Source organism: Melospiza melodia, unplaced genomic scaffold (assembly GCF_035770615.1).
Source record: "Melospiza melodia melodia isolate bMelMel2 unplaced genomic scaffold, bMelMel2.pri scaffold_48, whole genome shotgun sequence".
NCBI classification, from domain to species: domain Eukaryota; kingdom Metazoa; phylum Chordata; class Aves; order Passeriformes; family Passerellidae; genus Melospiza; species Melospiza melodia.
Genome location: NW_026948796.1, coordinates 3429975 through 3573452, shown reverse-complemented (window position 1 = coordinate 3573452; position 143478 = coordinate 3429975). Strand labels below are relative to the sequence as shown.

At 50.9% G+C, this 143478-nt stretch overlaps 1 protein-coding gene and 1 pseudogene across 1 annotated transcript; both read left to right on the top strand.

The window, feature by feature from the left end:
* Positions 1 to 57579: 57579 nt before the first annotated feature.
* Positions 57580 to 57760, top strand: LOC134413739 (small nucleolar RNA SNORA74; annotated as a pseudogene).
* Positions 57761 to 63330: 5570 nt separating this feature from the next.
* Positions 63331 to 122645, top strand: LOC134413698 (olfactory receptor 14J1-like; the record flags this gene model as incomplete). Its single annotated transcript, XM_063147741.1, has 2 exons — positions 63331 to 63792; positions 122637 to 122645. Coding segments are annotated over 2 exons (471 nt in total), but the record flags the coding sequence as incomplete, so codon positions are not given.
* Between the last annotated feature and the right edge of the window lie 20833 nt (positions 122646 to 143478).

The window sequence follows — 143478 nt, the reverse complement described above, 5'->3', positions numbered from 1 at the left end:
AGTGAGTTCCAGCGGCAGTGTCAGAGCCTGCCATTGTTATGGGTGCCAGCCCCGTCCCCTCCCAAGCTCTGCCGTGTCCCTGCCAGCGCTGCCACCACCGAGCCCTGCCACCCCAGGGACACAGGACCAGCTCCTGTGCCAGTGCCTGTCCTGGTCCCCAGCACGGACAGACAAACTGCAACAACCAATTCCTCAGAAGCCAGGTGTAACCTCCATGTGTGAAGGTGCAGGAGCCTGTCCAGGATAAGCCTGAGGAGCAAACAGCCCGGTCCAGCCAGCAGAGGTTTGTGCACAGCCAGCCCTCTCCAGAGTGCCTGTTGGCACAGCCACAGCCCCTGGCAGATGTGGAGCCTGTGCCAGGGCATGCAGAGCTGGGAAGGACTGTGCCCACACACAGAGCTCTTCCCCTGTACGCCCACCTGGAGCCATGGACGCATTTTGGAGCACCCGTGCTGGCCACAGTCCTGTCACTCCTCACAGGTTCCTCTGGTGCCAACAAGCTCTCACACAGATTGTGCCATCAGTGCTGATGTGCTCCAAGAGCCTCAGTCTGCAAATCCAGCTTTACAGCAGTTACCAATGCACACTGGGCTTCTGCATTGCTTCATTGAGACTTGAACCTGTACAGGGGTCTGGAGTGCCAGGACACAGGGAATGGCTTCCACTGCCAGAGGGCAGGGATGGATGGGATATTGGGAATCAGGAATTGTTCCCTGGGAGGGTGGGCAGGCCCTGGCACAGGGTGCCCAGAGCAGCTGGGGCTGCCCCTGGATCCCTGGCAGTGCCCATGGCCAGGCTGGACACTGGGGCTGGAGCAGCCTGGGACAGTGGGAGGTGTCCCTGCCATGGCAGGGGATTGGAATTGGATGAGTTCAAGGCTCCTTTCCAACCCAAACCATTCTGGGATCCAATGACTCTGCACCTCTGAAATGCTGAGATCTGCCTCCAGAGCTGCCCCAAGGGCCAAGGTCAGTGCTGGAAGCTAAAGGTGCATTATGACCACCCCACACAAAGCCAGGACAATGACTTGTTTTGCTCCTACAACACACAACACAAAGCTGCCTGAAAAGCCAGGGCAGAAGAACTCTGCAAAGACTACACAAAAGAGGAGACCCCACAAGCCTCATGTGACCCCTGTGTCTGATTGAAAACCAAACTGAATTAAATGAGGGGTCACAAGTTTGGTGTCTCAGGATTGCACTCAGAGCTCTCCTGGTGCCTTCCAAGCTCAGCAGCCGCATCCAGCAAGAGGAACATGCAGAAGGCAACTCAGTGATGATTAGGAAGACACATATAAAGTTATCCATCACAGAGCAACCTGTGTGCACCTACATGTCCTGCAATACAATCAGAAATCAATAGCAAGATGCAGAAATCCTCAACCACTCAGTAAAATATAAAGAACAATTGTAATATTGATTTTAAAAGCACCTCATGGAAGACCATGGAGAACCAGAGATCGTCAAGGAAGACCATGGAGAACCAGAGGACCCCTGGTTCCTGGTGCCAAAAGGACAGGAAACCTCCCCATTCAGCATTCCCACCTCCCCTACCACTGCAGTGTGCACTTCCATGGTTCCATATTTAGCTTTTGGGCCACACATACAGTTTTTCTGGAGCATAATCTCCACTGAGTTTCTTGTTCTCCCTGCTGGTGTAGTGTTCTAAGCCTGCAAGAAAATCACTTTGAGCTTCAGGCAGTGCCTTGGGTGTGGATGGAGACTGGACAAGTATAAAGATGCTGCTGTTCCATCCCTGCCTGCATCGCCTGCACTGCAGAAGGCACAAAAAAAATCATGTGAACCACCTTTAGTTCTCTTTAGAATACAAAAAGGGTGACAAAAACCCCCAAACTCACATATATCAGTTTAACAAGTACAGCAAACAGTGCAAACAGGAGTGCAGGTGTGTTTGGAACTCGCAGCAGACGGAGATGAGTGTGAACATCTCCTCACCCAGTGCCCCCCCTCTGGCCTCCGTGTCCCTCCTCTCTTGCCAGCTGACAGTGACCAGCTCTCCTCAGCAGCCTGGCTCTGCTCCTCCTCCAGGACAAGTCCTTTCCCCTTCAGAAAGCAAACCAAAGGTTTGGAGAGCATCTGAAGAGATCAGTGCGTGGAAGGATGATGAAACAGGAGTCAAGTGAAAGCCCCTTGACTTCTCTTCCAGCAAAGGCTCTGCCCTCATGGACCCCCTTCCCTGCAGCCTGTGGCTCCTGGCTCCAGCCCTCTGGACCCACAGCTCCCCAGCAGCTCAGACATTTCCTGCTGCCTCTTTTCAGAGGAGCCCTTTCTGTGCTTGCCCTGCTCAGACTGCAGCTGATGTTAGTGGGGGAGCAGTCAGCACCACCACCAGGGCTTGCAGCCCTCTGTGAAGCCACTGTGAGATTTTCTGTCTTAAAAACGGCACTGCCAGAGAGTCCCTGATAGCTGAGCCTGGAAACACCTCTGGGATCAACCCCTGCTCCAGCCGTGTCCCCTCCAGCCCTAGGGCAGTGCTCAGGAGGGTCTGGGATGTCCCAGGATCCAACACCTCTCTTGTGGAGATGGCCTGCTCCAGCCACCCTGCAGTTACCATTTTTCTGTGTTTAAGCAGTGTTTTCTGTATGTTTTGCTGCTGGGATGGCAGCACAGCCAGTGGGGCAGCAGCCACTCATCCAGCATTTCCTCAGACAGTCTATAAATACCTGCACTCCACCTGTAAAACCCATCACCATGTGCACCCCCCTTACAGCTCCAGCTAATTCAGATACAGCCAGGGATAACAATTTTTTGGGTATTATCTGGTGAAGAACAGACAGAAAACTGTAATTAGTAGCACCCTGGTTAGGTGAAATGATAGTGTAATTAATGAAGATCAGGTGGCCTTTGTTTCAGATAAGGAAAGCAGCAGATTCTATCAAAATGTAAATGCAGCTCAAAATCCAGCGTCAGTGATCACTTAGAGGTGCTTTTAGAAACACCACCAGCCTGAGATGCAGAGGTTTTGCTTGGGCTGAATGACACATCCTGAAAATAAACCCTGGTCCAGGGCTAACATGTAAATTGTTGATTAGATCTATTTATTCACACCCCACAGTGATGGGGGAGACTTGCAGCTCCCTGCTCCTCCTCTGGCTTTGCAGGATCACAGGCACATTCCTGTTATTGCTGCTTGCAAGGACTCTGCAACCCCGGGAGCTCCCCAGCAGCAGAACAGCAGCAATTCCAAGTGACAGGCTGCATACATTAATTCTGTATTCACATAACATCCCGTTGCAAGTGAATGACCCAAGCAAAACTTCCTGCAGTCTGAAGGATCAGGCAGAAAAATCAGAAGAGAGGAGCCTGAGTCTTTTGAATCAGAAATGCTGTCCCTCATTAGAATTTCCAACACCACCACCCTTACTCCTTCCAAAATGTAAACACATAATAAAAAATTAAACGTTAATATGGCATGGAGGATTATTCTTTCAATAAATGGGAATTAGCTGTACAAAACATCAGGACAGAGCCCAGGAGATTACATTTCCTTCCCCAGCTTTTGCTGGTAAAGCAGGGCTGGAAAAACAGAGCCATATTTATTTTTTAACTGGGAAGCTTCCTCAGGATGCCAAAGGAAGCAGCTTCAGTAAAACAGAGCCATTTGTCTCAGTGTGTGTTCAAGTAAGAACAAATGCAAAACCAGCTTCTAGACCTCAAGGAGCATCAAATAGCTTTTTAATTTATGCCCCAAATTCCCTGCAGATTCTGAAATGAACAGAGGGCAGGGTTCAGAGAAAATGCCTCGCTCAGTCAAGACAGCTGGATGGATATTCTGAGTTTTCCTCAGAGGAGAAGGTGATTTGCACCAGAATGGAGCAGGCACAGCGCGTGGCTCTGGAAGGATCTGTGGAAAAAGCAGACCTGTTGCTTGTGTGACCTATAAATAAATGTATGGAAAACTGAATAACTTAGGAAAGAAAAAGGAGAAAAAAAAAAGAAACTGGAGCCCCATCTGAGCAAGAGGACAATTTGCAGGTAAGAGCTGTGAAGGAGCAAGTGAAATATTCCTCACAGGAGCCATCTGACTGTGCTGACTGCCTGAAAACCCTCTGACCTTGTCCCTGCCCGCCCAGAATCAGTTTTGTGGAAGTTTCAGTAAGTCAGGCCTTAACCCACGGGGGAAACTGCAGGGAGGAAGGGCCTGAGCAAGACCATGGAAAACACTCCCTAATTATGGAAAAAGATAATGCTGCAAAACTGTGGGTAAGGGATGTATATGATGCAGACTGAACAGCAAGGAAAAACCAGGGATTAGCCCCTAGAGCCAAGTTCTTTTGTAACAACTGCCACACATATCCCAGGGCCCAAATCCAGCAGCTCCTGGAGCATATGGCCACATGTATCCTGGGAAAAGGGCTCAGAAATGGTCATCCTGGCCACAGGCTCAGACACCTGTGCTCCAGCAAACCTTCAGTCAGGGCAGGGTCTGGGTACAGAGCCAGCAATGCCAAAGGGACAGATGTGGAAGGAGTTGGAAAGATGGTGCATCCCCTCAGGGCTGGGGCTGCCTCCTTCACCACCAGCAAATGACAGCAAACACAAGAGAGTGGGCTGAACACACAACGTCTGCAAGATATCTATAGGTCAGGGTTTAATTTATGAAATTACAGAATAAAACTGACAAATTTAGGAAAAAAAAATCTCTGCAGGAATGCCTGACCCCAGAGCTGCCAGCCTCTCCCAGAGTGTGTGGTCAGTCACATCCTGCAGCAAACATTGCAGTGCCTGCAGTGCCTGTCCCACACAAGATCACACATTTGAAGCCTGAGGGAGTTGCTGTGATTATGTTTGATCAAACCTTCATAACTGTTTCAGTGACCCTGGGACCCAAGTCCCATGTTTTGAAAGCATATTCCCCCAGGAATTTCCCATTTCCCAAGGAAAAGGTTGGAGCTTTGGGCCTGCTGTGGCTTGCTGGCTTTGGAAAGAGGAGAGACGCTAGCCAAACTGGAAATTCAAGATAACCAAGGCTGGAGGCACTGCCAACACATTTCAGAGGAGGGAAAACATTTTTCTTCCAAAGCACTGTTACAAGCTTAAAATAAATGTGCAGACTGTTAGATAAAGACAGAGATAAAAATAGGCCTGTTATTAAATACCTCTTCTTTATTAATGAGGTTCATCCTTCTAAACAGCCACGTGAAGGTTATTGGAGCTATTGCAGAAAATCCAGCCTACTTGCACATAAAAACCAGAGCAAGATATTCCTCATCACTCAGCACACATTTGAGCACCTCTCAGCAGCTCACAGGCTCACAGCATCCCCAGCTTGGCAGGGAGGAGATAGAAGCAAGGAATGAGAGATGTCTTCCCTGGGAAACAGTCTCTCTTCTTTCAAAGCACTTTTCTCCCACCAAACAATGTACATTAAACCACAGGAATGGTTCCACTGCTGATGTCTGCTGCTATTACACCACCAGCAGCCTGAGCATCATTAAAGTGAAGTTTGAAATTATTCTGAAAGCTGCAGCTTAAACTCCTCCTGTTGCACTAAAACCACTGCTTGACTCTCAGCACCTCATCCCCTGGTTTATGGCCACTCCTGACCACCTGGAATACCCTGCAGGGCTCAGAATTCCACAAACCACTAGCAGGAGTCATGGCTTGGCTCATGACAACACAGCCCTGCACCCTTGTTTTGGCAGTGCCCACAGCCTAGCCCATGGCTCTGTGTTACAGAAGCTCAGATTTTATTCTGGCTGCTCAGAAGCACAGTTAGTTTTTGGCAGAAGGAGCATCCCTGCAAAAGTCTTTTGTAACCAGTTTGAAACCAGAACATCATGGCCAGCAAGGGACAGGACTGACCTGACACACCAAAAACCCACCCCAAGCCCACTCTGCTCCTAAACCTGAACAAGCACTGTAGGGCTCTTTCTCACCACATCAGTGCTGCCAGGACACTGCCACTTCTGCAAATGACAGAAGAGAAGTTTTACCTGCATTTGGGGGGCAAAAGCTGGCTTCCAATTCATGGAATTTGGGGTCCCAATTCTGTACAGAAATGCTGAAACCAAGCTGCAGGGCAGGACATTTGTGCTGTGATTCCCTGCCCAGGGCTGTCATCCTTCAAACACATCCTCCTGCTGGAGCAGGGGGGTGGGAACACCTCTCTGATCACTGTCCCAGCATCTCCTGAGCCCCAGTCCTGTCCTCTCACCAACAGCTGGAGGGAAACACCACTGTCCCTCTTACCCAGACCAGGACCAGGGCATGGAGAGTGTGCTTGGTGAGCCCCATCTGCCTGGCACTGCCCCACACACCAGGCAGGAGCAGCACCTGGAGCTTCAGCCCTGGCACTTCTGCCAAGGACTTGGAATTAGGCACAAGTGTTAGGGACACTGTGCCACCTGTGATGTGAGGATGAGGGGCAAAGGAAAGCTCACAAGGGTAGGAAGCTGAGAGAGGAGCCCACGAAGGCAGCTGGCAATAAAAAGGACAGGCAGGAGATAAATTAAGGAGATGGAAAGCCTCCTATGCTAGAAGTCAGATTGAAAACAAGTAGAGGGAGAACTACCAGGGACTATAACTCAGCTTCCAAGCATTGAACATTTGCTCTCAAGTCAGTCTGGCCTTTCCTACCTGCTGGAATCATCCTCCAGCTCTCCTGTTGCTGGCCAGACAAGATTATAACAACTCCAGAGTCGAGATTCCTCCCATCTGCACATCACTAACAAATCGTTTTATAAAGAAACCTGGAGAAGAAGCATTTCATCTAGTATAGATGAGGTTTTTAAAATTCCATTTACCTTCCCTCTATGCAAAACTGTGCTGATCTGATGAGGCTCCTATTTCCTGGATTAGACATGTCAAACTTTGCAAAAACGAGCATACCCTGGTGGTTTCACTCTGTATTTCACAGCCCTCTCTTGATTGTGCTGCCATAAATATTTCAGAGACCTGCCACCACTGTCTCAGTCAGGTCTGGGTGAGTGAGAAGCCAATGGTTTGGACAGTGATGAATTCAGCAGAGCAATTAGCAAGAGTTGTTGCAGCTCAGGACATCCCAGCGAGCAGCAGGAGCAGACAAGGTGTGAGGGGACCCTCAGCAGCAGCCAGGTCACCCCCACGGGCTGTGGCACAGGCCTGGCACAGATCCTGCTGCCTCCTGCCTCCCCTGCCTCAGGAACCTCCTGTCAGCCAAATCAGTGCTGCCTCATTTGGCCACTGGAATCCCCTGGAGGACAGACTGGCAGTGAAACACCTCCCTGCCGTGGCTGCCTGCAGAACTGGGCTCCCACAGGTGTAAAACCCTGTTTGAGCAGCAAATGAGACGGGAGAAGACATGTGACAAGCAGGAGCAGCAAAGGTAGCCTGAGGATCCTTGGGAGCTGCAGCCATGGATATTTAAATGCCAAGCAATGTATCACTGGCTCCCTGCTGAACATGAGATGGTTTCATCTTTGCAGAAGCAGCACCAACAGCATGCTCACATCAGCTTCACTCTGGCAGCCTGACCAGCAGCAGCAGCTGTGGCTCCTCGGCTTTTAACTGGGAAATCATTGGGCACTGCAGAAAATTACTCTGGGCAGCACAAACAGTGGGGAGTCACTGCAGGTTCAGCTCTGCAAGGCAGAGCTTTAACCACAGCTGAAGGTGCAGGCCAGCTGAGCTCCCTGCTCTGCCCTGAGACATCCATCCAAAGCCCAGACAGATCCACGCTGCACCGTGCCAGTCACAGTGCCAGGCTCTGCTCCATCCCTCCAGTCTGCAGGGAGCTGCTCTGCAGCAAAGGCAGCCTCTGTGCCCCACTGCTGCCTCTCTGCAGAGCAATCTGTAAATATTTTGATATTTGGGCAGTGGAGGTTCTCACTTCTCCATCTGGATTGGAAACTGGGCTCATTAACTCCCAACTGTCAGCTGGAAAAGCTGCCAGAGGGTTTCTGCCACATTAGGGAGCAGCAAAGGACTGCTGCCACGGGGATGGGCAGAGCAGAGCCCTGTGCAGCCCCAGCTCTCCACTCATCACTGCTGGGGGGTGATTAATGCCCTTTTCCTTTCCCAATTAAACCCCTGCCTCTAATATCCTTGCTCTGAATCTTCACAGCAAACTCTTCCCAGAGGAGCCACTGCTGCGTGGAAAATTTCCCACCACTGCTGGGTGGAAAATCTGCTGCTCAGTGATACAACTAGGTGGCCACAGAAATCCAACTTCCAATCATCATCAGAAATGCTGAACAAAATATTGGGAAATTTGGTGCCCAAATAACAAAAGTAAAATATGTTCCAGCTCCCAAGGGTACTGTCACATGGAGAAAGTGTATTCCGAAAGAAAAAAGACTGCAGAGGAAGCACAACTTTAACAAACTCTGTTACCTGACCATGAGGAGTCACAGCAGGAGTGTGAACCTTCATTCAGAGGAAAAAGCAATCCCACTCACTAAACCCCAAAAAACCTCCAGATTCCTGTGGACTCCAACCATGGACAGAAGGAAAAGCCCTGTGGTAATGTGTTGTAATAGCCTGTTTTAAACTTCTGGGTCCCTTCCCCAGGTGTGCCAATACCCCTCCTCCCCTTCCCCCCTCGCCCCCTGCTGGGCTGTCAATCAGGCTGAACATTCCAGCAAGACGTCGTGTGGTTGGTCAAGTTCAAAGGATGCCCCTCAGGCCCAGAGGTCATTGGCCTGTCTAGGTGTCATCCTCCCCTGAGACCCTGCCCCTCTCACCTGGTTGGTGGCTCACTTGTCCCCTCCCCTCCCCCTGCCCCGGGAGCTTAAAAAGGTGATCAAGTCATGCAGTCGGGATTCTGTTAGAGCAGTTGCTCACATTCAGACCTCTGTAACCATGGAATAAACCTCTGGATATAACCCTCCAGCAGAATCCATCTCCTTTTTCTCTTCACCATCGCCTGAAGCCTTTCTCATGAGGTAAACGGAGTTCCTAACAAGCCTGGACTTGTTTAGTGCCCAGCTGCAACCTCCAGCAAGCTAAAGGTGTCTCTGGGGTGATACACCACAGTTGCTGCCTTTGGCCTGGCAGCGAGGGTCAGACTGGCCCAGGCACAATCTAACTGGTAATATTGGGATTCATATTCCAATAAAGCCCCACAGATGATGCCCAAAAGTCTAAGAGCAGAGGTGCTGGAAGCCTCTCTGGGGCACACATCTCCCTTCAGTCTGAGCCTGCACCTGGTGCATTATTTAGTGCCAAGTGAGAAAGAAGCAATGCCTAACCAAGTGTTAAAGGGCTTTGGAAGTTTCACCAACCTTTCCAGAGCTGTCAGCTCTGGCTGCCTGGCAGAAAAGACAACTGATCTTGCTTCCAAATTACAGGCAGCACAGCTCTTAGGGCAACTGTCTCTCTGTGTTTGCATCCAGCTACCTCCAGCAGCTTGAAGTGTGCTCAAAGTGCAAGGAAGCACTTGATCAAAATCCAGCTCACACTGTAGACAGCGAGGAACAAGCGCCCAAAGCATTACAGACACAACAACAATCGAATTTGGGGAGGGATTTGACAGGTTACAGGTTGATGACACTGCTGCAGTCCCGGTGGAAATATGGGTTGATGCAATTAGCAACAGGGAACTGGAAACTCACCAGAGGAAAACTGGGAACACATCTATAAAAGATGAGCTGCTGTGCCATTGTAGAGAAGCACAAAATCCTGCGTAAGCTCAGAACAGGAACAAGTTGAAACAGGAGTGAGATGGGGGAAACGCAGCTCCAAGCTCCCTCCCAGTGCTCAGAACTGTAGATCCAAATTCTAAATTCAAACACTTGAATTTGCTTCCCCCAGAGAGACTGGCTTAGTTTGCCACAGGGATACAACGGGATAGGGAGTGGGGGTGTCCTGGAGACATGGGCAGCAGCAGGCAAACCCTGAGCCCAGCCAGGCTCTGCTCAGCTGTCAGTGAGTGCAGCCACATGGAAAACATGGCAAGATGCAGAACCAGTGGGATGGACACGCTGCCAAGTTGCATGGCTCTGCTGCAGCACCAAAAGGTGAATCCCTGTGCAGCCACAGCAGCAGCTGTGCCAGGTCAGCTCCCTGCCAGCCAGAGCTGAGCTCACACTGGGAAAGTGTGGCCAGAGGCTGCAGGGATGGGCTCATGCTGGCAGCAGGGCCCCAGCCTTGGCTAACACGTGCTGAAGCTGTCAGTGCCAGTCCTCACAGGGATTTCACTGCAGAAGAACCCCAGGAGACAGAAACCCAGGCTGGCAGCAGGAGACCAAGGCCGGCTCCTCTTTGTGCCACGTCCCCAGTGCTGGGGTCTGTAGCAGTCAGAACATGAGGCAGGACACCATTTAAGTCTTTACAAGAGTAACCAAAATTACTCTCCTCTGTGAATACTGACAAGCTCCCCACTTCCATAAGCCCTTCACTGCATGTGCCCAACATGGAATAACTCCAAAAATGAAGCGGAATAAGGCACCCGAGCAGTGGAGAAGGTGCTTGTGAACAAACCCTGCAATGAGGTTTCTAATGATTGCAAGTATGTACATGTTCTGCTCCAGCAAAGCTGGTGGGGATCTGCCAGACTGAATAATGAGCAGGGACACCACACGCCTTCCATACATAATGGTACAGAAATGGAATATAAGTATATACTGCAGCTCTGTGGAACACAGGGGCTTTTGTAGCCATTTATGTTATACAAAGATTTACATTTGGAAAAGTCATTCTGCTATATCTGGCAGAAATTTCAAGACAAATGGAACCCATACTTATTCTTTCAATGATAATACTGAGCACAGGATAAAGCTCTTAAATTCAGAGCACTTTATAAAAAATAATTACTACTTAGTTCACCCTTGTGAGGTGGGAAGGTATTACACCTGCATATACATGAGGACACCAAAGCACAAGTGGATTAAACAGCTCGTTCAGGATCCCAGAGACAGGCTAATTGTTGAGTTATGTATGCACATGTGCATCCGTGTGTGTTTGAATGGGTTTTGCCCCTCCAGAGCCTTCTCAGCACACAGAGGCCAAGCTGCTCTGCTGGGCTCCTGTCACCAGAGTCCCAGGCATGTCTAATGAAAGACATCAACCCAAAGAAAGGGAAGAGATTTTTTGTGATTTGCACAGATGGAAATAAAAGCTAGCTTTCAAACAGGCGAGGAACAGAAAAGCCATTGTTAAAAAGCTGTGCAGTGCTCCAGTGACAGCTCCTAATCAGCTTGCCACTGAGCAGCGCCACACCGGAGCACAGCAGACCTGGGAATCCACGTGCCAACAAAGGTTATAAAACCTGGCCCTTGACAAATGAAGAGAGAAAGGGCTGTGGAGCCAGTGACAGAGACAGCCCCCCACCCACAGGGGGCTGGCAGCCCACTCCTCCTGCTCCAGTGACCTGAAAGCCCTGGAGCAACCTCTCCCCTCCTTGGACGCTTTGCTCACCACCTCCAGTCCCTGCACTGGGTCACGAGTCCTCCTCTCTGTGTGAGCACCAGCAAAAGCACACATTGTCATGGGCACAAACAGCTCTTGGAGCGTCTGCAAGGCTCCTGTCAGTGCTGGCAGGTGGGTTCCAGAGGCATGCTATAATTAGCAGTTACCTGGACACAGGGTTTGCCACTGACCCGTGGGGTAAAACACTTCCAGGTCTTCAGGATCAGCGTCATCCTCTGTCCCCAGCTCCTTCCCACTGTCATCTTTTATGTCGCTCTCTTCTGTTTTTGTAAGGGCAAACTCCTTTTGGAGAGAAGAGATTCAGCTCATTAGCAATTGCATCTGGGTAATTTAGTGCTGGCTGAGAATACAAAATTTTTTCCCTCGCCAGCAGATTTTTTTTTTTTTGACATCTGAGATTCTTTCCACATGGTTAAATTTAGATTTAAAGTATATTAAAGGTTAAACATGCATAACTAGCATGACATTTGTGCTGAACAAAGCAACGCAGCTTATTTCCTATTCCAGAGCAGGTTGCAGGTTTCAAACCAGCTCTCACAGAGCCTTACCTGTATTTCCTCCTGTCAGAGGCAGGAGCCCTGGCTATTATTAGGGTTGTATAACGTTGTAAGACCCCTTTTTCCCTTGCCTAAAAATATGTCAAGCTTTTAACTTTTTCAGCTGAAATTTTCCACACGAGTGGAATGCCTCAAGGCTTGTTGGTTGGTTTGGGGTTTGGTGAGTTATTTGGGTTTTGTTGGATTGTTTTTTTTTTTTTTTCTTTTTCTTAAATGTACTTATTTCAGGCTTGGAGAAGATTTCAGCTAAAATAGTTCAGCTGTTTCCAAAATAGGACACGGGAAAAAACACACCGAGCTGCCCACATGATACAAATGTGAGGATCCTCTTCTCCACCCTCTTCCAGTGTTCTCCAAGGCTTTTAAAACAATGAGGCAGGGATTTAATCACCACCTCCATGGCAAGTGCAGCACGAGGCTGGCAGAGGTGTGGGAGAACAGCCAGCACGAGCGGCTCGATGTTACACCAAGGGAAGAACAGCAGGGAAAAAAATCCTTGCTGTGAGGGAAACCTTGGTGTTCAATGGAAAGCCTCCCTAGGGAGCTGGTGGGAGTCACAAAAAACTCTGGAGAGAGCACAGAAATGACCTGTACTCTCACACCTGGCACTGACTCTGGGTCTGGGCTGTTCTGGTTCCAGCAGGAACAGATGAACTGCTCCAGGCTCATCATCCCCATAGCTCAGTGCCTGCTGAAGGGAATATTTTCAGCTTCTGAGATCACCAATTCAGTCACCACTGAGGAATTTGAGTTAACCACCCTACAGGGAATGATTAGTCCTAATTGCTGGTAATTAAGATGGAGTTACAGCTCACTTCATGAAGTGTTTGGTTCTTAATCCTTAGGATGTTTTCACAGGGAAAAATGTAAGTAAATTCAGAGGTTAACTGGGAAATTCTGGGACACATTCTGCCTTCAGTTCTTCCACTCTGGGAAAAAATGCATGCACATTTTCTGTCTGAATTTGGATGCTCTGCATATAATTATCCGTTTCCAGCCTAGAAGAGTCTTTCTGAGCAACAGAAATGTCAACCTGAGCAAAACATGCAGAGTAGCAACAACAGTGTGGATGTGGCACTTGGGGACGTGGGCTGGTGGTGGCCTTGGCAGCACTGGGTTAAAGGTTGTACTCAATGATCACAAAGGTCTCTCCCAACCTACACAATTGCACAATTCCATGATTGTGGTAACACACAAGGAAGGCTGACAAACCTATAGAATGTTTTTATTTCAGCTGTGGAAAGCGACTGCGATTTCAGAAATGCACGAGGAACCAGATCTTAACTCCTGCTTTTGCTGAGTGCATCAGGGGCTTGGAATTGTTTAAATTATAACAAATGGTTAAAGCTCAGGAACAATCACAGCCATAAAAGCCCAGGTTCTGCAGATGAAAATCAATGTTAACATTTTCTGAGCCAAGACTCAACAGGACTAAAAAAGATTGAGTGGAGCAGTTATCACTTAGCTGATTTCCACAGCTCTGTGATTATCCAAGAGGGAGTTAGTGATACAGGCTATTGTAAATTTACCACCAGGACTCCCAGTGCTGGATCTGTTCAAACACATAATGGAGACAGCTGATGTTTACCAGCTCTGCTCAGGAAAAGTGTGGGGTTTAAACACTCAGTAAGGATAAAAGGATGTGACTTGGTTCATTTAAGTGCTGCTGTCACTGCCTGGCCACAGCTGCTTTGCAATACCCCATTTTCATTAGCATTTCTAGCAAAAATGGGCAGCACCACACAAGCAATTCTTCATTTACACAGAAATCAGCAGAACCCTTTCTGGTTTGTTTTCATAATTCAAGCAGGAGAAAGACATTTCCTAAAGAATAATGGGCATTTCCTTAAAGGCAAAAAACATCTCTGTTTTATCAGTCTGAAGTCAAGTGGAGCAGCCAAAACTTACAGGCACTCTCTGTCCCAGGCTGGAGCAGGAGAGGAGCACAGAGCCCAGCAGCAGCAGCAGGCTGACCCTGGAGGTGCTGGAGAGGAGCCTGGCCCAAGGAGACATTGCCACCAGCCTGAAATGCAAAGCAAAACAAACCCAACAGTATTTTTTTTTTCCTTTTTTTGCAGGTTTCAGGACTCTTTACACAACACTTTGCAACACAGCATGGGATCAGGGGTGTGACATGGCAGGAGGCACAACACCTCGAGGTGTGAGCACAGGGACTCATGGGGCTCACTGCTAATGGGGTTTGTGACAGGAAATGCCAAGAACTCATACTGACCCCACAGGGGATGATATCTCTCCTGGAAAATATGAGGAGACCTGCAAGACTTGTTTAAAATCTCTGTGTCAGTGCCATGGATGACAACTGGAGGGGAAAATAAAAAGCCGTGCAATCCCGTGAAGGCTTTTTATGCCTGTGCCTCATTTTAAGCACTGAAGCAGCTGCGTTAATTCAAATTAAACAAAACGACCAGCTGTCCAAGGAGCAGGGGTTCATCTAATCCATATGTAGGTTTTTCTTGAGGAAAACAACATTTTGCAGAGGTCAGCAAGGTTTACTCAGTGGTTCCTACAGCACAAGGCTTTCCCTGCTGCTCAGAGCAGAGGCTCAGCCCAGCCATGGGGCCAGGAGCTGGCTCTGACCATGCTCAGGTGTTCCAGGGAGCAGAGCCATGGCACAGACCCACTCTGATGGGGCACAGAGCCACCCTGATGGAGCACAGAGCTACCCTGATGGGTACAGAGCCACCCTGATGGGTACAGAGCCACCCTGATGGGTACAGACCCATGGCACAGAGCCACCCTAATGGAGCACAGAGCCACCCTGATGGGTACAGAGCCACCCTGATGGAGCACAGAGCCACCCTGATGGGTACAGAGCCACCCTGATGGGTACAGAGTCACCCTGATGGGTACAGAGCCACCCTGATGGGTACAGAGCCATGGCACAGAGCCACCCTAATGGAGCACAGAGCCACCCTGATGGGGAACAGAGCTACCCTGATGGAGCACAGAGCCACCCTGATGGAGCACAGAGCCACCCTGATGGAGCACAGAGCCATCCTGATGGGGTACAGAGCCGCCCTGATGGGTACAGAGCCACCCTGATGGGTACAGACCCATGGCACAGAGCCACCCTAATGGAGCACAGAGCCACCCTGATGGGTAGAGAGCAACCCTGATGGGGTACAGAGCCACCCTGATGGGTAGAGAGCAACCCTGATGGGTACAGAGCCACCCTAATGGAGCACAGAGCCACCCTGATGGGTACAGAGCCACCCTGATGGGGCACAGAGTCACCCTGATGGGGCACAGAGCCACCCTGATGGGTACAGAGCCACCCTGATGGGTAGAGAGCCACCCTGGTGGGGCACAGAGCCACCCTGATGGGGCACAGAGTCACCCTGATGGGGCACAGAGCCACCCTGGTGGGGCACAGAGCCACCCTGATGGGTACAGAGCCACCCTGATGGGGCACAGAGCCACCCTGATGGGGCACAGAGCCACCCTGGTGGGGCACAGAGCCACCCTAATGGGTAGAGAGCCACCCTGGTGGGGCACAGAGCCACCCTGATGGGGCACAGAGCACATCACGGGGAAATGAAAGCTGCTGCTGCTGCTGCTGTGGGTGCCAGTGCCTGGGCACAGAGCAGTTGTGCCCACCCTGCGTGTGAGCACACACACGTGTGCCCCCAGTGCCTCACACGAGGCTCGGGATCCACCTGCAGCCTTCAGCTCTCTGCTGGGCTAGGGAGTGCAGCAGCCTGCCAGCACACAGGCTGCACAAGTATTTCCTTTGATTGGCTCTAAATTTACACGCTGCTAAATTAAACTAAATGAGGTCTTTTGAAAGAAGATAGGACTGATTAGTTCCGTTCAAACACTCCTTCATTACCCATCCCTCCATCAAGTCTGCTCCTACTCCTATCCAGGTTTTAAAGAAGTTCCTCCCCTACACACAGTCCAAAATATCTTGCTTTGCTGTCCATCAGGGTGGCACATCAGATAGCAGAGCTCTCCCTCACTGAAGCAACCACTTTGTGTCCCACAAAGCAGAAACCTGCTCACAGCAGCACCCAACACCAGCTCCTGGCACCAAAGAGCCTCTGCCCCCAGAAGCCTTCAGGGACGTGGAGGGAAGCCTCCTCTCCTTCCACCCTTTCACTGGTACCTTGTCCCTACACTCCACTTTGTTATTTCTTCCTCTCCCTGCTTGGTTTTTGCCAGAAAAGGAAGAGGAAACCAGGAGAGGGACAGAGCAGAGGTAACAGTGCACCTGATGTGCTTCTGCAGCCTCCAAAAACTCCTGAGCCAGGGTCTTCCTGAGCAGCAGCCTCTTCCTTTGAGCCACCTCGACCACATCAACTGGATTTTTCTCATTAATTGGTTTTGGAAAAGATCTGGATTTCTGACACCCACAGCATGCCTGAGCAATGAGCATCCCCCTGCTTAACTCACACAGTTCAGGAAAGCATCACCTCCCAGTTCCTACTTCAGTGTCTCCTCTTTCCTAAAGGGTCAAAGAACCACCTCAAGGGCCCACAAGCCCTTATTAAACACAGCTGGAGTAAAAGAAAAGCTCCCTGTTTTCATAAGCCAACCTGTGGCCAGAGTCTCCAGCTCTCTCCTGGGACATGGCCAAGCAAATCCAGGCTACAACCAACACCCAGGCTCCTGAGCTGGCACACCCAGAGCACAATGCACAGCCTCAAATTCCCTCTGCTCCCAGATCGTGATCCTTGTGCCCTTCTGGACAGTCACACAGTCCTGACCTCAGTCCAGTGTGACCACAACACACAATTAATTCCCTCTCACCTCAGAACAAACTAAAGCTTTTTACACAGGAACAGGTTTCTTGGTTTGATTGAGGTTTTTTCAATTATAAAACAAGCAGCAAAACTGGAATAATGAAAAATAGATGTATCCCTCAAACTTTATCTGCAAGCCTGGAAATAAAAAGAGAAAAAAAAAAAAAAGAAGAAAGAGAAATTCAACAAAGCAGTGGCTGAAAGCAAACACACACTCCCCATAAGAATAGAGCTCATGTGTACCGAGGAGGCTGCTAGCAAATGACAGCACAGCCTCTTCCAAGCCTCCAGCCTCCTGCCTGCCTGGCAGATGACATCTGCACAACAATTAGCACTTTGCTTCAGTCCCAGGTAGGCAGGAGGAGCCGACATGTGCAACAGGGGCTCTGGAGCTCCTGGAGAGGAGCTTCTGCACAGGCTGACATCTCCTTACAGACAGACACACACAGAGAGCAGGAGAGGATTTCCACACAGAATGTTCTGTGGATACAGTGGATTTCCAGAAACAACTCTCACAGCCTGTGAAGCAGAAAGGGTGGTCGTGGTGACCCCACCTGCACACGGAATGTTTGCTTGGATTTGAGGGCATCTTTGGGGATCCAGCACGTACAGCAGCCAGGCAGCAGCAAAACTGCACTAGGAAGGTCACAAATTCCCCTTGTGCAGAGTGGAGGGGCTGTTTTTTTCTCAATAATCCTTTTTGTCAAACAAAATCAGGCACTATGGAAAGAGCAAAGGGTCAGACTCTGAGAAGTCTCCTCTGCTGGCAGTAACCCTCCTGTCAGAGATGGGGATGTTGCTGGCTGGGAGGTTCTGCTCCACAGCTCCAGAAATCCTGGTCTGCACCAACAGCAGCAGAAACAGCCCAGAGCTGTGCTCCCCCTTAGCAGGGACATTCCAGTGAGGGCAGAGCTGTGCACAGGGGGCTGCACAGCCCCGGGAATGCAGCTCCCACAGCCACAGGTGACAGCCCCAAGGCAGCCAGAGAGAGGAGCACATGTCATTGATGCCTCCTGCTGCTGGCAGCACTGCCCTCACAGCCCAGCACAGAGCCCACACTGCCCGTCCTGTGCCACTCCAACAAATCCTCCAGGAGCCTCATCTGAGCCCTGACCTGCTGCTTCAGGAGAGCACACAGACATCCCAGAGCCCCTCAGCCCCAGCATCAGCCTCTGGCTTTGCAGCCAGCTGGAAGCAGAATTCCAGAATCACTGAGCTTGCAAGAGACTGCCAGGACCATTGAGTCCAAGTTGTGCCTGATCCCCACCTTGTCCCCTGCCCAGAGCACTCAGTGCCACCTCCAGCCCTTCCTGGGCACCTCCAGGAATGGGAACTCCAAACCCCCCTGGGCAGCCCCTCCCAATCCCTGAGCCCCCTTTCCATGGGGAAATTCCTGCTGTGCCCACCCTGAGCCTGTAGGCAATTTCCTCTTGTCTTGTCCCTCATTCCCTGGGAGCAGAGCCTGACTCCAACCTGGCTCCTCCCTCCTGGAGAAGGTTCCCCTGAGCCTCCTTTTCTCCAGGCTGAGCCCCTTTCCCAGCTGCTCATCACAGTTCCATACACTGCTGGGACTCTCCAGCCCCTTCCCAGCTCTGTTCCCTTCCCTGGACATGCTCCAGCCCCTCCATGTTTTTCTTGCCATGAGAGCTCAGAACTGGACACAAGACTGGAGGTCCCTCAGCAGTGCCAGCACAGGGGACAGGCACTGTCCTGCTCCTGCTGCCACCCCAGTGCTGATACAAAAACACCAATTATCTCCAAGAATAAGCAATACCAATAAGCTAATCCCTGTTTTCACCTAGGGATGACCTGAGGGAGCAGGACTGGTATTACAGCCTTACAAACTGTCTGCAGGTTAACTCAGGGCAGGTTCCTGTCCAGCCAGCCTCACTGAGATGGCAAGGGGAGCACCAGCAGCACACTGTGCCATCCAGCACAAAGCACCAACAGAGCTCCCTCAGTGAGAGCAGGGCAGGGATGGGAACCCCCAGGCACCTCCAGCTGAAGCAGGGCACAGAGCCCTGGCGGCACTCACAGCCTCTGAGGCTGAAGGAGAAGCTCCCTGGGCCACAGCAGCTCAGGGAATGAGCTCCAGCCAGCCGTGCACGGGGGCTGTGGGACTGGAGAGGCTCTCAGGACACAGAGTGCACTCACAGCGAGCTGAGATCCCCTTCACACACAATGTCCTTCCAATGGTGGCATCCAGGGCCGAGCCCCTGTGACAGGCTGAGTGATGTGCAGTGCCACAGACAAAGAGAAGGAAATGCAGCTGATCTGACCTGCAATTTCCCTCCTCTGAGCAAGAGGGTCCCCAGGTGTGTGAGGAGCACTCATGTTTGCTGGTGTGCTACAGACACCTCGGGAGCACCCTGTGGCCAGCTGTCCCTCCTGCTTGCCAACCGCACAGCTACACCAGCAGGAGAAAGAGGAGGCTTGGAGCTGAAATTCAGCCTATGCCTAGGACAGGAAATAGCTGGACAGCAAAGAGAGGATTATTGGGAGGCCACAGAGGATTACTGAGAGGCCACACTCTAATGCCCTTCCCCAGTCACTAGCTGGGTGTGCACAACCCTGTGCTTTCACACAGGACAACCTGCACACACCCTCACCCGAGGTCAATGCCCAGGATGATCCCAGCAGCTCTGCTCCTCCAGGCATCCTGTCCTCAGGAAAGCACCCCTGTGCCTCCAGTGGGTGTCCCAGCCCCACTCCAGTGAGAGCCCCCAGCCCTGCCAGAGGGTCCCACCTGGGCACAAAGCCCCAGCCAGGCAGGGCAGCCCAGGGAGCAGCAGTTGTTTGCCAGCCCCCTCACACCTCCAGGATCCCAGTGGAGAGGGTGTAGCTGCCACACAGACCATTCCATTCATGTCGCTTATGAAATGGCTTTAAAAAAATATTTATTCTTCTTGCCTGCTCCTCATCATTTACTCCTACTAGGACTCTGCTCTGGCATGTTAAAAACGCTCCTACACAAAGGGAAAAGTTGTGGGAACACTTTCTTGCTGCCTACAGAGAACCCACACAGCAAGGAAGCCACACTTTGAGGCTGGTAGGAATAAACTGGGCTGGCTGGGCCCAGCCTGAGCAGGGGCAGCAGGTCCTGCTCCAAACTTGAACCAGCCCACAGGAGGGAATTGTAACACGGGCACAGGGTGGCAGGGGCAGGATAACCATGGCACAAACACATGTTTACAGAGCTTGGCATCTACTGAGCACTCATGCAACCTTTGTAACCGCTGCTAACAAATAATAACAATAAATATTAATAACTCTTCCAGGCTACCTGTGCAGCCATCAGCTCTCATCAGCCCCTCAATCAGCAGCTTGGCCATGACACCACCCAACACAGCTCCGACAGCCCTGCCAGGTGCCAGGAGCAGGACAGGGATGTGTCCAGCAGCAGGAGACAGCCCAGCAGTGCCTGGGCACGGTGGGGGCAGCTCCTGGCACCAGCAGCTTCACCAGCACTGCCACAGCTCCCCCAAGAGCAAGGGAGGCGTTGTTGTGTGTTGGATAAAGCCAGAACCGCCCCTTCTACGTGGCCACAGCAACCCTGACCCTGCTGTTTATACAGGTCGCACAGTTTAACACTAAGCATCGTTTAGTCTATCATTTAAATTGACTTCATTCATTCATTCAGCAAGCTGCACTCACACAAAACGCTGCTCTCCAGAGGGCAGGAGCACAGCTTTGAGCGGGGGTGGTGTGAAGGCTGAGCAAGGCTGCCCTCACCCTCGTTAGCAGCCCTGGCACAGGGGCCACGCTCATTAGTGCTGCCCGCAGAAGGGGCCACGCTCCACCGGGGCTCAGCACGACCCCAATTCCTTGAGCTGCCTCCCCCAGACCCTCCACACCAGAGACAGACTGCTGAGTCCAGCATGGGGAATCTTCTCTGCCAGCATGGAGTGTGCAGAAGCAGAGCGTGCCTCGGAGATCAGAGGCTGAATTTATCATTTATTGTTTATAAGCAGCACATCTCTCTGAATTTCTGGCAGCTGCTCTCGCAGGGCTCTGCTCTGCCTGCACACCACATGACACTGACTCCTCAGAGCTCTGGGGTTGGCAGGGACCTCTGGGCCCACACCAGAGCACTGGTGCTGATTTGCTCCAATTTAGGACTTCAGGACTTGCCTGGAGATGAGAGTGCACAGGGACCTTCAGGACAAACATCTTTCTAAAAGCTGTCACACTGCCTGACCTCCACCACATGAAACAGCTTTTCCCTTCCTCTTCACCTCCCCACCCACCCGAATCCCAGCCAAAACACCTCTCATCCTACCCATACCTATTCCCTTCTCCCACTCCTTGCTGCAATTTCCCATGCACAGCACAGACAATAAGTGATGTTTTCTCCCCCCCTCAGATCTATCCTTTCCACCAGTTCCTATTTGCAAGGTGACACGTTGCCTCACACTATCCCAGGAGTCTCCCAGCATTCCGTGTGTTTTTATCCCCTCTGCTTTCCCAAGCTTGGAGAATCTAACAGGAAAGAAAGCACATGCTGCACTAACAAGGTCCCAGAGAATCCTGATGTCCCACTGCAGCTGGGCCCACAAATTGCCAAAGATTTAACTGGCTTGTTCCCAGCCTCTCTGGAAACAGCTTTTTGTATTTTCCAAGTTCCTGCTGTTCACCCATGGTTCTCATAGGGAATAACAACCTCCTTCCCCTGTCAGATGCCAGCTTCCCTATAAAGAAACTCAATTAAGAGGTTAAGAAACTATGAAAAAAAAAATTCCTGCTCAGTGCTACAGAAATTCAGCAGTGATGGATCCAGCACACGACTCCCACAGCAGCAGCCACACCACACTGCCTGCCCAGCACAACCTTCCCTGCCCCTGGCTGAATCTCAGTCAGGAGCCCCAGCTCAGCCTGCAGGTTTCCTTCCCACGGGGATTGCCAAGCCAAGGAACCCCTGCCAGTCCCTGCAGAGCACTGGCACAGAGCAGCCCCAACAGTGGGCACGCAAAGGACTCCTCCAGCTGCCCTATTGATCTGCCAGGAGCCACGAGCTGTGAGCTTCATGAAAAATGCATTTTCTCACCTCTCCACAGAGCGTCAGTCGGTGGTGACAGCTCTGAGTCCCCGTGACAAGCCAGGGGACCGGGAGCAGCAGCGAGCAGGATGGCACACGGGCAGCAAACGTGGGGCTCACCTGCTGCATGCCCTGGGTATGTGCACAGGAATAACATGGCATAGCAGCTTGTGGATTGAGCTCATGGAATGCCTTTGCTCATGGAATGGCTGGATGTCCAGCCCGGGCTTGGCTCCCACATGCTTCCAGTTTTGTGGCAAGCTCCCAGATGAAAAGGCAGAGGCCACTGGGATCCACCTCATGGGTCAAACCCAGTCAGGAGCTGCCAGACTGGCAGCAAAACCTGGGATAAAGCCCTAACAAGCCAATCTCAAACCCACCCCTGAAGGGGAGGAAGGAGCTCTCTGGGGATGAACACAACCTGCTGCCACACAGGCTCCCTCAGGACCAGTCCTGGCTTTGTCCCCAGTCCCTGCATCAATCTGGACACATCAGTGCCCACCTGGGGCTCAGCTGCTCCATTCCAACACTGACACCACAGTTACAAACACTGAGGTCAGCAGCAGTAGCTCCCTGTGCTTGGATCAAAGGCTTGATGCAAGTTTGCTTTTTTTCCGTCCCTGCACTGGTCCTTTCTCAGTGGTTGCAGAGGATGCCTTTGTTCAGCAATTAAATAAGCCCTGGGACAGGAATGAGCATGAAGGGAGAGCTGAGAGATTGCCAGTCCCACCATCCAGAAGTGACTCTTGTGGTCATTGCCGTTCCTCTATCCAGGCATTTCCCACCAAGACTGAAAAGCAACTCTTGCTCCCCAACCATCAAAGCTTCCCCAGGACAAAGCCAAAGCAGAACAGCCAGCCACTGCAGGCAGCATTTCTTCAACAGGGTTTTTCCTAAGGAAATTTAAATTAAAACAAGTCCCAAGGCCTGCAAATGCAGAAGCAAATGCACAGACACAGAAAGCAGAAAGAGAACATAATCCCTTCCCTCTCATGTTGTTCATCTGCCACCCCTGCTTTGGGGAATGGTTTGTTGCCTTTTAGAGCTATTTTAGATGTTACTTGCAGCAATGTGTGGAGAAAACAGTTGAAATGTGATGGTGCAGCATTCTTTTTAATTAAACAATCCCTCAGGCACCACGGAATGGCTCCAGTCAAGCCCAGGACACTGCAGGTCTGCCTCCTCCAGCACAGCAGAAGGTCTCCCAGGCCCCTCTGGAGGTCTGCTATGAGATGGCCCAGATCTTCTGCAGGCTTTGTCCTTCCTGCTGCCATCCTGGCTTTTTGGCCTGTCAGCCTCTGCTAAGCAGAGCTTTGATCCTCCAAGCAACTCCTGGTTCAGGGACCTTCTTTCCTTCTGCTGCCCAAACACGAAGGACATGGAGCTGGAGCTCCCCATCACCTCACCTTCAGATGGGAAGGCTTTGATGTAGTACAGAGTGCTTGGATCTGAGATTCCTCAGGTCTCTTCAAACAGCAGCAGAGCCACAGCTTGTGATCTGTGCAAAAGAGCATTTTCCTGGGGAATGGAAGTCACGCCAGCATTCATCTCCACCTTGTCATGGCAGAACAAGCTGCATCGGTGCTTCAAAGAGCTCCTCAGCCTTAAATCCTTATAAAACGTTGACTAAGTGGAGAACCTGTCTCTGAACATCTCATGAATCCCAGCAGAGGTTATGAAACAGCTTTCCTGTGACTGCCTGCACTGCCATGGGACCCTGCATGTGCCACTGGAACCGCAGCACCATGGGCTCCCCTCACAAGGAACGCTCTGCTGCCCCAGGAGATCTGCATTCACGGGTTGTGGAGAGAGAACTAAAGAGCCAGTAAAGCTTCCAGGTCCCTCCTGGGCTCCATGACCAGGCTCCCTGCTCCTCAGAGCCATGGGGTTCACTAAGCAGAACTTCAGCTCCATCCCCATTGCCCCTCAGCCACAGCACTCCTAAACCTGCTCTGAGGAAGAACAGAGATGTGTTCTGAGTGGGTTTCCTCCACAATTTTCTCTTCTAAGGGACAATTACTCTGTTTGTAACCTCAGTACCTTCCAGTGAAAGCACTGTTTCTCATCTGGAGCTCAGACCAACAGCAGGAGATCCAGACACTCAAAAGGAAAATCCTTTTGGTGAGACACCCTATAAAGAGCCATTTCATGGACCGGCATATCTCAGTATTGAGTAGCACTGCTCCACAGAGGGTTCTTCCTTTGACAGTCCTGGCTGTCACTGTACCTGCTGGCTCTGCAAACACCCAAGCAGCAGCCAAAGGACACAGGGACTTTCACTCCCATGTCTTGGTGTTTGCTGTGAGGTGATTGGCAAAGCCAAGAGCTCGAAATCTGCTGTCAGAGCGAGCAGCAGGCTGTTCCCTCACACACCCTCAGCTCTGATGCAAGAGGCACCTTCCTCTCTGCTGTGAGACACCAGAACATCCTGAGCAGCTGCCTGTGCATCCTGGTGGTGCCATGGCAGGTGGGACATGGCACATCCACCACAGGTTTGCCACACCACGTCTGTACATGTCTGAGCTCCTCCCACGATAACTGCAGCTCTCAGCTGTCCCCTCCTGCACAAAGGTTTTCTACCCAGCCATTCTGCAGAGCTCCTCCATCAGCTGCCATCTAAATGAAGCTGCTCTGTGAATCCAGGCTGTTTCAGTGACAGCCTCCACAGTGACTTCCAGTGACCACACACATCACACATCAAGACAAGTTTTAGCACTGACCCCAATGAGGGAGTGAGAAATCTCCATGCACCCAGAGGCAGGAAGGGGCAGTTCCTCATATGTCAAAGGGAACAGCAATGGGAACAGGCCACATGTTTTCTGAGGCAAGGACCCTGACAAATGGCACATTTATTGTGCTATTCAGGAAGAAACAATAACTACAGTGGCCTCCAGTCTCTAGCTCTTTTAAGTCTGTACTTAAAGAAAGAGCAAAAAAAAGACCAAAGCAAACAAGGCTTCCACAAAACCCTCTGAACAGGCTTTTAGCTGCTGGACAAAAGCGTGGCAGCAGGAACTGCTCTGCATTGTCCCATCTCGTTCCTGTTTCGTAACAGCCCCGGCACTGCAGGCAAAGCACAGCAGCAGCAAAGCCCTGCTTGGGCACTGGAGCTGCCCTGACTCCAGCTCCTGCCTTGCCACTGTGCTCCAGGTGTGCTCCAGGTGTTTCCCAGGTGTGCTCCAGGTGTGCCCCAGGTGTGCCCCAGGTGTGCTCCAGGTGTGCCTGGCTGCCCTGGCACGTGCTGCCTGCTGGGCTTGTTCATCCCAGGGCAAGGAGCAGGGAGCCAGTCCAGGCACCCATGATGCCATGAGGATTTTTTGCCATTCTTTTATGTACCTTTTATGTATTCTCAGTGCCCCTAACATGCACACTTGTAATTCCTTATGTCTGATCACTTACCATAAGCCTGGCATTCTGTTAGGTCAGAAAACCAAATATCCAAAAGGCCTCTCAGCTGGAGGCCAGAAAGCCCTAAGCTATCTTGAGAAACCAAGATCCCCTCTAAAATACATCCTGTAAACTAAAATTAAGCCTATCTAGTGACAAATACTTTGAAATAGGAAGATATCAGGCTATTCCTTCAAGCCTTTCATTGAGGCATCTTTGTTAAATATGCTAATTTGCAAGGTCTATAAATTGTATACCATGTGTGTGCATTTCAGCACATTCCACCTTGGTGAAGTGGTGCACCATAAAGATCTTTATTAAATACCAAGATAAAAACCCTTTATCCCCTAACTGTGTCTGGCTCCTCATTTTAAGACCAAGGAAAAGGCATCACCTGGTGGGTTCTGTGTGCCCAAGGGCATAGAACAGCAGCACCCAGGGCTCCATGCCCAGCTCCAGGATGATCTCCTGGGAACACATTCCCAGCACACATAACTCTCTGTCTAATCAGGCACTCAGCCCTGTTTTGGAGGAGATTTACAGAGAGGTTTTTTTTCTCTTGGAAGCAATAATAGATGGACAGCAGGAAAGGGAAGAAATTAATGAACAAATAATCATTCCCCAGCAACAGAGCCTTGACACTGCCTATCAACAAAACGAAGTGAGCAAATGGGAAATCTGGCAGCCTAAAGCAAGGAACAAGGGAAGAACAAGGATTCAGGCATGGGGCATTCCCCCAGCATTAGCAGGGCCAGTACAAACCTCAGCTGTGAGGGGTTTTTCCAGTTTATTTAAACAGCATCCGGTGCCTGATGACGAGTTCTATTTATACCCCTTCTATCTGTGCCAGGACTCCTCTCCAGCCACAGGGACTGGCAGGAGCACAGGACGCCATCCATTGCTCCAGGAGCCTCTCACCAGCTCAGAACACAACCCTCAGCCGGCCCAGGCACCAGGAGAGCTGCAAAGGACTCACGGTGCTGCTTCCAGCAAGGAGCAAACAACACAGGCTGTGCCTGGAACACGGCAAGCGTTACACTGAGATCCCAGGGAGGAGGAGGAGGTTACAGCCTCCAGTCTGTCATTTCCAGCCATGCTTTTCAGGCAGGTACAGCTGCACAGACATCAGGAGTCAGGTTCCCACAGATTCCCAGCCTTTGCACGCTCCAGTTTCCAGCCAGCAGCTCTCTGGACTGTGACCCAGCCCAGCTCAGCGGTGGAAAGCAGTGCCAGCTCCGGGCACAGCCCTTGCCCCCAGCCTTTGAAGGCAGGTTAAGCAGGCAAAGCCTTAGGCATCAACCCAGGACATGGCTTGAACTCACATCTCTGAATGGAGACTCTGCCTCTGAAAAATTAATGCTTTGTTCAGCTCTCTGCCTTTGAGAGATTTCTGCGAGAATCAAAGGGCTGGAGTGCAGTGGGAGTCACACTCACACCGGGTTCCTCAGCAAACTCTGGTTCTGTTCCTGAACAATGGTAATTTCTCCAGACACCTGGAGAAACCAAATCTGCCTCAGCCAGCCCATCTCACCCTGCTCCTCAAATCTGAACAAAGGAGCCCATTAACAGCACCCGTGACAAATTTCTTTACCCAAGAACACGTGTCCAAGTGCCACGCTGTGAGCACTCAGATGGTTCCCAGAAACCTCCTGCTGATGTGGAACACTCTGCCCGAGCTTCCCCACACACACTCTGTACTTGATTACCCCACGCTTGCTGGGAGAAGAGGAACAAAATGCACTCCAGAGCCACTGACTGATTCCTGATTTGAGTACAACCATGGCAGCAACACCATTTTTCCCTCCCTCTCCAAGGCTGGCACATGCCATGTCCAGTTCCCAGAGACAGGAACCTCACACCCAGCCCTTCTGTTCTGTCACCCGCAGGAGGGCCCATCTGGAGGAGCCATCACACACTAGGTACCAACACAGTATTCAAAACTACATGCAGAACTTGCACTTAGATCACCCACAGCTCCTGCTGGAAATTTTCCACAGTGTAAGAGTTTATTTTGTGGGCAGGAAGAGAGCAAGAAAATTAATTAAGGCAGAGTAAGAAGAAAAAACTCCTCCTGAAGTGAGTTAAATACACTAAAGCAGCAGTTGTGAGCAGGCCAAGTCCATTTTAAGGGCTATACATTTTCACTTCCACAGTCTTGAAAAGGAAAATGAAGAGACTTTGTTCTGTATGCATATTGTCCACCATTTGTTATTGTCTGTCTATTGATGCTCAGTTGAAAAACAAAATTTAATTAAACCCCACAGTACTGCATTGCCTGCCTTTGAAATATGCCTGCATTAGTGGATCATTACAGTAAATGAAATACAGCTTCATATTGGATTTTTCAAATAACGTCCTAAAACTGTTACAAATTAAATAATACTCCTGCAGAGAGAAATTAAGAGACAGTGTTTTTAGCAAGGGCAAAGAGATGTTTACAGATGAAGTCTGGAATAAGACGTGGAGGCAATGAGGCAGAGTTGCCACAGGGCCCTTCCAGACCTTGTTGGGAGGGTTCTGTGTACCAGAAACTAGAAAGGAAAGAGTGTGCCAGGGGCAGGCACACAGAAAGGGCAGTGTCCCCAACCCCACAAGAATGTCTGCATGACCAGAACAGGGTTTTGGGGTGTGCTCAGCCCAGAGAGGTGTTTCTGCATGGGGGAGAACTCACTGCAGCCACACACCCTCCACGTCCTCCCCAAACCCGGCCAAAGCACCAGCAGCCATGGGAGGTGAAGCCTTGTAACCACTCAAAGCATTGAAAGCCTGGACACTCAGTGGGCAAGGAAAGAGATCCAGGAAGGTGCTGTTGTGGCTTGATGACAAATACCTACACAGGGAGGAGAAAAGCAACAGGAGCTTTGTTATCTCGGGGTAAGTAAAAGCACAAGTGGGTCAGTGAGTCAGCATTGGGCACAGCAGCAATGCCTGATGTGGAACACAGCAAAGCAGGTGAATATTGTATGAGCCTCACAGCTCTGGCTTCAAGAGATCTTCTCCTTAATAGCACCTGAGCTGATGCCAAGTGTTCTTTGACGATTTATTTACTCCAAGAAACCATTTTCCCTAAATAAGAGGAGCCCGTTACCGCATCCTTCTTCACGTGAGCCTGGAAAAGGCTGCGCCCTGCAGCTCCTGTGGCCTCATCTCCATGGTGATGCACCAACACACACACACACACTGACTCCAGCAAGAAGGCAAACCTCCCCAAAGGAAAGGCTGAACCTCCCAAAAAGAAAGGCTGAACGTGCCCAAGGGTGAGGCTGAACCTCCCCAAGGGAAAGGCTGAATGTGCCCAAGGGAGAGGCTGAGCCTGCCCAAGGGAGAGGCTGAACCTGCCCAAAGGAAAGGCTGAACATGCCCAAGGGAGAGGCTGAACCTGCCCAAGGGAGAGGCTGAACCTGCCCAAAGGAAAGGCTGAATGTGCCCAAAGGAAAGGCTGAACATGCCCAAGGGAGAGGCTGAACGTGCCCAAGGGAGAGGCTGAACCTGCCCAAAGGAGAGGCTGAACCTGCCCAAAGGAAAGGCTGAATGTGCCCAAAGGAGAGGCTGAACCTGCCCAAAGGAAAGGCTGAACGTGCCCAAGGGAGAGGCTGAACCTGCCCAAAGGAAAGGCTGAACCTGCCCAAGGGAGAGGCTGAACGTGCCCAAGGGAGAGGCTGAACCTGCCCAAAGGAGAGGCTGAACGTGCCCAAGGGAGAGGCTGAACCTGCCCAAAGGAGAGGCTGAACAGCCCCCCGGGAAAGGCTGCAGGTGGCAGAGCTCTCAGCAGCACCAGGCCTGGCACAAGGTGTGCTGCAGGTGTTGGCAGGCAGGGCTTCCCTGAGAAGCAGAGCAGGTCAGCCTATCAACAGGCTGGAAATAAAGGAAACCTAGCAAGGGCACCTCTGGATCCATTTTATAGGAAAACAGCACATTTCCAGCTGCTGTCCATGCCAGGGAGCAGCAACTGAGAGACAAGTTCCTGTAGTTCTCATCAGCCTGTGAATCAATTATTTATAGGAAGAAGGTTCAGCATATAATCATTGAAAGCTGTCAACTTCCAGCCCACACAGAGCTTCCTCTGTGGAAAGGCTGCTGGTCTGTGAGCCAGGGACTCCTCACCCCTTGTGTCACAGGATTAAATGAGCAGCTGTGACACGAGGGGATCCATTACACTACAGCCACAATGAGCACTGGCACCCCAAGGCACTAACAGCACTCAGCAACATCGGGCAAAAACCACAGGAACACAGCAAATGCAGCCCAGCATCCTTCCTAAAGGAAAAATAGTGGTGAAAGGGCATTGGGAGTGATGTAACAGGGCTGGCACATGGAGCAGCTGGGGAAGGAGACTCTGACAAGGCTCTGTGGGGCCAGCCTGTCGAAGGCAAGGCAAGCACAGCACTCAAGCACCAGCCCAGTGCTCTGCTACCCCCACAGCAAAGCCTCTGTAGGGATCAACAACTCTCAGCCACTCACCTGCACACCCCCAATGCTCTCCATCAGGAGACTCTGGCTTTGTGCTTCCCAGGCTGTGGCAAAGCCACCCCTAATGGTTAAGAGCAGCACAAGCAGCTTGCAGAGAGGATGGAGATTGCTGAGGCTCTGCAGCTTCCGAGGGTGGGAGCAATCCTCGAGTGCCACAATCATCAGGCTGTGGGAGCACGCCAGGAGCAGGGCAGACAGAGGCTGAACACGAGCAGGCTTCACACTCCCAGGTACTGCAGGAAACGTGCTCATCCTCAGCTACCAGCACTCTGTGAGCACAGCCAGAATGAGGTCTGAACATTAAAAACACCCCAGAGTGCTGCTCCCAGTCTGCTGGAGGAAATAAAGGGAGGGGGATGTCTGATGGGGAGGAGAGGGCGCAGCACAGGCACCTCTGGAAGAGCCCTGCCTCTGCAGTTCAAGGTTAAACACCCCCTTTGCACTCATCTCTGAATCTGCCTCTCTTTAAAGCTGCACCAGGTAATTAGAATCATTATAACTATTATTAGACCATAATGTTATTATAGCATTTTTGCTACACTTGACATCTGTTGGCTGATAGATTTAACTGGCACATAAGAAATAACTGTGCAGAGATTTCTTGAAAATGAGTGCCAACACAGAAGACATTAAAGCATTCTGCATTCAAAAAGTTAATTTTATGGAAGGACACTTGAAATAAAAATTCTAAAATTAGGTTAAACCTTTAAAACCTGCCATTAAAGGAATTATTTGGGCTTTAAGTAGGCAACCATTTAAAAAATCCTGACTTTTATTTAGATGCTGGAAGACATATATGTGGCTTGGTATCTCCTTCAGATCAACATATGCATCTTTTTCCCATCTACGCCAGAGATTTCTAAATCATCCTTCCATCTTCCTTTCCCTCTCTCTGCAAAAGGCACTTGAATTATTTGGGCAGAGTCTGACTGCACAGGGAACCAGTATAATCAGGGCTCTTACAACCTGCTGTCTGCAAATCCTATAGAATTATCAGCAAACACACATCCAGAATAAAATACAGCTTCCTGTAACCCATGAAGCCCAAAGGGCTTTGCAAACTAGACTGGGGATGCAATTTATCCACCACTGAGATTCAGCTGTAATCCAGAGTGGAACACAACCTTTCCATCCATATTTAACTACAGCAAACAGCCCCCTGGAGAAAAGTGAGGAAGAATCCAACAGGAGCCATAGGAAGGTTTTAGGGAGACTGAATTTTCTGCCCTGGAACTGAAATTAGGTCAGGGCATCCACCAAGTTGGACACAATGATGCTTGTAGGTGCCTTCCAACTCAGAATATTCCATGATTCCATGACTCTACCATCAGCCACAGACCAACAGAAAGAGGGCACAGCATCTCCATCCTGTTGATGGTGTCCCTGAAGCACAGCTGGATTGAACAGCTGGGTACCACAAGTTACCAGCCTGGAGAGGAGGAAGACATGAACACCCTGCATTGTCCCTAAATTCAGTGGGGCCCAAATTTCACCCCACAGTTACACCCATGTGCAAAGAAAGATGGAACAGCACTTCAGAAAAGGACCAATTCTTGAACCTCAGGCAGCTGAGCCCAGCAGCTCAGCACTCACAGAACTCACGGAGGGTAGAGCTAGGCAGAGATGTTTGCTCCAGTGAAATCTATTTTAGCTCTTCCTTAAGCAGTTGGCACTGAGGTGACAGCAGAGGCCTGGTGCAGTGAAGTGTCTTGCAACCACACCCACCATGACACACTATTTAGGAATAAAAATGAACGTCATTAATTTCTCCAGAGCAGGTAGTTTTATCTTTTCCAGAGAAGAGCAACCCCACAACTTGGAATTGCTTGAGGAGAAAAATGCATTTTTGCTACCTTAGCCACATACAGACAAGCCCAACTCTCACTGAGGAGAGACTTATAGAGAGAAAAGGGGAGCAGGAGATGCTGGACACAACTTCCCCCATGCACAGCCCACTGCTGAGGCAGCTCTGAACGGGAAGCAGGGCTGAGGATTGTCCCAGAGCTGTGACAGCCCCAGCAAGCATCAGCAAGAAGCCCCAGGTGAACAAAGTTCATGAAAGCTCTTAAAAATCACCTCAGCCTTCAGAAGGAGAGCACAACACAATCCTCCCCTACAGAGACCTGCCCATCACACCTGTGACCAGCACAAAGCAGGTTTTTCACTCTATCCATCTGATGCTTTCAATAGCCAGAAGAGCTGGGTCTGGGCAAGCTCACCTTCATGAGGCCCAGTGCTCATTAATAAGAAAAAAAAAGACCAACCAAAGCAACTCAACCCCACACACTTGAGGGGTAGCCATCAGCAATTCCCTGTCACCACAAGAGAAATCCTTGTGTATGAGCCCTGGGAGCTCAGCCCAGATCTGCTTCTGTTCAACCTTTCCATTAATAGTTTGAACAAAGAAGAGAAAGCACTTTTATAAAACCTGAAAGGATGCCCAGGAGTTAAGAGCAGGAGGCACTCTGGAGGTCATGATCGGAATTGATAAACTGAAGAAAAGTTCCCAAAACACCAACAAATCAATAGAAAGAAAAGCTAAGAAAACAATGCAAAGAAGTGTACTTGGAAACAGCACAAACAGAGATCAAGCACACAAACAGAGTCCAGGGGAAAGTTCTCCAGACAGAGGGAATCTAGGGAAAACTGGGGACCAGACTAAATGTGCCAGCACTGTGACACCACAGCTCCAAAGAGCTGAACTCCCCTCTGTGATCCAGAAACATAAAATACCCAGTTCTGGGCTCTGTGCTGGTATCAGCTCTGAGGTACACACAAACCAGAGGGTCTGGGCAGCCAGCAGAGCAGTCAGCAGTATAAAACATGCTGCCCTACACCAGCTGTGGAGGGGTTTCTCCATCCCTGCTCCCTCCAGGGCCAGTCCCAGCTCTCAGATTTTAACAGGGTTTACTCACAAGGAAAACCAGCCACAGGACTCCCCACTCTATGAAGGCAAGACACAATCTGGCTGCTCAGTTTGCTGCAAGGACAAGTTAGATGGGCTGTCAGGCTCTGAGAGTGGGATTCCATCAAGGCCCAGAGGGAACTGGGCCCTGTCCAGATCTGCACTACCATCCACCGCTGCCCAGCCTGGAGCCAAGCATCTCTCACCTGGCTCAGGACAGGGGCACGGACAAGGAGGCTGTTCCAGCCCTGTATTTCCTTTTAGCCTCCTCCATCTGGCTACTCCTACAGCAGTGACAAAGCCAAATGAACAGCCTTCTCTTCCCCAAAATACAACAGAGCTCCTCATCCTGCTGAGGGGCACCCACACAACACAGAGCCAGCACTGCTGTGACCGTTTCCATTCACGTCTTCCTTATCCTCATCAAGCTCCATTTGCCACCTGCTGCTGCAGCAGAGAAGCCAGCAGGGAATGGGATGCTGCCCTGGGGGAGGGCATGGTTTCCCAGCTTCCCTCCTCCCCTTCCACCCCACTGACCTCTGCAATGCCTGAAGCCCACAGGGGCCATCACCCAGCCCTGCCCACCCCCGACACCTTAATTTGAGGGGACAGTTGTTAAAAGCCATTGCCACAAGGTGTTACAAAGCAGGTGACACCAGAACACAGCAGCACCAAACCCAACCAGCAGCTTGGGAGAAACCCAGTGAGAGGGCAAAAGCTACAAATCTCATGCAAAAGCAGGGCTTAGCTCTCAGGAACGTTTCACATTTCCCAAAGACTCAGAGGGATTTGGAGTTTTGCTGAGCTGCCTCGTGAACCACAGCCAGAATGGATCTCATGGCAAGCAGGCGCCGTCTCCCTTGGCAGGGCTGCTTCCCGGAGACCCCCAGCCTTGTGTCACTTCCCACTGCAGGTGCTAAGAATATCTGCGTGCTCATAAAAAATAGCAACCAGCTATTGAGAACTTATCAACAAAGTGCTCGACAAATCTTAATTAAAGCTGATTCACCTCCCTCACGAGCCCGAGTGGAGCGTTATTTCTCAGAGGAGAACGCTGGGTGTAAGAGCTGAGGTGGGTTACAAAAGCCACGGAGGGAGTCAGTAGCGCAGAGGATTAGCACATGGAAAGGCTGACTATTATCCCTAAATTTATCCAAATTATCCACTGCCTCACAAATTCTCAAGGTATGGCTGCTGTGCATTCAACCCCATCTGCTCAACCCAAGCAGAAGCAGACACAGGTGTGGGGGTGCTGGAGTTTGCCAGGTGTTTTATTGCTCAGGCTAAAGGAATTCTCCACTGTAAAAATGAAGAAGGTGGTGGCAGTAGCACCAGCCCTGCTCTTGTGCTGCTGCAGGACACAGGGACAACACTGTGGGTTCAAAGGCTGTTCTGACAGTTCACCAGGAATTGTTTCCAGCCGATTTCTTACCAAGAATCATATTTGTATCCTTTCAAATTTAGTAAATACATGGTCACACAGACAGCAGCCTCCAGGAACTCGCAACACTGCTCTCCCACCTCTGGTAGTTGGACTCCTACACTGAAGTTTCTGGGACAGCATTTTGGATACTTCCACCACAGAAATACCCTAGAGGCTGCTGAAAAACTAAGTGGATCAGGCTGGGTCATTTTAAGGCAGGACTGGGGGAAAGAAAAGACAGAAACTTAGAAGTGCATCCCTTAACAGTGCTACTCCCAGAGAACAAATGAATTCAAATGATCACAGGGAGCAGGAGCACTGCGGCAGCACGTTGGGTAAATGACAGGGCATGTCACCATCTTCTAACATCCTCTGGACACTTATCTGCACTTAAAAGGCTCCTGCCAGGCTCTGCACGGACCAGCCTCTTCCACAGACAGCTCCACCACAGAAATGCCTCTGCTGATCACCCCCCTTTGGCAGGCACACTGAGCAGCACCAGGCAGGCAGCTCTGCCTCTGCGCTGCACTCAGACAGGGTTAGTTCTAGCAAAGAAACACTGCAGAATAAATAACTTAAGAAATTGTGTCTATAGAGCTTGGTGTAAACCCAGACCCTCCTGAAGGTGGGCAGCATCAGAGCTCTGTCAAAGCTCACTCCTAATCCAAGTGTTAGTCAACCACTGAACTTAAACATTTTAAGGCAACATTCCAAACAGCGTTTATATACAAAATCCCATTTGCTCAGCGTTCTCCTTCCTGGCCTTGTGGAATGCATCGTTTCACCAGTTCTCCTGCCAGAAAACCATATGCGGGCTTGTACCAAAACAATTAAACCAGTTTTAAAATTCAGACTTTGTGTTAGAGAGCGCACACCCTGAAGAAACATCCATTTTAATATCCCAGAGCTACTTCAATTTTTCCAGCACGTTTTTATTCAACAGCAGCCTGGGCACACAGTAGGCCAGAGGTCACGCAGCCTCGTGCTCCAGGCAGGATCCAAACTGTGCCCGTTGGGGGAAACTCACGCGTAAGATTTTTGTTTAAAAGCCCTGAGTGTAAGGGAGCCCTGCCCTGCTCCGACTGTGTGCCTAAGTGCCCCTCACAGGGCACGCGTTTGCTGCAGCACTCCAGCCGCACAGGCTGCCCGTCCTGCCGGGGCTGCCGAGCCTCCGGGCCGCACACGCAACGTCCCCAACGGCCCGGCCACAGCCAATGAGGGGAACCGGGCCGGCGGGCAGCCTCCACCCGGCAAGGCCTTACCGCCGGGTCCGCTCGTGTGAGGGCAAAGCAGGGAGGCAGCAGTGGGTGCCCCCGGGCCGGGACCAGGGCTCCGTCCCGGATCGCAGATCCCCGACCCGGAGCTGCACCCCGGCCCTCACGGGCCACCAGCACCACCGCCCCCTGCTACCCCCCCACCCCGACTCACCGCTCCGCACTGCGCACGCGCCGCCCGGCCCCAGCCGCCCCGCCCCGGCCCCGCTCTAGCCAATCAGCGCCGTCCTTGCCCGAGCTCCTGCCATTGGCCCCGCCCCTGGCCCCGCCCTACTCACTGAGCACGGCCCCACTCTTGGCCGCACCCCCTGACCCGTGCCTGTCTGTCACCACCGCCCTTGGTCCCGCTCCCTGGCCCTGGCCCCGCCCCCTGATCCTGGCCCCGCCTGGGCCCTGTGAGGCGGCGGTGGCGGCGCTGTCTCGGCCCCGCCGTGTCCCGGACTGGATTCGCCGGCCTGAGCCTGAGCCTGAGCCTGAGCCGTGTCCCAGGCCGATCTGAGCCATGTCCCGGGCTGAGCCTGAGCCTGAGCCGTGTCCCGGGCCGATCTGAGCCATGTCCCGGGCTGAGCCTGAGCCGTGTCTCGGGCTGAGCCTGAGCCGTGTCCCGGGCCGATCTGAGCCATGTCCCGGGCTGAGCCTGAGCCTGAGCCATGTCCCGGGCCGATCTGAGCCGTGTCCCGGGCTGAGCCTGAGGCGTGTCCCGGGCCGATCTGAGCCGTGTCCCGGGCTGGGTTAGCCGGGCTGAGCCGTGTCTGCTGCCCTGGGCTGCGGGAGCCTCCCTGGCTGTGGGAACGGCGTGTCCCGGGCAGCAACCCCATCCTGGAGGATCTGTCCCTCAGGAGTGAATGCCTGCTTTGGCGTGCCTCTGTGCATCGTGTTAGGTTGGAATAATGGAGGAATTTCTCCGTGGAAAAGGTGGTCTGGCCTTGGCAGGGGCTGCCCAGGGAGGTGTTGGATTCTCCTGCCCTGCACATGTCCCAGGAAGGGCTGGAGGTGGCGCCCAGTGCTCTGGACTGGTGACAAGGTGGGAATATCTGGGATGGATGCCTGGGATCAGGAGGGAATATTTGCAATGATCTGGAGATATTGGCTTTACGCATCACATCATCCCTGCTACAGGCTACTTCAGCACCCCCTTTATTTTTCACAAGTTTTGAGGAAAGTAGTGAGGTTTCAGGTAAACACAAGGGTGTAAATTCTCAGTCTTGGCACCCCTGGTTGATGCTGAAATGAGGTGAGAAAGTCAGAGAAGGCACAGGGAGCTCACTGGTCCCCTCACCTCATTCACTCAAAGCACTCTGCTGATTAAAATCATGCCAAACCATTTCCCACCCCTCTCCCAACTGCAACTGGGTGATGGCATTGCAGACATGATGGAAAATCAGCCATGAGCTGTGCATCCCTCCCTGGTGAGGGCTGGGCTGTGGCTGAGGAACAGGCCATGGGATCCACTGCACAGCAGCCAAAACCAACGTGCCAGCCCCAAAATTAAACCTGCAATGCTTAATCATCTAGTGAAAGATGCTCAGTGACATCAGGGGACCTGTCCCTGGGCCACTGTCCCCACAGCTCTGCTCACCCATGCTGTGTTTCACTGCTGGCACCCACAGAGATCCTGGAGGCAGGAGATTGACTGTAAGCAAATCTCAGCTCTCCTTGCCAGTAATTGAATATTTTCAATCTTTCCAGGTTGGTTGTAAACATCTCAAAAACATAATCTGGAATCAAATCCCTCAAAGCCTGTCAGGAGTGCACCAGAGCTTTATAGATGTTTATGATTTTTGTTGAGGTTTATAGTTTCTCAGGCAGCTACGTGATTGCTGCCTGGGTGAACTCCTGGCTTTTGGATGGGGGAAGTACTGCTGTACATCATCCTCTTCCTCCTCCTTTTGGGCTCCACACACCAAGCCAAGGCTGGCAGCCAGGCAGGACTGGTCTCTCTGCTTGCAGCCCAGGAGCCAAATGTCAGCTGGGGCACTGAGAAGGGGATTTTCCCCCTTCTTGTCTCAGGCTGCTGCACACCAGGCACTTTGGGAAGCCTCAATGAGATGCTCAGTCCATCCAGAGAGGAGCACTGCTGCATCCCTGGGCAATCCCAACCAAATCCCACATCTGAAACTGCTCCCACAACTAAGAGATAAGAAAATACACTCTGCATGTATTACCTTCTGCATCTGGAGTTCCTCTCTCTGGTCTGATGGGATGAAGGGCTTTTTCAAAAGGTATTAGAGAAGATGGGTGTGAGAGAGTAATTTGGGACTGGGAGTAATTTTTCATCAGTGTACTTAAAGACAATCACAGCACTAGGAGGGAGGCCTAATTGTGGAGTTGTGTAATTAGTTTTTATGTCACTGCAGTTATTCTGTTGGCTATATATAAAGAACATGGGAAAATGCAGCACTTAATTTTAAATCAAGACTTGATTCTCTTTTAGTAGGTAATTGATGTTGATCACATCACTTAGCAGCAACTATAAAATGTGCTATTTAGATTGTAAAAGGATGGAGAAAAGGACTGAGCAGATAGGTAATTGATGAATCACGGCAGTGTTGGTGGGAGGCAGCAGGAATCCCTCAGCTGCGTCTGCCTGCAGCTGCTCCTGGGCTTCCTTAGTGCCCAGGGCTTTAACAGGCACTGAGCCCCTGTCCCAATACTGTTGGAAAAGAAATGAAATTTAGCAAAATATTTAATTATAGTGAGTTGTGTGTGAACTGGTTTGTTAAAAAGCAGTTTTGTAGCCGTTGAAAAGTGTGTTGAGTTTTGTGTGTAACCTAGCAGGTAGTCTTAGGGATTTAATAAATAATTAAACTAGTGCAAGAAAGTAAGAATGCTAACCTGTCTAGAGGCAGCATACAATGCTCTTAGAATAAGATAAGCAGAGGATTAATGATCTTGTTTGTGAACCAAGGAATGTATCACAAGGGGTCTGTGACCAGGCAAGGGGAACGGGGAACTGTTCCTTGGAGGCTAGGCAAGGGGAATGGGGAAACTGTTCCTTGGAGACTTTGTTGTGAATCGCATGTATAAGAGGGAAGCACCCATACGTGAATTTGGGGGCTCGGACTTTAGGGACGTGAGTCCCCCAGTTCCCCGGGCCCTTAATAAAGCACCCACAAAACTTATCCGAGTTTTGTGTCATTTATCAATCGGGCAACAGTTTTCTGGCGACCGTGGCAGGACTCCGAGGGCTGCTGGGGCAGTTCGCATCCCGATCCACTCCAAGCCGGCACCGAGCACTTCTCGGGGAGTCATCGGTCGTGCCCAACCCCCCGCGCCTGTCGGACAAACTGCATTAAGGTAAGCCCGAAGGTGCTTTATATTGGAAAAAAAGGTGATAATTGGATTTGGATTTGGTGGTTGGTAAAAAAGCCTAGGCTCCGGCCATAAGACGTCTAAGGACGCAGGACCGGAACTCGCCTCCTGTTTGTTTTAGGGAAGGACGGCGAGAAGGTATATTGGTTTAAGGTATATTGGTTTATTGGGATTAATAGTGGAATTAAACGTTGTAATATGATGTCTTTTAAAACTTTTAAAACCTTAATGCAAGCCAATGGTAAAATACCTGGAAATACACCATTAGGTTGTATATTGAAATGGTGGAAAAGTGAGGGGTATTATCAAGAATTGGATAAAAGTAAAATGATAGATTATTGTAATCATTGGTGGCCTGAATATGAGATTGGGGAAGCGGGATGGCCGGTGAATGGTACACTGGAATTGGGGATAATGGAATCTTTGATGCAATTTTTAAGGAGGAATGAGAAATGGGATGAAATACCATATTTGGATTTGTTTTTCGTTTTATATCGGAAAGAGGAATGGCAAAAGGAATGTGGTATTTTGGTTTTAGAAGTGAATGATGAAAGGGAGTGTGTGGGATGTAAAGAAAGAAAGGAGCGTAATTTGTATCCTTCAATCGAGGAAGATTTGTCTTATTGTATAGCACCTCCAAGGGTTCCGGTTGCTCCTAATGTGCCCCCTGCTCCCCCTGCGGATATAGCTATAAAAACGGGATCTAGTGAGAGTGATAGTGATGGTGGTGATGGTGAAAAGAATGAGAGTGTTAAAAGAACTCCGTTAGCAGGGCGGACTCGCAAGGGAAGGAAGGGGCAGAAGGGGCCACATTTAATTGCGCCGTTGAGGGAAGCTGTGGGACCGCAGGGAGAAAGGATACTTATAAAGGTGCCTTTCTCCCCCGGGGATTTAGTAATATGGAAGCAATCAGCGGGGAGTTATCGGGAGGATCCTGAAAGGGTGGCAAGGGTGGTTAAAATGGTAATAAAGACTCAGAATCCGGACTGGAATGATTTACAGGTATTATTAGATACTATAATGGATTCCACGGAAAAGGAAATGGTTATTAGAGCCACTAGAGAAAAGGCTCGTGAGGAAATTCGGTTGAGACAGCTAAATGAGACAGTTGATGAATTGGTACCAAGTGAGGAACCTAAGTGGGACCCAAACTCTACGGGAGGAATAAGGGCTGTAAAACGATATCAGGAATTGTTGGTGGAAGGAATTAGGACAGGAATACCTAAGACTATGAACTGGTCTAAGTTGTATTCGGTCAAGCAGGACAAGAATGAGTCTCCGTCTGCCTTTTTAGAACGATTAAAAGACATGGCTCGGAAGTTTACTAATTTAGATGTAGAAGATCAATCAGGAAAACTTCAATTGGCATTGTTGTTTATGGGGCAATCACAAGAGGATATTAGGAAAAAGTTACAAAAGCTGGAAGGAGAGGATACTAGAAGTTTGGATAAAATGCTGGAGGTAGCGTGGAAGGTATACAACAACAGGGAAAAAGACACTGCAAAAAGACAACAAGCTAGTATTCTGGCTGTAATGCAACAGGCAGGGGCAGGAGGAAGACCCATTAGGGGTCGAGGTCGGGGAGGAGCTAATCACGGACAGAGGGGGGTGCCAAGAGGTCGGGGAGGATTTGGGTTTGCACCTAACATGGGGAGGTTGGATCCAAACCAGTGTGCGTTTTGCCGACAGTTGGGACACTGGAAAAATGAATGCCCAGTTAGAGGAGGTATGGGCATGGGAAACATGGGATTAAGGACAGCCCCAGTGGGAAATGCCCCTGTGGGAGGATTCACGGGAGGACCAGCAGAAGTCGCTCAAGCACTAGTTTTGTTGGGAAACTATCAGAATCAAAGCTGACTAGAAAAGGATTCAAGGGTAGTTTTAGAAATAGATGGAAAGGATCAAGAATTTATGGTAGACACTGGAGCTACTTATTCTGTACTCAATAGACAATTGGGACCTTTGAGTGACACAATGGTATAGGTGGTGGGGGCAACAGGGAAGCTAGAGGAACAACCATTTTTACAACCTTTAAATCTTAGGTTTGGGGGGAAGGAATTAGATCACCAATTTTTGTATATGCCAAACTGCCCCACACCCCTTCTTGGCAGAGATCTGTTGTCCCGACTTAATGTGAAAATAATATTTGAAGGGGGAAGGGTGAAATTGGAAATACCTGAGGAACAAATAGCAGGCATTTTTGTAATCAAGGAAGTGGATGCCTCTCCTATTCCAGAAGAAATTGAGCAGGCTGTAGTACCCTGGGTATGGGAGTCAGGGGTCCCCGGAAAATCTAAAGCTGCGCAGCCAGTAAAGGTGGAACTAAAGGAAGGGGCCCGACCAGTGAGGATAAAGCAATACCCCTTGAAGCTTGAGGCAAGGAGGGGAGTAGCCCCGTTAATTAAACAATTTTTGGCTCAAGGAATATTACAGGAATGTGAATCGGAGTATAATACTCCAATTTTTCCAGTAAAGAAACCTAATGGTAAGTACCGTTTGGTACAGGACTTAATGAAATAGTGAAAGACATACATCCAGTTGTTGCTAATCCTTATACTTTGTTAACATCTGTATCAGAAGAGTTTAAATGGTTCTCAGTGATTGACCTTAAAGATGCCTTCTTCTGCATCCCACTGGCAATAGAGAGTAGGAAATATTTTGCCTTCGAGTGGGAGAGTCCTGATTTTGGGAGAAAGAAGCAGCTTATGTGGACGAGACTCCCACAGGGATTTAAATGCTCCCCTACTATTTTTGGAAACCAACTGGCCAAGGAGCTGGAGGAATGGAAGATAACCCAGGTAACAATATCCCCATCCTTGTATGTAGTCCTGCAGTACGTGGACGACATTTTTCTGGCTACTAAGGAAAGGGAAATGTGCGTGGAATTAACAATTAAATTACTCAACATGCTTGGCCAAGCAGGGTATCGGGTTTCTAAGGAAAAAGCTCAATTGGTCAAAAATAGCGTTATTTACCTCGGTTGTGAGATCACACAAGGGCAGAGACGTTTGGGAGTAAACCAAATAGAGGCAATATGTGCTATTCCTTTGCCTCGTAACCATCAGGAATTGAGATCTTTTCTAGGAATGGTGGGATGGTGTCGACTGTGGATCATGAATTTCGGTCTCCTAGCCAAGCCACTATATGAGGCCTTGAAGCAGCATCGGTTGGAGTGGACGACACAGCAAAAGAAGGCCTTCCAGGAATTGAAGCAGGCACTAAAGGAGGCCCCAGCCCTAGGACTCCCTGACGTGACCAAGGAATTCCAGTTGTACGTGAATGAGAGGCAAAAACTGGCATTGGGGGTCCTCACCCAGAAGGTGGGATCCTGGAAGAGGCCAGTGGGATACTTTTCTAAACAACTGGATTCGGTAAGTTCCGGGTGGCCCTCGTGTTTACGAGCCGTGGCGGCAACAATAATTCTTATTCAAGAGGCCCGGAAATTGACTTTGGGGGCAAAAATGAAAGTGTTTGTTCCCCATATGGTCATGGCCGTTTTGGAGCAAAAGGGGGGTCACTGGCTATCATCCAGTCGATTGTTGCAATACCAGGCCATCCTGAGAGAACAGGATGATATTGAAATAAGGACTACTAATCATGTTAATCCAGCAGAGTTTTTACGCAGTGACCAGGAAGCTGGGGGACTGGTGCATGATTGCATAGAGGTAATTGAACAAGTATATGCCAGCAGACCCGACCTAAAGGATAAACCATTGGAAGAACCTGAATGGGAGCTATACACTGCTGGATCCAGTTTTGTCGAGAATGGGACTCGCTATGCCGGGTATGCAGTGGTAACATTGGATCAGGTAATAGAAGCAAAGGCTTTGTTACCTGGAACTTCGGCCCAGAAGGCAGAGGTGATTGGACTCACCAGAGCCCTGTATTTGAGCAAGGACAAAAGGGTTAATATCTGGACAGATTCTAAATATGCCTTTGGTGTGGTTCATGTACATGGGGCGTTATGGAAGGAAAGAGGGCTTTTGAATTCACAGGGAACCAACATCAAGCACCGGGAAGAAGTGCTACAGCTACTGGATGCGGTACACAGTCCCAAAGCAGTTGCAGTAATACATGTTAGAGGACATCAGACTGCGGAAGGAGACGTTTACAGAGGAAATCGATTTGCTGATGTTACAGCTCGGCAAGTGGCACGGGAAGTATGGATTCAAATGGCATTGGTACCGGTAAGAACAAATCCGGCTACCCCATACCTGAATCAGGAGCCCAAATATTCAATAGAAGATGGAAAACTAATAAACTTGCTAGGGGCACAGAAGAATCAACTTGGGTGGTATGTTACACCAATGGGACAAATAGTGGTACCTACCCGCATAATGAAATTTATTTTGGAATCAGAACATAATAAATGTCATTGGGGGGCAGAAGTATTGGTAAAATTTTTGAAGAATGAGATAATCTCTAATCAGATGTTAACAATGGCAAAAAGAGTTAATGCAATGTGCCCAGTATGTTTGAAAAATAATCCAGTAGTTAGGAGACAAATACAAATGGGAAAGTTGCAAGTCGGGCCACAACCAGGAGATTACTGGCAAGTTGATTTTTCTGAATTGCCTAGGGCACAGGGATACAGATACTTGTTAGTGTACGTATGTACGTTCTCAGGGTGGCCGGAAGCTTTTCCATGTAGAACTAATCAGGCTAAGGAGGTGGTAAAAACCTTGTTAGAAGAAATAATACCAAGATTTGGAGTACCTTTAGGATTGTCATCAGATAGGGGTCCACATTTTATAGCCGGGGTAGTGCAGGAATTAGCACGAATGTTAGATATAACCTGGAATTTGCATACGCCCTGGAGACCTCAGTCTAGTGGGCAGGTGGAAAGGATGAATCAAACCCTGAAAGGACAAATCAAAAAGATTTGCCAGGAAGCTAAACTGCACTGGCCCCAAGCTTTGCCTTTGGCCCTACTCAGGATTCGAATTAAACCAAGGGAAAAGGTAGGCGTAAGTCCATATGAGATATTATATGGCAAACCATATCATGCAACTGTATTAAAAGGGGAGGTACATGTGAGTGGGGACCAGGCGATTGCAGAGTATGTTATGTCACTTAATAAGATCTTGAATTCTTTAAGAAATACGTTACAGTGAAATAGACCGCTCACGCTGGAGAATTCTGTGCACGACATCCAGCCTGGAGACCAGGTGTACGTCAAGAAGTGGATCACGGATCAGCTACGGGAATCATGGAGCGGACCCCACCAGGTGATGATGACGACCTACACGGCGGTGAAGGTCCAGGGGATGGATGCTTGGATCCATTACACCAGGGTAAAGAAGGCACCGTTCCAGTGGGAAACCCAGATAGTGTCTCCAACCCGGATGATCTTCCGTGCAAAGCCGCCTTCTTAATTATATTACTGCTAGTGATCATGAGACTAGTACCCGTTCAAGGGTCTACTCTTGTACAGGTTGAAGAAACAAAGGTTACAGTCATGGAAGGGATGGATGTTCAATTAACTTGTGTTATCTTTGACAGCCAGAAAGTTGAGGCCGGTGAAGTTATTGCAATATGGCAACGGGGGGCTGAAAGAAGCCGAGGCAAGATAGGAGTCGGTTGGGATCAGGATAAACAACAAGGAAACACGGTACTGAATCTTACCAAGGTAACCACAAACGATACGGGAGAATATACATGTTTGGTCAGAATACGGGATAGTTTTGATTACAAAAGAGTGAGTATGAGGGTTTTGCCATGGACAGGGGATCGTGCTGAAAACATAAAGGTTAATCCAGTATCAATGGCAGTGGACATGTGGGATGGGCCACCTCTCAGAATAAATTGTTCCTTCCTAGTAAGATCAAGATATCAAAGGAACCTTTGGGTCAAATGGTGGAAGCAAAATAGGGAACTGATCTGGGACAGAATAGAGGATGGGACCAATTGGTGGGGAAAGGAAGGCAAAGGTTGTGGGTGGTCGAGTGTCACTAATCCTAGAATAGGAAATGCATGGTGGAGGCATGACAGAATGATGTTATCCTTACAGAGACACGGTAGGAGTAGACGGGAGGTTAATGATACAATAGAATGAAATACTGAGCAGGAAAATTTAGTGGTAGGATTAATCAGAGATTTTGGGATCATGCAGAATGTGACTAAAATAACAGCTTGCCTGCCATTACCACAGGCTGCAGGTGAACCAATTCCCTGGGGAATAATACCAGTAACCAAAATGCCTGAAACATTCAAGAATGTTTCATGGTCCTGCCAGTCAGTTCCCAAACCAGTAGATGTATGGAGGGATTTGTGTATGACCACTCGGGCTATGACTAGAGAGGAATGTGAAAAGAAATCCAATCATTATGGTTGGATTCAAAATACCAGGAGGTGTTTAATTGCAACCCCAATAGATGAGCCATGCAATACAGTACGAATAAGAACGAAATCCCAACAAAATGAGATGAGTTGTCAGAATGTCACACAGAATTTTGACACCTGGAATAGTTGGAAGACATTATGGGGACCTAGTGTTTTGGAACACTATAATTACCTTGGGGAAGTACAATGGTGCATCCAATGGTCAGGAGTAAAGAATCAGTCACATTATAGGGCCCTTATCATGTCTACATCTTCCCAAGAGTTCAGACCGCAGAAAGAGGATTGGAATTGTACTGAGGTTTTTACATGTGATACACCGGAAGACCGAATTGGATTGGTACTGGTGAAAATGGCATTAAAGTGGGGATGCGAGTGTAGGGGGTATGATCACACGGTTAGCAGAGAGTCCATGGATGGGCCTATAGATTGCAGATATACTACTGTGCATAGCCCTGGAAATCTAGTCTGGGTGTTGGGACATGGACAGTGGACCACACATTTACCTCTAGATGGATCAGTAACACAAATCACCCTACGGGTTCCCACATTGTGTCCATACTGGAAACAGAATAGATTGATCCAAAGGAAAGGACTCAGAAAGAGGGAAGAATCCCTAGAGGAGCAGTGGCATGAACCTGGCTCAGGAGTGCAATTTGGATGGATATTGGAGTCATTATTCCCTCCGGTAGCGACATATCAAAACAGGGAAATGCTCAACAATTTGTTAGGACAGACAGAAAGGTTGGCAGCAGCTACTAAGAAGGGATTTAAAGATCTAAATTTGAAATTGCAAGCTACATCAAGAATGACCCTACAAAACAGAATGGCATTGGATTTGCTACTGTTAAAGGAACATGGAGTTTGTGGTTACCTGAGTAGGAGAATAGATCATTGCTGTGTACACATTCCAAATGTTACACTTGAAGTTGAGAAAGATATTTCTCAACTGGCAGAAGTGGAAACAAAAACCAAGGAAATTGAAAAGGAAGCACAGCATAATTGGATAGGAGCAGTATTTGATTCTTTGGGGCTTCACCTGTCTGGCTGGATTACGTCTGCTATACAGTATGTACTAATGTTTTTAGTGTTTCTAGTGACTATATGGATTGTATATAGATGCCTCTTAGGTGTGATCGAAAAGGAAAAGAGGCGATCTCTCCGGTTGCTGAAGGCGATGACCCGTGGGCGGCAGAATGAAGAACATTCCCCACCTCGTTATGAAGATGTTACTGTTGATTGAGCATCCTTGCAGCAGGACTGAAGGATGCTCAAAAGGGGGGAAATGTTGGAAAAGAAATGAAATTTAGCAAAATATTTAATTATAGTGAGTTGTGTGTGAACTGGTTTGTTAAAAAGCAGTTTTGTAGCCGTTGAAAAGTGTGTTGAGTTTTGTGTGTAACCTAGCAGGTAGTCTTAGGGATTTAATAAATAATTAAACTAGTGCAAGAAAGTAAGAATGCTAACCTGTCTAGAGGCAGCATACAATGCTCTTAGAATAAGATAAGCAGAGGATTAATGATCTTGTTTGTGAACCAAGGAATGTATCACAAGGGGTCTGTGACCAGGCAAGGGGAACGGGGAACTGTTCCTTGGAGGCTAGGCAAGGGGAATGGGGAAACTGTTCCTTGGAGACTTTGTTCTGAATTGCATGTATAAGAGGGAAGCACCCATACGTGAATTTGGGGGCTCGGACTTTAGGGACGTGAGTCCCCCAGTTCCCCGGGCCCTTAATAAAGCACCCACAAAACTTATCCGAGTTTTGTGTCATTTAGCAATCGGGCAACAATCCCACAGCATTGCTCTGTCCTGGACAGCAGTGGAACAGGGCAGCTGCTTTTCATGGAATTGATCCCTCCTGGGAAAACCCCTTCCTTTAAGGAATTCAGATCTTCTTCCTGGAATTGATCCCTCCTGGTTAAACCTTTTCCTTTAAGCAGTCCAGATTTTCTTTGTGGAATTGATCCCTCCTGGTTAAACCCCTTCCTTTAAGGAATCCAGATGTTCCTCTGGCAAAGGTGTGTGAGTTTGCTCCCAGGACTGCCATATGCTCATCTGGAGCCACCAGGCTCCTCTCCTCTCAAGGCTGTTTGGCTTCTCCAGTGACTCAGTTGTGGCAATGTGTCCCAAATTTGGTCACAACAGCTAAACACTCCCAGATACATAACTGGACATTTAAGTCCACAAGCAAAATTAAGTCCCAAGGTGCCAATGCTGTGAAGCCTCACAGTGCTGCCCTTGACAGGTAACTTAGGTTTTGGTGATGGGTTCATACTAAAAGTACCTGCAAGTAGTTTTGGTTGGGGGAAGACCCAGAGACAAGGCCCACAGCAAGGCACAGACATCCAGAGGGTTCAGTTGCCCTTTTCTCTCTGGAAGGATGCCAGGATGAACATGAGAGGTGTCTCTTCTGGGTACAAAGCAAACTCCACAGGCTACAGGAGACTCTTGAGGTCACATTTCCAGGTGGCAGGTCCAGGCTTTGCACTTGCACCAAAACAGATGGATTTGTGGCCAGACAAGCCACTGCATAGAGTCCTACCAGGATTTTTAAGTGAAACACTTTTCCCCTTCAGCCTTTCCTTCCCCTGAACCTTTTTTGTGTGCTGTAGCAAAATATGAGATGGAATTTGGGCTCCAGTGGGTGTAATTGCTGAACAGCCTGCCCTGGCCAGCCTCACCGCTGCCAGAGCGCTGCCCGCAGTCACTTTCCTGCTGACACAATGAAATGCATTTTTACAGCCCAAGACATGAGTCATGACCCAGCCTGAGTTCAGAGCAGAGCATTTTTTAAGTACTTGTGACTCCAAAGAGGCCGGAGGGGAACCCTGGGCTTGAGATAGGATAGCATCATAACTGCAGAGTTTCCCCAGTCACTTTTAAAAATGCTTTTTCTCACCCATTTTGTGTACTAGGACGTGAAGACTATTGTAGGACCTGTTCTGCCATGTCAGCATCAGCCTCTCTGAATTGCTGTGAGGATCAGATGAGTCCATCTTGCAGTCTCTTATCACCAGCAGCACAAATCCTATTTCATTCACTGCCAAAATAAGAGACTCATCCAAAGGCTTTTGCCATCAGTCCCTCGGGGGCTCTGGAGCCATAAGTGGGATGCAATGAGCCCGGGGCCATCCCTGCTCTAGAAGGGCTCTGCCGGCGGGGATGCAGCTCGGGGTTCGCGGGTGAGCTGCTGCCCATGCAGCCCTGGCACAGCGCGGGGTCAGGCCTGCCGGGTGACAGCCCCCGAGGGTCCCTGTGCCATGTCCCCAGGACAGCTCTGTCCTGCCACTGAGGGCTCAGCACCCGCTGGGTGACAGCCCCCGAGGGTCCCTGTGCCGTGTCCCCAGGAGTGATCTGTCCTGGCACTGAGGGCTCAGCACCTGCTGGGTGACAGCTCCTTACAGTCCCTGTGCCGCATCCGCAGCACAGCTCTGTCCTGGCACAGCTCGGGGTCAGGCCCGCTGGGTGACAGCCCCTGACGGTCCCTGTGCCGCGTCCCCAGGACAGCTCTGTCCTGGCACAGCTCAGGCTCAGCACCCACCGGGTGACAGCCCCTGACAGTGCCTGTGCCGTGTCCCCAGGACAGCTCTGTCCCTGTGGGAGCTGTGCCAGGGTGAGAGGGGCGATGCCGGGGGGCTGCCGCCTTTCACCCCCGTTATTAACAGCGCCGCTCGGCACCGACGGGTTCTTCACAGCATGCTGGACCCCTGGGCTGCCCTCGCTCACTCCCGCCTGGTTAAATTTGGATTAAATCAGCGAAGCCAACACAGTGATCAATTCCCAGTGCTCTCCTCCAGAGCCGGGCACAAATGAGGGGAAAGCAGGGAGGAGAATAAAGCCCAGAGTGAGGGCACAGGGACCTGCAGGTACAGGAGGGATGTGAATGGAAACTCAAGTTTTCAGTGCCACCAGCTCAGCTGTGACTAGGCAGGGACAGCGACCCTAGGGACGCTTTTCTAGAAGCCATCATGCCAGATGATCTGGGCAGGGGCCTTTATGGGTGCTCAAGCCAGGATTTAGGTGAAAAATTGGCCAGCACAGAGGGCCATGCAGGCAGCAAGGGGACCGTTCAATCCCCTGCCTCCTCCCCATGGAACAGAGCCCGGTCACAGACACACAGTCCTGGTTATCCCCCAGCAAAGTCAGACTCCCTTGGCCTGGAGCAGTCACTCCCTCCCAGGGCTGAAGGTTTCAGATCACTGGACAGCTGTGGGCAGCACCATCCCTGCCTCTCTGGCTGCCTCCCCCAGGAGCCACATCCTGGCTGCCACCTCCTTGTCACTGCATTTGAAGCACGTCCACATCACAGCACACATGGGCTCAGGAGCAAGGCCAGGGACAATTAATAAAACACCTCCCCTAAGGTGGAAATGAGACCACCCATCTCAGCAGTGTCACACCACTAAAGGAGAGGGGATGGTTATGAGCCATTATTCCCTGCACAAATGGGCTTTAAATCATCATCCATCACCAGCACCCAGCACTGGATGTTCCAAAGGTGTCCAGCAAAGCCTTTGTGGCTCCTTTCCACCATGGCATGGGTGACCACAGTGCCCATCGCCTGGAGATCCTCACGGAGCCTCCACACCCACACTCTGCTGCTGCTCTGGGAAGAAATCAGCCCTGCCAAACATCAGCAAGACCAAACGTGCTGCTTTGGGGTCTCAGGTCTCTCTCCCTGGGGTGGGATCATAGGAGGGCAGGGTTCCTCAGCTGCCCCACTCCTCCTGGCCTGGCAGGGGAATTGGGTTGTTACGGAGCAGCAGTGCAGGAATTGAAAGCCTTTTTCCTTCTGGAAGCCCTTGAGGCTGCCAGTCTCAGCTGAGCTGCCGCTTGCCAACAGTTTTTCATTTCTTCTCTGTTTCATCTAAACTTTCCATTGGGTTCCTCATCCATCTGAGCTGCAATGATAAATATGGAAATAAAGAGGCATTTACAGCCCCTCTCTTGGGCTGATTCTGTGTATAAACAAGCTGTGCTCACAGCATCCTCCTCTCCACAGTGCTGATTCAGGAGTAGCAGGGTCTGCCCAGGACTCAGTGGGCACAAGGATTTGGGGGAAATCCCTGGGTCACTGTGGGGAGAAAACTGCAGCAAAAGGAATGGGGCAAGCAAGGCCCGCAGGGACTTCTGTAAAGGACTAGAAGGGAAAGAACAACAGCTGAAGGGCTGGATGTGCAAAGTATGAAGAAAGGCTTTAATTTGCACAGAATCTCTTAATCCATTAATCACAGGGACATTTGTGTGTGAAAACCTCCCTCTCGTTTAATACTGTCTCAGGTTTGTCCAAGAAGGTAACTACTGTTTGGCAGGGGAGTGGGAGGGGCGAGGTGGGACAGGCAAAGGCCATGGGCTTGTTTCCAGGGAGAGATCAGCCATTAACAGCGTGGAGCCAGCCCAGGCATGAGCAGGCATGAAAAGCACTGGACATGGCAGTCCAGGAGTCACAGTGGCACTGGGGACACCAGTCCCCTGAAAGAGGATGTCCCAGTGCCTCTTGGCTCTCTGGAGGTTGCCTGCAAAGGCTGGACAAACTTGCCTCGGTGCCTGGAATAGAGGGTTTGGGGGTTTAAGAGCAGACTCTGACATCTTCCCCTCCCCTCCACCACAGTCATTTCCTCTTCATTCACTGCTCCAGTGTTCCTTTCCTCACCCTACAGAGCTGAATTGTGAGGATCATCCTGGAGGCAGGGGGAAGCTCTGGCAGCATAGCATGGACTGATCCATCCCCTGATCTTCACCTGATGCTTCTCTCAGGTTTAACCTGTTCTGCTTTAATCCCACATTCTTTCTCAGCAAATCCAGCCTTGCACCAGACCAGCCAAAGTCTCCTTGTGTCCCATGATGGTCCCACAGACCTCAGAATTCCCTGTCAGCCAGAGGGTAAACATAATATCTACAAACCCAGCTGCCTTCCCGGAGCTGTTACCTGTGTTCCTCAAGGGAGGAAAACAGGAAAAATTAGTATGCGGCTTCTTCCTCGAGAAATCAATGCGATCTCAACTCACTGTGAAGTTCCCTGACTGTTAGAGATGCTGCACTGGTAAAATCTAACCCTCAGAGGAGAAAGGGTGGGAAAAGAAGAAAGAAAAATAAATTCCAGTGACTAGACAAGTCTAAAATGTTGCAGAAGGCTAAACTGCCAGGGCTGGGGCTTGTTTGGAAGTCCCAGAGTGGAGAGGACTGTGCAGTCCAGCTGTTTATCACCCCACCAAGAATCAGCTGTAATTGTTAATTCTAATTAGAACTGTTGGGTAAAAATGTAATCAAGAGTTTCCATTAGGAAAAAAAAAGACATTTCATCTAAATTAAAAATTTTGTTTTTTAAGAAAGGGGGTAAACGTTGAAAATTTTGTAACAACTCATTTCAGCATTTTCAAGATGAAAAGGGATGTATTTTTGCTGTGAAATGCATCATCAATTCAAATTGTTTTATCTTACAGTCTGAAGAGTAAAAAATAGTTTTCAAATCAAAGCAAAAATGGTATTTTTAGGCATTTTCTTTAAAAAAGCCTATCTGGAGGTTTCTGTCCTAATTAAGAATGATTATTGGTTTTCTTTTTTTCTTAATGGAATAAGCTGTTCCTAGTTAGCTCTGCTCTAAAACATTGGGTTGATGTTGACATGCCCACCCATCTGCCCCAGCACCTGACCCCAGGGCTGTGCTCACACCACCCCACTCTGCGTGTCAGCACTGCCTGAAATCCCTGGGATTTGAGTCAGGCTTTATAAAACTCACAGAACTAAAGCAAATTCCTTGCTGCCAGGAGACCTGGTGGGGCACTGGAAGGACACAGGTGTGTTTGGTGGGCCTTGTGCAGGTCTCAATTCCTGAGGCAGGCTGCTTGTGGTGCCCACACTCGGGAAGGCAGCTGCAAATCCCCCTTGTACGTTTGACCCTGTGGCTGATGCCATGGAATTGCCACCGATCCCAGCAGGGGTTTGCATCCTGGGGGATCCTCTCCACAGGATTAGCAGATCACCTTTATCACACTGAGACAGTGGCTTGGGATCTGGTAGATGAATAGCAGAGCTTGTGGTTTGTGATCTGTCCTCTGGCCAAGGAGAAGCTCAGAAGGAGGAGGGGAGGGTGGAAGAGGAAGGGAGCAAAGCTCAAGGCTCTGCCAGAGATGAAATGGAAAAAGGAATTGCTGTGCAGCAGTTTCAGCCCAGAACAGAGGGAACTGCACAGGCTCCTCGAGCTGCCCGAGGGCATTTTGAACAACAAAACCAGCAGGCTCTGACAGGGCCAGGAGACCCAGGCAAGAGTGAATGGACAGAGGGGCTGCAGGGTCCCACAGGCAGGGTCCCACAGGCAGGGCACGCTCCTGCCCAGCCACATCCAGAGTGGCACCGCCCTTGCTGCTGCTGCACCACCCCTCTGGCGGCCTGATCGGGGTTATGTAACCTTTCCTGACTGCTCTTTCCCCCGATCAAGTGAGGTTGCTGCTCCAGCTCCCTGCAAGGAGCAGCCGGAGCAGCCTTTCCTGAGCTGCCCAGAGGGACACAGCCAGCCCCAGCCTCCGAGGCAGCTGAGCAGCAGATCCTGCCCCACTGCCATCCCCGGGGAGCTGTGCTGGCAGAGCTGGCACCCAGGACATGGCACCAAGCCCCGGTGGGAGGCTGCAGGCCCTTGGCCAGGGAAGGAGATGGTTGGATCATGGCTTCTTCCTGCAGGGAGCAACTGGTGGGTGAAGCCTGGAGCACCCACTCACACGTGGGAGCAGACAGAGGGGATAACACACTGCACCAGTGCTTTATGCACCTAACTCAAAATAAGCTTTCTTTTTAAAAAACATATCTAAGAAGAATGATTTTTCTCTCTTTTTTTTGTTATTATTTTGAAGTTATAAATTATTGAAACAAATTATTCTCACTACTCTCCCAAATCATTCTGAGGCAAAGAAAAGGCAGCTCTACCTTCAACACTGCTTTGTAACAAAATGAGTCAGATTCATTTTGCTCATGATTTGCCCTTGGCTCCCTTTGTCCATGTCTTAAACTACATCCTGGCTCAGTCTGATTAGCAGCATGTCCTCGGAGGCAGAGGAGGCCCTGCAAGAGCCCGAGGTATTGCAGGTCAAGATTAAAGTGCTCTGCATGACATTCACCGTCAAAGCTGTAACTGGCTTAACTCAGTGCAATTAGATGGCTCAGGGGTTACACAGTAATGGCAGCAGTGTTTCAGTGCAGCTGATTAAAGCACAGCCCTGGCGTTAAAGGATGTGATTAAAAGGCAGTGTCAGGGCTGAGACCTGGCAGAAGAGCTCAGCAGGCAGGGTTAAATCCACAGCTTCTCCTGGGGTTGGACACCCCAGGGCCTGGAAAAGATCTCCAAGTATCAGCTGAGCCAGCTCAGCTTTTAGGTCTGGAATGCCATCTTGTGATGGCAGTGGGGAAGTGGAAATGGCCCCTCTGTGGAGGCAGAGGAGATGATGGAATTACAGAATGGGTTGGGTCAGAAGAGACCATAAAAATAATTTTATTCCTCCCCCTGCCATGGCAGGGACACCTCCCACTGTCCCAGGCTGCTCCCAGCCCCAATGTCCAGCCTGGCCATGGGCACTGCCAGGGATCCAGGGGCAGCCCCAGCTGCTCTGGGCACCCTGCCAGGGCCTGCCCACCCTCACAGGGAACAATTCCTGATTCCCAATATCCCATCCATCCCTGCCCTCTGGCAGTGGGAGCCATTCCCTGTGTCCTGTCCCTCCATCCCTTGTCCCCAGTCCCTTTCCAGCTCTCCTGGAGCCCCTTTAGGCCCTGGAAGGGGCTCTGAGCTCTCCCTGGAGCCTTCTTTTGTCCAGGTGAGCACCCCCAGCTCTCCCAGCCTGGCTCCATGGCAGAGGGGCTCCAATCCTGGGAGCATCTCCATGGCCTCTCTGGACTTGCTCCAACAGCTCCAGGTCCTTCTGATGCTGGAGCAGCTCTGCAGGGGTATCTCACAAGGGCAGAATAGAGGGGGACCATCCTCCCCTCACCTGCTGCCCACTCCTCTGTGGGTGCAGCCCAGCACAGGGGAGTTTCTGGGCTGCCACTGTTGGCTCATGTCCAGCTTTTCATCCATTATATCCTCCAAGTCCTTCTTTGCTGGTCAATGAGCTCTTCTCCCAGTCTGTGCTCATGTGTGGGGTATCCCTGATCTGGGTGCAGCACCTCAAAGAGGAAAAGGCACCATCGAGGCCATGGCTGCTTCTGCTGTGTGGGAGCCAAGCAAGGCTGGTGTCACTCACAGGGCAGTGCAAGCACCAACACCCATGAGGTGTCATCATCACGGGCCCCAGCCATGACAGACACCAGGGGGGTAAAAGTTCTTCTCACCAAAGCCTGAACGTGCTTGGCTGTGGGGCTGGAGGTGACCACCACGGTAAATGATGATGTACATCCACAGATCTTTTCTTCCATAGGTTTACTGAATTTTCTTCCTCTTCCCACAGTACTACTCTGTCTTCTTCTCCAGTGACTGACAGTGTGGCCAAATGGTGTTGAGCCAAAATCTGATTGGTACAGAAGGATCACAGTACCAGCCCTGCAGTGCCAGAGCTGAGCAGTGACGGGGGGCAGGCAGTGAGCCCTGGACACGGGTGTGTTCAGGGCTGAGGTGACAGTAAAGGATCTCTCTTGCTGCCACAGGAGCTGCAGACATCAGCTACATGGGGGATGTCCCACCCCAGGCTTGGAGCACATGTCTTTTGAAGCACTACAGCTCCATGCCAGTGCAGATCTCTTGAGTGGATGCACTGTGCCAGCAGACAGTGCTCATGTCCTGGTTTAACCCATCCTGCTAATTTATGGGAGCAAAATCACTCAGATGTGATTCCTCCTTTATGCTGCAACTGAACATTCACTCGACAGAGGTTACCCAGGCTTCTGGAGCCAGTTGAGTTGCTTTGAACACAAGCTACAGGGCTGTGCTGGGATGCAGGGAGCTCAGGGGAGGCTGTGTCTAGACTAGAGAAACTCTCCAGGAGGCTTGCTGGGCTTTTGTTTTGTAGTAACTCGTATCTCTAATCTGGCTTGGAACAAAGCTTCTCAGTCCTTTCAGGCCTTGCCACGACACTTGCAGGAGAAAAGGAGGCTCTGTTTAGTGGTCAGCAAGCCAAGATGAACAACAGGGACTGGCTGCAGCTAATGCAGAGAGCTCATTCCTGTGACAGAAAAGGGCTTCACCCCCATGGCAGAGCGGCTCTGCTGTGTTTCATCTGGTTTGATGCTTTTCACCCAAAGTTCACAAATGATGTGCAGGCCTTTGTTTGAGCCCCCCTCCAAGGCCAGCAAGCAGAGACAAAGCTGTGCACACAGAGGGAATCTATACTGGGAAGTGAGAGACTGGTCCTGGCACTGAGAGTTGCTGAGTTCTGGTATTTGGCATTCAGGAAGCTTTTGAAGTATCTCCCCAGTCCTGCTGAAAATGTCTTATTAAAGAGACAAAGCTTATTAATTTGGGCCCCATGCTGGGCTAATGAATTAAACAGTTCTAAACTGAAGCTGTGGCTTAGGGTCTTGGCACAGTCATCATCCATGCTGTGTGGGCACGTGCCCTTGGCCATGGGCAGCGAGACCCCCAGGAACAAGAGCATGAAGTGTTCTGTGTCTGCTCTTACCTGTCTCTCCCCCAGACAGGTTTTGCTGTGCTGCACTGGGCATAGCTGGGAAACCTGTTCCTCACCAGGATTATCAGTGACAGGGGAAGCACCGAGCTCCTTCTGCTCAGCACCAGCCTCTGTCCCTGCACACAGCAGTGTCCTGGGCACAACAAGCTCAGAGCTTCCCAGGACAAGGCAGGATCAGGCTGAGCTGGAGAGGAGCACCCCACATCCAGGAAGAATAGTTACCTGCTTGGGCTGAAAATAGACCATGAAACATTTGAAGAAGACAGAGCTGGAGTGGATGATTGCCTGAGGCAAGGCGCAGCTCCAGCTGAGTTCACTGCTGAGCTCTGAGAGCATAAGCACATGAGGAGCATGGGGGAGGGATGCCAGGCTTTCTGGAAAGGCCTTCAAGTGTCTCAATGGAGCACAAAGCTCAGAGAAAAACTTCCTTTGAATGGATCCCCAGCGAGGGAGTTACAGTTACACTGCTGTGCCCAGACATGGATACACAGAGCACTGGGCTGATGTTACAGCATCCAGTGGAGGTCAGGGAAGATGTGGAATTGTGCTTCTCCCAGCAAGGCACTTGGCAGCACCACAGCTTTTTCTCTGCTTATTTCAGTGCTGGATTTTTTTTGCTGGCAGCTGTCTCTGAGCTGACACTTCTACCTCCTGTGCCCGAAGTGGGACACGTCAGCTCACCAGCCCTCTGCTTCCCATGAGCCGGTGCTTGAGTTCAGTTCTCCCAGCTCCACAGATCATGTTCCTGCTCCGGCTCTGTCAGGGATGCTGGAAGTGTCCAAGGCCAGGTCGGACAGGGACTGGAGCAACCTGGGACAGTGGAAGGTGTACCTGCCCATGGCAGGGAGTGGGACGAGACGATCTTAAAGTCCCTCCCGGTGCCTGATTACCGAGGGTTTTTCCCCGCCCCGGGGGGAGCGGCCGAAGCGAGCGGGGCGGTGTCTGTGGAATCACCTCGGCAGCGTGGAGAGGACTGCGCCTTTTCTGCTCCCGCCGCCGTGTGGAGATGAAGCGATTCTGGGGGGGCTGGGCTTCTTCAGCTCGCCACCATAAGGGCCAGGAGCGGCTCTGGCGGGCCGGGCTCCCTCGCCATGAGGGCAGGGAGTGGCTCTGGCGGGCTGGGCTCGTTCAGCTCGCCGCCATGAGGGCAGGGAGTGGCTCTGGCGGGCTGGGCTCCTTCAGCTCGCCGCCATGAGGGCAGGGAGCGGCTCTGGCGGGCTGGGCTCCTTCAGCTCGCCGCCATGAGGGCAAGGAGCAGCTCTGGCGGGCTGGGCTCCTTCAGCTCGGCGCCATGAGGGCAAGGAACAGCTCTGGCGGGCTGGGCTCGTTCAGCTCGCCGCCGTGAGGGTAAGGAGCGGCTCTAGCGGGCCGAGCTCCCTCGCCATGAGGGGCCACCGCCGCCATGAGGTGGGGGGGGGGGGTTACAGGGACGGGTGGCGGCGGCAGCGGGGCTGGAGACCGGGGCTCCGGGGCAGGAAGGCGCCACCTGAAATACTCACTGTCTCCTATTTATCTGTTCGGCCGGGGGACTGGGGATGTTGCTCGGCTGTGCGGTTCAGCATTAATTCCTCAGCCTTTCGCTCGGTGTGCTGGCTTTTGTCCTCTGCCACAAGCCAGGCCGCTGCTGTTGAGCTTTGTGAATACAGATGGAACTAATGGCTTATTTGTGTTTCTGCTGTCCTCTCTTTAGGCCTTCAGCCGATGACCGATGGTGGTGACCCGCCCGAAGGAGCAGCTCTGAGGTGCCCCGGCCCCATGGCGTGTGGAACCCCGAGCTGAGCTGTGCTGGGACAGCCGGGGAGGCGCTCCGGGAGGGCACTGGAGCCTGCGAGAGCAGATGTGAAGGGATAACCTGCCCGTGGGACACAGCAAGAGCTCTGGAGCCACATGGGTGAGGTGTGACCGTGAGCCAGCCTGGGAAAATGGGCAAAAATATTTTGCTGTCTAAAAGGCCTCTGCTGGCTCCTGTGCTAGCCTCAGGTCCTCAGGGTGGAAATAACGTGGTTTATCCAGAAATAAGTTTAGCTTATCTATTCCTCTTGCTGGATGAAGCCTTGATGAGAGTAGGCATCATCAGAAAAGTGCCTCCACGTTTTTTCTGCACTGTAAACCCTCCAGTTCTGGGGTTTTTGTCTCCCAGCAGCAGTCAGCTGCTCGTGGCTGCTCAGTGCCTGTGGCAGTGTTATGCTGCTGGGAGAGAAGGGTGCTGCTGAGCTTTCCTGGCACCAGCGAGGCTGTCCTGGTGCTCAGTGGTGCCAGGTTTTGGCAGCACTCTGCATGCCTGAGAGTGGAGTAACTTCTGCCCGTGGAGACAGGTGACTAGACTGTACATGTTCATGCAGCAACAGGCAGCTTTATTGAGATCTAACTTCCTTATATAGATAAGAAGGCCCATGAAGGTAATCCTCATTGGCTGAGCCAGTTACTACTCAGCTAACCAGCCAATAGCAGCCTGAGTCTCCAATGGCCTGGGCCTGCTCTTACTGGTCGAATTACATAAGGAAGGTAATTATATAATAAATCACTTATGAAGTTGGAATTATTTTTACTGTGTGGCCTACAGGCCAGATGTAGAGCATCACAGAGGAATAGCTCATAAATATGGAACTTGTGTGTGTCATAAAACCTGTATAGCTCATAAATATGGAACTTGTGTGTGTCATAAAACCTCTGTTCGCATGATGTTTGGGGCACTCGAATGGAGGAAGGATCCTCCACGTGATCAGTGCTGCAATAAAAATGAATGCTTTTTGATACTCAAACTGTGTTAGAAAGTTTCTTTTTGGGTGATTTCAGTGTCAGTTCCACAAGGCCCTGTAGTTTCACAGTGGCCCCCTGGTTCTAAAGTGTCACGATGGCCTCAGTCGCACAAGGCCCCACAATGTCCAAAGAGTCCCCTTAATTCCATGGGGCCCTGAAGTGCTACAATGGCCCCTCGGCTCCATGAGGCCCTGCAGTTCCACCCTGGGGCAGGAGGCCAGGAGGAACTCGTTCCCCACATGCTGCAGCTCCCTGGGCCAGCTGGCACCAACACCTTCTCCCAGGCCTGCACTGCTGGGCACAGCCAAGGCTGAGCCACACTGCAGCTCCCTGGAAACCACAGTGGGGACTGCGAGGCCAAAACCCGAGTCACAGACAGTTTGTCACTCTTCCTGTCTGTATCTGACCAAGAAATGTCCCATTGTGGGGTCCCCTTTCCTGCAGTCACTGCAGCACTGGGACCATCCCTGGAGCTCTGAGCACGAGAAATGGCCAGCGTTGCACCTCTGCACTGACTCGGGGATGGTGGGAAATGCTCTCTGGGGTGGCTGGAACCATGGAAAAAGGACAGTTGGGAGCACAGAGGGAAACCCAGCTGGGCTGCTGGACTGGGGCAAGACATCTCTGTCTGGGGGAGAAGTTGGCTGTGAAACTCCCTCCTGTGGATGCTCACGTGCCCAAGAGTTGGGCACTGAAGAGCATCACAACAACAGACAGGAGGATGGGGCGGCCAGGATTAAAGTGCCTCAGGGGGGTCTGGACTGGCCACACAAGGGTGAACCCTGGACACCATCTCCAGGTTATCCCTGACTGTGAAACATGGGCTGAGATCAATCAGGGCCAGGCCAGGCAAAGCCCCTGTGGTGTGGGGGGGGCAATGGTGGGAATATAAATCTGGGGCGACATGTGGTCTTGGTAGTAGGTGTAGTAAATTGGGAGCACCATTCCTAAACCACAACAGCCCTGTCAGAACCAGTCCCTGCACTGTCCCCACTCTGCTGCCCCACAGCTGCTGGATCAGGAAGGGCAGTGATGCCGAATTTTGCCCCAAAAGGCAAGAATAACTGCTTAAGAGACTCAGTCTAAGTCAGATAAGCAGGAGGTATTTTATTGCGACGCGTCGGAGAAATCACAAAATGGACTTCTAAATTATGTACAGCAAAAGCGGGTTTTTATACAATTTTAAACAAGGATTACATCATTTATTACATGCATATTCATAGGCAGGCGGGGTCTTCCAGGAATTCCTGGTCTTCCTTAGTTAAATTTTAAGCTTTTCCTAATTTGGACTTCTTCCTGTTATCTTTGGCATGTTTTTCCATGGCTTGGCTGAAGTTACTGTTGTACTTGGCTTGATTCTAACGGCTTGGCAGGTCACTTTAACTTATTGACTTGATTCTAACGGTTTGGCAGGTCACTTTAACTTATTGGCTTCCACTTCTGCTTCTTCAAATATTTTAATTCCAAAGTTTCTTCTGTGAGTGTATTTTAGATTATTTATTAACGTATCTAGATATCTGATCAAAGTTCTTCCTAATAGTGTGTTTTAGGTTATTTATTAACTTCTGCGATTGTCTTGATATACTTTTAAGTGTCTTTTAATTCTTTTATTTCTCAAAAACTATTGTTCATTATAATAAATGGCTTCAGCAGAGCCATGGGGGAGGAAAATGCACAGGGACTCCTCCTGGGAGCGACCTTCCATCCTGATACTCAGACCCCAAGGCAGAAACCCCCATCGTCAGCTGGGAGGTCACCGTCAGAGTCTCTGCCAATATCCCACTTGGTGAATCATTCCCACTGAGATTTTGGTCCTTCCTTTCAGTTTCTTTACTTTTGGGGCTTTTAATGATTCCTCCATAAACATGGCAATTCATGTCCCTAATATGGCAATTCTTTCCTTTTTATGAAAGTGTTGGGAATTAGGCCACATTAAAATGCTGGCAGGGTGTGCATAGGTATTTGCAGCCCTGTGGAGAAGCAGTTGGGATATAAGAACCAAAGAAATGTAAAATGGTTTGAGTTAGAAGAGACCGAAAAGAGTCTCTGGTAAAACTCCCATTACCCAGGAACACCTTCACTCATTCAGGTTGTACAAAGCCCCTGACCTTAAACACATCCAGTGATGGGGTTTCAATTCTGAGGGCAGCTTATGCCAGTGTCCTGCCACCATCATCAAAAAATATTTCGTCCTTACAGAAAATCTAAATCTGCCCTCAGTCACTTAAAAGATACAGTGTATTATTCTGTATTATATTCCCCAATACAATCTTGGGCAAAAATGTACTCAGCCATTCCTGGACTTAAGTCACATCTCCAGGGCTGAGCACCTTTGAGAAGGCCCAGAGATCTCCCAGGATGGGATTTGGAGGCCCCAAGAACATGATCAGTGTATGGGAACTGTAAGTCCTGGGTTCGGTGGAGACTGAGGGCAGAACAAGAACAGCCTGTGAGGATGACAAAGGTGGATTCAAATATATTGGACCTCTTCTTCATAGTGGAAATGAATCTGAGATAGAAATAATGTCACCAAGTGCAGCTGTGAAGACCCAGAATGGAAACAAGGAGAGATTAATTTCCCTGCCAGGGCAGGGCTGTGGCACAACACATCTCCCAGAAGGAGTCTGGGTCAGCCCCAGGCTCTGTGTGGGCAGGCAGGGGCAGGCAGGAGGCAGAGCTGTCAGCAAAGGAAGGGCCCAGCCAGGTGGGGCAGCCGGGGGATGCCGACAGCCTGCAGGGAGAGAGGCGCAGGGCAGGGACACCGTGGGACAGCCTGGGCTGCACAGGGCACAGGGAGGGGCAGCAGCTGCAAGACAGCCCTGCCAGAGCCAACTTGGGCAGCACTTTGGCCATGGCTGCTGGGCCTGGGCCTGAGGCAGGAGCAGGAGACAAGTGACCCTTGCAGGCCTGGGGCCTCATTGCGTCCTTGTCCCTGCTCAGCAGCCTGGCAGGGGCCGCCCCATGCTCCTGCCCTGGGCATTGCACATCCCCACATGCCAGTGCCCATCCCGGGAAGAGCCCTGAGCAAGGAGGGAGGGACAGGATCTGCCTGGCCAGGGGCTGGGGCTCAGGCCTTGGCCCTTTGCATTCCTCAAACACATCCAGGTTTGCTCAGCACCAGAGACACCTTTGCCTTGTTGGTCCCCAGCTGTCATCACTGCCTCCAGTGTTCTGCTGTCCCTGGAACCAGGGGAAAATTTCTCATTTGTGTCTCTCAGTGGTACCCATTAAAACTTGGAAAACTTTGGAGTTTCAATTTAATTTTGAGTTGTTGAGAAGTTTTTTGAAGACACTCTCTCAGGGACTCAGTTTGATGTAAATAACACCAAATCCCCGAGTCTCATTTAAGTCCTTGTGCTGTGTCTATGCTGCTGAGCTTTAAAGGAACAGCTCTTCCCAGGACCAGCTCCTCTCCCAGCCCAGCAGGGCTGAGGGCTCTGCCTGCAGCCACTGAGGGGACAGGAGCCAGGCAGAGACAGGCTGAAGGCAATCAGGATGGGGAAGACATTGAGCTGAGACTTCACTTGGGGAAACATCTTCACAGCCCTGTGCATGGTGAGTGTGTGGGTGCAGGGCAATGTCCCCTGTGCTCCTGGAGGGATCTCCTGAAGCCAGAACACCCCACAGCCTGGGGGATGTGTCAGGAGGACTCTCCCCGTTTCTCTGTGGCACAGGAGGAGGAAGAGGTGGAGGAGGAGGATGTGCTGCAGAGCGGGGCTGCCCTGGGCACCATCAGAGGGACAGGGCAGGATGGCTCCTGCTGCCAGGGACGGCTGCACGGGGTGAAGCTGGGGCTGCAGCCGGGGCTGCTCAGGGCTGTCCTGCAGAGCAGCTCCTGCAGCCCTCAGGGCTCTTGGCCAGCCCAGGGCATGTGCCACCTGCCAGGGGCAGCTCTCAGCCTGCCTGGCAGCTCCCCATGGACGCTGCAGGGGAGAAGTCAGAGGTGGAAGGAGCCACCCCTATCAGGGCAGATTCCTCCTGCTGTGGAGATGGTGCTGCATGGCCAGGGCTGCTCTCAGCTTTCTCCTCAAGGGAAGGGAAAGGGGCTGTCAGCTTTGCCTGTGTCACTGAGACTCCTGCACTGTCAGCCTGGGCATCAGCAGATGTGCCTCAGATCTCCCTCAGACAGTGCCTCCTCAGCCTCCTCTCCCTACAGACAGCAGCAGCAGCACCTTGGCTTGCAGCATCTCTGTTTGTCTGGCCTGCCCTTAAGGCCCTGCTGCCAGGGAGATGCCCCTGGGCAGTGCCCTGTGCTGGGAGGGGTCTGCAGGACAGAGCTGAGACCCCAGGGCTGGGCTGGGCCCTGGCAGCACAGGCAGGGACAAGGCTTGGATAGAGAGAAACAGCTCCCAGTAGGCACAACTCCAGGCAGCAGAGAGCCAGACTAGCCCTTGGTATCCTTTCCTGTTCATGTGCATAGGGAAAGAGAGAAGGGTTTGGAAAAAAAAAATTCAGCTGGAGAATTCAAAAAGTCTACTTCATTTTTCAAAAAATATTAAAGTGTGATCACGGTGAAATAGAGAGAGGTTAAATGAACAAAGGGCACCTGTGTGGTTCCAGTAGGTCTGACTGCCCTGCGGCACAGGGAGCCCTGTTTTCCCTCAGGTCTCCCCAGTATTCAGGCTGAGTGCAATGCTGAAAGTAAAGCAGTAACTCAGAAGGAGCACAAGCCTGAAATCAAAAAGGAAATCTGTCCAAGCTTGTCAATGTCTTTTTCAACAGCGCACCATGCCCAGAGTGAAGGAATGTCCAACAGCAGCTCCATCAGGCACTTCCTCCTCCTGGCATTGGCAGACATGGGGCAGCTGCAACTCCTGCACTTCTGCCTCTTGCTGGGCATCTCCCTGGCTGCCCTCCTGGGCAATGGCCTCATCATCAGCGCCATAGCCTGCAGCCACCACCTGCACAAGCCCATGTTCTTCTTCCTGCTCAACCTGGCCCTCAGCGACCTGGGCTCCATCTGCACCACTGTCCCCAAAGCCATGCACAATTCCCTCTGGGACACCAGGGACATCTCCTACAAAGGATGTGCTGCACAGCTCTTTTTCTTTTTGTTTTTCCTCTCAGCAGAGTATTTCCTCCTGACCATCATGTGCTACGACCGCTACGTGTCCATCTGCAAACCCCTGCACTACGGGACCCTCCTGGGCAGCAGAGCTTGTGCCCACATGGCAGCAGCTGCCTGGGCCAGTGCCTTTCTCACTGCTCTTCTGCACACAGCCAATACATTTTCATTGCCCCTGTGCCATGGCAATGCCCTGGGCCAGTTCTTCTGTGAAGTTCCCCAGATCCTCAAACTCTCCTGCTCCAAATCCTACCTCAGGGAACTTGGGCTTCTTGCTGTCAGTGTCTGTTTAGCATTTGGCTGCTTTGTGTTCATTGTTTTCTCCTATGTGCAGATCTTCAGGGCCGTGCTGAGGATCCCCTCTGAGCAGGGACGGCACAAAGCCTTTTCCACCTGCCTCCCTCACCTGGTTGTGGTCTCCCTGTTTCTCAGCACTGCAGCATTTGCCCACCTGAAGCCCCCCTCCATCTCTTCCCCATCCCTGGATCTGGCTGTGTCAGTTCTGTACTCGGTGGTGTCTCCAGCCCTTAGTCCCATCATCTACAGCCTGAGGAACCAGGAGCTCAAGGCTGCAGTGTGGAGACTGATGACTGGATGCTTTTCAGAAACATTAAACTGCTGGCCAATTTCCAATTTCTTAAATAAAAAGACTTATAATAAAAATAATCTTTGATACTTGTTGTTGGTTTGGTTGTGGGTGTTTTTCCTTTGTTTTTTTTTGGTTTTTTTTTTTTCTATTGTCCACAAAGGACTGTCATTCCTTGTGCCATTTCTCCTTTTGTTTCCCTCCACTTTAACTCCAGACTGCGTCAATGAGGAGCTGGTCTCTTGGTGGCTTTGAAGGAACTAAACGATCTCCCAGCATTGTTTTCACCAGAGATGCCCCTTGGGTTCTCTTCTCTGGAGCTGCAGCAGCAATGTCTGTGTGCAGAGCTGGGGCAGATCAGTGCTGGCCCAGCAGCTGTGCCCAGCAGCAGCAGCACTCAGTGTTGCCAGTGCTGCTGCCGTGGCCCTGCCCCGCTGCCCTGGTGGCCCTGGTGTTGCTGTAGGGCCTGAGTGCTCTCGGGGCCGGGCACAGTCCTGGGGGTGGCAGTGCCAGGGCTGCAGCAGGGACAGGCCATGGGCACTGCTGGGGCAGCGCTGATGCCTGAAGCCAAGCCCTGGGGGCTCCAGGCTCCTTGCCCAGGCTCTCTCAAGAACACGCCCAGGCCAATGCTCAGCACAGAAAAGCCCTGTGAGCAGCCCCAGGCTGGCCGTGGGCAGGCTGGGAGCAAACAGCATGGCTGGGGCTCTGCAAGGGCCCTGGGGCAGACGGGAAGGAGCAGCAGAGCAGGGGCTGATCCATCCCCAGTGCTCTGCACAGCCCAGGGCAGCGTCCCAGAGTGTCCTAATGGAGCTGCCAACAACATCCCCCCTCTGCAGCCCTGGCCTCTCCCCCAGCTCTCAAAGGTGCCCCATCCTTGCAGGCACAGACACGGCAGCCCTGGCTCAGCAGCCCCTGTTTGCATTGCACACAGCAGGCGGGAGCACCCCATGCTGTTGGTGTGGGGACATGAACCTGAGGGAGCACAAATGCCATCAGCCCCTGGGGCCAACATGGGCTGGGGAACACCAGGGAAACCACTTAATTTTGTCCTGGACTCTGCAGTCAGCCAGAAAGTTTGTTCCCATCAGCTGGGAGTTTCCTGTCCCGCTGCAGACGCTGTTGCTCAGAGCCGGGGCTGCCTGGCTGCCACCTGAAAATAGCCCTAAGCATTTCCTTTCCTTTACCTTTGCTTTCTTTAGCCTGCCCTGATACAAATTTCTTCCTCTTGCCCACTCCCGGAGGCCCAGAACTGGACACAGCCCTTGAGGTGCTGCCAAACCAGTGCTGAGCATAGAGGAAGAATCACTGCCTTACTCCTGCTGGCTACCCCATTCCTGATCCACAGGATTTCCAGGGGTTGGGTGAGGCAAATAGTGGGGTAGGGGTGAGGACAAAGTGTTATTGATTTTCAGCCATGAATGTTCTTGATCTTCATATCTATTCAAACTGCATTAGAGGTAGCTGAGTGTCAATATAAATTAGACATTTGTGATACCAATCTATAAACAGAAAAAGAATACTGGACAAAATAGTTCTCTCTTTTTTTTTTTTTTCAATATAGCAGATTCACTTTGAAGACACTTCTGAAATCTGTCCAAACAAATCACATAAGAACTGAAAACTTAAATTATTCCCATGGACTTTTCTTGTTCCGAACAAAGTGTTTTGAACAAAAAGTTTATGAGTGTTTGTCACGGAATTCCTGAACTGATGAGCTCAAGAAAGGAAAGGCCTCTGGAGTAAAAAAATTCATCAGCAACCTCCAAGTGGCGGAGGATCCATCCCCATCAGAGCAGCAATGAACAGAAATGGGCACAGCTTTGTGCCTGCCCCAGCTCTGAGATTGGCCCTGGGCCTGGAGCAGGAGCAGCTCTTGATGGCCCCAAGGCCAGGGCTCTTGTGCTGTCCTGGGCAGATGGGATGGCAGCAGGGGCTGCAGAGCTCTCAGCACCTCAGCCCGAGGGCAGCAGGGCAGCCAGGGAGCCTCCTTTGGCCTTGGCCAGGCACCTTCCCCCATGGTGGGGCTGAGTCCTGTGGCAGCTGCAGCTGCTGCTGTGCCCTTGCCAGGGGCTGAGGACGTGGGGCCAGTGCCCAGAGCAGCCTGGCCTGAGCAGAGCTGTGGGGCCAGAGCCGGCTGGGCTGGGCTGGGCTGGGGAGAGGCCCTTGGTGCTGCCCAGAGCTCAGGGCAGCTGGCAGAGCTTGCAGGGAGCTGGGCTGGGCTCAGAGAGCCTGGCCCAGAAACCATCAGTGTCCATCTCAGCCTGGCTGAGAGTGCAGGGGCAGGACTCAGGCCAGGCCTTGTGGGGCACGAGCAGCAGCTGTGCAAGGCATTGCAAACAAGCAAGTGGCCCAGAGAGGAGGCTGCTCTGTGCCCTTGGGGGCATGGACAGAGCAGGGAGGGGGCCCAGGACATTTGTCAGCTCCAGCCTCTGTGCCCATGTGTTGGCAGCCCTGGCTGCTGAGCCCAGCTTTGGCCTGGGCTGAGTTTGGCTGTGGCCCAGCCCCATCCTCCTGTGGGGCTCAGGGCCTGTTCCCGGCCATGGCCAGCCCTGTCTGGCCTCTCTGCTGGCCCAGAGGCTGCAGAGCCTGGCGCAGGGCTGTCTGTGCAGCCCTACAGGTGCCAGGGCCTCTGCAGCAGCTGGCAGAGGCTGCCAGGCAGGGAGACCATGGGGCACAGAGCCCCAAGGCTGCTGTGGGCACCACGGCACGGGGGCCGTTCCCAGCCGCAATGCTCCTGGCCTGGGCTGGGCCTGCACAGGGGCTGGGCCACCATGGCTGGGCCAGCACAGGGCCATAAAGGGGCCACACAGTCGCTGCCAGGGCTGACAGCAAGGCCAGGCACACACAAGCAATTGCTGAGCATGGCCTGCGCTGGCCAGGCCTGACTGTGCCAAAGGCAGAGCTCAGCTGCCCTTGGGGGCTGCAGGAACAGTCCAGAGACCAAAGAGCCTCCATGGCTGTGCTGGAGACCAAGGCTGCAGGAGGGAAATGCAGGGCTGCTGTGGGATGGGGAGGGCATTGAATTCCAGCACACACCTCAGCTCTCTGATGATCCCCGCACCATGCTGGGCCCTGTTACAGACTGGAGCAGAGCAGATGTTGATGGGACAGGAGCCCTGTGGGCCTGTCAGGGACCTGCAGCTTGCAACGTGCTCTGCTCTCCCTCAGGTGTTTTCGGAGACATCCAATCCTAGCTGGGCCCCTCAAGGCACAAGTGGCACTGCCTGTTCATGGGTACACAACTGATGTCTGCCTGGAAAGGGGCATAGGTGTTAATACCTGTTACTTTCATAATATACAAGCAAATCTTTATTATCTGTGTCATTTGAGTACTCTTAAGGAATGGCAACGTTTTCCCACCAGAAACGGGGATTTCCTGGAAGCGTACTGATGGCAGGAGAAGAAATACTGATCTTCCCATCTACTTGTGTCACCAATAATCAGTCTATTATTTAATCTCTCTCTTTTCCATCAAGTGCTTCCATCTCTCCTGGTTAAAAGGCCATGTCTAAGGACATCTCTTCACTAGACCAGCTGGATATTTGTTCTTTCCATTGGTCCCAGATTTCCTCCACCAGATGCTCTCTGGTCATTCAAGTGCCTCTCAACTGACTGGTTTCATGCTTTGAGCTTCAGGGAGTTGCCCAATCTTTCTGAAGTTTAAATAAATATCACATAAGGCGACATCTTAATTGTCTTTATATCTATCACAGAATTACCTTTTCTTATATCTATGTCTAAAACTGTTCCTGCATAGGAATCCTTTAGGGATGGTGGACATGTCCGATGATGCTGGGACATTGCAGAGAGCTGAGGAAAGAGCTGTGATGGTTATTAAACTGTTCAAATGTTCAACTTGTGTTTGTTGGCAAGAAACCTTTCTGTACCTCTGAGTGTCACCAGGCCCTGAGCCCAAAGGACACAAACCTGATCGGTTGTGGTTCCCAGTGCAGTGGCTGCACTTGGAACTTGGCTCTGCACAGGAGAGCTCTTCATCCCTTTTCTCTCTTTTCCTCCCTCTGGGCATGGAGAGAGCTCCTGACTTCAGCGTCTGACTCATGTGTACAAAGAGCAAGTCTGGGCAGAATTGGGGCAGGGAGGGTTTGGGGGGCCTTGGGATCTGTGCTGGGCACAGAAGGTGTTTTCCATTCTTCTGAGATTGTCTGCTGTGGAAAGTGGATTTAATATCCAGCAGAGGAATGACTTTTGCATTTGATAGAGCTGTGCCATCCCCTGGCTCTTTTGGCTGACCAGAAATGAACATCCCTCTTTGTCTCGGACAGCTCCTTCTCCAAGGAAAGCAGGTGGGAGTTGGAGCCAAGGAGCTGAAAGCTGCAGGTGCAGCCTGGGCTGGAGGGAGCTCAGATTTGCACAAGGCTGCTCTGAGTGCCAGGACTTGGATGGGAGAAATGGTGGGGTGGGGATAGGGACAGAGTCTGATTGATTGTCAGCCATGAAGAGTCTTGAATTTCATATCCATTCAAACTGCATGCGGAGGTACTTGGATTCAATGTCAATACAAGATTGCATCTATCAATTTATTAACAGGGGGAAAAAACCTAAGCAGGACCTAAGAAACTTTTCTCACTGTCTTTTTAAATAGAATCTATTCAACTTGAATACACTACTGGAATTTTTCTAATTAACCACAAAAGATTTGAAAATTAAAATCAAATTGTTCCCAGAGGCTTGGCTTGTTCAGGTGCTCTTAATGTTAATGAGCCCTGGGACACTGAATTCCTGCACTGAAGACCTGAAGGCTGAACAAGCCTCTGGAGCAGGAAAATTCAGCAGCAGCCTCCAAGGTGCTGAGGATGTCAGCAGCCCCCACTGAGGCCATCTCTGCCCAGAGACCGTGGGGGAATGGGCAGACAAGGAGAGCGTCCCTGGGGCTGGGGCAGCACAACTCAGAGGCACCAGCGGCTCCAGCTGGGAAATGGAGTGTGGAATGTGGCTGGGAAAGCCCTGCCTGGGCTGTGCCAAGCAGGACACACAAGTCCTGACCCCATCCCCCAAACAATTCTCTCAAACAAGAAGATATTTAAAAGGAATTGCAGTTGTTTCTGTACCCTGAGTTGGACTCCCTGGGAAATACAAACGCAAGATTCTGAGGAGCTCTCATGAACAAAACAGCCTTTACTGGCTGCTTTAAAAGATCAGAGAAACTTCTGCAAAATGTTTATTATGACATTTTAGTGAGTTTTGTTAATTTGTTAATTTAAGATTTTTCAAATCTTCAGATTTCTTAATTAATGTATTGATGAGTGTGGTGGGTTTTCATGTCAGTTAATTATTTATGTATTTATTTCATTGTGAGAAAGGATTACGGGAAAGGTAAAGTTGGCCTAACATTTTAAAAGGGTATAAAGAAATGTTTATTAAAAGTAAATTTAAAAATAAAAAAGTAGTAGAAATTCAAATAAACCATTTTTGAACGCTTTGTTTTCTTTATAACTTTTTCTTTTTACTGACAACGTAAAGAAAGTAATCTTAAAATTTCTAGTTTGTTTACTATTTCTAGAATAGTCTTTTTAAATTTAATTTAGGGAGAGAAGTTTTTCTTTTTAAGCTTATTAAGATTTTTTTACAAGAGGAAAATATAGGTTTTTTGTGATTCTTAATTCTGTCATGGATAACAGTTGTCTGGGCAACTCTGTTATTGTGAAGTTGTTTTTATTACTACAAACTTTTTTACAGCTTGTTGATGGGCCATGTCAACTTATGAGGTATTGTGTTAAAGATGAGTTCTTTAAGGGTAAAAGGTTTTATTTTTTAATTTTATAATTTTTTTTATCTCTGGGAAGAGCTCTTCTTTTGGGGATACTGTCTTTTTTTCCCTGACTAAACTTTTTTTAAAATTCTTGTTATTTTAACATTTGTTTAATTTTAACATGCAGGTTTTTGTTTGATATTAATTTTAAATTATTTTAATAGTTTTTTGTGCTATAAAGAAGAAGAGTTTTTTCTTTATAGTTTATAAAAAGATTTTAGTTTTAAGATTAAGGTATTTTTCTTATTTTTTATTTGGGATTTAATTTCTTCTTTAGCGACTTTGAGGGGTTTTTATTGCTTTTTATATGCTTGTATTTTGGTTTTTTTTTCTTTTACTTGAGGGAGGATTGAAGTATTGAAAGGATTAACACCTGACCTTCCAGTAACTTGTGGTGGAAGTTGTAGTTGGGTTGTGTTAGGATTGGTTTTATGGTTGGTTTTTGGGGTTTTTTGTGTTTAATTTTTTAGTTGTAGGGTTATTTTGTATGGGTTGTAGGGGTTTTTGGTTTTAGTTATGTTGGGTGGAAGGCACTTGATGGTAAGATTTTAATAGCTGTGGCTGGTTTAGTTCTGGTTGGGGTTTTGTAACCTCTTTTGTTTTCCTGTTTGGTAGTTGTTGGGGTTTGGTTTGGTTTGAATGGGGCTGATGGAGAGGGGGGTGGCCTGCAGAGGGGGGAGAGGCCTAAGCCCACTGCAGGGTTGCTCGGTTTGGTTTGGTTTGGTTTGGTTGAGATGGGGGCCAGGGCTAGGGCCTGCTGCTTCTTTGTTGAGTGGAAAAGAAAGAGGAGGTTCCTGGGATTTTTCATCTTTAACATATGTGTTTCACAGAGGTGAGTTCAATATCTTAGTGGTTTAACAGATTGTCAGTTACACAAAAAGTTTTGTATTACTTTTTAAAATTTTTCTCATGTAAAACTACAACATACATACAATCCACAAAAAACACTTCTCAAAATATTGACTTGGCCCCTTCAACTTCACAAACTCTAAGCCTGTTCAATATAATGTTAATCAAAATTTGTCGGAGCACAGAAATGAAGAAGAAGACACAGAAAGAGAGAAAGAAAAAAAAGATCCAGAGAAGCACAAACACAGCTGCCAACTCCTGGATTCTAGTGTTGTTCAGATGGAAATTCCAAGAGGATGCAGGGTCAAGATGTGTGCTTGCCTTGTGGTCAGCTTTCAATACTGCTTGGTCTTCCTGGGCCCTTCCCCCAGGTGGGCCTTGGGCTCATTTGGTCCCTCAGGAGCTGGGCTGGGGGCTGTAGAGGTGGCTGTGGAGCATTGCCTGTGCTGTGCCAGGGACTGGCAGACACTGCTGGGCTGGGATAGAGGCTCTGGGGGATTGGGGTTCCAGGGCAGGGCAGGGCAGGGCAAGGCTGGACCTGCCCCTTCCTCCCCCACACAAAATGTTTTGAGCCAACAATCTCCTCCAGTCTGTCACAGTAAGGCAATATTGGAGGTGAAATCCCACTTCGGGCCATGGGCACCATGGATGAGAAGGACAGTTCTTTTCCATAGGAAGAAAAGCACAGGCCACAGTGTTTGGAAGACAGGTGAGAGCCTCACTAGACCAAGGCCAGTCAGACGTGTCAGTAATAGCAGATTTGGTATGGGAGCAGTCTTTGGATATAGGAAATTTTGGAGGTGGAACCCCAATCTCAGCCATGGGCACCTAGAGAATCAGGAGAGTTTTTTTCCATAGGAAGAAGAGCACAGAGCCTTCCCCAGTGTTTTGGGGACAGATGGGAAGTGACCCTCATGCAACCACTGCCAGCCAGACTTGTCCTGGCAATAATCTTATGTGAACAATCTCTGGATATAAGGAAATTTGGAGGTGAAATTGCAATTCTGTCCATGGATGCCTGGTGGAGGAGGAGAGATCTTTTTCATAGGAAGGAAAGCCCAGAGCTCCATCATTTGAATAGCAGATGAGAACAGACCCTCAGCATGCCAAGGTCAGCTTTCAGGCAGCCCCTCGGAGGCCAAACTAGCCAGACCTGTTCCATGTTCCCTTGGTTCCATGAGGCCTTGCAGTGTCACAATGGACTCTGTGATTCCACAGGACCCAGAGTGTCGCATGACTCCTCTGTTCCATGAGGCCTGCTATGTCACAATGGACCTTTAGACCCTGGGGGTTTGCAGTGTCACAATGGTCTCCTTTGGCTCCCAATGTCACAATGATCCACTGATGTCACAATGGACCTTTGGTTCCATCCAGCCCTGCAGTGTCACAAAGGCCTCTTGGTTTCACGAGGTCCCACAGTATCACAATGGTCCTCTTGGTTCTGTGGGGACCTCCAGGGTCATTTTGGCCTCACTGGCTCCATGGAACCTCACAGTGTCACAATGCTTTGCTTACTCTATGGGGCCTCACAGTGTATTAATGGTCCCTTGGTCTCACAGAGTCCCACAGCGCCACAATGGTCCCTTGGTCTCACAGAGCCCCATAGTGTCACAATGGTCCTTTGGGATCACAGGGCCCCACAGTGTCACAATGGTCCCTTGGTGTCACAGGGCCTCACAGTGTCACAATGGCCCCTTGTTTCCATGGCCCCTGTGCTGCTGCATTCCCCCCTCCCCTTCTCAGGCTGCCCTGCCAGATGAGAAATGCTCCTTGGGGCTCGGCCTTGTCCAACAGCCCCTGGGCTCAGCTCCTCTGCAGCTCATCACAAACACTGTCTGCTCCAGGCACTGCTGCTTCCCAACCAGCTCCTGTTTCCTTTAGGAGCAGCCCTGGGAACTGTTCTTGTTCCCTCAGTGGCACAACATCCCTGTTCTCACACTGTTAAAGAAAGCTGTGGATGCCAAGTGCGGCCAGGATGAACCATTGCTGGGACTGAAGCCCCTCTCTTGGGCCCTGCAAACAGCGCTCCAAAAGGAGCCCTTGGAGCTCTCCTGGGCCAGTGACTCCCTCTGAGTGGGGCCTCTCCCAGCTGGGAACTCTCCCGTTTGCTGCACTCGGGAATCCTGAACAACGACGGAGCCTGGGCTGATCCCCCCACTCCTCCAGGCTCAACCCTTTGCCCTCTGGGAAGATGCCAAAGCATCAGCAGTGAGCATTGCCTGCCCTCAGGGGAATTGCTCACAGCTGCCTGGACCTGACTCCTTGTGTCTGTGTGCACACAGGAGTGCCTGTGCTGGGGAAATGCTGCTCTGTGAGGGGCTTGAGTGGTGTGGATGGCTGAGTTAGTCATGCCTGTAAGGAAGGTTGAATCACAAGCCATAAGTTAAATGCTGCTAAGAGTTGTTTTGCTAAGTTGTTAAGTTTAATATAAGTTTATAAGCTAAGTTGAATATGGTTAAGTATTATTGTACTGTTAAATCATTCAGTCATAGGTTATAAGTAAGGTTAAATACTGTCAAGTGCTGTTCTTTTGCTAAATTCTGAAGTCTGAGGTATCAGTCTAGGCCTGTAAAGTTTGAAATCTGGTTAGCTTTTAGGCTGTATTCTTTTTATCCTTGACCTCATTGCTCTTTTGTCACATACATGCACGCACACACACACACACAGAGGGAGAGTTCTTGGTTCATTTCTGGTTTGATTGCCTGGATTCTGTTTGGTTTTGTTGTTGCTTTGTTTCCTTGGTGTGCCTGAAGTGTCCAGTCAGGAGCAGAGGAACTCTTGCCAAGGAACTTTGTGCTGCTGTCCCTTAATATTAAATCTGGTTTTTGCTGATCCCTTGCCAGGGATTTTTCAGCACTCTCAGCCCCTCATTTGTAACAGGGTGAAGGAGCCCTGGCCCAGGCTCTGGCCCTGGGGGACATGGGGATGCTGCCGGGGGGTCCCTGTCTCCCTGTCCCACCCCCAGGGCCCCGGCTCCCCATCCCCGTGTCAGGCCCTGGGGTCGATCTCGTGAAAAATCCTCTGGGGGAGGCTGCGAGGCCGGGGGCAGGGGGGACCCGGGGGGACAGGGGACCCCGCTATGCACGAGCAGGGTTGGACTGCTCTGGGGGTGAGCTGTGAGGGGGGCCGGGGCAGAGTGACCTCCCCAGTGACCTCACACAGCCCCTGTGATGTCACACCATCCCTGTGATGTCACACAGGCACCTGTGACATCACACAGCTTTTTTGCGATGTCACACAGCCACCTGTGATGTCACAGCCCCCTCTAACATGTCACACAGCACCCTTGTGATGTCACAGAGCCAACTCTGGGATGTCAGCCTGGAATGTCAGGCAGTTGCACTGTGATGTCACAAAAGACTCTGTGATGTCAGAAAGCCACAATGTGATGTCAGAATCTGTTCTGTGATGTCACAACCTGCTCTATGATGTTACACAGCCAGCCAGTGAGGTCACAACCCATTCTCTCATTTCACAGGGCCACCCTCTATGATGGCAGGATCTCCTCTATGGCCACGCACCCTACTCTATGATGTCACAGAAGCTGTTAGATGTCACAACCCCCTCAGTGATGTCACAAAACCCTCTCTGTGATGTCATGCTGTTATGAGTAGAGAAGTTGCCCATTTTATTAAAAGGTTGCAGAGTTCACAGGTTGGGCCAGTTGCTGCCAGGGTGGAGTTCTAACTGTTTGTTGTTGTAATCACCTGTTTTTAATAGTTTTTTGTTAACTACCTGTTGTTGCTGGATGCGAATTCCCCTTTTTGTCGAGTGGCACCCTGCTGCTTCTGGGAGGATGGCACCCGGGATAGGAAAGAGAGGGGACAACCAAGTTGGCATGCAAATGATATTGGGGTTGGCATGCAAATGAGGAAGCTCTGCACCAAACCTAGCCAAAAACCCCTAAAAACATCAAACCAACATGGAATTGAGGGATCAAAGTGATGTCTAGACGTGAAGAACAGAACCCAGTGTCCGCTAAAACTCTTTTTACCCCTCATCCTAACCTAAAAACATGTTGGCTGGAAAGAGGACCTCGAATGTCAAACCAAAATACTGGGAATCACCTGGTGCTCTGGTGAGGAAGGAATCCCCAGCTCTGCCTGCAGACCAGTGGACAAAGCTGCACTCTTTCTCCTCCTCTGTGCCACTTCTGGGGGCAGAAGCGGTGTGAGACCCATGGGATTACCCCACCTGAGCTGATTTTTAATGAAGACATTAAAAAGGAGAAAGATCTCCTGCCTGATTTATTTTGTTTATATTTAAAAACCAATACATGAAATAAAAAGGGCAAGGAGACTTCTTCTCCTTTTTAATGCCTTTATTAAAAGTGATCAGCTCAGGATTGGGCAGCTCGGTGGGGCTGCAGTCTCCCGTCGTCTCTACCAGGGCGACTCAGAGGAGGGGGATATGCGCAGCTTTGTCCTATAAGGGCAGAGCTAGGGAATCAGGTCCTCATGGGAGCCTTTTAGGGCATGATGATCCCTTCGTTGTTCGTTTTCAGATTCCCGTCCACCCGGTCTCAGCACAGGGGACGACTCCTGTGGTCAGGGCGAGAGGGACTCCAAAGGTGTTCCGCATCTCTGCAGGCTCAGCACTTGGCTCCTCAGGTCCAGATATCACTCCAACCTCTCAACTCTTAGTTCGCTCATTGTTTTGGGGTTTTCTCAGTACGTTTGGAGCTGTAGTCCCCCATAGCATGCTGGTCCTGGAGTCACTTTGCATAGCCACCCCCCCCCAGGTCTCTTCACTATTTTGGGGAAAAGTACAACTTAGCCTCGGGCAAGGCTCTCCTAATACAAAAGGAGCAATTAGCCACAACGACCCGCGATTACAATAAGAAAACAGGCAGAACTAGAAGCAACAGTGCTCTGGCTGATTTTTTTGTAACCTTTTGTCACAAAAAAAATAGCAGAATTTTTGTTCATAACAATACATTTTTAGGAAGCAAAAAAAATTACTGGTCTTTGGTTCTAAGTAATACAATTCCCTTCATTCATAAGTTGATCTCCATTGGCTATTTATTTATTCCTCTTTATGGTAACTAGTAATATTTGAGGTTTTTTGTCATCTTTTTTATCATCTTTTTCTCAGAAAGGGTCAAGGGAGGCACTTTGGGGTCCCTGGAGACATTTCTGGGGCACATTTGGGGCAGTTTTTAGTCTGGCGAGGGAATTCAGAGAGAACTTGAGGGTCTGGAGGACACTTGAGGGACCCCGGTGGGCACTTGGAGGGGCCCTCAGAAATTCCGAGGGACAGTTCAGGGTCTGGGACAGAACTTGGGGGTCCAGGGGAGTCCTTGGAGGTCAGGGAGGGGAATTTGGGGCCCTTTGGGGTCCGGGCGGTCCCTTGAGTGGCTCTGACGGGATTCTGTGGGGCGCGTGGGGTGATGGGAGTTGAAGGCGTGGGTGTAATACTGTTCAAGGGGGCCGCGGAGAATCACGGGAGTTCAAGGCACAGCTGCAATGGCTCTCGGTGGGGCGTGGGGCATGACAGGAGATGAAGTCCCGGCTGGAACAGCGCTGGACATGTGCCATGGAGCATGATGGGAGCCGTAGTCCCGGAAGTGACTCCAACTCTTTGTTTGGAGGTCCGGGAAGTCTCTTCGGGGCACTTCTGCATCCGAACAGCGATTTGAAATCCTCGGGGGAACGTAAATGGTTCGTGAGAACTTGCAGGGGTCTCGGGGAGCTCTAACCAGGCTCTTCAGGGCACGGGGCATGGCAGGAGTTTTAGGCGCGGGACTGTGTTCTGAGGGCTCTGGGGCCACGGGGGATGAGAGGAGATGAATTCTCAGAAATGGCTGTACCGGGCATCTGTGGGGATGGGAGCACTCAGGGGATCTGGGGACACTTTTCAGGGGTCCCGAAAGGGTGCTGAGAGGGCACTGAGGGATCCTGGAGGGTCTGGGGGACAATTAAGGGACAAGTGGGGGGTGGATCCCAGGGTTCTGTGGAGTGCAGGACATGACGGGCGTTGTAGTCCTGGCTCCAGTGGGGCTCAGTCGGGCCATGGGGCATGACGGGAGTTGTGGCTACTGTAGGCACCGTCCCCGAGTCTCCGATCTCTGGTGCTGATTGGCAGGAGTCTCGGCAAATGGGATGTAGTGGAGGCGGGAACAGCCCATTCAACTTCTCCAGTCCCTCCCAGTACAGCCCAGTTCATCTGCAGTAAAGCTCAGTTCATCCCAAGTAGAACCCAGTTCAACCCCAGTGCCCCTCCAATCCCTCCCAGTACAGCCCAGTCCCTCCCAATACACCTGAGTTTATTCCCAGTCCCACCCAGTTCCCCTCAATATCATCCACAGGATGCCCCAGTGTCCCCAGTCTTCTCCGCAATGGCCCCAGTGTCCCCAGTACGTCCCAGTCCTCCCCAGTGTCACTCCCAGTATGTCCCAGTGTCTCCCACAGCGTTCCCAGTATTCCCCAGTATGTCCCAGTCCTCCCCAGTGTTTCCAAGGACAGTTTCATTTCTCACAGTGGCCGTGGCAGCCAAACCCAGCAGTGGGGTCAGTGCAGTGCCCATGAACACAGTCCTTTGCAGGGGCCCAGTGCAGCTTGGGCTGATGATCCACCCTCACAGCTGGCCCAGGGCAGCTCTGCAGTGCCTTTGGTGGCACCTGAGGCTGGCACACACCTGAGCAGCGTGTCTGTTGAAGTGGGGAAACTCAGCAGTTTGAGATTGCTGCGAAAAATCCCAAAAAGGGAAAACCCCTCTTAGGCTGGGTGCAGCCATTTCTGCAAGCACAGCATGGCTCAGGGGAGTAAAGACAGACAGGTTGGGGCTGGACAATGTGGAGCAAGGTTGTCCATACTGGGTCAGAGCTCAAGGCACAGCTTCTGTGAGCAGGCCAGAGCTGCTCAGGAGAGACCCTGGGTCAATATCAATCATGCAATGCTGCAATCACCTCTGCTCTAAAGAGAAATAAATTAAAATACTTCATTTGAAATAGGAATGTGTATTTCTTACAAGTTCTTTGAGATCTTTCTCCATAACTGGTCTAGGAAAACTTTAATGATTCTCACAGGGCTTTGATGTTGTTTACATCAGACTCAGTACCTGAGAGTCTCTTCAAAAAACTTCTCAAGTACTCAAAATTAAATTGAAAGTCTGAAATTTCTTGAAGTTGTTATGGGTCCCCCTAAGGGACATGGATCAAAAAGTGTCCCCAGGTTCCAGTTAGAGCATAACACTGGAGGCAGTGATGGCAGGTGGGGACAAACAAGGCAAAGGTGTCTCTGGTGCTGAGCACACCTGGATGTGTTTGAGGAATGCCAAGGGCCAAGGCCTGAGCCCCAGGCCAGCAGCCATGGCCAAAGTGCTGCCCAAGTTGGCTCTGGCAGGGCTGTTTTGCAGCTGCTGCACATCCCTGTGCCCTGTGCAGCCCAGGCTGTCCCACGGTGTCCCTGCCCTGCTTCTCTGTCCCTGCAGGCTTTCGGCATCCCCCGGCTGCCCCACCTGCCTGGGCCCTTCCTTTGCTGACAGCTCTGCCTCCTGCCTGCCTCTGCCTGCCCACACAAAGCCTGGGGCTGATACCAAAAGGGTTTATTCCATGTTTACCCTGCCTGTGAATGTTCAGTCCAGGAACAAGACATGCAGGAGCTGCTTTCCCAGCAAGGATGGGTGGAAGAGCAGAAGAAGACATCTGGCTCAAGGGTACAGGGATAGAGAAAACAAGAAGGGCATCTGGGAACTTGGGGTGGGTTTTATGGAAATGGGTAAATTGTAATTCATATTTTGCAACTGCATATGTGCAACACACTGGTAGAATTACACGTTCATGTGAGGTTGGGAGTTATCCCATGTTGGACCTTTGACCTGAATAAATTATACCCTCTGAAATAGCAAATTAGTGTTCAGGAGCCTTATTCTGATATTTCAGAGATTTGGTGACAGTGGTTCCTCACAGAAACAAGGAGTCAGCTGTGACACTGTGCAAACTCATGGAACAAAGGGTCCATGGTGACACAGCAGAACCCCATGGAACCAAAATCCATTTTGGCATATTGGGGCCACATTGAACCAATGCTCCATTGTTATACTGCGGATCCAAGGGGACCATTGTGACCCTGAGAAACCTCTTGGAACCAAGGGGCCATTGTGACACAGCAAGGCCTGGTGGAACCATGGGTCCATTGTGACACTACAGAACCTCACGGAACCAAGGTGACCGTGTTCTGCTGCAGAACCTCATGGAACAAAGGGACCATGGTGACACTGTGTCATGGTTTAGGCCTGGCACAGAGTCAGTGCCCCCATGAGAATACCCTCTCCCTGGTGTCTGCTGTTAGATGTGACCACGAATAAGCAAAGCAGGCTCCAGCTTGGAAATAAAGAAAACTTTATTAACTAAACTACAAGAAAAGAAGGGAAAAACTATAAGGGAAAAGTTTAAAACCTTACAAAAAGCACTTTCCTCCTCCTCCCCACCAAATTTCCCAATGTAATACATTCCCCCAAATCACCAACTCTCAGTCCAGCACCACCCTCAACACTCAATCCTCAGTTCATGAAGAGGAGAGGAGTCCTTCTTGCACCACAGGCTTCCCCTGGAAACACGCTGAAACCTCGTGTGCTCCCATGTCACTGGAATGTCCTTTGCCATTATGACATCTTTCCTTCCATGCCCAGTGCTCTCACCATTGTGCATGGACCAGAGCTGCTTTTAGGGTTGTCTTTTAAGGATGCCTTGTCTCACTCCAAAAGAGGCACAGTCTCTCCTTCGGGACATCTGTCCCCCCCATTTATTCACCCCCTGGGGCCGAGGTGTACCCTCACTGAACCCTCTCGGTTCTGAGGCACTGCCTCCCCCTAAATGCAGTGTCTGTGTCACAGGAATAAAAAATGGTTCAGTCTATGGCCACACAAGAAAAGTCCATCCAAAAGGCCACTCCATCTCTCCCCCCACTCAGCCAGTCTTCTCCACTTCTCTCGGGCCTAGTCCTCGTTATCTCATCTTTTATCTCTCTTCTTATTCAGCTCCGAGGAGGATCAGCATTTTTGCAAGGTCCCAATCATATAAGAAAAGGGTTAAAAATTTCAGTCTCTGCCTGCCCCAGAGCTCCGGCACTCCCACGCTGCTCTTGCCGGGCACCTTCTTGCTGCACTCCCCACTTCTCCTCCTCGGCCAGCTGCTATCACATTCCGTTGTCGGCTCTCCCTCTCTCTCTCCTGGGGTGGGGGGGCGGGGGTGGCTTGAGGTCTCTTGGTGCTCCTCCACCCTTCCATCCTCAAGGGCCTCCTCACCTCCCACCTCTGTCGAGGCCCAGGCCTACTGCATGGCTGCCTGTCAGCGGAAGGGAACCAGGACATCAATTTGATCATCACAGGCTCAATTTTATTGATCAGTATGGCAGGTTAAATACAGTTAATAATGAGCTTCATACATATTGCAAAAGTTGAGCTCAGGATTGGTCAGCTTACATATCAGCACCTACGCCTACTTCTACATTCCTATGGTTCTACTTTTGATACTTTCTACATATTCTTAGGATATATTCAGGACTAATCTCAACTCCCTATCCTCATGTTGCAGCAAGGTCACTGCTGACTCTTCCTTTCAGCTTGCTGACTGCTGACTTTTCTCCTTCAGCTTAACCAGTGGCATTATGTCAGTGTGGCCTTTCTCAGCTAACCAATTATTAATAATACTCTCCACAGCTACCCCTCCCCCGCCCAGCAGCAGCTGGACGGGGGAGGGAGATCTGACCTCTTTGCGTTGAAGTCCCAAGAGAGAACTCCCAGGGCCGAAGCTCTGGTTTTGAACCCCTGTGTGATCTCAGAGGTGTGTCCAAACCCCACTGGCCACATCAAGTGCCAATATCAAAATCTGAGCACTCATTGGTTTGACCACACCATCCCAGAATTCCCACTTTTTCCTGGTCAAACCAGCACACAGTGCAGAACTAAGGAGAGTGCTGCTGGCAGCATGAGAGCTCATGGAACCAGAAGTCCATTGTGACACAGGATGGCCTGATGTACACCAAGGGTCCCTTGTTAAACTGTGTGGCCTCATGGAACCATGAGCCATTGTGACACAGCAGGGCCTCATGGAACCATGGAGGCCATTTTTACACTTGGTGGCCTTGAGAAACCAAAGGGCAATTGTGGCACTTCAGAGCCTTGTGGAGCCAAGGGGACCATAGTTACGCTGTGAGGTTCCATGAAACCAATGGCCTGTTGTGACACTGTAAGGCCTTATGGGATCATGGAGACCATTGTGACACGACAAGGCCCCATGGAGCCAAGGAACTATTGTGACTCTGTGGGGTCTTGGCAGGCCAAGAGGCAGTTGTCACACTGTGTGGCACCATGGAACCAAGGAGGCCATTGTGACACTGCAGGGCCCCATGGAACTAAGGATCAATGAACAGTACAGGACCCCATGGAACCAAAGGTCCATTGTGACATTGAGGGGCCTCATGGAATCCTGGAGGCCATGATGACACTTAGAGGCCTTGTTGGATCATGGGGCTCGGCAGGGCCTCACAGAACCAAGGAGACCCTTCTGACACTGTGAGTCCCCATGGAACCAAGGGTCCATTGTGACACTGCAGCACCAAGGAGACCCCTGTGACACTGCAACGCCTCATGGAAGCAAGGGACCATTGTGACACTGTGGAGGCCATGGAAACAAGAGGCCAGTGTGAGACATCTGGGCCTGATGGAACCAAGGATCCAATATGACACCACCACTGTGACACTGCAGGGCCCCATGGATCCCAGGTAACAGGGAACAGGCCTGGTTGACTTGGCCTGACTGGTCCAACTGCCCTTGGCATGTCGAGGGTCTCTTCTCATGTACGTCTGAAACCCTGGGGTCTGGGCTTTTCTTCAAATGGAAAAGAATTCAAGCATCCATGGCCAAAATGGGATTCCCCCTCCAAAATTCCCAATATCCAGGCATTGCTCTCACATAAAAGCTGCCATTACCAACACGTCTGGCTGTCCTTGTCTTCCTGAGGGCTGGCTCTCACCTGCCTTCAAACAGTGAGGCTCTGTGCTTTCCTTCCTATGGAAAAGAACTGTCCCTCCTGCACAGGCACCCATGGCCAAAACTGGTACTTGTCCTCCAAAATTCCTACATTCAAGGGTTTTTTCTCCCAGACAAAAGCTCCCAGTACAGACAGGTCATGCTGGGCTTAGCTTCTGGTGGTTGCCTCAATTCTGCCCTGAAATACTGGGGCTCTGCCCTTTCCATCCTAAGGGAAAAGAACCATCCTTCTTCTCCAGATGCCCATGGTCGAAATTGGGATACCACCTTCAAAAGTCCTATATCCAATGATTGCGCCTACACAAAAGCTGCCATTACAGAAAGGTCTGGCTGGCCTTGGTCTCTGGTGCCTGCAGTTCCTCAGCCCCCGAAGCACTGGGGTTCTGTGCTTTCCTTCCTATGGAAAAGAATCTTCTTATTCCTCCATGGCCAAAATTGCTACTCCTCCTAAAATATTCACTATATGAACGGTTTCTCCCAGACAAAACCTGCTAGCTCTCGCTAGCATTGTAGAGTCTGATGGCCACCTGTCATCTACCCCTGAAACACTGGGGCTCTCTGCCTTCCTTGTGATGGAAATAGACCAGTCTCCTCATCCAGGGGCCAGGGCCAAATTTGAGATTTGGCCCCTAAATTTCATATATCCAAGGATAGCTCCCAAGCAAAAGCTGCCAGGAGAGACAAGTTTGTCTGGCTTGGCCTCCCAGGGGCTGTTTCTCATCTACCATCAAACCCTGTGGCTCTCTGCTTTCCTTCAGATAGAATAGAAATGGCCTTTTCATCAAGGGACCAGTGGCCAAAACTTGTATTCTACCTCCCAAATTCTGTGTATCCAAGGATTTCTCTCAGGCAGAAGCTGCAATTCCAGAAAGGTCTGGCTTGCCTTGGCCCTTGGTGGCTGCTGCTCATCTGCCCCTGGAACACTGGGCCTCTGCTTTCCTTCCAATGGAAGAGAATTGTTGGTCACATCAAAGTGACCATGGGCAAAAATGAAATTCGGCCTAAAAAATTCCATCTATCCAAGGATTGCTCCAAGGCAAAAGTAGCCAGGACACACAGGTCTGACTGGTCTTGTCCTGAGGTGATTTTCTTAGGTTATGAGCAGAATGTTTTCATTTGCCAATACCTTGGAGAGGGCTGAGAGATCTCCCAAGGTGGGGTTTGGAGGCCTCAAGCACATGAGCACAATATAGGGACAAAGCATGTGCTCAGGGGGGTGGAGACTGAGGACAGCAGAGGAGAGCCCTGGGAGGGACTGGACGGTGGTTTCAGAGATGGTGGCTCCTTTTTGACATAGCAGAGAACAGACAAAGAAAGAATTAATGCAAAGGGCAGTTAGGGAGGGCCAGACAACACAAAGAGAAAGGAATTTCCCTCCCAGGGCAGGGCTGTGGTGCAGCACATGCCCCAGAAGGAGCCTGGGTCAGCCCCAGGCTTTGTGTGGGCAAGCAGGGGCAGGCAGGAGGCAGAGCTGTCAGCAAAGGAAGAGCCCAACCAGGTGGGGCAGCCGGGGGATGCCGACAGCCTGCAGGGACAGAGGAGCAGGGTAGGGACACCGTGGGACAGCCTGGGCTGCACAGGGCACAGGGATGAGCAGCAGCTGCAAGACAGCCCTGGCAGAGCCAACTTGGGCAGCACTTTGGCCATGGCTGCTGGGCCTGGGCCTGAGGCAGGAGAAGGAGACAAGTGAGCCTTGCAGGGCTGGGGCCTCACTGCCTCCTTGTCCCTGCTCAGCAGCCTGGCAGGGGCCGCCCCATGCTCCTGCCCTTGGCATTGCACATCCCCACATGCCAGTGCCCATCCTGGGAAGAGCCCTGAGTAAGGAGGGAGGGACAGGATCTGCCTGGCCAGGGCCTGGGGCTCAGGCCTTGGCCCTTGGCATTCCTCAAACACATCCAGGTGTGCTCAGCACCAGAGACACCTTTGCCTTGTTTGTCCCCAGCTGTCATCACTGCCTCCAGTGTTCTGCTCTAACTGGAACCTGGGGACACTTTTTGAGTTGTGTTCCTCAGTGGGACTCATAACAACTTCAAGAAACTTCGGAGTTTAAATTAAACTTTGATTTATTGAGAAGTTTTCTGAACACTCTCTCAGGGACTGAGTCTGATGTAAACAACACGAAAGCCCCAAGAGGGTCATTAAAATCATTGTGTTCTGTCTGTGCTGATGAGTTGGGATGGGATCCTGGCCCAGAGGCAGCTCCTTGCAAACCAAGAAGAGCTTCAAAAAGACATTTCTCCTGAGGAGCAGCTCCTCTCCTAGCCCAGCTGGACTGGGGCACTGCCTGCAGCCACTCCGGGCACAGCACAGAGGCACAGAGAGCTTCAATCAGTCAGGGCTGGGAAGGGGCTGAGAAGTGCCTGGGGCAGAATCACTGCCAGCCCTTGGCACAGGAACCTCTGGCTGCAGGACAAGGCAGCTGCAGATCCTGGAACCATCTCCTAAAGCTGGAACATCCCAATGCCTCCAGACTCTGTGAGTACAACTCTGAATATTCCTGGTGCAGGGGAGGTGAAATGCCCATGAAGCTTTGACATGCTGAGGAATGCTGGTCAGTCATAAAATATTTCCAATACAAGGATTTCATTAAAAATTAGGACATTTCCAAAGACTTTGTATTCGGTTTCCTAATATTGGAGAATGGTAGGGACCGGGGGGATTAATAATAAAGATTGATTATGAATTATTATTTATGAAATTTTAAAAGTTCCTGAGACATTGGAATTGTTATTTTTGTGTTCTGTAGATTCACAGGAGATCCCTAATGTACTTTCAGCCACTCTGCCCATGGACAGCAGCAGCAGCACCTTTGCTGGAGCCATCAGGCTCAGTCTAAGCTGTCCTTTCTCCCACGTGCAAACAGAACCTGCCCCCAGGTAGTGCCCTGCAAACAGGCAGGGTTCTGTCAGTCCAAGGAGAGTGCACAGAGATTTGGGGTCTATGAATGCTGGCAGGGAGAGATCAGGCACAGGGAAACACCTGCAGGAGGAAAATCTCCAGGAAGCAGAGAGAAGATCAGGCAAGGAGAGAAAACAAAACCCAGCAATGCTGTGGCAGGGAGAGTTTAGAGATGTCCTCAGGATCCCCTCCAGTGCAGCCCCTCCCTCTGAACAAGCCCCCTCCCTCCTGTGCCCCAGCCCAGCCTCTGCCCTCAGGGCCAGGGCTCCAAGGCGTGCAGCCCCTCCTGTGCAGGCAGAGCTGCAGCAGATCCGTGGGGCAGCTCTGCAGCCCCAGGCCCAGATCCCTCTGCAGAGCACAGGGCTGGGAGCAGCTGCCCAACACTGGGGGCTCTGGAGGGGGCACAGCTGGCTCAGGGTGACGCTGTCCCCAGGGTCCGGCTCTGGGCTATGCTGTCAGTGCAGCCAGGGAAGGAGCTGCATCTCCCTCAATCCAATGCCATCATAAGGACACTTGGAATCTCCCTGAGATTTCAGTCCAAGCTTTGAGCTTCCCTCCAGGATACAAACCTGTCCTGTAGCATCTCTGTGTTATCTAAAAGCCCCATAGTGAGACACAGAGGGTCTATGATGAGAAAATGCTGTTGGGTTGGTGAAATGAGCCCTGTCCTGGGTACAAATGTGGGGCTGAGTCCTTGAGAAGGGGATGGACATTTGCTGGACTGTGGGGATCCATCTGCTCTCAGCAATGTCAGGATGGTTTTAAAGGAAGCATGGGAGGGTGATCATCCTCTGTCTGGGAAAGGTGAAAACCCAGAGAATCCTGGAACAGGACAGGGTGACAGACCTCCTTCCCTCCCTCCCTCCCTCTCCACTCACCACCTTGCCTCAGAGAACTCACTGTTCTCCCTGAGGGCAGCAGGAATGCAAAGAGTTTCTGACATCCAAAAATAATCAGCAGGGGAGATGAAGAAAAGCTGTAAAGAACACTAGTACATTTAAACAGACTTTACCATTCCTGTTCCCTGGCAGTGGGAGGGCAGATGCTGACAGGGCTTTCTGTGTTAACAGAGATTCAAAGTGGAACACGAGGTCAGATCCCTGTGCCCCTCCTATGTCTGCGCAGCAAGGCTGAACTATAAAAACCTCTGTGTGTACCTGCCCTAAACCTGAAGTCCCACTCAGGCAGCACCAGCCAGGGCTCCATATTTGGAGCTGAAGGAAAATCTGCTGGAAATTGAAAAGGATGTCAGAGTGATACAGGAGAAGGGCCTATGGAAATAGGCTTTGATTTTGCTGGAAGAAGTTTCTCCCAACCGGTCACTGACTTTTGTCCATGAACAGCTTCCAATGGCCAGAGACAGCAAATGTCCAACAGCAGCTCCATCAGGCACTTCCTCCTGCTGGCATTGGCAGACACGCGGCAGCTGCAGCTCATGCATTTCTGCCTCTTGCTGGGCATCTCCCTGGCTGCCCTCCTGGGCAATGGCCTCATCATCAGCGCCATATCCTGCGGCCACCACCTGCACACACCCATGTTCTTCTTCCTGCTCAACCTGGTCCTCAGCGACCTGGGCATGATTTGCACCACTGTCCCCAAAGCCATGCACAATTCCCTCTGGAACACCAGAGACATCTCCTACTCAGGATGTGCTGCACAGCTCTTTTTTTTTGTGTTTTTCATGTCATTAGAGGTTTCCCTGCTGACCATCATGTGCTATGACCGCTACGTGTCCATCTGCAAACCCCTGCACTACGGGACCCTCCTGGGCAGCAGAGCTTGTGCCCACACGGCAGCAGCTGCCTAGGCCAGTGCCTTTCTCTATTCACTGCTGCACACAGCCAATACAATTGCCCAGCCCCTGTGCCATGGCAATGCCCTGGGCCAGTTCTTCTGTGAAATCCCCCAGATCCTCAAGCTCTCCTGCTCCAGTTCCTACCTCAGGGAACTGGGGCTTCTGGCAGTTAGTGTCTGTGTAGCCTCAAGCTGTTTTGTGTTCATTGTTTTCTCCTATGTGCAGATCTTCAGGGCTGTGCTGAGGATCCCTTCTGAGCATGGACGGCACAAAGCCTTTTCCACCTGCCTCCCTCACCTGGCTGTGGTCTCCCTGTTTTTCAGCACTGCTGCATTTGCCTACCTGAAGCCCTCCTCCCTCTCTTCCCCATCCCTGGATCTGGCCCTGTCAGTTCTGTACTCGATGGTACCTCCAGCCCTGAATCCCCTCATCTACAGCCTGAGGAACCAGGAGCTCAAGGCTGCAGTGTGGGCACTGATGACTGGATGCTTTCAGGAACATTAAACTACTGGCCCGTTTCTGCCAATCACGTGTAATAAAAGTAATCTTCAATATTTCTTGTTAGTTCCACTTTAGAGCTTCTTTATCTTTGTTTTAATTTTAAAATATTGTCTACAAAGTGATGTCATTGTTTGTGCTGTTTCTCATTATGTTTCCCTTCTCCTTCACTGTCACCACAGCCAGTTTCTATGAGGAGCTGTGCTCTCAGTGGCTATAAATGAAATAAAGGATATCCCAGCAAAGTTTTCACCAGAGATCCTCCTTTTGTTCCTTCTCTGGAGCTGCAGAAGCAATGTCTGTGTGCAGAGCTGGGGGCAGATCAGTGCTGGCCCAGCAGCTGTGCCCAGCAGCAGCAGCACTTGGTGTTGCCAGTGCTGCTGCCGTGGCCCTGCCCCGCTGCCCTGGTGGCCCTGGTGTTGCTGTAGGGCCTGAGTGCTCTCGGGGCTGGGCACAGCCCTGGGGATGGCAGTGCCGGGGCTGCAGCAGGGACAGGCCATGGGCACTGCTGGGGCAGCGCTGATGCCTGAAGCCAAGCCCTGGGGGCTCCAGGCTCCTTGCCCAGGCTCTCTCAAGAACACGGCCAGGCCAATGCTCAGCACAGAAAAGCCCTGTGAGCAGCCCCAGGCTGGCCGTGGGCAGGCTGGGAGCAAACAGCATGGCTGGGGCTCTGCAAGGGCCCTGGGGCAGACGGGAAGGAGCAGCAGAGCAGGGGCTGATCCATCCCCAGTGCACTGCACAGCCCAGGGCAGCGTCCCAGAGTGTCCTAATGGAGCTGCCAACAACATCCCCCCTGTGCAGCCCTGGCCTCTCCCCCAGCTCACACAGGTGCCCCATCCTTGCAGGCACAGACACGGCAGCACTGGCTCAGCAGCCCCTGTTTGCATTGCACAGAGCAGGGTGAGCACCCCATGCTGTTGGTGTGGGGAGATGAACATGAGGGAGCACAAATGCCATCAGCCCCTGGGGCCAGCAAGGGCTGGGGGATGGCAGGCAAACTACTCAGGTTTATTGGGACAAACTTCTGAGTTCGCCAATTCTAACCTGCAACCTAATGTCACATTGTCTGCCCTGAGCCTCCAGATTATACAATCGCAGCTCCCTCTTGTTCTTTCAACCAGACTTCTGTTCCAGACCCCTCCCCAGCCTTGCTGCCCTTCTCTGGACATGCTCCAGTCCCTCCATGTCCTTCCTAAATTGGAGGCCCAGAACTGGACAGAGCACACGAGGCATGGCCTCACCAGTGCCAAATGCAGGGGAAGAATCCCTGCCCTGCTTCTGCTGGCCACACCATTCCTGAGCCAGGCCAGGAGCCATTGGCCTTCTTGCCCACCTGGGCACACTGCTGCCTCATGTCCAGCCTGCTGTCCATCAGTGCCCCCAGGTCCCTTTCTGCCTGGCCGCTGTCCAGCCACTCTGTCCCCAGCCTGTAGCACTGCAGGGGTTGTTGTGGCCTAAGTGCAGGACCCAGAACTTGGTCTTGTTCAACCTCAGCTTGTTGGATTTGGGCCCTGGATCCAGCCTGTCCCGAGCCCTCTGCAGAGCCCTCCTACCCTCCAGCAGATCCACACTCACACCCAGCTTGGTGTCATCTGCAAATTTGCTGATGCTGGACTCAATCCCCTCATGCAGATCATCAGTGCAGACGTTGGAATCCACGCTGGCTGGCTCTGACCCCTCGGCCATCCTGTGGGTGCCCTGGGATGGCACTCAAGGTGATCTGTTCCATAACCTTGCCGGGCACCCAGGTCAGGCTGACAGGCCTGGAGTTCCCCAGCTCCTCCTTCCAGGCCTTCTTGGGGATGGGCTCACATTGGCACCTCCAGTGCTCTGGGACCTCCCTGCTGAGCCAGAACTGAAGGTAAATGATGGAGAGCAGCTTGGGGAGCTCATCCACAGCTCTCTCATCCCCCTGGGATGGATGCCATCTGCTCCCAGAGACACCTGTGAGCATCTCAGTGGCTCAGCAGGTCCCCAGCTGCTTCCTCCTCGATTACAGGGGGGCTGTTCTGCTCCCTGTGCCCATCTACAGCTCATGAGAACACTTCTCCTAAGTACAACCTGTCTTGTTCTTGAAAACTGAGGCAAAGAAGGGGTTAAGTACCTCAGGCTTTCCCTCATTTTTGGTAACCATATCTCCCCCAATAATGGATGGAGATTGTCCTTGTACCTCCTTTTGCCATTAATTTATTTATAGAAACATTTTATTATCCTTCATGGAAGTGGCCTGGTTAAGCCGTAAGCTTTCACCTCTCTGATTTTCTTTCTGCATCACCTAACAACATCCTTAAGCATTTCCTGAGTTACCTGCCTCTCTGTCCAAAGGTGATGCACCTTCTTTTTGGCCCCAACTTCCTGCAAAAGGCTCATCACATACAGAACGTCACTTGTGGGCTAAAGAACGCCTCAGAGGAGGAAAATACAAGAGTTTATAAATTAAAAGAGGGAAAGCAAGCTAGTAAAGTAAAAGAAGAAAAAGAGGCTGGGAAGGCTGACAAAAACTGGGACCTCCTTGATCACTTACCTCCCTCCTACCCTTGCATTACCTCAAATCTTTCCTCCAATTCCTCTTGCTGTGGAGCCAATTCCTCCTCCTCTCCCAGCTGTCATTCCTTTACCACCTCCTAAACCAGTTATACCTCCATCACCTTCCCCTCAGCCCTCTTCTTACTCTCTTTATCCTTCACTACCGTTCCCTTACCTCTGCCATCTCGTACCCCTTATTCACCAGCAAGTTCCTGCTCTGCCTCCCCCACCACAAATGAGAAGCCAAACAACATCTCAGAATCTCATGCCCAAGAGTGAAGTTAACGAGTCAGTCTCCACAGCTGATGTTGTTACAACCTATTGAAAGTGGCTGAAGTGGAAAAATTGTTCCCCCTCAGAGAAGTTCCCATGTGCAGGGTGGTCATTGAGATTGGATTCATAAACGCTCCTTTGACGGCGTCCAAAGTTTTAAACTTTAAGAAAGAATTGTGAAATTTGGTGGAAGAGCCCGTAGGAATCGCAAATCAAATTGATCCACTTTTAGCCCTAATATATATACATGGGGAGAACTGAACTCCATCTTTAACATCCTATTTTCCCCAGAAGAGACTCGATTAATAAGAACTGCAGAAATTAAAATTTGGGAGCAAGGAAACCAACCCAGGCCCCCAGGTGACCAAAAAATGCCTTGAGTGGAGCCTGACTGGGACCCGAATCAAGAATAGGGGAGAAGGAACATGAGAGATTACAGGTCCCTGATGACCAGAGGGATAAAAGAATCAGTCCCTAGAGGGAGTAATACCAGGTTAGTGTTTGACAGCACCCAGGAAAAAGACGAGACCCCAGCACCATGGCTTAATGGGCTAAAGGAAAACTTCCAGATTTACTCTGATGTTGACCCAGACAGCCCAGAAGGCCAATCTTGGGTTCCCTGTGGTCAGGGATGACCCCGAGAATCCTTTTTTCCCAGCCTGGTGTTTTGAAGGAGTCTGAATTCTTCGTCTTGGGTTTCCAAGGTGCTTTATTGTTTCTTATCTATAACATTTTTTTCTCTGGCCTGCCAGAGGTCCGACAGAGGCACACTCCCTGCCCCTGGGCTGGTGTCTATGTTTTATACTATGAACTATGTGTACTTTATTTATCATTATTTTCCAATACCTAAAGCCACACAGCACGGGACTTTCAGTATTAATCAAAACAAATGCACCTTTTACTGAGTGCCCACAGCAGATGCGACAGAAGGATTAGAAAGGAGATAAAGGACAGAGAGAGAGAGAGAGAAAGGAGGGTTGGGTGAGGGGAATAGCTACCAACGAGATGAAATCCTCGTGGTCCGGCCAATAGATCCATATTGTCACATCAGGGAGAATCTCAATGCCTTTGGTTAACTCAGGGCTCTTTTATAATCTACCGCCGGGAGGGAGCAGGACGGCACATGGAGGGAACAGTGGAGAATTAATCCATTGGGAACAGGTACAGACAGTCCAGTTCTGAACAACACAAACCGGTGCCAGCAGTGAGCGGGGCCCGTTGTTTCAGGACTGGTTCCTATGGGAAACATCCCGCTTCCCATTCAGGCATCCCGCTCCAGTCAGGCCAGCACCCCTGGGTTAGAATTTGAAGGGTCTCAGTCCTTGGGGAGGGCTCCAAACTCCTTGACGGCAGCTGTGAGGCAGATGAGGGATCTCTGGACCGTCTCTTACAGACTGACATCCCAAAAAATAAAAAAAATTAGCACTTCCCCTTAAAAATAAAATGTACTGAATTAACAAAATTATAATTATTTTTCTTATTTATAACAGTATTATTCTATAATTGTATTACCAAATTTTAATATTCACATTTTAAATTCCATACCTTTTTACAAAGCAAAAAATTTATTGGTCATTGGTTCTAAGTAACGCAATTCCCAACATTAATTCATTGACCAGTGTGGCTATTGATTTTGCTTTCTTTATGCTAATTAGTCCTATTTTCAATCCTTTCATCACCTTTTTCATCATTTTCAAAGACAGGATAAAAGGGGCCACTTTGAGATCCATGGAGACATTTCTGGAGCATATTTAGGGCAGTTCTGGGTCTGGGGAGGTGTCGTGGGGTGACAGCCTTTATCCCAATATCGTGTGTTGTGTCTGGCAGCTGTGCCTTTTCTCTCTTTCCCCCCCATCCCCCCCGGCCGTCTTGCTGCGGCGGGGCGGGGAAGAGAGGAGGGAGTGTTTGACCAGGTCCTTTTTGCTTTTGGCTTTTAGCTGCTTGGCTTGGCTAGCCGCTTTGCTTGCTTGCTTTCTGCTTTTTGCGCTGTTTTCTTTCCTTTTCTTTTGTTCCCTCTTTCTTACCCTCCCCTGAAGATACTGGACCGGCTCCGGACCTGACCTGAGACGTCCAGGACACCTGGAGCTAGCGAGAGAAGCTTGGCACCCTTCACAACACAGCCTGGTTTCTTTGCTTTACTTGTGTTGGGGAGTGTAATTTTGTTACTTGTAAATAAATAGGTTTTGTTTTCCTCTTTGCTCCTCTGAGAAATTCCTTCGCGAACCCGGTGTTGGGGGAGGGGTGGTTGGAGGTTTGTTTTGTTTGGGGGGCTCCCTTTTGGAGATTTCCCCTAATTTGTCCTAAACCAGGACAGGAGGGAATTCAGATCAGAGAGAACTTGAGGGTCTGGACGACAGCTGTGGGGCTGGGTGGGCACTTGGAAGGGCACTCAGGGAATCCGAGGGACATTTGTGGGTCTGGGGCAGCACTTCGGGGTCCCGGGGGGCCCTTGGACTTCAGGGAGGGGAATTTGGGGCCCTTTGGGATCCAGGCGGGCCCTTGGGGGGCTCTGACCGGGCTCTCTGTGCGCAGGGGGTGATGGGAGTTGTAGGCGCGGGTCTAATACAGTTTAACATGGCCGCAGAGAATCACGGGAATTTCAGGTGCAGCTGCAATGGCTCTCGAATGGGTGGGGGCATGACGGGAGATGAAATTCTGGCTGAAACAGCACTGGACATGCGCCGTGGAGCATGATGGGTATCGTAGTCCAAGAAGAGGCCCGAACACTTTGTTTGGGGGTCTGGGAATGCTGTTGGGGGACACTTCCGCGTCCGAGACGCCAATTGAGGTCCTCGGCTAAACATAAATGGTTTGAGAGAACATTTGGGGAGCTCGGGGAGCTCTAACTGTGCTCTTTAGGGCGCGAGCCACGGCAGGAATTTTAGGCATGGGACCGTGTTCTGAGGGGTACTGGGGCCGCGGGGAATGAGAGGAGATGAATTCCCAGAGATGGCTGTACAGGGCATCTGTGGGGTTGGGAGCACTCAGGGGGCCCGGGGACGCATTTGGAGGGTCCTGAATAGGCGCTGAGGTGGCACTGAGAGATCCTGGAGGGTCTGTGAGACACTTAAGGGACAAAGGCAGGGAGGATCCTGGGATTCTGTCGAGTGCAGGGCATGACGGGCGTTGTAGTCCCGGCTCCAATGGCACTCAATCGAGCCACGGGGCATGACAGGAGTTTTGGCTACCATAGGCACCATCCCAGAGTCTCCGATCCCGGTGCTGATTGGCTTTGGGCGATGATGGGCGGGAGTCCCAGCAAATGGGATGCAGTGGAGGCGGGAACAGCCCATTCAACTTCTCTAGTCCCTCCCAGTACAGCCCAGTTCATCCCCAGTACAGACCAGTACAACCGCAGTACATCCCAGTTCATCCCAAGTAGAACCCAGTTAAGCCCCAGTGCTCTCCAATCCTTCCTAGTGCAGCCCAGTCCCTCCCTATACACATGTGCGCATTCCCAGTCTCTCCCAGTTCATACCAATGTCATCCACAGGATGTCCCAATGTCCCCAGTCTGCACCTGTATCTCCCAGTATCAGTCCCAGTTTGTCCCTGTCCTCCCAAGTGTCACTCCCAGTATGTCCCAGTCCCTCCCACAGCGTTCACAGTGATTTCCAGTATGTCCCAGTCGTCCCCAGTGTCACTCCCAGTATGTCCCAGTGTCTCCCACAGTGATCCCAGTGCCCCAGTTTGTCCCAGTCCTCCCCAGTGTTTCCAAGGACAGTTTAATTTCTCTCGGTGGCCATGGCAGCCCAACCCAGCAGTGGGGTCAGTGCAGTGCCCATGGCCACAGCCCCTTGCAGGGGCCCAGTGCAGCTTGGGCTGATGATCCACCCTCACAGCTGGCCCAGGGCAGCTCTGCAGTGCCTTTGGTGGCACCTGGGGCTGGCACACACCTGGGCAGTGTGTCTGTTTGCAGTGGGGAAACTCAGCAGTTTGAGATTGCTTCAAAAAACCTCAAAAAGTGAAAACCCCTCTAAGGCTGAGTGCAGCCAGCTCTGCAAGCACAGCAGGGCCCAGGGCAGTGAGCACAGACAGGATGGGGCTGGGCAATGTGGAGCAAGGTTGTCCACACTGGGTCAGAGCTCCAGGCACAGCTTCTGTGAGCAGGCCGGAGGTGCTGAGGAGAGACCCTGGGTCAATATCAATCACAGAATGCTGCAACCATCTCTGCTCTACTGAGAAATTTAATAAAAGACACTCTTTAAAATAGGAATGTATATTTTATTACTGCTCTTTGAAATCTTTCTCCATAACTGGACTAGGAAAACTTTAATGACCCTCTCAGGGCTTTGCTGTTGTTTACATCAGACTCAGTCCTTGGGAGTGTCTTCAAAAAACTTCTCAAGAACTCAAAGTTAAATTTAGACTCCAAATTTTCTTGAAGTTTTAATGGCTCCCACTGAGGGACACCACTGGGAAAGTGTCCCCAGGTTCCAGTTAGAGCAGGACACTGGAGGCAGTGATGGCAGGTGGGGACAAACAAGGCAAAGGTGTCTCTGGTGCTGAGCAAAGCTGGATGTGTTTGAGGAATGCCAAGGGCCAAGGCCTGAGCCCCAGCCCCTGGCCAGGCAGATCCTGTCCCTCCCTCCTTGCTCAGGGCTCTTCCCGGGATGGGCACTGGCATGTGGGGATGTGCAATGGCAAGGGCAGGAGCATGGGGCGGCCCCTGCCAGGCTGCTGAGCAGGGACAAGGAGGCAATGAGGCTCCAGGCCTGCAAAGGTCACTTGTCTCCTTCTCCTGCCTCAGGCCCAGGCCCAGCAGCCATGGCCAAAGTGCTGCCCAAGTTGGCTCTGCCAGGGCTGTCTTGCAGCTGCTGCCCATCCCTGTGCCCTGTGCAGCCAAGGCTGTCCCACAGTGTCCCTGCCCTGCACCTCTCTCCCTGCAGGCTGTCGGCATCCCCCGGCTGCCCCACCTGGCTGGGCTCTTCCTTTGCTGACAGCTCTGCCTCCTGCCTGCCTCTGCCTGCCCACACAAAGCCTGGGGCTGATACCAAAATGGTTCATTCCATTTTTACCCTGCCTGTGAACTTTCAGCACACGAATAATTCATGCAGGGGCTGCTTTCCCAGCAGGAATGGGTGGAAGAGAAGATGAAGACTTTTGGCATAAGGGTGCAGGGATAGAGAAAACAAGGACTGAAACTGGGAATTTGGTGTCGGTTTTATGGAAATGGGTAAATTGTTATTCACATTTAGTGACTGTGTATAAGCAACACACTGGTAGAATTGCATGTCCATGTGTGGTTAGGAGTTATCCTTAGCTAGACCTCACGCCTGAATAAATGAAACCCTCTGAAACAGCAAATTCATGTACAGGCACAAAGCAGCTCTGTGCTCAGTGGAGTGGAGACTGAGGACAGCAGAGGAGACCTGCGAGGGATTGAAGGGAGATTTCAGAGATGGTGGATCCTTTTGCAACAATAGAGAACAGCCAGAGAAAGAAAGAATAAATGCAAAAGGCAGATAGGTAAAACAGACAGGACTCAAACAGAAAGGAATTTCCCTGCCAGGGCAGGGCTGTAGTGCAGCATGTCCCCCAGCAGAAGCCTTTGTGTGGGCAGGCAGAGGCAGGCAGTCGTGTCCCTCAGTGGGAGCCATTAAAACTCCAAGAAAATTTGGAGTCTAAATTTAACTTTGAGTTCTTGAGAAGTTTTTTGAAGACACTCCCAAGGACTGAGTCTGATGTAAACAACAGCAAAGCCCCGAGAGGGTCATTAAAGTTTTCCTAGTCCAGTTATGGAGAAAGATTTCAAAGAGCAGTAATAAAATATACATTCCTATTTTAAAGAGTGTCTTTTATTAAATTTCTCAGTAGAGCAGAGATGGTTGCAGCATTTCTCAGTAGAGCAGAGATGGTTGCAGAGACCTACCCAGGGTCTCTCCTCAGGAGCTCTGGCCTGCTCACGGAAGCTGTGCCTGGAGCTTTGACCCAGTGTGGACAACCTTGCTCCTCATTGCCCAACCCCATCCTGTCTGTCCTCACTGCCCTGGGCCCTGCTGTGCTTGCAGAGTTGGCTGCACTCAGCCTTAGAGGGGTTTTCACTTTTTGAGGTTTTTTGAAGCAATCTCAAACTGCTGAGTTTCACCAGTGCAAACAGACACACTGCTCAGGTGTGTGTCAGCCTCAGGTGCCACCAAAGGCACTGCAGAGCTGCCCTGGGCCAGCTGTGAGGGTGGATCATCAGCCCAAGCTGCACTGGGCCCCTGCAAGGGGCTGTGGCCATGGGCACTGCACTGACCCCACTGCTGGGTTGGGCTGCCACGGGCACCGAGAGAAATTAAACTGTCCTTAGAAACACTGGGGAGGCCTGGGACAAACTGGGGACACTGGGAACGCTGTGGGAGACACTGGGACATACTGGGAGTGACACTGGGGAGTACTGGGACATACTGAGGACACTGGGGCCATTGCGGAGAAGACTGGGGACACTGGGACAGCCTGTGGACTGCACTGGAGGGAACTGGGAGGGACTGGGTATAAACTCAGGTGTATTGGGAGGTACTGGAAGGGATTGGAGGGGCACTGGGGTTGTACTGGGTTCTACTTGGGATGACCTTGGCTGTACTGGGGTTGTACTGGTCTGTACGGGGGATGAACTGGGCTGTACTGGGAGGGACTAGAGAAGTTGAATGGGCTGTTCCCGCCTCCACCACATCCCATTTGCCGAGACTCCCGCCCATCACCGCCTGAAGCCAATAAGCACCAGAGATCAGAAACTCAGGGACGGTGCCTACGGTAGCCACAACTCCTGTCATGCCCCGCAGCCCGAATTAGCCCCATTGCAGCTGGGGCTACAATGCCCGTCATGCCCCGCGCTCCACAGAACTCCGGGATCCGCCACCCTTTTGTCCCTTAAGTGTCCCCGAGACCCTCCAGGATCCCTCAGTGCCCTCTCAGTGCCCCATCGGGATCCCCCGAAAGCGCTCCGGACCCCCTGTGTGCTCCCAACCCCACAGAAGCCCGATACAGCCACTTCTGGGAATTCATCTCCTCTCATCCCCCGCGGCCCCAGAGCCCCTCATAACACAGTCCGCGCCTAAAACTCCTGCTGTGCTCCGCGCCTAAAGAGCCTTATTAGAGGTCCTCGAATCCCCCGCAAGTTCTCTTGAACCGCTTACGTTCCCCCGAGGATCTCAAATCGCGGCTCCGACACAGAAGTGTCCCCCAAGAGCCTTCCCGGACTCCCAAACAAAGCATTGGAGCCACTTCCGGGACTACGGCTCTCATCATGCTCCGCGGCGCATGCCCAGTGCTGTTCAAGCCAGGACTTCATCTCCCATCCTGCCCCACGCCTCTACCGAGAGCCATTGCAGTTGCGCCTCGAACTCCCCTCTAACCGTATTAGACCCGCGCCTACAACTCCCATCAACCCCCGCGCCCCAGAGAGACCGGTCAGAGCCCCCAAAGGGCCCGCCCGGACCCCGAAGGGCCCCAAATTCCCCTCCCTGACATCCAAGCGCCCCCCTGGAACCCCCAGTGCTGCCCCGGACCCCAAACTGTCCCTTGGAATCCCTGAGTGCCCCTCCAAGTGCCCACCCGGCTCCCCCAAGTGTCCTCCAGACCCTCAAGTTCTCTCTGAATTCCCTTTCTAGACCCAAAACTGCCCCAAATGTGCCCCAGAAATGTCTCCATGGACCGCAAAGTGGCCCCTTTTATCCTGTCTTTGAAAATGATAAAAAAGATGACAAAAGGATTTAAAATAGGACGGATTGGCATAAAGAAGAAAAAATCAATAGCCACACTGGTCAATGAATTAATGTTGGGAATTGTGTTACTTAGAACTAATGACCAATAAATTTTTTGCTTGCTAAATAATTGTGGATTTTTAGAAACAAATAATAAAATTTTGTAATACAAATATAGAATCCTATAATCCTATAAATCCTATAGAATCCTATAATAAAAAAATTATAATTTTCCTAATTCCGTAAATTTTCTTTTTAAGGGGAAATGCATAATTATTTTTATGTTTTACAATGTCAGTCTATAAGAGACAGTCCAAAGATCCCTCCTCTGCCTCACAGCCGCCGTCAAGGACGGAGATTGAAGTGCTCCCCAAGGAGTAAGACCCTTCAAATTCTAACCCAGGGGTGCTGGCCTGACTGGAGCGGGATGTCTGCCATGGGAAGCGGGATATTTCCCATAGGAACCAGTCCTGAAACAATGGGCCCTGCTCACTGCTGGCACCGGTTTGTGCTGTTCAGAACTGGACTGTCTGTACCTGTTCCCAATGGATTAATTCTCCACTGTTCCCTCCATGTGCCGTCCTGCTCCCTTCCTGGCAGTAGATTATAAAAGAGCCCTGAGTTAACCAAAGGCTTTGAGACTCTCCCTGACGTGACCAGACGGATCTATTGGCCAGACCACGAGGATTTAATCTCTCTGTTTGCAGCTATTCCCCCCCTCCTTTTCTCTGTCTCTCTGTCCTTTATCTCCTTTCTAATCCTTCTGTTGCATTTAGTGGGCACTCAATAAAAGGTGCATTTGTTTTGGTTAATACTGAAAGTCCCCTGCTGTGTGTCTTTGCACCCTGAGATCAGTGAAACGAACCATCATGCCCCCTCTTGTACCAGGGGATCGTGGCACGACCAGATGAGGTTGCTGCCCACAGCATGTTAACGTGATCTTCATGGTGGCGACTGCGCTGGTTCATCTGCTCTTGCTTTCTGGTCTCCCTATCCCAGAATCACCTGTGCCACCTGCCTTTCTTATATTGTGGTTCTCTGTAGTTCCTTCAATAGTCAGCCCTTCTTAAGTTCACTCTTAGAATAGGGGATTATCACCTCCCCATCATAGCCAGTGCACTTGAATGCACTTGAATGCATTTTGCCTGCATGCTAAATAAGGTCCCTGTTTTTGATTTACTGTGGAATCCCTGTTTGTATTTTCTACCTCTGTTGAGGCTGGGATTGAAGGTACTTGAGACGATATTTGACGTTCAGATTCAGGTGGTTTTCTTTTCTTATCAGCGACACAGCCTCACAACCATGAGTTCTGAAGCCTTTCATCTAAGGCACAAAATGGCTCCCTATCTCTTGTTACAAGGCCTGGATGGTGCCAAGGAGACCATGGTGATACTGGGGATCCAAGGAGACCGTGGTGACACCATGGACACTCATGGAACCATGGGCATTGTGACACAGCAGGGCTTCATGGAACCAAGGAGTCAATTGGGATTCTACCAAAACTCATGGAAGCAACGGCCCATTTTGACACTGAAGAACTTCAGGGAATGAAGAGTCTCTTGTGACATAGGGGGTACTCATGAAACCATGGAGACCATTTTGGAACTTCAAGGCCTGATGGAATCAAAGGGTCGTTCTGGCACTTCTGAGCCTTGGAACCAAAGGGACCACAGTGACACAGTGGGGCTCTGTGGAACCAAGGGGCCGTGGTGACATTGTGTGTGTCATTGAAACAACTGTCCATGGTGGCACTGCAGGGCCTGATGGAATCATGGGCACCATTGTGACACTACAGGTTGTCATGGAAGCAAGGGGCCATTGTCACACTGTGGGGCCTCTTGGGATCCAAGGGCAGTTGTGATGCCCTGGAAATTATGGCAACTGTGGCACCATGAAACCAAGGAGACCATTGTGACCCTACAGGACCCCATGGAACTAAGGATTCATGGAACAGTGCAGGACACATGGAACCGAGGGGCCATTGTGAAGCTGTAGAACCAAAAGAGCCCATTGTGACACTGTGGGCCCCATGGATCCAAATGTCCATTTTGACATTGCAAGGTCCCATGGAATCCTGGAGACCACTGCGAAACTTTGGGGCCTTGTTGAATGAAGTGGCCCTGCAGGGCCAGATGGAACTAGGGAGACCCCATAGAACCAAGGGTCCATTGTGACCCTGTGGTACCAAGGTGTCGTGGGTTGACCCAGGCCAAATGCCAGGCATCCATGTGGGCTGCTCACTCATTCCCATCTGCAGCTGGACAAAAAAAATTTAATAAAGGGTTTGTGGTTTGAGATCTGGGACTGGGAGATCGCTCATCAAATACTGTCCTGGGCAAAACAAGCTTAGCTTAGAAATGTGAAATTCATTTATTACTAACAAAGTCAGAGCAGGAAAATAGGAAATAAAATATGCCCCTCACCCCCCTCCAGCTCTGCCTCCCACCCCAGCAGTGCAGAGAGACAGGGAATGGGGGTTATGGTCAGTTCATCGCCCATGGCTTCTGCCCCTGCTCAGGGAGAGGAGTGGTTCCCCTGCTGCACCGTGGGTCCCTCCCAAGGGAGACAGCTCTGCAGGATCTTCTCCCATGTGAGTCCATTTCAGGGGCAGCAGCCCTCTGCAAACTGCTGCAGTGTGAGTCCTTGCCAGGGACAACAGTCCTTCCCAAACTGCTGCGGCATGGGTCACTCTTCCAGGGGTGCATTCCTCCACGGACAGGCTGCTCCAGCCTGGGAACAGGGCCCCTCTCTCCATGGCTCTCCTGAAGGGTGCCTGGGTCTCCAGTGCCTGGAGCACCTCCTGCCCCTCCTTCTGCATGGACCTGGATGCCTGCACAGTTGTTCTTCTCACATGTTCTTCCTCTGCTCTCCTCTGACTGGAGTTAAAACTGCGCCACAATCTCTATTTTGATTTCTTTTTCAATCTGTTATCACAGAGGCATTGCCACCATTTGTAACTGGCCCAGCCTTTGCCAGCAGCAGTTCCATCTTTGAAGCCACCAGGAATTGGCTGTGCTAGACACGGTGGAAGCTTCCAGCAGCTTCTCACAGGAGCCATCCCTGTGCCCCCCTCTGAAATACAAAGCTGTGTTTTGTGTCAGGTACATACAGGCAACGTGGTATTTGTGATTGTAATATGTGTGGAAACTCACCATGGGACAGTTATAAAGACAAATTCTAATAATTACTGAGGAAAGTAAAGCATGGAAGAAGGCCTTTGAGCCTATCTTTTGTTCGTAATTAACCTTGATAAGTCTTAAGTTGATTTAGGAGCATTTGAATTAAAGCCTTAAGTCTGCTGCTTTTTGACAGGAACTTTCTGCTTGTAGCTAAGGCTTAAAGAGTTTTGCAGTAATAACCTTTTAAAGTATAATTTTAGAATATTGCTTTTAGTAAGGATCTTTGAAACTATAGCTTTAGAATATATGAAAAGAAACATGCTTATCTGACATCTTAACAAAACAGTGAAAAGCAGCTTGAGAATGGAAGATGAACATCAACTCATGGATTAATAGTTTCAACCATGGGAAGCTGGAGATCACTGTTATGAGATTTATAGTCTCTGTAATTAAAAGGTGGACCCACATCTGGAATCTGGACCACACCATCTGGGAGATTTCTTCCTTCTTTCAGAAACCGAACCACCACCATCTGGGGATGCTGCTTTCTGGATACATCCTGAGAAAAACTAGATCACAATAGGTGTGGAATTGGGAATAGAAAACTTGGGAATAGAAACTGCTGAGAAAGCTGAGTACCCCTATAAATACCTGTAAGCCTCAACTATCAGTGTGCAGTTGGAGGGAAAACTTCCCCCATTGTACCCAGCGCTGTATCGCTCATACTTTATCATAGTAATTAATAACTTGATTGCTGCTTGAATATTGGCCTAGTCAAGCTTCTCATTTATAACACTCCTGTGGTGGGAGCTGGGAGAGAAGAAGGGGACGCTGGCCTGTCCCTCAGGGGAGGCATGGCTCATTTGCTGACAGCTGGGGCCTCCCAGCTGAAAACTTTCAAACTCTGTGTTTTTCTGGGACACAACATTTTTCACGGGCTGATTCACGTTTGGTCAGGGGCTTCTCGCTGGGATTTGAGCGGCGTGGGGGATGTGGCTCCCAGAGGTGCTGCCTCTGGCCACAAGCCCGGAGGGGATGGGGATGATATTGAGGAGCAGAAAACAGGAACACTGGAATTTGAATCATGGGGTGGGGTGGGGTGGGGTGGGGGTGTTGGAGAGCGAGCATCGCTGACTTTTTCTGGGGTAAGAAGACCCGCAGATCCGGGATGGAGATCCCAGGGAAAGCTTCTCCTTCCCAGCCACCAGTGTGCACTGGTGGTTCTGGGGGGAGAGGGAAAAAGCGTTCAGTCACTCCTGCTGCCAAGGCACTGGCAGCACGATGGGGGTGGGCTGTGAGAACAAAGACCCCGCCCTACAGGCCAGGTCTGGGCTGTTTGGCCTGCCCACTGCCGGGTTTGGGGGCTGTGATCCCACTACCCGGGCCCGGGGCACTGTTCTGTGGGCCAGGTCTGGGGTCCTTGGTCCACCCACCCAGACTGGGGCCAGGGATTCTGTCCCACCCAGTGGTGCAGGTCCAAAAAACCCTCTGCTGCTGCTGATCTTTCTGGGGAAAAAAAAAAAAAAAAAAAAAAAAAAAAAGGCGGATAGAGCTACCAGCTCAAAGTACTGGAAAGCCACGAGTCAGACTCAGCCCAAGTGATTCAATTAAGGACAGTGGCCAGAGCATTCCAGAAATTTTCTCAATATTGTTTGATAATTATCAATGGATTTTTTAAAATAGTTATTAGTGATTTTTCTTTAGCAGTTCTTTGTTTCAGGATTCTGCAAGTCTGTTTCAGGACCAAAAGAGATCATTCAGGGATGTCAAAGATCAACATCTCCAATGACTGGGATTGTACTGGGATACTATGGAGATCATATTGGGAGCAGCTTAGCCCATGCTGGGGCAGACTGCAATCACACTGAGGGAGACTGGGATCATACTGGGATCACACTGGGATGGAGTAGGAGCCTGCAGGGGGCAATTGAGACCATATTGGGGACAGATGGGATATACTGGGAGTGACTGGGATCATTCTGAGGGTGACCAGGAGCAGTTCTGAGCAACTGGGATCATGCAAGGAGCAACTGGGAGGAACTGGGAGTGACTGGGTACATGCTGGGGGTGATTGGATGCCACTGGGCTTATACTGGGATGAACTGGGGTCATGCTGGAGGTGACTGGGATAATACTGATAGTGAGTGCCACTACACTGAGGCTGACTGGGAGTGGTTGTGAGCAAATGGGATCCTGCTGGAAGGAACTGGGAGTGACTGGGAATGTGCTGGAAGGAACTGGGGTACACTGGGAGAGACTGGAAGTGATTGGAACAAAAGTGAGGGTGCAAGAGAGCAACTGGAACCACGTGGAGCACAACTGGTTCATACTGGCAGGGACTGGGAGCACACTGGGCTCATCTTTGAATCATACTGGGAGGGACTGGACTAATACTGGGAGTGTCTGAGAGTGACTGGGAACACACCATGCACATCATCTCTCATACTGGGAGCAACTGGGAGCAACTGGGAGCAAATGGCATCATACTGGGACTGACTGGATTGATCTAGCTGGAGACAACTGGGACCATACTAGGAGTGATTGGAAGTTACTGGGATTATACTGGGACCATACTGGGAGTGCTGGCATGTGACAAGGATCATACTGGAGCTTCCTAGGCTCCTATTGGTATTGAAAGAGAGCAACTGGGATCACACTTTGGGCCACTGGGAGCAACTGAGAGAAACTGGGATCATGCTGCAAGCAAACTGGAGGAACTGGCAATGACTGGATGCAGGCTGGAGGCAACTGTGATATGCTGGGCATGACTGAGAACATACTGGGATAACAATCACCTTACTGGGATCACTGTGAGTGTCTGGGAAGAACCATGGACATGCTGAGGGCAACTGGGATGTACTGGGAGTGTTTGTAATCATACTGGAAATGACTGGGAACAAGAGGGACCATGCTAGGGAGAACTGGACCATGGTAGGGGCAACTGGGAATGAGTGGGAGTGACTGGGTCTACACTGGGGGCAACTGGGCATGACTGGGATCATGCTGGCAGGGACTGGGATCACAGGGGAGTGACTGGGACTATAGAAGGGACAACAGGGTTCAACTGGGATCACACTGGGAGGAACAGGGAGCAACTGGAACCATGCTGGGGGCAACTGGGATCATACTGGGTCATACTTGGAGCAACTGGGACTGCACTGAGGGTGACTGGGAGTGGCTGTGAGCAACTGGGATCAGGCTGGAAGCAACTGAGGACGACTGGGACTAACTGGGAACCTGCTGGGAGTAACTGGAATATGCTGGGAGTGATTGAAACCACAGTGGGGGTAAATGGGAGCAACTGGAACCCCCTAGATGATAATGGGAGCAGCTGTGCCCATGCTGGGGTCATACTGGAACTGACAGGCATCATACTGGGAGTGACTTGAAAAGCATTAGGAGTATCTTAGAGTGACTGGGATCCTACTGGAACCAGACTGGGAGTGACTGGAAAGGTGCTGGCTGTGACTGGAACTATGCTGGAGGTGACTGGGAGCAACAGGGCCCACACGGGGAGTGACAGGGAGTCACTCTGAGCATGATTGGAATCATACTGGGAGGATCTACGAGTGACTGGGATCATACCGGGGGTGGTACTGGGAGTGGACTGGGTGCAACTGGGATCATCCTGGGAGCCACTGGGATTACAGCAGATGAGAATGGATCATGACTGGGGGTTACTGGGAGCTACTGGGCCCATGCTGGGAGGAAAATGTGGACAGAGTGGGAGCAACTGGTATCAACTGGAAGGTATTGGAACCATGCTGAGGGGACTGAGACTATAACTGGGATCATATTGGGAGCAACTAAGACCTTACTTCAGGCAACTGCCAGAAACTGAAATCATGCTGGAGGCAACTGGGAGGAACTGGGAAAGACTGGGATCATTCTGAGCTAACCAGAACATTACTGGGCACACTGGAATATACTGGGAGTGTCTGAGACCATACTGGGTGGACTGGAATCACACTGCAAACAGCTGGGACCATGCCAGGAGCAACTGGGAGTGAGTGGGACCATCCTGAGAGGGACTGGGACTATTCAAGGGACAACTGGGATCATACTGGGAGGAACTGGGAACAACTGGGACTATTCTGGCAGCAGCTGGGATCATACTGAGATCACAGTGGGAGCAGCTGGGTCCATGCTGGCTGAGACTGGGATCACACTGTGGGTTACTGGAATCATACTGGGATTGACTGGTAGTGGCTGTGAGCAAGTGGAATCATGCTGAAAGGAACTGGGAGGAAGTGGCAGTGACTGGGAGCATGCTGGGGGTGACTGGGATATACTGGGAGAGACCGGGAGTCATGAGGATCATACTGGACACTACTGGGGTCCTGCTGGCATTGACAGGGAACAACTGGGATCCCACTGGGGGGACTGGCATCATACTGGGAGTGACTGGGATCAAACTGGGATTATAACCCCTGACTGGGGTTCCTGGGAGCTACCAGGCCCATGCTGGGAGCTGCCTGCGCACCCACTGGGAGGAACTGGGAGCAACTGGGAATGACAGGATGCATGCTGGTGACAACTGGGATGTCCTGGCAGTGACTGGGATAAAACTGGGGGCAGCTGAACCACGCTGAAGTAACTGGGAGTGCTTGGCAATGACTACGAGAATGTTCAGGGCAACTGGGATATACTGGCAGTGCCTGAGACCATGCAGGTGGAGACTGGGACAACACTGGGAGCCACTGGGAATGTGCTTGGGGTGACTGGGACCATGCTGGGGGAACTGAAGACAAGTGTGAGTGCCTGGGGCCCTGCTGGAAGAGATGGGCATCATACTGGGAGTTACTGGAACTATACGAGGGGCAACTGGTAGAACTGGGAACACACTGGATGAAAGTGGGAGCAACTGGGAGCAACTGGGACCATATTGGGGACAAATTGTGTCATAATGGGGCTGGGCTCATACTGGGAAGAAGAGGGATCCTGCCAGGAGTGAGGGGAAGTGACCAGGATCATGTTGGGTGTGACAAGGAAACTGGAAGCACACAGGAGCAGCAACTGGGCTCATGCTGGGAGCAGGGCTCCTGGAAGGATGGATGCAGGGGCTAAACCCAACAAGGTGAGGTGTCACAAGTCCAAGTGCCAGGTTCTGCACCTTGGCCACAACAACCCCTGCAGTGCTACAGGCTGGGGACAGAGTGGCTGGACAGCAGCCAGGCAGAAAGGGACCTGCAGGGACTGATGGACAGCAGGCTGGACATGAGCCAGCAGTGTGCCCAGGTGGCCAGTGGCTCCTGGTCTGGATCAGGAATGGTGTGGCCAGCAGGAGCAGGGCAGGGATTCTTCCCCTGTGCTCAGCACTAGTTGGGCAGTAACTCGAGTGCTGCATCCAGTTCTGGGCACCCAGTTTAGGAAGGCTATGGAGGGGCTGGAGTGTGTCCAGAGAAGGGCAACAAGGCTGGGGAGAGGTCTGGAACACAAGTCCTGTGAGGAGCAAGTGAGGGAGCTGGGGTTGTTTATCCTGGAGAAGAGGAGGCTCAGAGGACACAAGGCAGTGTTAGGGCACAGGTTGGACTCTATGATCTACAAGGTCTTTTCCAACCTTGCTGATTCTGGGATTCTCTGGAACCACCCTTGGAGCAGTTGCAGGATGTGCGCTGGGCCTCCTCTTCAGAAGCTCCAGCAGTCCAGGTCCCTCAGCTTCTCCTGCCATCCCCAAAGCCCATCCTGTCAGTCCTGCAGAGCCACTGCAGCTCCTCCTCACTGCCCAGAACAGGGAGCCCCAGGGGCAGACACAGCAGCCCAGATGTGCTCCCTTGGCCTGGGGTGCCTCTGGCAAGGGAGCAGCATCAGGCACTGCAGGAGCCTGCAGACAATTCCTGCAGAACTTGTAAGATGATCCTGCACCCGAAGGGACGTTCCCATGGTGCCAAGTCAGGAACTGCAATGGGGAGTGGGGCCAGAGAGAAAAGGGCAAACAGGGATGGGAACAGGGCTGGGCAAGAGGAAGAAATGTGTACCAAAGAAAAGTAAAGAAAGCAAAGGTGAAGCAAGGGAAATGCTCAGGGCAGTTTGTGGGTGGCTGCCAGGCAGCCCTGGCTCTGAGCAACAGCGTCTGCAGCGGCACAGGAAACTCCCCGCTGATGGGAACAAACTTTCTGGCTGACTGCAGAGGCCAGGACAAAGCTGAGTGGTTTCCCTGGTGTCCCCCAGCCCTTGCTGGCCCCAGGAGCTGATGGCATTTGTGCTCCCTCAGGTTCATGTCCCCACACCAACAGCATGGGGTTGCTCCCCCTGCTCTGTGCAATGCAAACAGGGGCTGCTGAGCCAGTGCTGCTGTGTCTGTGCCTGCAAGGATGGGGCACCTGTGTGAGCTGGGGGAGAGGCCAGGGCTGCACAGGGGGGATGTTGTTGGCAGCTCCATGAGGACGCTCTGGGATGCTGCGCTGGGCTGTCCAGCACACTGGGGATCGATCAGCCCCTGCTCTGCTGCTCCTTCCTTTCTGCCTCAGGGCCCTTGCAGAGGCCCAGCCATGCTGTTTGCCCCCAGCCTGCCCACAGCCAGCCTGGGGCTGCTCTAGGGGCTTTTCTGTGGTGAGCATTGGCCTGGCTGTGTACTTGAGAGAGCCTGGGCAAGGAGCCTGGAGCCCCCAGGCCCTGGCCTGAGGCGTCAGCACTGCCCCAGCAGCGCCCATGGCCTGTCCCTGCTGCAGCCCTGGCACTGCCACCCCCAGGACTGTGCCCGGCCCCGAGAGCACTCAGGCCCTACAGCAACACCAGGTCCACCAGGGCAGCAGGGCAGGGCCATGGCAGCAGCACTGGCAACACTGAGTGCTGCTTCTGCTGGGCACAGCTGCTGGGCCAGCACTGATCTGCCCCCAGCTCTGCACACAGACATCGCTGCTGCAGCTCCAGAGAAGGCAACAAAAGGGCATCTCTGCAGAAAACTTTGCCTGGAGATCCTTTAGTTACTTTAAAGCCACCAAGAGCGCAGTCCCTCATTGACACAGTCTGTGGGCACAGGGAATGTGGAGAGAAACAAAATGAGAAATGGCACAAACATTGACATTTATTTGTGGACTATATGAATACCTAAAACAAAGGAGAAAATCCCACCACAACCAAACCAACAAGAAGTATAAAGATGACTTTTTTTACAAGTGATTTACAGAAACTTGCCAGCAGTTTAATGTTTCCGAAACCATCGAGTCATGAGTGTCCACACTGCAGCCTTGAGCTCCTGGTTCCTCAGGCTGTAGATGAGGGTGTTCAGGGCTGGAGGCATCACTGAGTACAGAACTGATAGGGCCAGATCCAGGGATGGGGAGGAGACGGAGGGGGGCTTCAGGTAAGCAAATGTGCCAGTGCTGAGGAACAGGGAGAGCACAGCCAGGTGAGGGAGGCAGGTGGAAAAGGCTTTGTGCCGTCCCTGCTCACAGGGGATCCTCAGCACAGCCCTGAAGATCTGCACATAGGAGAAATCTACAAACACAAAACAACCAAAAAACAGAAAAGCACTACCTATGAGTAGACCAAGTTCCCTGAGGTAGGAATTTGCGCAGGAGAGCTTGAGGATCTGGGGGATTTCACAGAAGAATTATTCCAGGGCATTGCCATGGCACAGAGGCGGGGAAAATGCATTGGCTGTGTGCAGCAGTGAATAGAGAGAGCCACTGGCCCAGGCAGCTGCTGCCATGTGGGCACAAGCTCTGCTGCCCAGGAGGGTCCTGTAGTGCAGGGGTTTGCAGATGGACACAGAGCGATCATAGCACATGATGGTCAGGAGGTAGTACTCAGCTGACAGTAAGAGCATAAAGAAAAAGAGCTGAGCAGCGCATCCTGTGTAGGAGATTGTCCTGGTATCCCAGAGGGAATTGTGCATGGCTTTGGGGACAGTGGTGCAGATCATGCCCAGGTCACTGAGGGCCAGGTTGAGGAGGAAGAAGAACATGGGTGTGTGCAGGTGGTGGCCACAGGATATGGCGCTGATGATGAGGCCATTGCCCAGGAGGGCAGCCAGGGAGATGCCCAGCAAGAGGCAGAAATGCATGAGCTGCAGCTGCCGCGTGTCTGCCAATGCCAGCAGGAGGAAGTGCCTGATGGAGCTGCTGTTGGACATTTACTGGGGCTGAATATGGGGATCTGTTCATGGAGAAAAGGACAGTGAAGAGTTAAAGGAAATACCTGTATCCAAAATCAAAGCCAATTCCCATACACCCTCCTCTGTAACACACAGACATGGTCTTCAGTTTTTTTAGTTAGGAGGTTTTCTCTATAAGCTGCCCCATATGTCTGCTGGTGCTCCTGCATGTCAGAAACCCTCAGCATTTCTGGTGCACTCAGGGAGAAAGATCTGTGATGCAAAGTGGAGATTGAGGGGAGATGGTTTGTCACTTCATTCTGTTTGGAGTTTGTCTGGGCTTCCACTGTTCTGAAATGGAGGATGTTCACACTCCCACATTTTCCTTAAAATTCCTCAGGTACTGCTGAGAGCAGATGGGTGCACCATAGCCCAGCTCCACATTTGTAGCCAAGGACTCATATTGCTCATTTCACCAACCAAGCATCATTTTCAGTGTCAGAACAGCTCTGCCTTTCCCCATTAATCTTATAACCCAGAGATGTTCTTGGACAGGTTTGCACCCTGCATTGAAGCTCCGAGCTTGGACTGAAATCTCAGAGAGACTTCCAAGTGTCCTTATGCTGGCATTGGATTGAGGGAGATGCAGCTCCTTCCCTGGCTGTCCTGACAGTATTGCCCAGAGCCTGGCACTGGGGACAGCGTCACCCTGAGCCAGCTGTGCCCCCTGCCAGAGTCCCCAGGGCCGGGCAGCTGCTCCCAGTCCTGTGCTCTGCAGAGGGAACTGGGCCCGGGGCTGCAGAGCTGCCCCACGGCTCTGCTGCAGCTCTGCCTGCACAGGAGGGGCTGCACCACTTGGAGCCCCGACCCTGAGGGCAGAGGCTTGGCTGGGGCACAGAAGGGAGGGGGCTTGTTCAGAGGGAGGGGCTGCACTGGAGGGGATCCTGTGGGCATCTTTAAACTCTCCCTGCTACAGCATTTCTGGGTTTTGTTTTCTCTCATTGCTTGATCTTTTCTCTTCCTCCTGCAGATTTTCCTCCTGCAGGTGTTTCCCTGTGCCTGATCTCTCCCTGCCAGCACTCACAGACCCCAAATCTCTGTGCACTCTCCTTGGCCTGACAGGACCCTGCCTGTTTGTAGGGCACTGCCTGGGAGCAAGTTCTGTTTGCAGCTTGGTGAAAGGACAGATAAGCCTGAGCCTGATAGCTCCAGCAAAGGTGGTGCTGGTCTGTCCGCTGGCAGAATGGCTGCAAGCACATGAGGGATCTCCTGTGAACCTATTGATCACTAAAAGTAACAGTTCAGATGTCTCTGGCACTTGTAAAAACTAATAATGGTATTTCATAAGCAACATGTAATATTTTTCCCCATTCTCCAATTGTAGGAAACTGAATACCTATCTAGTCTTTGGAAATGTCCTCATTTTTGTAACATTCGTTGTTTTGGAAATATTCTATGACTGACGAGAAGCCCTGAGCATGTCAGAGTTTCATGAGCATTTCACCTCCCCTGCACCAGAAATATTCAGAGTTGTACTCACAGAGTCTGTAGGCATTGGGATGTTCAAGCTTTAGGAGATGGCTCCAGGAGCTGCAGCTGCATTGTCCTGCAGCCAGAGGTTCCTGTGCCAAGGGCTGGCAGTGATTCTACCCCAGACACTTCTCAGCACCTTCCCACCCCTGACTGATTAAAGCCTCCTGTGCCTCTGTGCTGTGCCCGGGGTGGCTGCAGGCAGGGCCCCAGCTCTGCTGGGCTGGCAGAAGAGCTGCTCATCAAGAGAAATGTGCTTTTGAAGCTTTTCTTGGTTACCAGGAGCTGCCTCTGTGCCAGGAGCCCAGCCCAGCTCAGCAGCACAGACACAGCACAAGGACTTTAATGAGCCTCTGGGGCTTTGTGCTCAGGCCCTGACCATCAGTCCTTGAGAGGGAGCTAGCTGAAGAAACCTCTCCAGAACTCCAAGTCAGAATCCAACTCCAAATTTTCTTGAAGTTTTAATGGGTCCCACTGAGGGACAGGACAGAGAAAGTGTACCCAGGCCTCAGGCAGAGCAGAGATGTGGAGGCAGTGATGACAGGTGTGGATAAACAGAAGCCAAGTCTTGGTGCTCTGGGCCACAGCAGCAGGGTCTGTGCCAGCAAGGGCTGGGAGGAGACACCTTGTCCTGAGGCCCTTGGGCCTCCTGGCACAGCCCCAGCCAGGCTAGGCACTGTCAGCCCGTTGTCCTGCCCTCAGTATCCCCCCCTAGCCCACATCCCAGTGGCTTCAAGGATCTGCTGGAAGGAGTCCCTGGGGATCCTTGCTCAGAAATGCCCCTGGGAGCTCCTTAATGCTCCCTGCAGGGACTGCAGGTTTTTCAAAGGACTTTGGGTTTGGCTTTTGCCTTGGAGTGTCTAAGAGGTTTGTGCAATCATGGCCTCCAATTATCTGTTTTAATTAATCCCTGGAGAGACTTTGTCAGTAGCAACACTCAGTGGGGCTCATTAATGCTTCAAGGTACTTCAGTTATTTTAAGGTACTTGGTGTTTCCCTTTTGATCCAGACTCTGTGAGAGGTTTGTGCAATCATGGCCCCACTTATCTGCTTTAATGAGTCCCTTGAGAACTTTGTACTGACACTCAGTGGGGCTCATTAATGTTTTGAGATACTCAAGGTTTTTAAGATATTTATAGATTTAAGAATACTTTTAGGTACTTTTAAGGATTTTCCCTCCTACACTGAGTCTCTGAGAGTTTTTTGTGCCATCCTGGCCTCCAGTTCCCTCCTCCATGGAGTCCGTGAGGAGCCTGTGTTGGGTATCTTTCTCTGTTCTGCTTTACAACAATGATGGAACTGAAAGAATTTTGTAAGACTTTCTAAAAGCATTCAAACAAACATGGGACAAATAACAATACAACAATCACTAAGAGAATGAATAGTCCTGTTTTAGCTAGAAATCATCCAACCCTTCAGCCCCTTGGATTGGAAGAGTTATTCACCCAGTCTTTGTTTTCCACTTGAAACTTCTTGAACCCTTCCTTCAGTACCTGACTGCTCTCGTGGATTGATGCGCTTTGGCTGGAAAGGTTCTTACAACACAGCTCTCAGAGTCTACACTGCCATTCCAATGTGTCCAGAGTAAAAACTCTATCACTGTTCTGCAAGGTGGCATGTCTGATGGTCTCTATGTCTGAGAGCAGGCCACTCAATGTAGCATTGGCTTGCTTACTTAACAGGCACTCAAGATGGTCTAATTGTCCTAAAGCTTTAGCTGCAGCCACCGCCACCCAAGGTAGTCCAAATTGGGAGTGCTACCATCCGATACCTGGATTAAAGCTTGCAAAGCCATCTCTTTGATATCATCCAATACATCTCTGGGGATACCTGTTGCTTGGTCATCTGGTAGGCTGTGTTGTCCTTCTCCAGCTAGATGGTCCATTGTCACTTCTGCCCTTGCCTCATTATTAGCATAGTCATTGCTATGAATTGATTTAGTAAACACTTCCATCCCCCTTCCCACAGAGTGTATTCTGTAAGTGACAGAAACATGGTCATATTACATTTTAAATCATAGGAGATTAAGACATGTGCTGTAAACATGGCCCTCATTAGCCCATTAAAACAAAGTAAGTCCTTCCCCTATGGTCTTTAGCTGCCCTACATAGATCCTTGATTTCCCCATAAACCAATGGCTGATACCTGGGATTCTGCCCCCTTCTTTCGTAACATCCCGGGGCAATGAGGAGTTTCATGACTATTTGCCAGTCTCCTTCCTTAACTGTTTCTTTCCAGATCTTTTCCTAGGGATCTTCTGGGGTTGAGTTGTGAGGTGGCTCTGGGGAATCCAAACTGTCTTCTGAGGAGGAAGGGTAACTTTGAACAGGAACATTTGGTTTAGAAATAGTGTGAAAGTTCGGCTTAGTATCTTTGATCATGGGGTTATATTGTTGCCGGAGGGTGAGGCAAAGGGCACTGACATTTTGTCAGGTGTTGGGGACGAAGGGCCTTGATTTGGGATGGTGGGCTTCTGGGATGCAGTTCTGTAGGCATGGTCCAGGGTGAAGGTGGAATGATTGACAATTGGGCCTTACCCACAGTCATGGGGGTGGAGTCTGGAGGTTCATTCAGGGCAGAAGAGAAGGTTGTAGTTGCAGGAAGTGGAGGAGCCATGATGGAGGTAGGATGGTGGGGCTCCTGAGCCACATTTGGGCTCCTTCCATCTTGAGTCTCCAGCGCATGATGCTCCATTGCCATCTTGGACCATCATGGAAGGTCTGAGAAAGTCAGGTTTGAGGGGAGGTCCTGAGTTAGGAGTGACCAACGGGTTGAGTTTTCAACACACTGCTTGCTGGTGAAGGGTCTCAAGGATGGTGTGGAAGATGGGGAATATGCAGATTCAGAGTGGCTCTGGGTGCAATGGAGTCCCTTTTGATCGAAAGGTTGGAAAATTTAACTCCCACTGAGTCCCAAAATTCAGTGGTATGGATTTCGTCAGCAGAGGCATCTGGAAAATTTTTAATGATCCACCTGATCATTGATTGATTTTAATTCATTATTTGAAACTATTTGGTCATGATCAGTGAGAATGAAAGCATCCATATATGCTTCTTTCTACTTTGGACATCTGGCGGCCCATTTTTCTTTTTCTCTGCCTTATGGGGAGGAGGCACCGGAACACCCCAACTCAATTATGGGACTTGGGTGCATATTGTAAAAATGCAGTGGCAAAATGGGCAATAAATATCTTGCATTACCCCAAACCCACCTGCAATCCTATGCATGTGAAACCATCGTTGTTCCTGCCGATCCTGGGCAGGGTCCCTTTAAGCAACGATGAATCAGCAGGGCCTGGCACAGTCCAAAATCTCAGGGAGTACTGGCCTATCCATCAGCTAACCCCATCTGACGTGACTGACACAGGGATCCCTGAATGCCATGGTCCCTGTTCGGGTGCTAGATATCACAATGAAGGTGGCTATGAGAAACCTCTCTGGTTCCCTGACTTCAGGGCAAGGGAGGCAAAAATGAAAAGAAGCAGGATCATTGGAGTTGTTAAAAAGGAACTTTATTAACAGGGTGAGAAACAATAAACATGGAGAGGTCAAGTATGAGGGGCAGGATCCAAAGACCCGAGACAAAGGGGAAGAAACAACATAGACACTTAGGGGTAGAATACTCTAGAACTATAACCCTATAGGGGAAACAAGTAACCAATAGGGGAGTAGAACTTGGACAAATTAGCATAGCAACACTAAAGGCTTATGGGAGAACTATCAGGTGCACCCTAAGTTAAACAAATGATTCCCAGGGTTTGAAACTCATGTCCAATTCTTTTGGGATAAAATCTGGCTGACTCTGAGTTACAGCTGGGCTAACTCCCACACCGCTGCTTTGCTCTGGCCCCTTGGCACCATGCGGCCAAATAGAGCCACGATTATATCCTTGGATCCACGAGGCTCCAAAGTGTCACAATGGTCCCTTGGATCCATGGTGCTCTGCAGTGTCACAATGGCCCCTCCATTTCACAAGGCTCCCAATGTCACATTGGTCTCCATAGGAAGGAAACCACGGAGCCCCCATGTTTCAGGAGCTGATTAATGGCTGCCACCAGAGGCCAAGGCAAGCCTGATATGTCTCTCCTGGCAGGTTTGCTTGGAGCAACCCTTAGATATTTGAAATATGAATGTGGAGTCTTAATTTCAGACATTTGTGCCTCAAGATAAGGGATGTTTTCTTCCACAAAAATAAAAGCAGAGAGCCCTTTCCAGTGTTTGGAAAATAGTTGAGTGCTAGCACTCAGGAGTCAAAGACCAGCCAGACCTGTCTGTCCTGGCAGCTTTTTTCTGGCAGCAATCCTTGGATACACAGAAATTTGGAGGTGGAATCCTAATTTCGGCCACGGATGCCTGGAAAAGATGGACATTTGTTTTCCATACAAAGGAAAGCCCAGAGCCCCAAGGTTTCAGGGGCAGATGGGAGTGGCTTCCACATTCCAAGGTCAACCAGACCTGTCAGGTGACCCCTGGGAGGCCAAGGCAGCCACACCTGTTTCATGTTCCCTTACTTCCACAGGGCCCTGCAGTGCCACAATGGTTCTCTTACTTCCATGATGTTCTCAGGTGTCATAATGGCCCCTTGGTTAGACAAGTCCTTAAGGATCTTAATGGTCTCCATGATTCCACAATGCCCCACAGTGTCCTAATGGTCTATTGGTTCCATGAACCCCCTCTGTGTCACCATGGCCCCTTGGTTCCATTGGAGCCCAGTAGTGCTGCAATGATCCCCTTTTTTCCACAACTTCCCATAGTGTCATAATGGCCTCTTCCTTCCATGAGACCCTGCAGGGTCACAATGGCCCTTTGGTTCCATGAGGCCCCACAGTGTCACAATACTCTCTGTGATTCCATGGGGCCTTGCAATGTCACAATGGTCTCCATGGATCCACGATGCCCTGCAGGATCACAATGGCCCTTTGGCTCCACAAGGCCCTGAAATGCAGCAATGACCTCTTGGTTCAACAAAGCCCTGCTGCTTCACACTGGCCCCTTGGGACTATGTGGCCCAACAGAGCCACAGTGATGTCTTTGGTTCCATGAGGCCCCCCAGTGTCACAGTGGCCCCTGGGATCCATGGTACCCTGCAGGGTCACAATGTTCCCCTTGGTTCCACAAGTTCCTACAGTGTAATAGGTTCCACAGGGGTCTGCAGTGTCACCGTGGCCTATTGGTTCCGCAATGCTCCGCAGTGTCACAATTGTCTCTCTAGGAAGGAAACAAGTGAGTCCCAGTGGTGCAGGGGCAGTCTCCAGAGGCCATGTCTAGCTAGACTTGACTGTATTAGCAGATTTTATGTGGGAGCAACCCTTGGATATAGGGATATTTAGAGGTGGAATCCTAATTTCAGCCATGTGAGCCTAGACAAGACAGATAGTTCTTTCCCATAGGAATAAAAGCACGGAGTCAAAGTGCTTCATGGTCAGATGGGAAGTGGTCGTTGACATATCAAATTCAGTGGGACCTGTCAGATCGCCCCCAAGAGGCCAAACCCGGCAGACCTGTTCCATGTTCCCTTGATTTCATGGGTCTCCATACTGTCACAGTATTCTCCTTGATTCCATGAGGTCTTGCAATGTCACAAAGGCTTCTTGGTTTTAGGAGCTTCAACAGAGTCACAAGGGTCCCTTGTGCGGCCCCGCTGTGTCACAATGGCTCCTTGTTTCTATGGGCCCACAGTTCAATCATTGACCCTTGCATTCATAGTGCATCGAGCTGCACAAAGGTCTCCTTGTTTCATGAGGTTCCATAGTGTCATCGTGGTCGCTGTCAGAGGCTGGATGAGATCGATGTCCTGAGACACCTTGGGATGCTCGGAATGCCCGTGTGGGGCCAGGGCCGGGTCAGGCCTTGGTTTGTGGTGGGACAGAGCCCTGCCCCCAGCCCTGGCCTGGCATAGCTGTCAATCACATAGCTCTGAGGCCAGAGGCCCCACTGTGTCACACTGGGCCTTGGTTCCATGAGGATCTGGAGGGTGACACAGGTTTATGACATTTGTTGTTGCTGCCCCTCACATCCCAGTGCCCCACAAACAGCCCCAAGCCAGTCAAGAGGGACAGGCCCTGCTGTCCCAGGCTGGACTCAGGGCTTGGCCTTTCTGCCTTTGTTGTAGTGTGTTTTTATACTTTGAAGTAGTTTTGTTTTGTATCCCTATATTTTTCCCAAATGATTTATGCCAGACTATGCCCCCCTCCCCTTACCTGTGTTATTCCTCTCCCTGGATGAGATCATCCCCAAATCCCCACCCTGGCCCTCTGTCAATCACTCAGCATCCCATCCCCTCCATCTAGAAGCTTCAGTCCAAGTTGTCAAGTGATTAGCCAGAGGCCAGGGGTCAGTCCCCCAAGCCTTGCCCCATATGCTGTCCTAAATGTCTATCCCCCAGCACCCATCCCTTAGGGTCACTCATTGGTTAGTAAAATGTTATCTACTTTTTGTTTCCACCTCCCTTTAAATGTAACCTTGGCACATCTCCCGGGGTTCTCAGCAGGAGGCCCCTGAGGTGCAGGAGCTCCTTTGGGACTCCTGGAATAAAACCTTGGAATAACCCCTGCTAAGAGTCGGCCCTTTATCTCCTACTGATGTCTCTGGTGTCCCTTCTGCTGCAAAGGCAACCAGCCCATGTGCCCTCAGTACCCTCGGGGCACAGAGAGCGTCTCCCCGCTGTTGGAGCTGCCCCCCGGTGTCTGCCGACTTGGGACTGGCCAAGGGTTCCTGAGAGGTTCACAGAGGGACCGAGACATTCCTTCCCCCAGGCAGCCCAGGCCTTGCTCAGCATTGTGGTTTCCTGCTCAGAGCCTTTGGCTCCCTGCAATCCTGGCCTCAAGGATCTGCTCTCAGCAGTCCCTGAGGAGCCTTTGGCACTCCCTGCCCTCAGTTGGGCCCTGGGACTCGGAGTTTTGCTGCTGACTCCTTGAGCAGCTTCCTCAGCCTTCTCTCAGTGCTTGAGGGTCCTGGACTCAGCCCCTAATCCACCATCAGGATCATTAAAATACAGAAAGACCTCGGGAGTTCTTCCTCTTCCTGCAATTGTCTACAGGATTTCAGGGCCTGTACAGGTGTACAGGCCCTTAAATCAGTTTGGAGTCAATTTGGAGCTCTTTTAAGAATGGAGAATTAAGAGTGCACCTTAGGACCTTTTTTATAATCAAGTGATATTTTTTTTATTTTCCAGTTCAGAGAAGAGCTGATAGAAGCATCCCCCAGGTGATCTTGATGCTGAATGTCTCCTTAGGAGCTCTGGGCACAGAGAAGAATGAGCCCCTTGAGGGCTGACCCTATTTGAATCAGCTGCTCCTCACCCCCAGCCTCACCATGTCTGACATTGCCCATCTGGGACTGACATCCCTGTGTTCTGCAGCAGAACCTCGTCTCCTGAGCTCTGCAGCTCCATGTCCAGCCCACTGCACCATGTACCACTTGCTCTCCTCAGGGCTCTGCCTGCACACAGGCCCAGGAAAAGTTTTCCTGTTGGTAAGGAAAGCATGGAAAAGCCAGAGCAGGTTTCCTAAACTAAAAACCCCACTCAGGAGCCACCTGCTCAGTACAGGGTGCCTTGAATGGTGTCACCATTCTCCAAGGGACAGTGTGAGCAGAAATGATCTCTGGAAGCAGAATTCTCTGAGTCTTGCAGCTGAATTCTCTGTCCTTGTCCTTTCCCTAGATCTCTGTTGCAGATGGAAGCTGCCGGTGCCATCCTCACCTTTAACCTCTCTCTTGAATGCAAACAGAAGTTCCCACATGTGTTAAGCAGGATTTGCTCAATGTTTCTACAAAACTTTTGTTGTTCCTCATGGAATGAAGAGGCCATTTTAGCACTGAGGGGGTGGTATGGAAGCAAGAAGCCAATTGTGACCCTGGGGTGCCATGGACCCAAGGGGCCATGGTGACAAAGCAGGGCCACGTGGATCCAGAGGTCCGTTGTGACACTGTGGATCCAAGGAGACCATGGAGGCACCCCCAGAATCTCATGGAACCAAGGAGTCCATGGTGAACCAGCGGGGCCGCATGGAGGCAATGGTCCATGGTGACACTGCCCTTCCAAGGAGGCCATTCTGATACTGTGGAAGCTCATGGAGCAAGGGAGGCCATTGCGACACTGAAGAACTTCATGGCACCAAATATCCATGGTGACACAGCAGGGCATCATGGGAACCAAGGAACCGCTGTTGGCAGTAGGGAAACTCATGGACCCAGAGGTCCTTGTGGCACTGCAGAACCAGCACAGCTGCTGGACCTTGTACCCTGGCCCTGCACAGCTCCTTGGGAGGCATAGCAGGAGCAGCACCCTGGGAGCCTCAGGAATGCCCCTCAGGGATCCACAGCACACACTCCCAGGGGCTGGAATTCCATTTCTCAGCCAGGAAAAGATGTTCCTGCCCTGGAAGGCAAAGCTTTTAAGAAGGAGCCAAAAGCCAAGTGGAGCAAGATGCTACAGTGACATTTCACTGCCAGCCTTCATAACTTCACACATGTTACATGTTGTAGTTCATGGATTGGGAATTAAATCAGGGCAAGGTGTTTGGTGGGAGTGGCCCTAGGTCAAGAGCAGAGAGGGACAGAGAAGGCAAAGAAAGGAAGTAGAGAAAGGAGGGCACAAACACAATCAGCTGAGAAGGTGTCACTCTGAAAACAGAACTGCAACTGACTGAAAATTAATGGGACAGAAAGAAATAATTTTGCACCTTTTATTTCCTATCAAAATACAATTTCTTCCCTTTCTCACAAACCTCCTCCCAGTGTCATTGAGCAGGGCTGTCAGAAAGTCCTTCATTCTGAGTGGATGTTCCAGGCTGCGGCCACAATGAAACAGGGAATGGGGATTTTGCTGCTCCTGGGGAGTTTGACATCCTCAGCTGAGGAGAGGAGGAGGCACCAGAAGAAAACGGCAGCTGGGCTTCACTGTTCCTCAGGAATTAGGGTGGGGAGGACTCTCCCATCCTGTCTGTAGCTGCTCCCACAGGGATGTGAGGGCTGATTCCAGAGCTCCAGGGGTCACAGTCAGGGCTGCCCTCAGGGAATGCTTGCCTGGTATGGAGGGGCAGTGTGCGAGCACCTGGATCTTGGGGCACCTAGCTGCCCACCCTGTTTGGAGGTGCCTGAGGAGGGCTGGGACAATGCCAGGGACATCTTGCAGTGACATCCCCCTGTCCTGCTCTGGGTGAGCTCAGTCCCAAACCTGACCTTGATCCTTGTCTCAATCTCACTCCATGTTTAGGCACACTCACAGTTCTGTATTTTATCTCATCTCAGTGCCAGATTCATCTAGCCCCAGACCCAATCCCAACTCCAGCCCTAAAGCCAATTCCATGTCTACCCTTAACCCAATCCCAGCTCTAATCCAAATCTCAGCCCCAGCTCCAACCCCAGCCCCAATTCCAGCCTCTTCTTAAATTCTCAGCCCCAAGCCAAATCCCAGGTTCAGCCCCTCTGGAGCTTTGGAGTTGTCTCTGTCCCTCTGACCCCAATGGTGTTTGGGTGGGGTCACAGCAGGGCTGAAAGGGACAGAGACCTCCCCGGCCTCCGCAGGCATGAGAAGGTTGGAGAGACCCCTAGCCCCGAGCACCCTCAGAGGTGAGCGGAAACAGACCCCCTGGTCCCCAGCCCTGCACAGGCATTGCCTGAGGCCAGAGGGATGGAGACCCCCCTGAGAATCCCCCAGGGTGAGGGGACAGAGACCCCCTGAGCACCCCCTTGGCTGAGAGAGACAGAGACTGCCCCGAGCACCCCCTGGCACAGGGGTGAGAGGGAGGGAGACCCCCCAGGCATTCCCTGGGGTGAGAATCATGGACACTCCCTGGGGAATGGCCTGGGGTGACAGGGACAGGGACACCCCCTGGGGAATGGCGTGGGGTGACAGGGATACCCCCTGGGGAATAGTCTATGATGACAGGGACAGGGATACCCCCTCCAGCCGCTCTGAAGCATTCCCAGGGCATGAGGCACAGAGGCCCCTCGAGCATCCACTGAGCACTGTGTTATAAATAAGATGCTTGACTAGGCCAATATTCAAGCAGCAATCAATTTATTAATTAATATGGTAAAGCATGAGCAATACAGCACTGGGTACAGTGGGGGAAGTTTTCCCTCCAACTGCACACCAATAGTTGAGGCTTACAGGTATTTATACGTGTAATTATAAGCTTTCTCAGCAGTTTCTATTCCCAATTTTTACTCATCAGCACTTTCTGTTCCCAATTTTTACATCAAAATTCTATACCTATTGTGATTTAGTTTTTCTCAGGATGTATCCCAGAAAGGAGTATCACCAGATGGAGGTGATTTGGTTTCTAAAAGAAGGAAAAAGTCTGGCAGATGGTGAGGTCCAGCTCTCCAGATGTGGGTCCATCTTTTAATTGCAAGGACTATAAATCTCATAACAGTGATGTCCAACTTCCCTAGATTGAAAATATAAATCCTTGAGTTGATGTTAATCTTCCTTTCTCAAGCTGCTTTTCAGTGTTTTGTTAAGGTGTGAGATAAGCAGGTTTCCTTTATATATATTCTAAAGCTATAGGTTCAAAGATCCTTACTACAAGCAATATTCCAAAATTATACTTCAAAAGGTTATTGGTGCAAAACTCTGTCAGGCTTAGCTACAAGCAGAAAGTTCCTGTCAGAAAGCAACATCCTTAAAGCTTTAATTCAAATGCTCCTAAATCAACTTAAGACTTAACAAGGTTAATTACGAACAAAGAATAAGCTCAAAGGCCTTCTTCCATGCTTTACTTTCCTCAGTAATATTAGAATTCGTCTTTATAAGTGTCCCATGGTTGGTTTCCACACATATTACAATCACAAATACACACATTGCCTGTATGTACCTGACACGAAACACAGCTTTGTATTTCACAGGGGGGGATAGGGATGGCTCCTGTGAGAAGCTGCTGGAAGCTTCCACCGTGTCTGGCACAGCCAATTCCTGCTGGCTGCAAAGATGGACCTGCTGCTGGCAAAGGATGGGCCAGTTACAAACGGTAGCAATGCCCCTGAGATAACAGATTTAAAAAAAAAATCAAAACAGAGATTGTGGCACAGTTTTTACTCCAGTCAGAGGGAGAACATATGAGAAGAACAACTGTGCAGACATCAAAGTCAGTACAGAAGGAGGGGCAGGAGGTTCTCCAGGCACTGGAGACCCAGGCACCCTGTAGGAGAGCCACGGACAGAGGGGCCCTGTTCCCAGGCTGGAGCAGCCTGTCCCTGGAGGAATGCACCCCCTGGAAGAGTGACCCATGCTGCAGCAGTTTGGGAAGGACTGTTGTCCCTGGCATGGACTCACAATGCAGCAGTTTGCAGAGGGCTGCTGCCCCTGAAATGGACTCACATGGGAGAAGCTCCTGTAGAACTGTCTCCCTTGGGAGGGACCCACGGTGCAGCAGGGGAACCACTCCTCTCCCTGAGCAGGGGCAGAAGCCATGGGTGATGAACTGACCATAACCTCCATTCCCTGTCTCCCTGCACTGCTGGGGTGGGAGGCAGAGCTGGAAGGAAGGACCTGAGGGGCATATTTTATTTCCCCTTTTTCTGCTCTTTGTAAGTAATAAATGAATTTCACATTGTCGCAGACATTTTTTCAGAGAAATCCTTTCTTTGGGATTTGTTCATCTTCTGGGAAGCTGAGGCCCCAGAAGAAGAATGTAAACAATGGTTATCGGCTGGTGTGGAATGCAACAGGTGCAGCGGTGATTGGGCTTCTGTGAGTGTTTGGATTTGCTGACCACTCACAGAAGAGTGTGTCCTTGCTTTCTGCTGGACACAGAACTTTCTTATTCATTCTTTTCTATGCTATTCTTAGCTTAGCAGCCTCTGCAACTTCTCTCTTTATTCCTTTTAGTATAGTAAAAATGCATTATATATCATATATCAATAAATCTAGCCTTCTGATCATGAACCAAGATTCTCATCCACTTCTCTCACCCTGAAGACCCTCATCAGGGCCCTGTAATATTTGGTAACCCCTTGTGTCAGAGCAAAAATTAATTTGATAAGCCCAGAGGAACAAAATTTCTGCACAGGGTAAAATCCTGTCCGTGTAGCATTTGATGGTGGCTTTGAAGTGACCATAGAAGTGGATTTAAGCCAGGAGCTGAAGAACTGAAGATCCTGATTGGGACAGAGTTCACAGCCAAGGCTGACCACAAAGAGAACCTGAAAACCCTCTGGGAGATGTTCGGAAAGAGCAGCAGAACCGTGGAGCGGGCCAGAGCATGCTGGACTCTTTCAAAAAGTACTGTTGGCTTTTCTCTTCCTGACGATTCCACCCTGAGAAGTTTGCGGCTGTTCGTATGGGGGACACATGCCTTGGAGGAAGAGGTTTAGTTCTCTCCTTCAGAGAAGAAGCTTATTGCCCTCTGGCAAAGATGGAGTGTGGAGGGGATGGATTTTTCTGGTCAAAAACAGATCTCTATGAGTTCTTTTGATGGGCAAAGCTTTTTGGGTTCTTTACTGATGTCCTATACGCCTTGGATGTTTTCCTATGGGAATGCATGGACTCCATTTTTCGATTTGTTTGGGGTCAGGGGGTGCAACTTCCCTCTTGTCTGCCCAGCATTTAGAAAGCACTTCCCAGTTTTGAAACGGAGAGAAGCTATTTTTCCATGGATTTCTAACTGCTATGGATTGGCTCCGTTTCCACTGTCCCCAGCTGGAGAAGACCCAGTGGGGGATGAGATTCTGCTTCCCAGCCCCCTCCTGCTTTGCGGCATGGGGGGATGAAACTGCGCTGCGTGAAGAAGTTTTTTTACTCTTTCTCCGAGGCATGCGCAGATGCAGCCGTTTCTTCCCCCCACCCTTCTCCCTCACAGGGGATATAGGAGGAGGCGGTGCCGCTCAAGCCAGCGCCGTTGGTGCCGCCCCTGGAAGCCCGGCAGGCTTCTTCCCAGTTGGCCTCTCGGACCCAGCCCCACTCAGAGATGGGGGTGGTACTGGTCCCCGAGGCCCCCCCACTTGCCGGACCCCCGCGGCCACCTCCAAGACCTGCGCTGCAGCCGCCCCTGCCAGCCCAACGGCCGCCTCCAAGACCCGCCCTGCCAAAGCGGCCGCCTCTCCAGGCGGCCCCACCCGCAGCTTCACCGGCTTCCCCGCTTGCATCTGCGAATTCAGAAACAGCGCTTCCTGCGCCTGCGCCATTGTTGCTAGGCGACGAAAACGCGTCTGCAGCTTCCCGCTCAGCAGAGGAGGGGTCGTCCCCGGCTCCAGCCCCCCCACCGCTTCCACCCGCCTTCCTGCCGCCTCAAGCCGAGACAGTCCCTGTTCAGGATGGTGTTGGAGACGCCGCCGAACCCGCAGGACTCTCGGAGCAGCCCACGGCCGCTCCTACGTGCAGCGCGATTCCCTCCCTGGTTCTGGCCCCCCTGCCGCTCGCACCGGCCGCCCCAGCAGTTCTGCCGCTGTCGGAGACTCTGTCCACCATGTCGGTGTCAGAGACTGCCCTGGAAATGGCTGTTTGTTTGAGCTCGGACCATCCTGGACCGGTTGCCTCTGTAGCAGCGGCCCCGGTGGCTGGTCTCTCCTTCCATGGAGCCGGGGGTGCGCGACAGCTGGGGGCAGGGGCAGTGCATCTGCCTGCTTTCAAGATCAGCATTCTCGGCGGTTTGGGGGATGTTTTTTCGGGGATTGTCCCATGGAGGCTGCCATCTCTGCCGCCTCTCTTGCGCCCTAGTGGCAGGGGGCAGGTGGGTCCCAAAAGCTCTTCCTTTGGTCCCCAGCCCAGTGGGGATGATGCCATGGGGCGGATGGAAGATACACCTGATGCATTTGCATTGCAGGGGGAGAGGGCACAGATGGAGGAGACCATGGCTGGTTTGCTCTGGGGAACAAACATCTCCAGACCCCAGATGGGATTTCTGGGGAAGGCTTCTATTTCCCTGCTGCTGGCATGCCTCAGTGGTTTTGGGGAAAGGAAGTGTGTCACCACCCATTCTGCCATTGTACTGGCAGCAGGGTGCAGGCCTGTGGGAATGCAGAGCCTGCCTCATGGGTTTGGGCCAGGGCCATCACTTGGCCTCCTGATGTTTCTTGGAGTTGTTGTTTCTCCTACCGGTCCTGGCCCGCCTTTTGGGGCCAGTTTTGGGGTTCCTGGTCCGTCATGGGCCAGGGCCCCAAGGGCCTTTCCTTCTCTGGCACTGCTCTGTTCTGCTGCTGCTCTTTTCGATAAAAAAAAAAAAAGAATTTAAAATTAAATAAAAAAAGATTGAAAATAGTGGGCAGCAGCTCTGAAGCACTGAAGCATTGAAGGGTCAGAAAAGGACATGCCAAAAATTGTTCAAATTGTTTGAAATTGTTTGAAATTTTTGTAAGACTGTCAATGGTTTTTGATAACTATTGATGGGACTTTTGCAGCAAGTCTGTTTCAGGACCAAAAAGGATTCTCAGAGAGAATCAACTTCAGCTCATGGACTGTTCCTGAAACTCAGCTGCTTGGACTTGAATTCTCTTTTCATTGTTTTTTGAATTTTCTTAGATTGTAGGATTGTTTTAGTGATTTGTTAGTATTGTATATTTTACAGGTGAAGAAATTTCCTGTTCATTTCACAGCAGCATTTTTCTTTTTAATTTATACAATTTAGAAAGGTGAGATGTCGCAGACATTTGTTCATAGAAGTCCTTTCTTTGGGATTTGTTCATCTTCTGGGAAGCTGAGGCCCCAGAAGAAGAATGTAAACAATGGTTATCGGCTGGTGTGGAATGCAACAGGTGCAGCGGTGATTGGTCTTCTGTGAGTGTTTGGATTTGCTGACCACTCACAGGAGAGTGTGTCCTTGCTTTCTGCTGAACACAGAACTTCATTATTCTTTCTTTTCTATGCTATTCTTAGCTTAGCAGCCTCTGCAACTTTGGTCTTTATTCCTTTTAGTATAGTTATAATGTATTATATATCATATGTCATAATATATTATTATATATCATATATCAATAAATCCAGCCTTCTGATCATGAACCAAGGTTCTCTTTCACTTCTCTCACCCTGAAGACCTCATCAGGATGCTGTAATAGCTCTCAGTACTTGATTCACCACCAGCACACAGAATGAGAAGCCAGGAAAGGGCACGAGCAGAAAGCAGTAGGGATAGCAATAAAGAAGGGAATGGGGGACAGCTGTACCCATTGAGGGAAGTACCATTATTAGGAAATCAAGGGAGACCAGTCATTGGGCATGTGTCAGCACCCCTGAACACCGATCATGTAAGGGCTTTTAAAAAAGAAATGGGAAGGTGTCCTGGGTTGACTATATGATGCTTTTATCCCCAATCATCTTATTCTGCTTATGTTGAATAATAGGTTTTGTACCTTTAAGAGTGTTCCAGAGGGTGAAGGGGGGAGAGAAGAAGTGCACAGTTTGTTTTCAGACACTGCACACCTCCTCCACATTCCTTCTCCTGGACTGTGTTGTCTGTGGATGAACAAACAGCGGGACAGAGCTCTTCTTTTGCTTTTTAGTTAGTTTTAGCTAGCTGAGGCAAAGTTCCCTGGACTGTGTTTTTTCCTTTTTCTTTGGACCTCTTGAAACTGCTCTGGACTGAACACCCAGGAGAGCACTGGCAGCTGCAGCTGTGGCCCACCGGGCCAGGCCTGGCCTGCGACAATTCCAGCACCGGAGGGACTGATCAGAGACTGAGTGAGCTGAGCTTCAACCCGGGGTTTTCTCAGTTTGTCATCTCTTTTAGAGTGGCAAGGGGGGGTCTCATTGTTTGATATTGTTTTGGTTTTATTGTTTAATAAACAGGTTTTATCCACCTTTCTCCAAGGAGGTATATTTTTTCCCTCCCGGACCAGTTGGGGGGAGAGGCCGATTGGATCTGCTTTTTTCCCACCAAAGCTCCTTTGGGGGATTCTTCCCCAAATTTGCTCTAAACCTGAAAAAATACATTAATTGGTGCCCAATGTGGGACTGGAAAATGTGGAAACAAAGCTCTATTAATTGTGTGTTTGTTGTTGTTAAAGCAGTTAATAGCCATGCTGCTTGAATCCCTGTTGTCTCTGGTTGTGAAAGCCTTTATGTGGCTTTGGGCTCTAGACCTTTTTGAGGTTTCAATACCTTTCTGGTCACTAGGATTGTTGTCCTTAACAAGTAATTTTTATGGTAGAGGGGTATGGATTGGAATAGCTGTTGTGCTGGCCTTGGTGATAATGATTTATAAAGCGTTTATAAACTGACCTTTGTTTACGGTATGTATTGTTTATGGTTTCTTCATCCTACCCTGCATCCCAATTCCAGTAGTCTTTTTTGGGAATTTATTAGTAATTACACTCAGTCTGTTAGAGGAGGAGCCAAGAATGAGACTTTCCACCCTTCCCTTTCCTTCTTCTCCTTTGGATCTGTTATGTCACTTTTTGAGAATGTTCAGTTTCCCCTGAATGCTAAAAAGACCATCTTTCTGGTATTTAATCTTGTAAGCTTCCTCTATGTGGTCTGCAGCTCCTCTAGAATGAGGGCTGAGATATCCAGAGGAACTGGTGAGACCCCTGGCCCAGAAGCAGATGCAGGCATGAAAAATCCTGAGTGGTGTGGAGAATGGGAAAATATAGGCCAAACCCTGAAGGAATTTTCTGATCCTGTAGACTGGGATTTTCCATGGGACCCAATTCAGAACACAGAAGAAGTGGGGAAATACCTAAAAGAGAAGTGCCATGACCATTCTAAGGAGAAAAGGCTCATTGCAATAAGCTAGGCTCTGGTCTACGCTTATTGCACTTTGTTAGATAGTGTAGAGCAGCAGACAGAGGCAGGGGGGCAGGGAGATAAATCAGCTATCTCAGTCACTCAAGCTGTAGCAAACAGCCCAGGCTCGAAGCCAGCAGACAAACCAGATAGTGAGCCTAAGCCTGCATCTAAACCCATGGCTGTTGCTGCCTGTACGAGAAGTGGGAAATGCACGGAAAAAAGTAATCGACCAGTGGATGATGATGATGGTGATACAGAAGAAGGAACCTCAAAGCCTCCTGACATAAAATCAGGAGTCAAAGCAGCAGGTGCAAGATCAGACGCAAATATTGAGTCTTATTCCCTGAAGGACCTTCATGGCCTAAGGAAGGATTGCACCCGACGACCCGATCAATCCATAATTTGTTGGCTGGTCTGTCTCTGGGATGCTGCAGGCAAGGCTACAATTCTGGATGGCACTGAAGCAAGGCATTTGGGATCTCTGTCACAGGATCCTGTCATCGACCAAGAAATTATAAGGGGGGCTAACCCTCACAGCCTCTGGGAACGGGTCCTAAGAAATGTAGCACAAAGATACCTGTGCGCAGCCAATCTCTATATGCAGGAAACCCAGTGGAAAACCATAGAACAAGGGATTCAACGCTTGAGGGAAATGGCAGTGGCTGAGATTGTCTTCTCAGATGATGGAAACATTGTAAATCCAGACTTGGTACCATGCACATCCGTGATGTGGAGAAAACTTGTACAACTTGGGCCACCAGAATATGCTTCTGCTTTAGCAATAATGAAGCGGGATGATGGTGAAGAGACTGTGCTGGATATGGCAAAGAAGCTCCGAGCATATGCAGACACTGTGAATGGCCCAACACATGCCAGAATCACAGCAGTGGAAACATGTCTGCAAAAATTAGAGGACAAGATGGAGAAGGGTCACAAGAAACTGAGGGAGGAGATTAAAGAGAGCTTTCTCCAAATCTCGGCATGGCAGATCAGAGGTTCTGGTACCCAATACAGACGTTCTCCAGATGGAGAGAGAAGGTACATCCCACAAGCTGAGCTGTGGTTCTACCTGCGTGATTGTGGAGAAGACATGGGGAGATGGCATAGAAAACCTACCACTGCTCTGGCACAATGGGTGCGTGAACTGAAGACTCAGAGAGGAAGTTCCAAAAGGGAAGCAGCTCCAGTGGCCAGTAACCGAACTGTCACATATGATGATAATGAAAATATTTTTGATCCCCTTGAAGGAACCTCCAAGGCATATGCCCAGGGAAAGAAGGATAACCTGGCTTAGAGGGGCCCTGCCTCTAGCCAGGTAGAGGCTGGGGAAAACTGTGTTTTTTTGACTGTGTGGATTTGTTGGCCTGGCACATCTGAACTGCAAGTATACAAAGCTTGGTTGACACTGGTGCGCATTGTACATTAATCCCATGGAGACATGTAGGGACAGAGTCTCTTTCTATTGCTGGTGTGACAGGGGGATCACAGGATTTTACTTTGGTGGAAGCTGAGGTGAGCCTGACTGGAAATGAGTGGAAGAAACACTCTATTGTGACTGGCCCAGAGGCCCCATGTATTTTGGGCATAGACTTGTCCAAAGTGGGTATTTCAAAGACCCAAAGGGACTCAGATGGGCATTTGGAATAGCTGCTGTAGAGACAGAGGGTGTCAAGCAGTTGAACAGCTTGCCTGGACTGTCAGAAAGCCCATCTGCAGTAGGTCTCCTGAAGGTGGAAGAGCAACGAGTACCAATTGCCACCTCAATAGTGCACCATCGACAGTACCGAACGAATCGAGATGCTGTGATGCCCATCGACAAAATTATCCAAGAGGTGGAGAGCCAAGGGGTGCTCAGCAAGACCCACTCACCCTTCAACAGCCTCATTTGGCCTATGCATAAATCTGAAGGAGAATGGAGATTGACAGTGGACTACCGTGCATTGAATGAAGTGACTCCACTGCTGAGCGCTGCTGTGCCGGACATGCTGGAACTCCAGTACGAGCTGGAGTCCAAGGCAGCAAGGTGGTATGCCACTATAGACATTGCCAATGCATTTTTCTCCATTCCTCTGGGAGCAGAATGCAGGCCTCAGTTTGCCTTCACCTGGAGAGGTGTGCAGTACACCTGGAACCGACTGCCCCAGGGGTGGAAGCACAGCCCCACCATTTGCCATGGACTGATCCAGGCTGCACTGGAAAAGGGCAAGGCTCCAGAACATCTGCAATATATTGATGATATCATTGTGTGGGGGAAAACAGCAGCAGAAGTGTTTGAGAAAGGGGAGAAAATCATCCAGATTCTCCTAAAAGCTGGCTTCGCCATCAGGAAGAGCAAAGTCAAGGGACCTGCCAGAGACATCCAGTTTCAGGGAGTGAAGTGGCAAGATGGACGGCGTCAGATTCCCACCGATGTCATCAACAAGATCACAGCAATGTCTCCACCATCCAGCAAGAAAGAAACACAAGCTTTCCTAGGCACCATATGTTTTTGGAGGATGCACATTCCCGAATACAGTCAGATCGTGAACCCTCTCTACCTGGTCACACGTAAGAAGAACACTTTCTACTGGGGCCCTGAGCAGCAACAAGCCCTTGCTCAGATCAAGCAGGAGATTGCTCATGGAGTAGCCCTTGGCCCAATCAGGACAGGACCAGAGGTGAAGAACGTGCTGTACTCTGCAGCTGGGAACAATGGCTTGTCCTGGAGCCTTTGGCAGAAGGTGCCTGAGGAGACTCGGGGTCGACCACTGGGATTTTGGAGTCGAAGCTACAGAGGGTCTCCCACAGAGAAGGAAATCTTGGCTGCTTATGAAGGAGTCCAGGCTGCCTCAGAGGTAATAGGCACTGAAGCACAACTCCTGGCACCCCGACTACCAGTATTGGGGGGGATGTTCAAAGCAAAGTTCCCTCTACGCACCCTGCCACCAGTGCTACATGGAGCAAGTGGATTGCTGTTATCACACAGCGCCCCCGTATTGGAAAACTGAATCGCCCTGGGATTCTGGAAATAATTAAAAACTGGCCATAAGGTGAAAACTTTGGTCTTGCTGATGAAGGGGAACAAGAAGCGACACGGGCTGAGGAAGCTCCACCATACAACTGACTGCCAGCAGAAGATACATGATACGCTCTCTTTACTGATGGTTCATGCCGCATTGTGGGAATGAACCGGAAGTGGAAGCAGCCGTATGGAGCCCCACATGACAGGTGGCAGAGGCCACTGAAGGAGAAGGTGGACCAAGCCAACTTGCTGAACTCAAAGCTGTTCAACTGGCCCTGGACATTGCTGAGAGAGAGAAGTGGCCAAAGCTCTACCTCCACACTGATTCATGGATAGTAGCCAATGCTCTGTGGGGATGGCTAAAGAGGTGGAAACAGGCTAACTGGTAGTGTAGAAGAAAACCAGTTTGGGCTGCTGAAGATTTGAAAGAAATTGCTACCAGGGTAGGGAGGCTACCTGTGAAAGTCCGCCATGTGGATGCTCAGGTTCCCAAGAGTAGAGCTAATGAGGAGCACCAAAACAATGAGCAGATAGACCAGGCTGCAAAGACAGAGGTGTCAAAGATAGACTTAGATTGGCAACCTCAAAGAGAGTTATTCCTAGCTCGTTGGGCCCACGATGCCTCAGGCCATCAGGGCAGGGATGCCACCTATAAGTGGGCATGAGACCGAGGGGTGGATCTAACCATGGACAGAATTTCTCAGGTTATCCATGACTGTGAGACGTGTGCTGCCATCAAGCAGGTCAAGCGAGTGAAGCCCCTGTGGTATGGTGGGCGGTGGTGCAAGTACAAGTATGGGGAGGCCTGGCAGATTGACTCGATCACAATGCCCCAGATACTCCAGGGCAAGCGCTACGTGCTGACCATGCTGGAAGCCACCACTGGATGGCTGGAAACCTACCCTGTGTCTCATGCCACAGCTGGGCCTTGAAAAGCAAGTCCTGTGGAGACATGGTACCCCTGAGAGGATTGAGTCAGACAATGGGACTCATTTCAAGAACAGCCTTATGAACACCTGGGCTAGGGAGCATGGCATTGAGTGGGTGTACCATATTCCCTACCATGCACCAGCTGCAGGAAAAGTAGAGAGGTACAACGGACTGTTAAAAACCACATTGAAAGCTTTGGATGGGGGATCTTTCAAAAACTGGGAGCAGCATCTGGCAAAAACCACCTGATTAGTTAACACCTGAGGCTCTACTAATGGAGTGGGCCCTGCCCAATCTGAGCCTTTGCACAGAGTAGATGGAGACAAAGTCCCAGTGGTACATGTCACAGGTTTATTAGGGAAGACAGTTTGGATTCATCCTGCCTTGAATACAGACAAACCCATTTGTGGGGTTGTTTTTGCTCAGGGACCAGGTTGCACATGGTGGATAATGCAAAAAATGGAAGAACACTATGTGTACCTCAGGGAGATCTGATTGTTGGATAAAACCTGTGTAAATATCATTGTTTGCTGGATGTTATTACCATTGTCTATGTATAGCTGTATAATGGATGTATCATGTATGTACTTGTAGAGTTAGAATTTATATTAGTTTTAGTAGTAAGCAGACGATATGGGGATAAGGGGTGGAATGTCCTGGGTTGACCATATGATGCTTCTATCCCCAATCATCTCATTCAGTTTATGTTGAATAATAAGTTTTGTACCTTTAAGAGTGTTCCAGAGAGTGAAAGGGAGGGAGAGAAGAAGCGCGCAGTTTGTTTTCAGACACTGTACTCCACTCCTCCGCATTCCTGCTCCTGACTGTGTTGTCTGCAAACAGACAGCGGGGCAGAGAGCTCTTCTTTTGCTTTTTAGTTAGTTTTTAGCTAGCTGAGGCAAAGTCCCCTAGACTGTGTTTTTTCCTTTTTCTTTGGACCTCTTGAAACTGCTCTGGACTGAACACCCAGGAGAGCACCGGCAGCTGCAGCTGTGGCCCACCGGGCCAGGCCTGGCCTGCGACAATTCCAGCACCGGAGGGACTGATCAGAGACTGAGTGAGCTGCTGCTTGAACCCGGGGTTTTCTCAGTTTGTCATCTTTTTTAGAGTGGCAAGGGGTCTCATTGTTTTGATATTGTTTTGGTTTTATTGCGTAATAAACAGGTTTTTTTCCACCTTTTTCCAAGGAGGTATTTTTTCCCTCCCGGACCAGTTGGGGGGAGGGGCCGATTGGATCTGCTTTTCCCACCGGAGCTCCTTTGGGGGATTCTTCCCCAAAGTTGCTCTGAACCTGGACAAGTGCCTTGTGCTGCTCCCTTGCCAGAGGCACCCCAAGCTAGGGGGGCACATCTGGGCTGCTGTGTCTGGCTCTGGGGCTCCCTGTTCTGGGCACTGAGGAGGAGCTGCAGAGGCTCTGCAGGACTGACAGGATGGGCTTTGGGGCTGGCAGGAGAAGCTGAGGGACCTGGGCTGCTGGAGCTTCTGAAATGGAGGCCAAGCGCTCCTCCTGCAACTGCTGCAAAGGTGGTTTCAGAGAATCACAGAATCAGTAAGGCTGTACAAGACTTTGGAGATCATCAAATCCAACCTGTGCCCGGGCACCACCTTGTGTCCTCTGAGCCTCCTCTTCTCCAGGATAAAGAACCCCAGCTCCCTCACCTGCTCCTCACAGGACTTGTGTTCCAGACCCCTCCCCAGCCTTGTTGCCCTTCTCTGGACACACTCCAGCCCCTCCATGGCCTTCCTAAACTGGGTGCCCAGAACTGGACACAGCACTCGAGTTACTGCCCAACTAGTGCTGAGCACAGGGGAAGAATCCCTGCCCTGCTCCTGCTGGCCACACCATTCCTGATCCATAGGAGTGCCAGGGGTTGGATGGGGGAAATGGTGGGAAGGGATAAGGGACAAAGTCTCATTGATTGTCAGCCATGAAGGGTCTTGATCTTCATATCTGCTGAGATTGCATTGGATGGTGCTGGGGAATCAATATCAATTGGACATTGCTGGTATCCATCTGTAACCAGGAATAGAAAACAGGATAAAGTAGTTCACTTTGCATTGTTTTCAATACAATATATTCACTTTGAATTACCTTCTGAAGTCTGTCTGATTATCCACAGAAGAATTGAAAATTTAAAGTATTCCTAGGGGCTTGTCTTATTCAGGTGCTTAGAAAAAATATTTTTTGCTTTTCTCACTGAATTCCTGAACTGAAGAGCTCAAGAAAGAAGAGGCCTCTGGAGTAGTACAATTGATCAGCAACCTCCAGGTGGCTGAGGATCCATCCCCATCAGAGCAGCAATGAACAGAAATGGGCACAGCTTTGTGGCTGCCCCAGCTTTGGCATGGGCCCTGGGCCTGGAGCAGGAGTAGCTCTTGAGGTCCCCAAGGCCGGGGCTCTTGTGCTGTCCTGGGCAGATGGGATGGCATCAGGGGCTGCAGAGCGCTCAGCACCTCAGAGTGGAGCAGGGCAGCCAGGGAGCCTCCTTTGGCCTTGGCCCAGCACCTTCCCCCATGGTGGGGCTGAGTCCTGTGGCAGCTGCAGCTGCTGCTGTGCCCTTGCCAGGGGCTGAGGCCATGGGGCAGTTCCCAGAGCAGCCTGGCCTGAGCAGAGCTATGGGGCCACAGCCAGCTGGGCTGGGCTGGGGAGAGGCCCTTGGTGCTGCCCAGAGCTCAGGGCAGTTGGCAGAGCTTGCAGGGAGCTGGGCCGGGCTCAGAGAGCCTGGCCCAGAAACCATCAGCCTGGCTGAGTGTGCAGGGGCAGGACTCAGGCCAGGCCTTGTGGGCAGGGCCAGTGCCTGTGCAAGGCATTGCAAACAGGCAAGTGGCCCAGAGAGGAGGCTGCTCTGTGCCCTTGGGGGCATGGACAGAGCAGGGAGGGGGCCCAGGACATTTGTCAGCTCCAGCCTCTGTGCCCAGCCCTTGGCAGCCCTGGCTGCTGAGCTCAGCTTTGTCCTGGGCTGAGTTTGGCTGTGGCCCAGCTCCATCCTCCTGCGGGGCTCAGGGCCTGTTCCCAGCTGTGGCCAGCCCTGGCTGCCCCTCTGCTGGCCCAGAGGCTGGCAGAGCCCTGGGCAGGGCTGTCTGTGCAGCCCCACAGGTGCCACAGGCTCTGCAGGAGCTGGCAAAGGCTGCCCAGCAGGGAGGCCATGGGGCACAGAGACCCAAGGCTGCTGTGGGCACCATGGCACAGGGGCTGTTCCCAGCTGCAATCTCCTGGCCTGGGCTGGGCCTACACAGGGGCTGGATCACCATGGCTGGGCCAGCACAGGGCCACAAAGGGGCCACGCAGCCGCTGCCGGGGCTGACAGCAAGGCCAGGCACACAGAAGCAATTGCTGAGCATGGCCTGCGCTGGCCAGGCCTGACTGTGTCGAAGGCAGAGCTCAGCTGCCCTTGGGGGCTGCAGGAACACTCCAGAGCCCAAAGAGCCTCCATGGCTGTGCTGGAGACCAAGGCTGCAGGAGGGAAATGCAGGGCTGCTGTGGGATGGGGAGGGCATTGAATTCCAGCACACACCTCAGCTCTCTGATGATCCCAGCACCATGCTGTTCCCTGTTTCACACTGGAGCAAAGCAGATGTTGATGGGACACAAGCTCTGTGGGGCTGTCAGGGACCTGCAGCTTGCAAGGTGCTCTGCTCTCCCTCGGGTGCTCTTGGAGAGATCCAATCCCAGCTGGGCCCCTCAGGGCACACGTTGCACTGGCTGCTCATGGGCACACAGCTGATGTCTGTCTGGAAAGGGGCACAGGTGTGAATATCTGTGAGTTTCATAATGTACAAGCAAATCTTTATTATCTGAGTCATTTGAGTACTTTTAAGAAATGTCAAAGTTTTCCCACCTGGAACAGAAATTTCCTGGATCTACTAGATCCTTCTGCTTATGGCAGGAGAAGAAATACTGACCTTCCCCTCTCCCTTTTCCACCAGCATTCAGTCTAATATTTCATTACTCTAATATTTCATGACCCTCTTCCTTCAGGTGTTTCCAGCTCTCCTTTTTAAATGGTCCTGTCCAAGGACATCTCTTCATTTGGAGCAGCTGGATCTATGTCCTTCCCATGGCTCCCAGATTTTCTCCTGCAGCTGTTCTCTGGTCATTCCAATGCATCTCCCTTGACTGGCTTCATGCTTTGAAATTCAGGAGGTTGCCCAATCTTTCAGAAGTTTTAGTAACTCTTTAGTCAGCATCTTAGTTGTAGTTTTATCTTCCTATGTCTTCCTATGTCTTTGTCCAAAATCCTTCCGGTATGGCAGTCTGTTGAGGATGGTGGACATGTCTGATGTTGCTGGGATGTCACAAGGAGCTCAGCGAAGTGTTTTGGTGTTTATTAAATTTTATCATTTCACTTTTTTATGCTGCCCATGAACAGAAACCTTTCTGTGCCTCTGAGTCTCACTAGTTCCTGATCCCTCAAAGGATACAAACCTGATGAGTTGACAGACAGACACTGCTGGGCTGGGATAGAGGCTCTGGGGAGACTGGGGTTCCAGGCCAGGGCACTGCTGGGGTTCCAGGGCAGGGCAAGGCTGGACCTGCCTCTTCATCCTCCCTCACACATGAAATGTTTCAAGCCAAGAATCTCCTCCAGTCTGTCACAACTGGCAATGTTGGAGGTGAAATCCCACTTCTGGCCATGGGTACCTGGAGGACAAGGACAGTTCTTTTCCATAGGAAGGAAAGCAGAGACCCCCAGTGTTTGGAAGGCAGGTGAGAGCCTCACTAGGCCAAGGCCAGCCAGACTTGTCAGAAATGGCAGATTTTGTCTGGGAGCAGAGTTTGGATTTAAAGAATTTTTGTGGTGGAACCCAATATCACCCATGGGTTCCTGGAGAAGCAGGACAGTTCCTTCCCATAGGAAGGAATGTACGGAGCCTTCCCCAATGTTTTGGGGACAGATGGGACGTGACCCTTGTGAAACTACTGCAAGACATTCTTTTCCTGGCAGTATTCCTATATGAACAATCCCTGGATATAAGGAAATTTGGAGGTGAAGTCCTAATTCTGGGAATGGGTGCCTGGAGGGGAAGGAAAGGGTTTTTCCATAGCAAGGTAAGAATGGAGCCCCTGTGTTTCAATAGCTGATGAGAAGAGACCCTCAACATGCCAAGGTCAGCTGGACAAGTCAGGCAGCTCACAGGAAGCCCAACCAGCCAGACCTGTTCCATGTTCCCTTGGTTTTATGGGGCCCTGCAGTATCACCATGGTCCCCTTGGTTGCATGGGGCCATGCAGTGTCCTAATGGTGCTTTGATTCCATGGGGTCCAGCAGTGTCACAATGGACCCTTTGTTCAATGGAGTCCCACAATGTCACAATGGCCTCTAGGCTCCACAAGGCCCTGAACTGTCACAAAGTTCCCACTGATTGCATTAGACCTTGCAGTGTCACAATGGTCTCTGTGGTTCCCCAGGCCCCACAATGTCACATGACTCCTCTGTTCCATGAGCCCTGCAATGTCACAATGGACTTCTGGACCCTGGGGCTTTGCAGTGCCACAATGGTCTCCTTTGGTTTCCCAGTGTCAAAGTGGTGTGCAGATGACATCAGGCCCTGCAGAGTCACAACGGACCTTTGGTTCCATGCCGCCCTGCAATGTCACAAAGCCCTCTTGGTTTCACCAGGCCCCACAGTATCACAATGGTCCTCTTGGTTGTGTGGGGACCCCCAGGGTCACAATGGTCTCACTGGTTCCATGAGGCCTCACAGTGTCACAATGCTTTGCTTATTCCATGGGACCTCATAGTATCACAATGGTCTCCATGATTCCATGGTGCCCCTTAGTGTCACAATGGTCCCTTGGTGCCATGAGGCTGTGAAGTGTCTTAATTGTCTTTGCATGGTTCCATGAGGCCTTGCAATGTCACAATAGAACTTGGCTCCACAGGGTTTCACAGTGTCACAATGGCCCCTTGGTTCCATGACACCCCGAAGTGTCACAATGGTTTCCACGGTTCCATGAGGCCCCACAATGTCACAATGGACCCTTGGTTTGATGGGGCCTCTCAGTGTCACAATGATCCCAACATTCCATGGAGCTACACAGAGTCAGTACGGTCCCCTTGGTTCCATGAGGCTCAGCAATGTCACAGTGCTCTACAAGATTGCATGAGCCCCCACAGTGTCACAATGGTCCCTTGGTTCCATGGGTCCTGTGCTGCTACATTCCCCCCTCCCATTCTCAGGCCGCCCTGCCAGCTGAGAAATGCTCCTTGGGCATGGGCCTTGGCCAACAGCCCCCGGGCTCAGCTCCTCTGCAGCTCATCACAAACACTGTCTGCTCCAGCCACTGCTGCTGCCCAACCAGCTCCTGCTTTCTGTAGGAGCAGCCCTGGGAACTGTTTGTGTTCCCTCAGTGGCACAACATGCCTGTTCTCACACTGCCAAAGAAAGCTGTTGATTCCAAGTGTGGCCAGGATGAAGCATTGCTGGGACTGAAGCCCTTCTCTTGGGGCCCTGCAAACAGCGCTCTAAAAGGAGCCCTTGGAGCTCTCCTGGGCCAGCGACTCCCTCTGAGTGAGGCCTCTCTGAGCAGGGAACTCTCCCGTTTGCTGCACTCGGGGATCCAGAACAATGACAGAGCCTGGGCCAATCCCGCCACTCCTCCAGGCTCAGCCCTTCACCTGCTGGGGAGATGCCAAAGGATCCACAGTGAGCATTTCTTGCCCTCAGCGGAATTTCTCAGAGGTGCCTTGCACTGACTCTTTGTGTCTGTGTGCACACAGGAGTGCTTGTGCTGGGGAAATGTGGCAGAAGTGCTGCTCTCTGAGGGGTATGAGTGCCTTGGATTGCTGCGTCAGTCAGATATCCAGATATCAGCAAGTAAGGTTAAGTCACTAAGTCTAAGCTAAGTTAAATGCTCCGAAATGCTCTGAAGAGTTGTTCTTTTGCTAAGTTGCTACGTTTAATTTAAGTTATTAGCTAAGTTAAAAATTGTTAAATGTTATTCCTCTGTTAAATTGCTAAGTCATAGGTTTTAAGATAGGTTAAATACTGTTAAGTCCTGTTTTTGGCTAAATTGTGACATTTAAGGTCTCAGTTAAGGTTAAGGTGTAAGTTAAGTCCTGTTAAGCTTGAGCTCTGTTGAGCTTTTAGGCCGTATACATTTTATCCTTGCTCTCATTGACCCGTTGTAACACACACACACACACATACACACACACACACACACACACACACACACACACACACACACACACACACACTTACACACACACAGGGACAGTTCTCGGTTCATTTCTGGTTTGATTGACTGGATTTGGTTTGGTTTTGTTGTTGCTTTGTTTCCTTGGTGTGCCTCCAGTGTTCAGTCAGGAGCAGAGTGATACTTGCCAAGGAACTTTGTGCTGCTGTCCCTTAATATTAAATCTGGTTTTTGCTGATCCCTTGTCGGGGATTTTTTCAGCACTCTCAAGGCTTCATTTGTACCAGGGTGAAGGAGCCCTGGCCCAGGCTCTGGCCCTGGGGGACACGGGGACGCTGCTGGGGGGTCCCTGTCCCCCTGTGCCACCCCCAGGGCCCCGGCCCCCCGTCCCCGTGTCAGGCTCTGGGGTCGATCTCGTGGAACATCCTCTGGGGGAGGCTGCGGGGCCGGGGACGGGGGGACCCGGGGGGACAGGGGACCCCGCTTTGCACAAGCAGTGTTGGACTGCTCTGGGGGGAACTGTGAGGGGGGATGGGGCAGAGTGACCTCCTCAGTGCCCTCACACAGCCCCCACGATGTCACACAGCCCCCATGATGTCACACTGCCCCTGTGATGTCACAGAGCTCCTGTGATATCACACCCCCTGTAATGTCACACAGCCTCTGGTGGTGCCAAACAGTCCTTGTGATGTCACACAACAAACTCTCTGATGTCACACAGCTCTTGTGATGTCATCCAGCCACCTATTATGTCACACACCCCCTGTGATGTCACAGAGCCAATTCTATGAAGTCACCCTGTGATGTCATACAGAAGTGCTGTGATGTCACAGAAGACGGTAATGTCGCAAAGTCACCCTGTGACATCACAATTGTGTTCTTTGATGTCACAGCCTGTTCTATGATGTTTCACAGCCACCCAGTGATGTCACAACCCATTCACTGATGCAACAGAGCCACCCTCTATGATGGAAGAGTCTGCTATATGGCCTCACATCTTGCTCTGTGATGTCACAGCCAGTTCTGTTATGTCGCAAAACTCTCAAGAACTCAGTTGCATTGAATCACTGAAGTTTCTTGTACTTTGAAGAGATCCCTGTCAGGGACACAACTGAAAAAGTGTCCTCAGGTTCCAGTCAGAGCAGAACACTGGAGGCAGTGATGACAGCTGGGGACGAACAAGGCAAAGGTGTCTCTGGTGCTGAGCACACCTGGATGTGTTTCAGGAATGCACAGGCCAAGGCCTGAGGCCCAGCCCCTGGCCAGGCAGATCCTGTTCCTCCCTCCTTGCTCAGGGCTCTTCCCGGGATGGGCACTGGCATGTGGGGATGTGCAATGCCCAGGGCAGGAGCATGGGGCGGCCCCTGCCAGGCTGCTGAGCAGGGACAAGGAGGCAATGAGGCCCCAGCCCTGCAAAGGTCACTTGTCTCCTGCTCCTGCCTCAGGCCCAGGCCCAGCAGCCATGGGCAAAGTGCTGCCCAAGTTGGCTCTGTCAGGGCTGTCTTGCAGCTGCTGCCCCTCCCTGTGCCCTGTGCAGCCCAGGCTGTCCCACGGTGTCCCTGCCCTGCGCCTCTGTCCCTGCAGGCCGTCGGCATCCCCTGGCTGCTCCACCTGGCTGGGCCCTTCCTTTGCTGACAGCTCTGCCTCTTGCCTGCCTCTGCCTGCCCACACAAAGCCTTGGGCTGATACCAAATGGGTTAATTCAGTTTTTACCATGCCTGTGAATTTTTAGGACAGGAACAAGGCATGCAGGGGCTGCTTTCCCAGCAAGGATGGTTGGAAGAGAAGACATCTGGCTCAAGAATGCAGTGATAGAAAAAAGAAGGACTGAATCTGGAAATTTGGGGTGAGTTTTATGGTAATGCATAAATTGTTATACACGTTTTGTGGCGCTGGTAGAATTACATGTCCACATAAGTTTAGGAGTTATCCCTCACTAGACCTCAGGCCTGAATAATGATCCCCTCTTAAATAGCAAAGTAGTGTTAAGGAGCCTTATTCTGATATTTCGGAGACTTGGTGACAGCGAGGCCTCACAGAACCAAGGAGTCAGCTGTGACACTGAGCAAACTCACGGAACAAGGGTCCATTGTGACACAGTGGAACCCCATGGAACCAAAATTCATTTTATCACATTGGGACCACATTGAACCAATGCTCCATTGTGATACTGCAGATCGAAGGAGACCATTGTGACTTTGAGAAAGCTCTTGGTGACCATTCTTACCCAGCAAGGCGTTGTGGAACAAAGGGTCTGTTGGTAAACTGTGTGGCCTCATGGAACCATGAGCCATTGTGGCACAGCATGGCCACGTGGAGCCAAGGGGCCACTGTGACACTGTGGATCCAAGGAGACCATTGTGACTGAGGAACCTCATGGAACCAAGAGTCCATCGTCACACTGTGGGGCCCTGTGGAGCCAAGGGGACCACAGTGACTTTGGGGGGCCTCATGGAACAATGGAGACTCTTCTGACACTTTGGGACCCACTGGAACCAAGGAGCCATTACAGCATGGCAGGGCTTCATGGAATCAAGGGGACTACAGTGAACACTGTGGGTCTCCATGGGATGAAGGGTCCAGTGGAACCAAGGGTACCATTGTGACACTTTGGGGCCTCATGGAAACAAAGGTCTATTGTGACATAGCAGGGCCTCATGGAACCATGGAGGCCATTTTTACACTTTGAGGCCTTGTGGAACAAAGGGTGCATTTCAGAGCCCTCTGGAGCCAAGGGGACCGGAGTGACACTGTGGGGCTCAGTGAAACAAATGGTCTGTTGTGACACTGCAACACCTTATGGAATCATGGAGACCATTGTGACGCCTAAGGCCTCTCTGATCCATGGGGCTATTGTGACACTACAAGGCCTCATGGAAGCAAGGAATCATTGTGGCACCATGGAGCGCCGGCAGGCCAAATGGCTGTTGTCACACTGTGTGGCACCAAGGAGTCCATTGTGACATTACAGGACCCCATGGAACTAATGATTTGTGGAACAGTGCTGGAACACATGGAACCAAAGGTCCGTTGTGACATTAAGGGGCCTCATGGAATCCTGGAGGCCATTATGACACTTTGAGGCCTTCTTGAATCAAGGGGCTCTGCAGGGCCTCATGGAACCAAGGAGACCCTTCTGACATTGTAGGTCCCCATGGAACCAAGGGTCCAGTGTGACACCATGGAACCAAGGAGACTGTTGTTGGCTGTTGTTGGCAGTACAAAAGCTTATGGAACAAGAAGTCCATTGTGACATTGTAGGGCCTCATAGAACCATGGAGATTGATATGACAATTGGGGACCCACTGGAACCAAGGGGCCACTGTAACACCACAGGTTATTGTATAACCGAAGCAGCCACTGTGACACTGCACAGCCTCATGGAAGCAAGGGGCCATTGTGTCACTGTGGGCCCCCATAGAAGCAAGGGGCCAGTGTACCACATCCAGGCCTGGTGGAACCAAGGGGCCATTGTGATCCTGGGGAGCCCAAGAGAACCAAGGGGCCAATTTGAGACTCTGTGGCCTCATGGAACCAATGGGCCAATGTGGCATTGCACAATCCCATGGAAACAAGGAAACCATTTTGACACTGCAAGGCCTCATGGAAGCAAGGGACCATTGTACCACTGTGGAGCCAAGGAGACTACTGTTATATCACTGGGCCTCATGGAAATAAAGATCAGTTGTGATCCTACAAGTTCTCATTGAACCAAAGGGTCATTGTGATGCTGCAGGGCCCCAAGGATCCAAGAACATGGAACAGGTCTGTCTGGCTGGGCCTCCTGGGGGCTGCCTGACTGGTCCAGCTGACCTTGGCATATTGAAGGTCACTCTCCATCAGCCCCTGAAACCCTGGAGTTCTGTGCTTTCCTTCCTGTGGGAAAGAACCGTCCTCCTCCAGGGGTTCATGGCTGAAATTGGGATTCTTCCTCCAAATTTGATTATATCCAAGGATTATTGCCATATGAAACCTGCCAGGATAGACAGCTCTGGCTGGCCTTGGCCTCTTGGGGGCCACCTCTCATCTGCCTTCAAAATACTGCAGGCCTGTGCTTTTCTTTCCCATTGAAAAAACATCTTTCAAGTCCAGGCATCCATGGCCAAAATTGAGAATCTGCCGCTGAAATTCCTTATATCCAAGGATAGCTCCAAGACTAAAACTGCCAGGACTGTCCAGATTCTCTTGGCTTCCTGAGGCCCAGCTCTCATCTGCCTTTGGAACACTGGGGCACCTTACCTTCCTTCCTATGGAAAACAACTGCCATGCTCATCCAGATGTCCATAGACAAAAGTGGGATTTGGTCTCCCAAAATCTGTCCCTCCAAGGATTCCTCCCTGACAGCACATCTGGCTGGCCTTGGCCTCCTTGCGGCTGCCTCTAATCAGCCATTGAAACACTGGGGCTCTGCCCTTTCCTTCCTATGTAGAACTGTCATTCAAGTCCAGGAACCCACAGCTGAAATGGAATTCCACCTCTAAAACCCCACATATATCCAAAGGCTGCTTTCAGACAAAAGCTGCAAGGACAGACAGGTCTGGCTGGCTTTTGCCTCTGGTGGCTGCTTCTCATCTGCCTTCAAAATCCTGGAGTTCTGTGGTTTCCTTCCTATAGAAAATAACTGTCCTTCTTGTCCAGGCACTCTTGGCCTCAGGCACTTGAGGCCACTCTGTAGGGATGTTGGGAAGGATGAAAGTTTGACAAGAAAGTCTCACAGATATGTATGCTTGGCAGAAGAATTTTTCAATGTAGTATCTGAAGAAGGAATAGAAATTAAAGCAAGTTTTGATATAGAAGAAAAGAATTGCTGAACCCGTCTTACTGGATAACTAAGAAGGCAAAGGGTATGTTAGTTAGAAGGGGGTTTTATGGCTTAGAGCTAAGGACAAACCCACCTCAAACAAGAAGATGGCTTTACCAAGCAGAAAGATACCACAGGCAAACAAGACTGCCAATGCTGCAAATGGAAAAAAGGTCTAAGAATTTTCCTCTGTAAGAAAACTGGAAAACAACTTCTAGCTTATATTATAATGTAGTAACTTTAATGTTTGGAGAATAGTAACATGAATATGGTAATTATAATAGTTATAATAAGCTATAGGTAAAAGTTAAGGTATAGATTGGTTCTTCTGCATGAAGATGCTCACCAAGAAAAGTATATCATTAATTTGTAACAAAACCAAAGGGTCTCCAGGTCTGCCTGCAGCTGGAGCTGACAGCTGCAGGCACAGGTTCTGTCACACACGACCCTGGACTGCTATAACACCTTGGATGTAATAAATTGCTTTTTGAAGAGCCACCTGGAGTCCTGCGTGTCTCATTCCAGTTCTTACTCTACAGAAACTCATGGAGCCATGGGTCAGTTGTGACAATACGGGTCCAAGGACACCACTACAGAACCTCATGGAACCAAAGGGCCATTGTGACACTGTGATGCCTCATGGAATCAAAGAGACCATTGTGAAACTCGAGGACCCCAAGGAACTAAGGGTTCATGGTGACCTTGTGCAGCCCGTAGTGTCACAGAGGAGCCACTGTGACACAGCAAGGGCGCATGGAGCCGAGGGACCACGGTGATACATCAGGGCTTTGTGGAACCACAGATCCATTGTGACACTGCAGGCCCTCATGGAACCAAGGAGACCATTGTGACACTGTGGGGTCCCATGAAACCAAGGGAACATGGAACAGGTCTGGCTGGCTGGGCTTCCTGGGGACTACCTGCCAGGTCTGGCTGACCTTGGCATGTTGAAGTCTGTTTCTCATCTGCCCCTGGAGCACTGGGGTTCTGGGCGAGAACTGTCCTTCCCCACCAGGGGCCCACGGTCAAAATTGGTATTCCTCCTCCAAATTCCCTTATATACAAAGCTTGTTCCCAGATGAAATCTGCCAGGACAGACAGATCTGGCTG